This window comes from Eretmochelys imbricata, chromosome 3, assembly GCF_965152235.1.
Source record: "Eretmochelys imbricata isolate rEreImb1 chromosome 3, rEreImb1.hap1, whole genome shotgun sequence".
NCBI classification, from domain to species: Eukaryota; Metazoa; Chordata; order Testudines; family Cheloniidae; genus Eretmochelys; species Eretmochelys imbricata.
In genome coordinates, this window is record NC_135574.1 from 96,437,634 (window position 1) to 96,581,812 (window position 144,179).

General features: G+C 42.4%; 2 protein-coding genes and 1 long non-coding RNA gene across 11 annotated transcripts; 2 read left to right on the forward strand and 1 right to left on the reverse strand.

Moving 5' to 3' along the window:
* The first annotated feature begins 1,734 nt into the window (after window positions 1–1,734).
* HINT3 (histidine triad nucleotide binding protein 3) lies at window positions 1,735–14,992 on the forward strand. The gene is made up of 5 exons (XM_077813017.1): window positions 1,735–1,908; window positions 4,190–4,307; window positions 7,959–8,028; window positions 9,195–9,321; window positions 12,549–14,992. Exons 1-5 carry the CDS (start codon window positions 1,759–1,761, stop codon window positions 12,594–12,596), a joined length of 513 nt encoding a protein of 170 aa, XP_077669143.1. The 5' UTR covers window positions 1,735–1,758; the 3' UTR covers window positions 12,597–14,992.
* A 2,746-nt stretch (window positions 14,993–17,738) lies between these two features.
* LOC144262790 (uncharacterized) lies at window positions 17,739–26,471 on the reverse strand. Of its 3 annotated transcripts, none has more exons than XR_013345631.1 (4): window positions 26,224–26,471; window positions 23,424–23,552; window positions 22,117–22,222; window positions 17,739–21,574 (listed from the first exon to the last, which is right to left on the reverse strand). It is a non-coding gene; the product is annotated as an uncharacterized LOC144262790 (long non-coding RNA). The 3 variants fall into 3 exon arrangements; XR_013345632.1 differs by having other exon boundaries at window positions 22,117–22,219; window positions 26,156–26,471; XR_013345630.1 differs by having other exon boundaries at window positions 26,156–26,471.
* A 347-nt stretch (window positions 26,472–26,818) lies between these two features.
* Window positions 26,819–93,049, forward strand: TRMT11 (tRNA methyltransferase 11). 7 transcript variants are annotated; one of them, XR_013345627.1, is made up of 16 exons: window positions 26,853–26,928; window positions 29,996–30,041; window positions 31,865–31,930; window positions 36,638–36,711; window positions 39,110–39,217; window positions 39,310–39,402; window positions 40,608–40,742; window positions 49,393–49,549; window positions 54,201–54,281; window positions 59,418–59,582; window positions 62,872–62,944; window positions 64,506–64,637; window positions 65,847–66,013; window positions 66,822–67,111; window positions 73,964–74,084; window positions 85,022–85,033. XR_013345627.1 is itself a non-coding variant. In XM_077813019.1 (14 exons), exons 1-14 carry the CDS (start codon window positions 26,860–26,862, stop codon window positions 85,151–85,153), a joined length of 1,452 nt encoding a protein of 483 aa, XP_077669145.1. In that variant the 5' UTR covers window positions 26,853–26,859; the 3' UTR covers window positions 85,154–93,049. The 7 variants fall into 7 exon arrangements, 4 of the variants coding, with proteins under 4 accessions (XP_077669146.1, XP_077669145.1, XP_077669148.1 ...); XR_013345628.1 differs by having other exon boundaries at window positions 66,869–67,111; XR_013345629.1 differs by lacking the exons at window positions 66,822–67,111; window positions 85,022–85,033 and having other exon boundaries at window positions 73,964–74,085.
* The last annotated feature ends 51,130 nt before the right edge of the window (window positions 93,050–144,179 follow it).

The following is a 144,179-nucleotide window of genomic DNA, read 5'->3' on the forward strand; positions in this document are numbered from 1 at the left end:
GGAAAAGAGGCAGGGGCAGAGCCTTCGGGAAGGGGCTGGAATCTGGGCATACCCCCTCCAGTGAGCACCCCCATGACCCCAGCTGTCTGCCCACCCCGACTCCTGCACCCCCTCACACACCTCCCCCAGCCTCCTGCCCTGACTCCTACATCCCCCACCCCCAAGTCCCCACCCCAAGCACCCTAAATGGGAGTTCTTGCACGCACACCCCATTCCCACCTGCACCCCTCACACCAAACAGGAGCTGCCCCAGGTAAGGGCTCCACACCTCAACATCCTGCCCTAACCCTGAGCCCCCTCCCTCACCCTAGCTCCTGGCCAGACCCTGCACTCCAACGGTTGTTTACATTTTTTAATAAAGTGCTCTTATCTAAAGTGCTTTACAATAGTTAGCTAATGGTACAAACAATATTTGGAAAGATCATTAAGTGGTTCACTGAGACCCTCTGCGATTTTCAAGTGGTCTGTGGAAAAATAAGTTAGACTACAAGAACAATCAAGGTACCTCACTTATTTTCATTTACTTCCTATTACTTAGAGGAGGATGAAGAGAAAAAAAATGAAAAATGGGGGCTGGGGGGAGAGGAGAGAGTGTTCTTCTTCTTGGCTGGGTCCCAAAGAGGGGCCCCAAAAATGAAGCTGAGCACAGGGCTGGGGGGGCCCCACTAACTCTAAATCCACCACTGGCGGTCACGTCACCTTAGGGTGACCAGATGTCCCGATTTTATAGGGAGAGTCCCAATTTCTGGGTCTTTCTATTACCTCCCACCCCTTGCCCCAATTTTTCACACTTGCTGTCTGGTCACCCTACATCACCTGGGCTGGAGATACTGTGTGGACTGTACTCCTTTTCTTTTTGTGAATACAGACTAACACGGCTGCTACTCTGAAACCAGTGTGGACTGAGCCCCACAATCTCCAACCTACCTGGGCAGTACAGCAGACATGGCCCTGCCCACTAACTCCTCTCCACTCCCCCACAAGGCTTAGCCCGCTCACTCTTAAAAACGATTGCTTCCCCCCCCCCGGCTTTTCTGGCAGCCCTGTATCCAGTTTTAGACTGGAAACTCCAGTAGAAAGGGGACCCGAGCGTCTGGTTAGCAGTGCTGGCTGCAAACGAAAAGTCCGGTTACCAGAGTAACCCCATTAGCTCCGCTTCTCCCACTCCCAACACCCACCCCCCAGGGCTGGAAGGGAACCCGTCCTGCTGCTGCGGGAGGAGGCGCAGCTCGCTGCAGAGAGGGGAAGAGGCCGGGCTAGAACCAGGTCGCTAGGCGCTGGATGTGGGCAGGGGCCGGGGGCGGGGCTGTTTACCCCCTCCCCAGCCCTGCGGCGCTTGCAATTTACCCCGGCCCCCCCTTGCTCCAGGGACCAACCCTCGCTCCCGCCCCACTGTGCTTTTGCCCCCGGCCCCTTTTACAATCATTCCCGGGCGGGGGGGAGGGGCACAGATCTCTGGGCGGCCGAGCCCAGAGATCCCACAGCCCCGCCCCCGCAGAGAGAGAGCGAGCGAGCGACGACCCCAGCCGCTTGACGCGCCTGCGCCTGGAGTCCTCAGTGCCGTTAGCGTCACGCGCCCGATGCCCCGCCTGCTCACGAGCACTCCTAGAGTCACGTGTCCCTGCCCCCTGCTGTATAGTTTCGGGGCGGTTGAGTCTCTCTCAGGCCGGCAGGGGGCGCGGTACTAGTCGACACGGCGGCTGCGCCGGGCTCCGGGAAGCGGGCGGAGGGAGGCGGTGGTAGCAGCATCGCTGAGCGATGGCCGGGGAGGATGGAGCCGCCCCGGAGGCTGCGCAGCCCCCCGCGGACTCGGGCCCTGCCGGCGGCGGCGGCGGCTACGACGCCAAGTGCGTCTTCTGCAGGATCGGCCGCCGGGAGGAGCCGGGCACCGCGCTGCTGCCCTGCGAGGTGAGGGGAGGCGGGCACCGGCGGCCACCAACCCTTCTCTGCCGGCCCCTCTGAGCCCTGCCGCCGCGCCCCCCGCGCGCTCTCGCCCCTGCCGGCCCCGGCAGCGTTGTGAGGAGCCGGGTCTCAGCCGGGGCGCGCGGGTATCGCCCTGCAGAGCCGCCCGTGGCAGCTCGGGGCGAGCGGCGCAGGGAGCGGCGGGCAGGCTGAGCGCGGGGGGCGGGGTGGGAGAGGCCTGGCTAGTGCCGGGGGGCGGGGTGTCCGGTGTCTGCCTCTTTCGCTGGCCCGCGGGAGGAGCGGCCGCAGTTGCTGATCCTGCAGTTGGGAGGAGAATTGTCTCATGGGTCTGGGAAACCGAGCAGGGGTGGCCCCCGACTCGACTTCGCAAAAACACCGCGAAAGGTGCGGTGATTCACGACTTCCATAGGTTATGTTCCGTTCCCATTATTGAACAGTGACGAGCAAATAGGGACGGTACAGCCTGTGCTGCAGAGCCAGTGTTGGGATTGTCCAAAATCTCGGTAGTACTAGTTAAATGGAATGTAATTCACCTAATCTACTGTCTTTTCTAGATAACTAGTCTGTTCAGGGGATCTCTTCATCTGCTGCTTGTGAGTGGCTTGCTGCTTGGAACAAGATTTAAACTGCTTTAATTTAAATAATTCTTCCATGCCTTGCCCAGAAAGTGTGATGGGTGGGGTCCAACAGTAGAGCATGAGGGTAGAACTAAACTTTTTTCCATCTTAACTCTAAGGTTTGGGGCGGTATAAGTAGCTAAAAATGTGTATTTGAATTAAAATATGCCTGGCTTATTCTTTATCATTTCACTTAATCTGTAGGGAAATTTTAATTTCCAAATGTAAGTAAATGACAGGTTCTTAGTTTTATCCATAATCATTAAAGTAGATTAAATGTGGTGTTCCTGGATAATACAATAATTCACAAGTTGAAGCCCTGAATCTGCATGGTGGGGGCTCTGTGTAAACACAGGGGTCTGTCTGTACAGAGTTCCCTGTGTGTTCGGGGCCGGCATGGCTAAAAAGCTGGAAGACCTCCTCCACTAATGTGATGGAAGTATTAGTGAAATGTTCATCAGAAAGGCAGGCACTCAAAATTTCTCACTATTCTGGGCAGCATCCTTCCAGTAGGAGAGCATCAGAACATTGGGGAGGCCTGGATGGGGAGTGGCTGATGTAACTATTTACAAGAATTATTGCTTTTTGTGGACTAATTCCAATGTACATCACTGAGGCCTTGTCTACGCTGGGGGCAGATCAACCTAAGATACGCAACTTCAGCTACGAGAATAGCGTAGCTGAAGTTGACGTATCTTAGGTTGACTTACCTCATGTCCTCATGACGTGGGGTCGACCTGCCGCTGCTCCCCTGTCGACTCCACTTCCGCGTCTCGCCATGGTGAAGTACAGGAGTTGATGGCAGAGAGATAGGGGGTCTACACTAGACACGATAAATCGATCCTTGATAGATCGATCACTACCCGCTGATCCAGTGGATAGTGTAGACCAATGGTTCTCAAAACTTGTCCGCCGCTTGTTCAGGGGAAGCCCCTGGCTGGCCAGGCCGCAGGTAGGGCCGATCGTGGGCCGGCACATCCCTCTACCCACGCTGCTTCCTGCAGCCCCCATTGGCTTGGAGCAGCGAACCGTGGCCAGTGGGAGCCGCGATCAGCCAAACCTGCGGAAGCGGCAGGTAAACAAACCAGCCCCGCCCGCCTGGGGCTTTCCCTGAACAAGTGGTGGACCAGCTTTGAGAACCATTGGTGTAGACGTATCTTCTGAGAAATACTTGTGAAGCTAATGCTACAATTTATAGTAGAACTATAATGCAGGGGTTAGCAACATTTCAGAGGTGGTGTGCCGAGTCTTCATTTATTCACTCTAATTTAAGGTTTCACGTGCCAGTAATACATTTTAAATGCTTTTAGAAGGTCTTTCTATAAGTCTTTACATAAAACAATAGTTTAGTTATATATTAAAGTAAATAAGGTTTTTAAAATGTTTAAGAAGCCTCATTTAAAATTAAATTAAAATGCAGAGCCCCCAAGGACCTGGGCAGTGTGAGTGCCACTGAAAATCAGCTTGCACGCCTCCTTTGGCACACGTGCCATAGGTTGCCTTCCCCTGCTATAATGTGTTTTGAATAACCATAGAGTGTTCCACTGTTTGAATGCCACTTCAGTTCCAGTAAAAGTGATTTTGTTATCTGCTGTTTTCTAATGTGTTAATTTTAATAATAGATTAATATGTTGCTATTGTTCCATTAGTCTGAAGGTCTAGTCTGTTTTAGAGATATCAGACCTGGGGCCCCACACCATTATCTAGTAGTGCCGATAGAGCATATGGGAAACTGCAAGACTCTAAAGAAAGAGCACATTCCACTAGGTAAGACTGTAACTATGGCTATTGCATGAATCAAAAGAAAACAGTTGTGGATCATCCTTTATTCCTGTAGAGATGCATGCTGCAGTATATTGTCAATTGCATTTTAGTTTTGAGCATTGTTTATTTTGTGGCTAACTGTGTCAGGGTAGATTGCTGATTTAAGTCATGATTAAAATCTGATTTAAATCAAACAGGAAGCCTTGATTTTAAGTAATTGATTTTAAATCTAGTTTTGCAGGTGTACTTTTGGGAGTTCTTTTCCTAAAGAAAAGTTGGTATGATTTGGTACTTCATGCTAACCAGAAGGATACACTATATCTATACATTTATTCAGATTCTCAATAATTACATTTTTTTTAATGTTAGAAGTAGTGAATGATTCACTTCTTGTTTACTAGATGATACATTTTACTTCTGATTTTTCAAACTGTATTTGGAAGGAAATTGAAATTTAATACAAAATGCACAAACAATATTTTAAAGTTGTTTTAGTTAAATAAAACTACCTTAACTATGCTGCATTTAAAAAAAAAAGCCTATTACAACAAATTTTTGTATTTAAAATTAATTTCTTAAACAAAAGACAGATTATCTATAGTTAGTGCATTGAACTGATTGGTCACCATGTCCTTCAGGATTTTAGAACTAGTATCTTTTCACACCTTGTTTTTATTCATAGATTGGAAGAAAACATGCTTTCCTGCTTCTTTCAGCTTCTGATTGGTTTCTGAACTTTGAATGAACTAGTCCTTGAATTGAACAAATTGAATAAACTGAAATGTAGAAAATACTCTCTCTGCACCTGCAGAGTAGGCAAATGCTGTCAAAAGCTGGTTTAGAACATCTTCAAACCCTGCTTCAAGTGGTTAGCGAGTGTATTCCACCAATTCAGTGGTTTGATTTTTCTTTAAAACTTTGCTAGTAAACATGTACTGCTTGAATATTTATTTACATTATTTTAACAGATTATGTTAAATTTAGGTCAAGGCCTTGACATAGGTTGTCAAAGTTCAAATGTAATTTTAAAAGGTTTATTAAAATAATACAAAGGCTGATTTAAATTAAAAAAGTCATTTTTTTTTCTTTTTTATTAAGAGATCACTGGTTTTCCTCCATTCTAGTATCAGAGGATTACTGGTTAGTAGTTTATTAGGGTGTGTTTACACAGGGAATTTGACATAGCTATAGCAGAATAGTTCTAATTATTCTGCTGTGGCTATGCTGGTATAACTCCTTTGTGTGGACACTCTGTTTTGGGTTAATAATTCTACTGTAGCTATGTCAGTCAATTTGCCTGTGTATACAAGCCCTAAGATCCAAGAATACAGCTATTTCTTCTTGTCTGAAGTTGCAGATGTAGTTTAAATTGGTTGAGAATCTGTTAGTGATTTTCGTAAAACTTTTTTTTTTTCCTTTGGAGACTGGAGAGAAGAAAAATGTATGTGAAAGGTATTTTATTACTATCTTTACTACCTGTGCTAAATTGGGATATTGTTTATTAATGATGATGGAAAGATAATGCAGATTCTAAAGGTAGGTTAGCTTGTTTTTTGGTTTTTTTTTAAATCAACTTGTAGCATTCATAAAATGTCAAAGGTTTTGTGGTTTAAAAAAACCTGGCCACGCTCTATGATTGCCTTAGTCTGCAAGAAATGTTCTGATTAGCTGTGTGTGTTAAGCATCAGAGAGAGAGAGAGACTATGAAATGTTTATCCTTGTTAACGTGAACATTAATTTTTGTCCCGAGTCTCTCATTCAACCTAGTTAAACTTCAAAAAAGTTAAAAAAACTCAAGAATTTTAAAAATGAATCTGAAAGATTCTGGATTAACAGTCCTAGTCCTTGTCTATTCTGGCATTTTTTCTTAACATCTCTTACTGTTTCACTAACACCAGTGCAGCTCGGAGTACTAGTGTAGGCTTGCCACCAGTGGCAGCTGCCATTTTTACTACCACCATAAGTAACCCTGTTTAGTACAGGATTAGTTTACACAGTGATTAAAAATGCCTTTGTACTGCCTGCTGCAGAAAAATGCTAAATCCTAGAGATTAAAGTCCTGCAGATACATCACTGAGGGCAACAGAACAAACTTCCCACTAATTCTGACCCACTAATATTCCTCAGCATTGGCTGTTATTTTCTTTGTTGGGCCTGTCCTGTAGTAGGTAGCTTCTGGGTACTCTTCTGGCTCTGTCAGTTTGTTTTTTCACTTCAGCAGGGGGGTACTGTAGTTTTAAGAATGCTTGATAGAGATCTTGTAGGTGTTTGTCTCTGTCTGAGGGATTGGAGCAAATGTGGTTGTATCTTAGAGCTTGGTTGTAGACAATGGGTTCTCTGGTGTGGTCTGGATGGAAGTTGAAGGCATGTAGGCAAGAATAATGGTCAGTAGGTTTCTGGTATAGGGTGGTGTTTGTGACCATCGCTTATTAGCACAGTAGTGTCCAGGAAATGGACCGCTTGTGTGGATTGGTCCAGGCTGAGGTTGATGGTGGGATGAAAATTGTTGAAATCATGGTGGAATTCCTCAAGGGCTTCTTTTCCGTGGGTCCAGATAATGAAGATGTCCTCAATGTAGTGCAAGTAGAGTAGGGGCGTTGGGGGACGAGAGCTAAGGAACAGAGCCAGAAGAGTACCCGGAAGCTACCTACTACAGGACAGGCCCAACAAAGAAAATAACAGAACGCCACGGGCCGTCACCTTCAGCCTCCAACTAAAACATCTCCAGTGCATCATCAGAGATCTACAGCCTATCCTGAAAGATGATCCCTCACTCTCACAGGTCTTGGGAGACAGACCAGTCCTCACTTACAGGCAGGCCCCCAACCTGAAGCAAATACTCACCAGCAACCACACGCCACACAACAGAAACACCAACCCAGGAACTTATCCTTGCAACAAAGCCTGATGCCAACTCTGTCCACATATCTATTTAAGTGACACCATCATAGGACCTAATCACATCAGCCACACCATTAGGGGCTCATTCACCTGCACATCTACCAATGTGATATATGCCAGCATGTGCCCGCAGTGCCCCTCTGCCATGTACATTGGCCAAACTGGACAGTCTCTACATAAAAGAATAAATGGACACACATCTGACATCAGGAATCATAACACTTCAACCTCTCTGGTCACTCAGGAACAGACTTAAAGGTGGCAATTTTGCTACAGAAAAGCTTCAAACAGACTCCAATGAGAAACTGCTGAACTGGAAGTAATTTGCAAATTAGATACCATTAACTTGGGCTTGAATAGAAACTTGGAGTGGCTGGATCATTACACAAATTGAATCTCTTTCCCCATGTTAAGTATCCTCACACCTTCTTGTCAACTGTGTGAAATGGGCCATCTTGATTATCACTACAAAAGTTTTTTTTTTTCTCCTGCTGATAATAGCCCATCTTAAGTAATTAGCCTCTTACAGTTGGTGTGGCAACTTCCACCTTTTCATGTTCTCTGTATATATATATCTTCTTACTATATGTTCCATTCTATGCTTCTGATGAAATGAGCTGTAGCCCACGAAAGCTTATGCTCAAATAAATTTTAGTCTCTAAGGTGCCACAAGTACTCCTATTCATTATTTAGAGGCATTTTAGTGCACTACATTTAGAGTTCACATTCAATTTAACTTCTTTTTCTACCTAGTGGAGAAAATGATGGAAGCTGGAAAGAACATCCTTCAGCGAAATAATTTTACTGACTTGAATGATATAAGGTATATAACTTGCTTTCTGGATATATCTAATACACTATTGACCTTTTCTGATAATAGTACTTGTCTGATAATGGTAGCAAGGGCAGCATCTTTAATTGTCTGAGAGAAATGGCCTCGAAGTTGATTAGGTTTTGAAATACAGCAGGAATTCTCTGGTAGAATGCACACACCTGGGACCTATAAACTGTTCTTCCACTGATACATTTCTAGTGCAGAGTTAATTTGATTTGACTATTTGGTAAAATGTAGCATGATTCTATATGAAACTAGTTTCCTGTTTGTTTTCTAGAAAATGTTGAATGTAACAAAATAGTGTTGCAGTTTGAAGTTTGTCTATGACTAGGTCTTGGGAAAACTTTAAACAAACTATTCAAAAGGCTGCCCTGACCAGGTGCCAGTAGCATGCTTTGGAGTCCAAAGTAGAGATGAACTTACTGGCCCTGTCCATCTGGAACCCTGGGCCTCTGTTCGAGATGAGTCTGAATGTAGTTGAGCTGAGTCTCAAATGCTGTTTTGAAGAATTTTGTTTGAAATGAGTTCGACCTCTGCCATGCTAGCAAGCAAAAGCATGTTTCAAATCATCTTATACTTAAATGCTTTAAAACCATATTTAAATAATGTGGGGTTGAACCATGTTTCCCAGAATGGATAGGGACATATTTTTGTGGCTGAAGAAATTGGAGGGCACCTTTGGGAGACAGCTTATTGCTGATTTCACTGCTAGCGGTGGTACATTTTTGGTAGTATGTTAAAATCTTTTTTTTTCTTCCCCCCCGCCCAAAATAGGAAAATATATTTAAATGCCAACATTAAGTGAGAAATAAGCCCCTACACTGAGATGTTATCTTGACAGCCTGAGTGAAGGAAGGGGTATTAATGTTACTGTATGAGCCCTTGACTTAAACAAATAAAAATACCCCTTAACTTTTATTGTAGCTTCTGTCATTTCAATTTTATGATTTTGGGGGGAGGAGGAAAGTGGTGAAAATTAAAAGTGTTTGGTAACATAAATATTTGTTTGCTGCTAGATCTGTGAAGTAATTCTGGTACTCCAGACAAAAAGCTACAGTTCAATACAATCAGCCCTTGACATAGTTTTAAGATGTTCTCGCCTATGTCTGAAATAATGCAGCTGATGTTTTTTCCCCTCCCCCACTCTTCTCAAGGATGGGATTCCACTGGCCTCCATTCTGCTCAATATCCCACTTACATCTTCATGTCCTGGCCCCAGCCAGTCATCTGGGATTCTTGTCCAGGATGATATACAGAACCAATTCCTATTGGTTTATCACAGTAAGTGCAGCGCAGTTGATTTGGTAGGTTTCCAGTTGCAAGCATAAAATGTGAAAGCTTTCAAATGATTTGAAATAGTGATCTGCTCAGGCCTAATTTTAAAGCCTGATCCAAATCTGATGGGCCCCATAGCCAACCTAAACCCTACCTCAGCCTCAGAGGGTTGAGTTGTTTTCAGACCAAGCCCAACTTGAATCCAGCACTTCCCCCTGAACCTGAATTATTGTCATCCCACATCCTGGGGGCTCAGTCTGGTGAGTGCTGCTTTTTCTCCCCACACTTGCAATCCATATGTGGTGTAGTGAAGACAATTGCTGTGCTCTGGAGTGAGTGTACCAACAAGTCGTAGAACTTCCCGCTCCTCCTCATACACAGCAAGGTGTCAGTGGGCAGTATGCAGCTGTTGGTGCACTGACCGCAGGGTAGGAGGAGGAGATTAGAGCCTACTCAACCCAAGCCTGAGATGTTTGGACGGTTTTCAGATCTAACCTGACACTTGTAGTCGGGTCAAACCAGGTTCGTGTTGGGTTAAACTCATAGAGCTTAAGGCCACAAGGGATCATTGTAATCCTCTGATCTGACCTGCATGTTGTAGGTCTCAGAACCTCATCCACTCACTCCTGTAATAGACCAGGGGTGGGCAAACTTTTTGGCCCTAGGGCCACATTAGATACAGAAATTGTATGGAGGGCCGGATAGGGAAGACTGAGGGATACTATGCCTCCCCAAACAGCTAGGTGTGGCCTGGCCCCTGCCCCCTATCCAGCCCCCTGGAATCCCCACCCCCATCCACTCCCCACCCCTGACTGCCCCCCAGGACTCCCGAATCCTATCCAAACACTCCTGCTCTCTGCCCCCTGACCATCCCCCCTCAGGACACCCGTCCCCTATCCAATCCCCCCCTGCTCCTCCCCTCTGACTGCGCCGCCCTGGAGCACCAGGTCTGGTGGTGCTATAGGCATGCCGCCTGCTGAGGGAACTGGGACTGGGAGGGAGGAGAGAAGAAGGGGAGGGGCCAGGGACTAGCCTCCACCCTGCTCACTGCGCTGCCAGAGAGTTGGGCTGGCTCCTCTGCAAGCCTGTCCTGACCCCACTCTCTGGCAGGAGCTTGGGGGCCAGTGGGAAGGGTCCTGTGGGCTGGATGTGGCCCACAGGCCATAGTTTGCCCCCCTCTGTAATAGGCCCATAGCCTTTGGGTGAGTTACTGAAGTCCTCAAGTCATAATTCAAAGACTTCAAGTTCCAGAGAATCCACCATTTACTCTAGTTTTAACCTGCAAGTGCCCCTTGCTGTGCTGTGCCCCCATGCCCTGTGCTGCAGAGGAAGGGTTGCAGGGTTCTAGTTTAAAATGTATAATACAATGCAAAAATCTTTAGTTAACTATTCAAACAGTTTTAACATAGATATTTTGAGAGACACTTGTATAACTTTTAATTCAGAATTACTTATACTTTCCTTTAGCAAAACTCAGTGTGCTTTACTTTTACCTTTTACAGCCTTTTCCTTTTTAAGGAAAATACGGTGGTAAAATATTAGTGCATACTATTGTGTAGTTTAGACGCAATATATGGCCTATATTAAAAATGCAAATACACTAAAACTTGGAAACAACAAAAATACTTGTGAGCAGAAGGTAGCCTAAGATTGTTAATAGGATACATAGCATTTCATCAGTTCAATCCAGCTTGAGTGAAAAGTTACTGCCATTTGATAGCTGCTGTTCAATAGCTTATGTGTTGTTTTGCTGGTCTCAGTCCAGTTCACAAATGTCCACTTCACAAAAAAACATTTTTTTGTTGCAGCAGAAATACCAAATAGTGCCAGCTCTCCACTGAGAGGGGCGAAGAGCAGAATTGACATGGAGACTGAGTAATTCACTAATCTTGAGAAGTTATCTTTTAGGGTTGAGGCATGCTGTCAGGGCAGGGTGGGGAAGGCTACTGGGCTGCAGCTGTGCTGAATAAACAGAACACACTTTTAGTACAGCAGCATTATTCTGTTAATTGAGACAGATCCTCCACAAGTGCTAGAAAAATCCCTGCCTTGCCATTGGCTTAAGGGAGTGTTGCTGGGACATGGGATCTGTAAAGGTGAATAAAAAGCCAAGAGAGGGCCCCTTTATATATAATTTTTTTATTTTCTGAAATGACATAAAGATAAATACAAATAACAAAAAATTGAAAATGTACTTGAATTTTTCTTTATTGTAATATGGCTTAAATATGACACTTGATTTGGAAAGAATGGAAATCAAGATTCAGAATTATATTAAATTGTAGAACTCAAAATTCAATTACATAATTTTAAGAGCAAATGAACTGTAAGGCCATTTAACCTTGTTTAATTGTCGTCAGTAGGTGAGCTTTGTAACATGCTAGAGGTCGGGTGTCCCATAACAGTTAGCAAGTAGTATATTAACAACTTGAAGGCAAGGGTTGAAGCACTTAAGCTGCTTGCGTTTTTAGGTTCCAGTACCTAGTGGGTCCCAGTAAGACCTTAGACACATGTTCAAATGGTAAGGATAACTTAATAGGACTAGCAGAGAAGGTGAGAAATACCCTCGGCTCCCAGTACAATTATCAACCGAGTTGCTCCTCGCTTGGCTCTTAGGGGCCATCTAAAAGAGGCTTAGGGTTCCTCATGCCTAATACCTAGTGTGTCCCAGTTTAGTCCATTCCTCTGCTAAAGGAATTTGGGTATCCCTACAAATTCTCTAGTAAGTTCCACGTTATGTCTCACTTGGGGGCCCCTCCACATTATCCTTCCATGTTGATGAGTCACCCGTAGGCTGCCCTACCTTTGCTTGGCTAGGTGTCTGAGTATGAGGTCCACAGCAGTACCAGCTACTTGTGCCCCAGCTTTCAGAACTCGGCTGTTTCCAAGCATACTTCTCCTCTTAGGTTCCCAAAACACCCTGCCTGGGTGACCCATGCTTGACCAGCTGTCATCCCAATTGTCTCAAAACTTTCTCCTTCTTCTGCTGACCTACTCTTCCTCCAGTGGTGGAGAGAGAAAACTAGTGAATCTGTTGCTCAAGCAGATTTAACTTCACCCTGGCTATGTGAAGTAAAGAGCACTAACTGTTCTGCTTAATGTATCTGGTACATATCCACACTAAACTAAATGTGTTGCTTTCAGTGGGATATTTTGGATTTATGAAAGACCAGTTGTTAAACTGGAGCTCCATTGGTCATAGCGTTAATATATTTCTTCCTTTTTTCCTGCAGGCTGAACAGCTGATTGAACGACTGCAGACTGAAAATACTGCCAGTTGAAAGCACCTTACCTAGTCTTGGATCACAAATCAATTTAGATTTTGTTCTTTGAACTCTGATTAAGATTATACAGTTTGGTGTAACTATTTGTGAAGTTTTAAAAAAAGGAAAAGATTGAGTTGATTGCCTGTTCCTTCAGAGCAAGAACTTTTTTGATTGTCTACCTAATGCTCAGTGTATGTGTACTCAAGTTTACTGATAATAGATGCAAAATATTTGAATGGAAAAAATATATATAGAGAGAGAGTAATATATAAAACACTAGTTCTAGTAAAATACATTATAAACAGTAATGGTTTGAATGTATTAAAACTGGGCAAATTTTCAACAGTAACCATTAATAGCATGTACACTGTACCAAGTTGAATGCTTAAAAGTGGAATCTAGCTTTTTATATTAACAAAAAAAAAAAAATGGGGAATGAAATAGTGTTTAAAACGAACAGGTTTCCTTTAGTACTTGCATGAGTCATGCTGGTGATGTCTAGTTCTTAGTAGGTACAGTGCTAAAGATAGATACTACTATTTTTTGGTGCTAAACCATTTTAATATATTGCTATCTTGCATGATGATGATCTGTAGCAAGTGCTAAACATAACATATTGTGCCTAGAATATGATAATGCTTTAGAACATAGAATTTAGTTTAAATGTGTGTAGAATGTTTATATGATGGATTTAGATTGATTGTTACTTGTCTTGAATATTCTCTAAATACAAGATTTTTAAAACATACAGTTAAATTAAAGAGTTTGGATGGATTGAATTAACACACTTGCCTCTGGGCATCAAATTTAACCTAGAACCTAGATTAAAGACTTGTCTACACAGTGCGTTAGTCAGCACTAGAAGACCGGGGTGTAAATTCTAGTGTGCATTAGTCTGTTGCATATAACTGGCCTGTGTGGATCCTGCTGGCACGCACTAAAAGATCGTGTGTGTGTGAATGTAGTCCTGTTTCAAACAGTACTACATTAACACACACTAGGGAATTTTTAGTGCATGCCAGTGAGGTCTACATGGGTATTTAGTGTGCACTAAAAGTTTACGTCCTTCTTGTGCAGACGAACACGCTGGGTAGACAAGCCCTAACATGTGGTTCTACTAAATGTCACTTTGATTTACTTATGCTATGGCTAAATTTGACTCCTAAATATTTAGAGGTCACAAGATAAATTGTTCACTGATGGTGGGTTTTGTTGTTTTTGAGCTCACCACACACAACTACTATACAACCTGATAGATCTTGGCATATCTGGGACTCAGGCAATGCCCAAAACTGGAGTATTCATGTGATGTGGTGTTAAGAGTTGCATGAGGAGGTGTTCAGAGTGTCTATCTGCACTACATATGGCTGTAGTCAGTGCTGTCGCTCCCTCATTTTTATGAGCACCAAATTAATTCAGATCATTTAAAAAGAAGATAAAATTTCAATAATTTTATCCCTTGGTTTTTTATTTACTTGTTTTTTGTTTTCCACCAAACCATTTTGCATTTACCTAATTGAAACCAGTGCCCTTAGCATCTACATGTTAACAGCCAGGGTGGTGGTTATCCACTGCACCTGCAGGCTTCTCTGAGAAGTCTTAAAGTGCTTTCCACGGATCCTGTTGCCTTAGTGATGCAGTGTTTTGTAATGTTTATTTGTGTATATAGTACTTGAAGTGTTAAGAATATGCTGACCAAAGAACAAGATTCCCTGCCATAAAGAGCTTACTTCTGTCTTTTCTCTGAGACATTGCACTTACGCTGTGTCTGCAGTTGGAGCTGAGGGTGTGGTTCCTGGACATACCTGTGCTAGCTTTGCTAAAAATAGCAATGGAATTTACGGTGGCAGGGGCAGGTGTGAGCTGTGGCATGGGCTAGCTGCCTTGAATATATCCCACCCAAACCCAGTGGGTACCTACTCAAGGCAGTTAGCCCATGCTGCCACTTGCTGCTGCCTGTGTGACTCTGGCTACACTGCTATTTTTAGCATGCTAGATTGATCAAAGCTAGCACTGGTACATCTATGCGAGCTGGGAAACACATCTCCAGCTCTAAATATAGATGGAGTGTTAGTGTCTTGATCCTCTTGTTAAGGGGGATTGGCATGTAACTTACAATACTTTGGAGTCTGGTTTAGTTCAGATTGGTGCTAGGAAGACTTTGACTCATTCCTTGCAATAATTAGGGAATCAACTCACACACATCGTAACTTGATTAAAATATTAGGATACCAATATATTAACATCTTTTTTTAAAACAGTGATAAAGTACTGCTCATGAATATTGTGGTAGTGAATTAATTTATGTAACTATACTTAACTGTGATCTGCATCATTACAAGCTACTTTTATGAGCCAGTTCTAAAATATTATGGAAAAGCTTAATAAAAACCAGAAATAGTAAATGTTAACCTAGGCTTCTTGGAATGTTTTATAATTCTGTCAGAGTGGCTGCAAAGAGGTAATGTTGAATTTAACTGTTTTATTCTTAGGTGTAATACCGTTGCATAATTTTCTAAAATGTGAAAATGAAAAGTAACGTAATTCTGGTATAGAAAATGTAGACAGGGTCACAATATGTGTTTTAGAATGAAAGTCCAGTGAAACAGATGGTACTGGAAACTGTTAATGGAAAACAGAACCTTTTCACTTCTGGGTTGCTAGTTCCAATTCAGACTAGGCTGGTAATGGCAAAAGAACAACAAAAAAACCACATTGCCATTTAATAGCTGTTCAGTGGTGCTTATAAACAAAATTTTAGTTTAATCAAGTTCATAAGGAATGGGTATTTACATCACAAAGAACACCATTAGCAATTACTCCCTATTTTTGGTAGGTAATAAGGACAAAGACTGACCTTTTTCAACAACTAAAGACTAATCCTTTATAACTGAGTCATAGTCAGGTTTGTGTGTGGCAATAGACACTACTGTTATACATGCACTTGCCAATACTGTCATTCTTCCCAAGGAAAAATGAAATTGGGAATTGTTAGTGTACAGCGTATGCCCAACTGTACTTCTAATATGAGACTACTCTGGAAAGAGACTATGTATAAACAGGACAGCCTTACCCAGCTGCTGTGTATATTTAGAATTACCTATTCAATTTTAGTTAAGTTTTTACCTCCTTAACCCTGAAAGATCAACACCTCATATCAAGAGTTAGATTTTATTACATCTTGAACATCAATGGAATTTTGTAAATTCCAACCAGTTACATGTGTGCAAACGTCACTGGACACAATGGGGTTGTAAAGGTGTAATGAGGGCTTAATTTAGCCTGCAAAAACCTTTTTGTGATGTGCAAGATTGAAAGAAGCCAACTTGATTCTGAGATTAGATTGTTTACAGGGCTGACTTCACATTTAATTGTAAATGGAGCTACAGAAATTGAGACAAACAGAACCTCACATTGCTTTTCTTAGGCCATATTTACACTAGCACTTATGTCAGCAAAATTTTTATCGCTTGGGGCTGTGAAAAAACACACCCTGAGCAACATAAGTTTACCAGCATAAGCACTTGTGTGTACAGCGCTATGTGGGTGGGACAGCATTTTCTGCCGACATAGCTACTGCCAATCATTGAGCTGGTTTTCTGTCAACAGGAGAGCTCTCTCCTCTTGGCATAATGTGGTTACATGAGTGATCTGAGTTGCACAGCTGTATCACTACAGCTGGGCTGCTGTAAGCTTGCCAGTGTAGACATGGAGAAGTATTTCTCAGTGTAGATTTTCACTTTGTTTCCTTTGGAGGCTGACAAAGTTCTTGGTGGACCTGTTGGGAGTAGTAAGTTTGCTTCTTGAAAGGGGCACTGTCAGTGTTAGTAACTTTTTTATTTAAGATTTAAAAAAAAAAGCTTTGGTAGAACTCTTTAGTCTCCTGATTTCTTAAAGCTTCCTGCTCACTGTGGCTATTTATAAGGGTTTTATTTTCAGTAAAACAGGGGCCAGGCTTGTTCCTTCTCTTCTCCCACCCTCTTTAATAGTACTGAAATAAAGGCTTCTTCCTATGCCCTAAGAAATGAACACTACTCTAGCTCCCTCTGCTCCTGGGGATGCTCTAAAGAAAACTAGAAAGTGGTCTCACCTGCCTTAGCCACTGTTCCTTTATGGACCCCTGTGGGAGCCTGGAGGCTGAAGCAGCTTTCCTCATGTTAATTGTTCCACTAATGCCTGCACGGGCCTAGGATGTGAAGGGGTTTCCTAGCCCTGGTCCTAAAAGGAATAAAACCTTCGGGCCACAAACTCAGGAAAATCAAAAGCTCTGCTAGCAATTCAGCAACAACACCTTGCAGGGCCTGTGTCTGAGCATATTTTACACTAGAGCTGGAAGGTGTAAATTCCAGCTCGAGGTGACTGCTGGCATAGCTGGGTGCTATAGCCCTGCCCCCCTTCCAACCCCTTCCCCAAATCTCTGTCCCACCTCCTCCCCTGAACACACACCATGTTCCCACTTCTCCCCTACAGCTGTTTGGCAGCAGCAAGCACTGGGAGGTAGGCGGAGGAGGAGGTGGTGTTGGGTGGGGCTGGCAGCTTAGCAGCCCTAGAGCACCCATGTAGTCAGCGCCTATGGAGGTGACATACTGATGCTACTCTGACTGAGCTAGTGTGCTAAAAAGAGTGGAGGTATAATGGGAGGGGGATGGGATAGCTGCCTGAGTACCCACTTAGGGTCTCTGTTGGGATCGTAGTTGGTGGAGTAGCCCCTCATCCCACTGTGGCTATATGCTTTAGCCTGTTAATTTGATCATAGCTAGAATGGCTGTCTCCTCTCAAGATGGAATTTACAGATTCCGGTTCCAGTCTAGGCATACCCTTAGGCTGCAATGTAAATTTTCCTTTTCCCCGCACGGAGAGCAGATCTTGAGATTAATGCTAAAGTAAGTACCAGCAACTAAACAGTAATATGGTTTAAACACTGTGCATTTGATAGTACCAAGTAAAAAGAAAATATTTTCTTACACATCTCAGTGACAGGGCTGTTTAGCATCAGAAGTACAAAAACTTCCACTAATGTAATTTGTTGACAATGATCCTTCAAGTTATTTTGAGGTATATGCCTAGCATGCTAATTATAGATCAACACTTTGTCCACATTATTTTAAACTGGTGTTAACAAAAGGTGCTGCATAAGAAAAACATCTCACATGTTCAGCTGTTGCATGATGACCTTTATTAAACTGCTGGCACTGTGCTCAAAGCTTCACAAGATAAAGCCTGTCCCAAAGAACTTACACTCTCAGCTGAATAGCCACAGAGTAGACAGGTCACAACTGGAAGACAAATGAAGGAATGTTTGTTTTTCTTTTGGTAGGTTATGTTAAGTTATTCGCTACTTGTGGGGAAACCAGAAAAAGTGAATCTTTTAGGAGGGATTTGAAGGAAGAAAAGAAAGTGATTTGGCAGAGCAAAAGTAGGAATTTTAAATGATCAAAAACAAGGTTTGCTACCGAATGTGTGGCAATTTCAAATATCAAAAAACAGAACCCAACCCAATAAAAATAAATTGTAAAAATATTCCTAGTAAACTATAATGTATTCCACATGCTCTCTTATGAATGGTAGTGGTGGTTGTAATCAATTGAGCTGATCATAATGAATTCTGTACCGTTATGTAGTGCTTTTCAAAGGTGAGTTACCCCATGCTATGCTGGGGTACTTAAGGCAAGAAATATTAAGTATTTGGTCTGCATCATACATACAGCTAGTGAATATCAGAGCTGGGATTAGACACCAGGTCTGCATCCCAGTCTCATGCTCTACCCACTATACTTAATGCTTTCCTGACAACCTAAACAAGCTCAGGATTTTATTTTTCACTCGCTGTATATTAGAGAACAAATTGGCCAACCCACTTTTTCAAGCGTCTTTTAAGATATTAACCATTGCTGAAAGCAAGCTAGCAGGAGCATGTATGGGAATAAAAATGTGTCCACTTCTGGCAGGGCACTTTCTGTGCCCCTAGGGTGGAGGAGTTGTCATCTCCAGCCCAGGAGCTTACTCTCCCTGGCCTGGCTTCTGAGTTCTGTGCCTCAGTTGACTGGGGGGGCTTGCCCGCCCTTGCGCACACCCCTGCAGGCTAGTGAACTCAGAGCTATGGTCTGATCCAGTATGGTGATTCTTACATGCTTAGCTATCCACCGCTATCACTCAGAAGGATTTCAACTAGTCTTTAAGGGACTTGTGTGCATAACTTGTGAACAGGAAACGTCTTATTGCACTTAGAATCCCTGATGACCTTCTCACTAAGTTTTGTCTAGTAACCTGTGTATGTATGATAGGACCAGCCAATTGTGCTTTATCTCCACAAGACTAGCCTTTCCTGACTCATTTCATTGGGGCTTAAGTGGCCTCTATATGCTATCCCAATGGGGCTGGAGACTGGGGTACTACTTCTAATAGAGGCAGGCTGTTCCTTGCTTTTCCCCAACAATGCTGATCTGTACCACGGGTCACCCATCAGGGCTTTTCCTACCTAAAAAAACACTTCCTAGTAGGAATGATCCACTACTTTAATGAGAAATCAATGGGATTATGGCATTTAAAACTAAGCATGCTAGCTGTAAATGTATTTTAAGAAACTTGATTCTACTATGTGTCCATCTTCATACAATACACATGCACTATTACAGCTAATGAGAAGCACAAGTTTTGATCAATGGCTGTTTAAATATGAAAATGTTCAAGCTTTCTGTATTTTGATTTTCATCAAAACAAGAAATTGTTTCAACTGAAAATTTTCAATTTTCTTTTCCTCTCTCCTCTTCCAGTAGTAAAAGGAGAGAAGAGGGTAGGGGGAATGAAAATTGAAAACCAAACTTTGCATCAACTCAAACTGAAAAGAAGTTTTGTTTCAAAACTTCCATTTTGAAAGCTTTCTGACAAATTTTCATTCCTTTAAAAATTTTCATTTTTTTTGACATTTTTTGACTCTCTAATAGCATGATAATGGTTTGGACTTATCAAGTTTCTTCAGAGTCTATCAGAGCACTCAATTAATCCTCTACATCCCTCTGAAGCAGGGGAATAGTCTTCATTTAACAGATGGAGAAGCTGAGGCACCAGACCCATTAAGACACTTGGTCAATATCACACAAGGAGTTGAATCTACAGTGTCAAAAATGGAATATGTTATTCCCAAAGGATGCAAATGCATTGATGGAAAGTGTAGCGTAAACAGGGCTCCTGAGTATATTACAGGTTCCAGTGGTATTGATGCATTGATTTGAATTACAGATTCTAATTTTTCTAGTGTAAAAAAGTCCAGGAACTCCATAGCAGAACCAAAAGTAGAATCCATATCTATTAGTTCCCATTCTTTAACCACAAGACCATTCTTTCTCCCTTTTTTGAAGAATTCTGAACGTGCATAGAGTTTAAATCACTGTCTTTCAGCATCTGCCAAATGAGGTATATGATTATGTGTTGCATAATTAGCTGTCTATTTGGCACTCTACTGTCTGTCACCTCCTCTCCCCCAGGGCTCTTCCTTCCAAAAGTTGCACAATATTGCTATATTCTGTTTCAAGGGAATCATCCTCTTTATTCAGTGCCATGAGCATTAGCCTAGTTTACGTTTTCTGCCCTCCAAGGCCCTATGTTATGTGGCAGCCTTCCCTGTGAGGTGGGCTAGATAGAATCCCCTTTACAAGGGCACTTCTAGGTTTCCTGGAAAGGGCATAGAAGAGACTGCCATGTAAACCTCTTGGGAAAGAAGTAAGTTCGAGGAGAACAGAACAGAGACACACACAAAAATTTAAAATAAATGAAGCATAGAGACACTGAAAAGCATAGTGGGAAAGATAGCAAAGACATTTTTCTACACATCAAAAAAATTTGGCTTCCAAAAAATACATAAAGTGGAACACATAACTTGTGAAATCACCAAATGCTCTTGCTGGACATGCAGAATATTTAAGTAAGGAGTATTTCATTAAGTTGGTAGGTTTTGAATTTTTCAAGTACCTTGTGAAGTTAAGGCTAATTTGCATGTATTTTATTACAATTTCAATATGTGAAAATAATTAAAGTTGTACCATAGGTACAGTTTTTTTTTTTTTTAAATGAAACTGAAGTTTATTAATTCATCTCCAAGCATTTAACTGTGGTTCATTAGCAAGATACCACATTCTGTGACGGATTTTACTCTGCTTATTTCTAAACTCACTGCAGACTGGTAGTAATTTTAACTTCAGTTATGCAGAGCTGTAAGAGAAGCCCTCTCGCTTGAGACATTTAGAAGTAAACAAGTCCAGGCTGTGGAGGAAAAGGGCACAGGGATAGATTAGTTGACCCATTACATCATTTCTATCTCCAACTTCTAGGACTCCATGAAAATATTTTTCATCCTCTTCATTGGTTTTCCATTCCACCCCTGTGCTGTATAAACCTTTATCAAGCTGACACTTAGATGGTTTATTTTCCTAAATGGAAACATTCATCAGTGTTATTCAAGTAAGGTGATGATGACATTGTCATCTTTTCCTTGCCAAAGCATTTCACCTTCAAACTGAACCAGCCCATATTTTCTTGCTCTCAGCAGGATCCCCACTACTTTATTGGAAATAGTCACATATGTTTCAAACAGCTGTCGGAATGTCACTCTTACATTTCCATCTTCTCCTTTCTCACCAATATTTCTCATGATCAAGCATAGCTCTTCCACTTCCTTTCCCACATGTGTGTGGGCATCTTTCCCTCTTTGCTCTGTTTTAGACCCTTCAGGCGGTCTTCCATAGATGGGATCTCCTCTCTGGGGATGCACAGGCTTGCTATCATTGCTGAATGGATTTTGTCTCTGATAATCAATGTGATCTTCTGCCCAGCTCTGCCAGCTTCTCCTCAGGTCACCTACAGCAGTGAGTTGGGTTCTGGTGGCTCCAGCACTCTGCCCTTTGTTTTCCTCCATCTCTCAAGAATGTTTTGTGGCATCCAAGCAGGAGTCAAAGCAATGCACTGCTGGAATAGCAGCTTCCTGTATGCACTCACAGCTGTGGAGGAAAATAGCACTTTACATTCATACAGCTCTTATCTAAAGGTCCTTAAGTGCTTATATAAAATATAATAAAAAAATGAAATAATAGTTTCTGGGTCTTTTCATCTTCTTATAAACCCATTCATATCTTGTAGCAGATGTAGCACACAAAGCCCCCCTACCTTCACTTCTTTCAATTGTATAACTGCATGAACTGAGAATAATGGTCCTTACTCGGGCAAAAGTCCTGGTATTTCTATGGGAGTTTTGCCTGAGTTAGGGCTGGAGGCTTAGGCCAAAGAATACAGCAAAAATCTGGGCATGTCATTATACCTGCACCTAACTCAACAACAATCAAGAACATAGAAGAAACCTAACTAAATAACTGAAGTCACTGAAATAATGTAGGTCAATAAATTAAACATATTAAACTTTAAGTCTGTTACAGGACATACATTTCCTTCAGTTTCCAGACAGAAATACCATATATCCCAGCAGGCTTGGGATCAATACAGTATAGCCTTTGTGAAATAAAAATGCAGTATAATATCTACTTACTTTTTCATGCAATTACACCTTTTATAAAGCGCTCACCCTTTGTAGCACAGACCATACCCAAATAATCTGTTCCGATATTTGTTGACCGGTTCAACGGAGCTGCCTGCTGACAGACAACAAAACAAACCAGTCATCAAGCAACAGCCCACCAGTAAGTGCTAAGGGGTGGGGATTTTCTCTTCTACTTATACACTTAAGGTGGACACACGAACCATGCTTTGAAGATTCCCAGAGCTGATGTTAGTTACTCTTTATAGAAAACATTATTCCCTCATCTGCGATATGCCATACACTGATGCACAGTGTATTAAGAGGGGTTTCAGTGGTCACACAGGCTGAAAAGGAAACGGAATCCCAACAAATTTTGATATCTACAGCTATGCACTTCAGCTAACACTGAAGCATGTAAGACTAGAGTAGATGGCACTCCCTTAATATGCTTTTGCTGTACAGCAAAGTCACGGATGCCTGCTAAGGAAAATGTGCATTGCAGCACTGCAGTCAAAAGTGTTGCATGTGGGAAATGATATACATGGGTTGTCCTAGATTTCATTTAAAAGAAAAAAGATACATGGAACCAGCTCTTGTGCAGCTATAATTATTTGATATACAGAAAGATAATGTGTAGTTGTACCAATTATAGAGATGGATTAGTCTTTTCTTTATACCAGCCTTATACTTCGGCTGTTAAAATTAACATACTAGGTCCATATAATACAAGAGAAAAGCTGTAGGTGTTTTCCCCCCAGATGGGGTTGGGGTGGATGGATTAATTACTGTTTTTAAATAACAGTAACACAAACCCGATCAGTTTGATAACAATGCATGGGAGGATGTATTGTATGTTCTCCTATAACTTAAAAGTTAAAATTTCATGGCAATTTGTCCACGAACGGACTGCAGTGCGGCTTCCAGCAAACTCCGATACAGAAACACTCCATTAACAATAAGTAAGAATGGCATTCCCAAATTGCTCCAGTGCATTGTAATGTGTAAACTTCAATATCAATTATATTGAATTTATGCTCATAATGAAGTATTTCTGGGTGCAAAAAGAATGACTTCACTAAAATGTTTTTACTGTAAATGTTTTTGGAATTATGCATAACACAATGGTTATGAAATATATTTCAGAAAAACAACAGCATGAGTTCAATCATTGTTCATCAGAAGTGTTTTGAGGATTTCTCCCACCCCCATTCAAACTCGTGATCATTATAAGATCCCATGACACTTGCTGCAGGAGAAGGGGTGTTAACTCCAGTGTACTGGTCAAATTCCAATTTGGGTAATTACATACTGCTTACCTAAAATTCGCCCCAAAGGCTGAAATGAGGGATTGTTCTTCATTTCCCCTCCTAAAATCAATTATGCAATGTTGTTGGTCTAATATGGCTGTCATATTCCATCCTCAAAACAGCTACTTTTCAATAGCACTGTGGGGAAATGGTTTATATCTGAAATATAATATACAATCTAAAATTGTTTGGATTCTTTCAAGATCAAACATTCTGTATAAACCATAGCTATTAGATGTGCAGTCACAAGCAGAATTGAGTAGCACATTCATTACAGAGACTCAGCTTGTGCTTTTGTTTGGCGAGTACAGTGAAAATGTGAAAACAAAATTTTATGAGATAATACTAACAACACGTGTATCTGTGTTCACATGTGCATGCAGTTGGTTCATATTTTAAAATACAATAGAAATATAAAAGCTTATCCAGTGCTATTTATGAGGTGTTTAAAATTTTAAATCCTCCCCCCCCACCCCCTCCCCAAACAAGACTGATTGTTTGTTAACTTTCTTAACCCCTGTTTAGAAAACCGTATGATTGGAATACAGTGAAGTATTCAGAGTTCCTGACAACAGAAGGCAACACACTCCACAGATGAGAAAGCATGTGAAGAGAAAATCATCTCTTCAAAGAGGTTAATTTTAAACAATGGAACAGATAACTCCTACTTACAAGATGCCAAGACAGAGACTAAATGGCTAAAAAGGCTCAAATGGGTCAGATTGGAAAAATAAAAGTGGTGACCTTCCACTAATCTCTTCCTATAATCCCAAACTTTTGTCAACAACCCCAGACTAGCTGGATGTTTCTGCTGAAATCATTAGCAGTGAAACAGTTAACAACATTGATAAAAAAATGTGTCAAAATTAGGTTTCAGCTTTAAGATATCAAGACAAAGGGCGATAGCTGACATCTCTCAAAGCTGTTCTGTTTGAAGACTCAGACAGATAGTACTGCCTCAGTTCAAATTTGGAATATTTTCTTTGAGATTACAAGGACTAGACATTTTGAAAGTGAAAGTTTAAATTCTGCAGAAACCAATGAGGTAACCACAGAAGTTCTAGTGTAATGCATCAGCCAGCAGCAACTCTTTCCAACCTCTGAACACAAATATATAAAGAATGCAGTCCATGGAGTGCTTATAAGTCATGAGCAAGATCTTAAGATCTACAAGGAAAGCTATCATATGACAACAACAAAAAGCTGGAAAACATGAGTTAAGTGTTGAGCTGGTCTAGTGCTAATAAAAGGCTTAGTGAAATCTGGATAAGCTAAACCTTTCAGTCAGCAAAACAGAGACACCAGCCAGTAAGGAATTACAGGAGTAGCAGCCGTGTTAGTCTGTGTTCACAAAAAGAAAAGAAGTACTTGTGGCACCTTAGAGACTAACAAATTTATTGGAGCATAAGCTTTCGTGAGCTACAGCTCACTTCATCTGATGCAAGGAAATGCAGTAATCACACCTAGATGTTGGAAGGGGGAACCCAAAACAAAGGAGAACAAATCTTCAAGAAAAACACAGAAAGAAAGTCTGCCTTTTTTGTCCACTGGGTCTTCATGTCTGTCACAATCCTGAGTATCTCTCCATTTTTTCCATCTCCATTCACTTCCCACCCTCACAACTCTATGCAACAGCTACTGTCATCTTTGGTGTGGAAAAACGGATGCAACTCCCTTCAGAAACTAGTTGATGCTTTCTAGATAGAATCTAGATTGTGTCACTCCTTACTCAGCTCGAGTGGTCAATGGTGAGCAACATGAGGTTCTCCTGCCCTTCAGAGGGGAAAGCCTCTTGCCCTCAAGAGCATTTCCAACCTCTAAGGTAGTATTATTTTGTAACATTTGTATGTCACACCACTGAAGTGAGTAGTGCTGCCCAAAGCATTTAAAGACAGTCCCTTCCACCTAGTGCTGAAAACAGCGGCCAGAATGAGAAAGCTAGGTAAATGGAATTTTGTAACAATTCCCTAGAGTACACAGGGCTTAAGAGAGATAGACATTACTGGATGTGAAATTGGGACCAGAAATGGAAGTCAGGTCTCCTACACTGCAAGAGTACTACCTATAGACCACAGAAGCTGCCAAAACAATCTTGCTTCTAATTGATTCCCAGACCTTTTTTTTCCTTGGCAGGTCAGAACTGGAGTGGAGAACAATATATAGGTATAAAGCATCTTCCATATTCAATATATTACAGAGTATTTTACAAAACAATATATAGTGGTAGTGAAACAACTACAGAGGCGAGCTTAACAGCAAGAGCTCAAACATAATTTTGGACATTACAACCTGCTTCCCTGAGATGGGGAGAGAAGGCTGTTGGCCAGGGCACTAGGCATAACCCATATCTTTTTGAAAAGTGCAATTGGATCTTTAGGGTCTACTTGGACATTCAACCAGGAATAAAAGAGGCAGCTTAGCTTCGTAATTTGTCTTAGACTGTAGGCTCCCTAGGGCATGGCCCATCTTCTTGTTCTGTTTGTCCAGTGCCTAGCACACTGGAGTCCTGGTCTATGACTAAGGCTCCTAGATGCTACCACAATACAATAACAATCTCACATCCGATGAAGTGAGTTGTAGCTCACGAAAGCTTCTGCTCAAATTTGTTAGTCTCTAAGGTACCACGAGTCCTCCTTTTCTTTTTGTGGATACAGACTAACATGGCTGCTACTCTGAAATCTCTATTCTGAAGCTCCTTTTCCAACGCTGTCCTGCAGCAACCGCGTGGCAAGGTCCCATACCATGGCTTGGCACAGTGCGGCCCTGCACGAGTAACATGTCTCTTCCTTGGGTTCAACTGAGTCCTTACCACCTCCTTTGGCCCTTCAGGCCCAAACCCTTCCTTCCCGAGGTTTCCAGTTTCACCCGAGCCAGCCAGCCAGTGAGCTGTGTCAGACCCCACATCAGCCCCAGGCCTCTCTGGAGAGTCTTTTCCACAGGCTTCCTCCTGCCCGGGGCACTGGACTCACAGCCCCACCCCTGGGAGCTCCCCCGGTCAGGGATTTCCCCGCAACGGGGCTGCGCTGAGGTGCAAACAGGCCCCCTCGTTACAGACCCGCTCCACGGCGCCTCCCCTCGCCCCAGCAGCCTCAGCTGGGGGGTGGCTCCCGGGTTAATACCTGCCCCCGCCCCCGCCCCAGCGGCCCCCTTGGCCCCCCCGTTGGCTTAAAGGAGTCGCGTCACGGGCCGGGGTTCGGGCTCCCCCGCTTCCCGTCAGATTTCCGTTGTGGCGCTGCCGGCTCTTCCCCTGCGGCCGCAGACGAAAGCCCGTAACAGGCCACAGCGGGGATCCCCGCTCGCCCTGCCCTGCCCTGCCCGGCCCCGCCCCGAGGCGCGGCGGCCTGCCCGAGCCTGTCCCACCCGAGCACCCCCCGGGCTCCGCCCCCTCCCCCAGCGGCGGCGCATGCGCTGTTGGGCGAAGCAGTTGATGGGCTCCGGCGGGGCCATGGCGCGCGGGTTGCTGCCGCGCTACCTGCTGCTGCTGGCGCAGGAGAACCTGGAGTTCCGGCTGCCGGTGAGAGCCGGGGCTCAGGGGGCGGGGCAGCCCCTGCTGGGCACGTGCCCCCTGCGGGGCAGGAGCGGGGGGGTAGCTCGGCCCTGCAGCGCCAGCGGTGTGTGCGAGCGGAGGGGGGCGTGCAGACCTCAGCCCACCCCCAGCCCGCTCCCTCTCTTGCCAGCGGCCCCTGCCCCGCTCGTGGGGCAGGCTCCTTCCTCCCTGTCGCGGGAGGGAGGTTTTGCTGTGACTCTCTTTGGGGACTGTGTCGTCCCTCCTAGCCGGGCATCGAGCTGGCTTGCGTGTGCCCCATGTAGGGTGACCAGACGTCCCGATTTTGTAGGGACAGTCCCGATTTGGGGGGGTCTTTTTCTTATACAGGCTCCTATTACCCCCTCACCCCCGTCCCAATTTTTCACACTTGCTCTCTGGTCACCCGAGCCCCATTGGCTGAGATGGCCCCACAAGCTTGCTTGTTTTTTCTGTATGTGGGTTAGCGGAGGGAATCGCCCCAGCTCTGCCCTGCACTCATTAAATGTGAACCCTGCAGCAGGGAGAGGGGTAGATCCAGCAATGGCTATTAGTCAAGATGGTCCGGGACATAACATCCCCATGCTCTGAGCGTCCCTAAGCCTCTGACTGCCAGATGCTGGGACAGGATGACAGGGGATGGATACTGGGCTAGATGGACCATTGGTCTGACCCAGTATGACTGTTCTTACGTTCTAACAAACATGGAGTATTTACAGAATTACAGATGTACCATTTCTGTTGGGGTCTTGTCTCCAGAGACATAACTGGTTGCAAAAGCTGAGTAAATATAGTAAATTGGATTGAATTATCCTGCTGAATAGTTTTATCAGGTGTTTGCTTGGTGGGTTTTAGTTATCTGGTGCCTTCTTTCAGGCATAGAAGGTCAGCAAAGTTTCTTGTAAATTTTTTGTGGCTAATCTGCAACTCTCTAAAGTGGAATTTGAGGCCCAAGTTTGTATAATTTAGTATATACTCAATTTCCGTGTCTCTATAGTAAAACTTTAGTTTGTTTTGAGTCTTCTTCAGAAATTATGCTTTTTTTGTTTTCACATGCTGGTCAGCAAATATCCTATGCATTGCAATATGTTTCTGTCTGGTGTATGTTTCTTTAGGGACCATTTTGCATAGCAGATAGTATGACATCCAGATAGCTTTTTTAAAAATTACTACTTAGTTGTTTAATGGAAGTCCTGTGTTTCAGGATTATTTCATTAGAGTTGGTAGGTCATTGATATAGCTATTGAAAACGTCTGAGTTAAGATTACATCCCTTATTTATTCCCCTTGCTGGAATGAAGAGTTCAGTTTGTATATTCATTTTTCCCAGGCATTTGGTGGGCCTGAAATATGGATAGCTTTTTATATGCATTTACACTTCAGTCTAGGCTGCCCAGTTGAGTCAAAAGTTCTTTCAAATGTATGAAACAAACAAACTTACGTGCTTTTTTACATGTTTGTTAACAAGTGTCCATAGGGTAGAGTTCTGGTTAGATCGGGGTGGGCAAACTTTTTGGCTCGAGGGCCATATCGGAGTGGGGAAATTGCATGCAGGGCCATGAATGTCAGGCTGGGGCAGAGGGTTGGGGTGTGGGAGGGAGTGCGGGGTGTGTGAGGGGGTGCAGTGTGCAGGAAAGGGATCAGGGAAGGGGGTTGGGGTACAGGAGGGGCGCACAGTGCGGGAGGGAGCTCAGGGCAGTGGCGCACGGAGAGGTGCGGGGGGCTCAGGGCAGGGGGTTGGGGTGCAGGAGGGTTGTGAGTTGTAGCAGGTGGCTCGGCAGGGGTTTGGGGTGCAGGAGGGAGTGCGGAATGTGGCATGGGGTTGGGGTGCAGGGTAGGGGATTGGGGTGCAGGAGGTGTTTGGGGTGCAGGCTCCAGCCCAGCGTCGCTTACCTGGAGCGGCTCCGGGGTGCGCAGCAGAGCCTGGCCAGTGAGATCTTTGGGGGAGGTACCCTCAGGCAAAGGCAGCGCAGGGAACTCTCTACCCTCCCTCCCTCCCCCAGGGGCCGCAGAGACGTGGTGCTGGCCGCTACCCGGAGAGCCACAAGGGTGGTAATCCCACGGGCTGGGTCCAAAGCCCTGAGGGGCCAGATCCGGCCCACAGGCCATAGTTTTCCCACCCCTGGGTTAGATCATTTCTTAGAATCCATGAGGAGTCTCGTTTAATTATGGGTTGTGTTGTTTTTTGTCAATGTCTGTATTTTTATTAAGGATGCTAAAGGACAGTTTGGTAATGTTGTTATTGCCATTGCAAATATCTCTGTAGTTGATAAAGTTTGAAGGCATCTCCACTTGTGCATGTTGGGTTAACTAGTGTACCTGGCTATGTCTCAAAGAGGTGTTCAAATTGGAAGCTTAAAACAAATAATTTAAGAAGGTTTTTCCTGGCTATTTTTGCTATAGTGTTGCAATTTTTTGTCTGTGTTAGCAGGTTTGAGTTTCTGAGGTTTTGCTTTAGTTCCTGTGTTGTTTTAATGGAGGACTGTAGCTCAATCTCCTTTTTTCCTCATGTAGAGCCATGTGTCCTTGCTACAGTCTTGGGCTGAGAGACTGTGTGAGAAAGGGTGGGGGAGCTCAGTGAATGGTAGATTTGAATTCTGTGTTGGTGGTGGTATTATTGACAGGCAAAGGGATAAGATTTATGTAGTCAAATTTTAGGCACACTAACTAGGCAAAGCAACAAAAACAGAGCAAACCCACTGTCTCATAGGGTGTATCTCCACAGGAATAAAAAATTTGTTGCTGGCCTGAGTCAGCTGACTCAGGCTTGTGGGGCTCAGATTCTGGGGCTAAAAAATCACTGTGTAGAAATTCAGACTCTGGCTGGAGGGTGGAAGGTCCCAGAGCTTGGGCTCCAGCCTGAGCATGGACATCTACAGAGCGATTTCTAGCCCCACAAGCCCAAGTCAGCTGACCCAGGCCAGTTGCGGCCATGCCGCGGGTCTTTTAGCCCTGTGTAGACACACCCATAGATGCATATAAAAAGAGTGAAGAGCAAAAAAACCATACATGAATGTATTTTTTAGCTCTACTAAATATATCTTCATTGGCTGTTTCAGGGCACAGAGTGTCTTGTCTTGTCTTCTCTTCAAACTTCTGTACCAGGTAGGATTTTCAGAGGTGATTAAGGCCGCTTTGAAGTTTGGAATTATGTTTGGAAAGCAGCTACCATGCTGTAGATGCTATTGGAAACAAATACAGTAAAAGCTGTTATCCAGCACTTTTCCAACTGGAAAGCTCTAGAAACTGGCATTTCGGGAGGGGTTGTGGGGCGCAGGCTCTGGGAGGGAGTTTGGGTGTAGGAGGGGTCTCGGGGCAGGGGTTTGGGGCATGGGAAGGGTTTCGGAGTTCTAGATCCAGGCAGCGTTCACCTCGGGCAGCTCCCCGCAAGCGGCAACATGTCCCTGCTGCTCCTAGGTGGAGGAATGGCCACGGAGGCTCCGTGCGCTGCCCCCGCCCCACCCTGATCACTGGCTCTGCCTGTAGGCAGAGACAGCGCACAGAGCTGCTGGCCGTGCTTCTGCCTAGGAGCAGCAGGGACATGTCTGCTTGCGGGGAGCCACCCGAGGTGAGCACCACCCAGATCCGGCACCCCAAATGCCTGCCCCACGCCCCCTCCCATGCCCCAGCCCTGAGCCTCCTCCCGCACCCAAACTCCCTCCCTCTTAGTTAACTGGAATTTTTTGACTTACTGGCACCCCCCCATTCCCCCAACATGCCAGATAACAAAGCTTTTACTGTAACTCTAAACTCTCCTTTTTAACATTGTCAGGAAATGTCACCAACCCATATGTAGTATCTACTCATGCACCCATGGGGTCCCAGGACTACTGTGATCATACTGAAACAACTAATGCATTTTATTCACCTTGTGCAAGCTGGCGAGTAACTCGCTTTTGGAAAACTCTTAATATCTATAGAAAATAGAAGGGGAAAATGGTCATAATAGCAGTCCTGCTAAAACAGTGGATGACTAGCATTATCCAGTGATTTTTGGTAATACTGAATGACTTCTTCCTTTTTTCTCCCATCCCCATGTAATTCTCTCTCCATAATAAAATGTAGGCATATGTATTTATAAGGATAATTTTGTGAGGCTATAGGTAGTCATTTGTTAGAAAATGAATGGGAAGTTCATCCTTTTAGGATATTTATTGATATGGATAGATCTCCAAGAGAAGTATCTTGAGAAACAACAGAGACATCAGAGAGTGAAAGCCTATTCTAGTTCATTATACTCTTGTTCCTTAGTACTTAATGGTTGTTCTGGGATCCATAATCTTCATGCTTCAGTTTACAGTCTCTTAAGTTCAGTTACTTTGGAAAGTGCATCCAATAGAGCACGTTATCAAGATCTCTGTAAGCAGAATGGATTCCTGACATTGTTTTCCTCAGGAGGGACTTTCCTCACTAATAATGCACTTGAATCTTTCTCTGACTAGACCTATTACCCAGAATTTAATTATAGTTATAGTGATTGTACAACCTTGTTAAATATTAGCAATTTCAGAGAGGTAGGTATAAAAATGAAAAACACGGGAGCTTGATAAAACTATTAGGCTAATTTTAACCTAATCCCATTGTACATTGGATAACTAATCAATGGATTACTACTATGAGAGGGTACTTGTAGGATGTAGTGTCTTAAAAAAATTGGCTCATTTTGCAAATGGAATATTTAAGTAAAATTTAATTAGTCATTCGCTACCACAGTGTCAGATTTTTCTCCTCTCCTAAGATTTTTAATAGTTGGCACCTCCTAGAAATTGATATTGGACATAAGAACTATCATAACATTGTTGTTGAAGTCTCTTTGAAATTTTGTTTCTAGTATAAAGTTATTGTAGATGTAGTATGTGAAATTACGGTATGGGAACAATACTTCTGTTTTCTAAAAAATGTTTTGTCCTACAATGTTTTCACTGTAGGAGATAAAGTCCTTGCTCTCGCTTTGTGGTGGACAATTCAGCAGTCAACAAGAAATTCATATAAATGTAAGTTGAGTCCAAATGTTTTACTTGCAAATTTATATGTATGGGCTACTTGCGATAGATTGACTTGACTTATGTATTTTCTCTGTATTATCTTTATTCATTTTGAGTTGCTGATCAAATTTCAAAGATGCTTGGGAAAAGAGAGCATTTTCCAAAAACTGTCATTGGTGGAGTTTGTAGCGGCCTTACATTCAATTTCATGGCATTTCTGTGTGTGTTTTTGTGCATGTAACTCAAAAACTTTTGAAATCTGCATCTAGTCAATACCAAAATTTTAGGGAGCACTCTAAACATCAGTGGTCAGAACCCTATCGATTTTGGGGAGAATTTGGAAGACCAAAAGAGGGAAAATGGAAAGCATGTGGGGCTGCTACTATATTTAGCACAGGTTTCAGAGTAGCAGCCGTGTTAGTCTGTATTTGCAAAAAGAAAAGGAGGACTTGTGGCACCTTCGAGATTAACCAATTTATTTGAGCATCAGCTTTCGTGAGCTATTATTAGCTCACGAAAGCTGATGCTCAAATAAATTGATTAGTCTCTAAGGTGCCACAAGTCCTCCATATTTAGCACAGTCACAGCTTCAAGTGTTCTGCAATTGTCTGTAGATCAGACAACTGGTTGATGGCAACCATCAACACTGTCCAGCATAACAGTACTCCTACTCATCCTCCCGATAGAGTTCTAAATGTTGACACCCTGAATGACTTATCTCCCAGACAAATAATGGTATCGGGGGAAGAATGGGGGACCCTGCTATAGGACGAGTGGGGGGCACACAGAGCTCCTGGCAGGGAAGAGGAGAATGGGAGACCCAGGAATAAGCGGAGGAGGACACAGAATCCCCAAGTAATGGAGATTGGGGGAACCTTGTATTGGGAAGAGGGCACACAGAGCCCCTGCCATGGGGGTATAGAGGTTCACATACAATTTCTGGCATTAAATGGAGGATAATAGGAGATCCTGGTGGGGGAGGAGGGAAATGGGGGGTGACACACAGTCTGAAGTGACTCCCGACCATGAGTGCCAACCTCAGGGCAGACTTTCAAAAAGCAAGGCAGAAACCCCAAACTGATTGTACGTTCTGTAATTAGATTTCACCAAATCAGTAATAAATGTGAACTCCTGAAGCACTGTAACAGTCTTATGATGGAGTCACAGACATTCTCCTTGGGCATTCCAGTCTATCTTGCCACCCAGGCAAGCTGGACTATGTGATAGATCAGGGGTTGGTAACCTTTCAGAAGTGGTGTGCCGAGTCTTCATTTATTCACTTTAATTTATGATGTTAAAACATTACCATAGGTTGCTGACCCCTGTGATAGATGGTAACTTTACACCAAATATAACTAATATTCAGGTTACTTGCAGCCCCAAAGGACCAGTCACTTGCCCCAGGTCAATTGTACTAAATCACAAATCAAAGTCTTCATGTGCCGGTAATACATTTTAATGTTTTTTAAAAGATCTCTCTCCCTATAAAAGTCTATATATTATGTAACTAAAGTATTATTATATATTGTAAAATAAACAAAGTTTTCAAAATGTTTAAGAAGCATCATTTAAAATTAAATTAAAATGTTGATTTTATGCCGCCGGCCCACTCAGCTCGCTGCTGGTCTGGGGTTCCGTTCACCTAGACCAGCAGCGGGCTGAGTGGGCCCTGGGGCCGGGACCCCGGCTGGCAGGGGGCCAGGAGCCAGAACCCCAGACTGGCAGCAGGCTGTGTGGGGCCGGTGGCCGGGACCCCAGACCGGCAGTGGGCTGAGCAGCTCAGCCCATTGCTGCTCAGGGGCTCCATCCACTGGCTCCTGCCAGCCGGGATCCCAGCTGCTGGACCCGCTCAGCCCGCTGCCGGTCTGGGGTCCTGGCCCTGTCCACATACGGTGGGTACCTACCTTCTCCCTGGTTCTGGCCCATTCTCTTCCTCTCTGCACTGAGCTGAGGGTGGGAGTGCACTGAGTACAGGGCTGGGGGTGAAGGAGCAGGCTGGGGGTTGGGGTGTAGGGTCTGGCCTGGAGCTAGAATGAGGGAGGGGGCTCTGGGTTGGCGCAGGAGGTTTGGGTGTGGAGTGCTTACCTGGGCAGCTCCCATTTGGCGGGAGGGGTACAGGTGGGAATGTGGGGGTGGGGGTGCAGGAGCTCCCATTTGGGTGGGGCTGGGGATGTGGGGGGTGCAAGAGTCAGGGCAGAGGGATGGGGGCCTGTGAGGGGGTGCAGGTGTCAGGGCATGGGGTGTGGGGGGCCTGGGCATGTGGGGGTGCCAGAGTCAGGGCTGGGGTCGTGGGGGGGTGAAGGAGTCAAGTAGAGGGCTGGGTATGTGTGAGGGGGGTAAAGGGCTCAGGGCAAGGGCCTGGGGTGTGTGCAGGGCTCAGGGCAGAGGGCTGGGTGTGTGTGAGGGGGGGTCAGGGCAGAGGGCTGGGAGTGTGGGCTGGGGTCGTGGGGTGCTCACGGTAGGGGGCTGGAGGGGTATGCCCCACTTCCATCCCCCTCTTCTTCAAGGTCCTGCCCCCACTTCTTCTCTGCCTCCGCCAGGAGCAGCAAGCACACTGACCCCGCTTCTCCCCCACCCCCTCGCAAGGGACATCAGCTGATCGGCCTGCAGGGAGGAACAGAAAGGAGGAGGAGGGGCAGGAACCCAGCACACTGCGGGAAGAGGCAGGGGAGCTGGCAGGACCAAGCTTCTGCCCCTTGCCCCCTGCCCCCGTGGGAGGGGGCGGAGAAGGCAGGGCAGGGCAGGATTTTTAATAGCACGCTGCTGCTGCCCTGGCAGCCAGCAGTGTGCCATTAAAAATGGGCTCGCATGCAGTCTTTGGCATGTGTGCCACAGGTTGCCGACCACTGTGATAGATGGTCGCTTTACACCAAATATAACTAATATTCAGGTTACTTCCAGCCCCAAAGAACTAGTCACTTGCCCCAGGTCAATTGTACTAAATCACAAATCAGAGTCTACACCTGTAGCCAATCCTGTGATAAACTAACTAAAGATTTATTAACCTTAAAAAAATAAATTATTTACAAGGTTAAAACAGGAAATATACACACACAAATGAGATTCAGTCTTGGATTTAAAAAGGTAATATAAGCTTCTGTAATAAGCAGCTCTGTGTCCCCTTTAGGGCCGACCAAGCAGCATGGGGGTCTCTTGCTTATGTTTAGGAATCTTTGCCCCTCAAAATGCAGACAGAATAAAGAAACCCAGTTTCTCCTTGTCAGGGATTTTTATCTCCCAGAATCCAAGCTGATGATGGGATGAGTTCATGCACAGGCTTCCCCTTCCTGGAGGGAGTGAGGAATACAATCAACAAGGTTTCTGTCCTTTGTTACACAATACCTCATTCACTTTCAGTGGGCCATCTTGTGTGCAGGGCAAGCACTTCACTTTAATTTAATGCTTTTCCCCCCTGTTTGATGAGTTACACAATTACAGAGGTTTACAATGCAAAGACTCAATATAACTTTATATCATGGGCTACATATATTGTAAGTAGGATTAATACATGCAGCATCCTACAAGCATTTCATAAATCTAAACACATTCTTGTAACACTAATGTTGATTTTAACTATGCTAACACATTAGTAAGCCAAACTGGATTCCAGCTGTGCATATGTCTGTATTCAGTGAAGTCCTTGGCCTTGGCATGAGTTGGCGCCTGGTCTGCCAGCATCTCAGGGAGGGGGGTGCGCAAACCCCTGGCAGAGTGGAGTTGCAGGGCGTCCCTGGAATAGAGGGGGATGAGAGGGTAGCTCATAAGGAGCTTGTGGGGTGGAATGCAGGGATGGAAGGAGCCCCTAGTGGGTCCAGTGAGCTTGGTATACACAAGCTATGAAGTGTTCAACTCCTTAGTTAGTTCTTTCTCACTTTCCAATATAAACCCTAATGCAGCATTATGTTGCTATAATGTCTGCTTTCTACCCCTTCATGTGATGTCTCAAGATAGAATTGTGGAAGGGTAGTTGCTATACATGCTACTGACTATAACCTTAAAAGAAATAGTGCCATCTACTGGAAGTCTGTTGCTTCTTTCTAAAGCAGTTGAGCCATGAGAATTGCTAGCCTTTGCAAAAAGAAAAGGAGTACTTGTGGCGCCTTAGAAACTAACAGATTTATTTGAGCATAAGCTTTTGTGAACTGTAGCTGTAGCTCACGAAAGCTTATGCTCAAATAAATTGGTTAGTCTCTAAAGTGCCACAAGTCCTCCTTTTCTTTTAGCAAATACAGACTAACACGACCGCTACTCTGAAACCTGGCCTTTGCAGTAGCTGGAGTCCTGATTGGATTTGGGGTTTTGTCTCTAAAACTAATGTGTGAGTATCTAGAAAAGTGAAGGTATTAAATTTTAGTCTTAGCAGTTAATCAAAACGAAGCAAGCAAGGATAGGTAAATGTAAATACAACTGTCAGGTTATGCTTCTATGGGATTCTTTGAGGAAAGATGAAGAAACAAGTGGACAATCTACTATTTTGGACTATCTACATGTGCTAAACAGAGCGTGTGTGTGCATGCATTCCAGCTGCTCCTGTTTGACCTCAAACTGAATATTACATCCTCCTATTTATACAACAGTTAAATCAGAACCAGAAAAAAGGTGTTCTTGTACCTTTGATTGCGTATTGTAATTTTATATAAGTAATCTTAATTGTATAGTGTCTTGTGATATCCTCTTCTTAGCACTGGGATTTCTCTTACTGTCTTTTTATTTCAGTCTCCATTTTGGATTCTCAATATTCCTTCAGAAGAGATGGCAAGGGGACTAATGAGAAGGACAGTATGTGCAAAGTAAGAGTTACAAATCATGTACAGCAGGGCAACGATTTTGTGGCAAATATTTTTACATGGAGTCTTTATTTTTTTTAATTTCACTGTTGAAACTTTGAAAATGTCTACACATTGTTGAAATGAAATACGATTGATTGAAAAGAATCCGTCGTTATTCTGTAGTTTCAAATCTCTTTAGCAGTCTTATCCTGTGTTCTTCATTGCAGAGTACAGTACTTATTTCTTCATGTGAACAACCTTGTGGCAAAGTTGTTTGGACACCTTGTGTCATTTTAAGTTAGTGACTTTTTTAAAGGAGAAAGGGGAGAGATTTTTTTAATCCATTGGGATATATTTTTATTTTTACATCAGTTGTAAGTGATAGATAAGTGTTAAACACTGAATTTTAAAAAAAAGGGGTACAGAATAGCTGCTTCCTGGCATCGCTTTTCCACTCCTGAATGCTGAGTCCTCAGCGTCTGGAGTTGCAGTAGAGAGCCTTCCAGCGGGTCCTAGGAAAGGGGAAATGTTCCAGAGAGCTAGTGCCTTCCTCCCTTAAGATGATGTCTCCTTGTTTTGGCTCTGGTGGTGGAAGCAGAGGGGAGGATACAGCCCTATATGCTTTTCAAACTGCAGAAGGCTGTGTCCATTATATGGCACTTTGCAGACCAGACTCAACGGTCTGAGGGCTGAAAAGGAAGCCTTATGTCTTTTTGACTGTCGATTGCATCATATATTCAGTTTAATCTATGCTAGGCTTTGAGTGTGCTCATGCAAATGTGCCTTTATATGATAAAATGTAGTTGTATTTTCTCTGGGGATAAATTGTGCTCTACTTCAAACAACAATGGGAAAGGAAACTAAAAGGTATGGCATTTTCAGCAAAATGTTTTTTGAAATTCACCTAAGTGGTAGTGATCTTTCATAAAGGTTGCCTTCAAAAAATATATTTCTAATATTCAAGAAAAAAAGAATAATTAAGGATATCCCTTAGAAAGAATGAACCTAATATAGCTGCTCATTGTATTTTTTTCACCCATTGTGCCCACACATTAGTTTTATAATATATATAATAAAAGTATAAGGTTGTTGATGATTTTTCAGGTTGCTAGCAATGAAGGTGTTTAAGTACTGCGCTCTGAAGCACTATTAAAAAAACCCAACACCAGCAACATCAAAAGAATGATGTGGTCTTTGCCAACAGATAGATAAATAGGTGAGATGCAGGTCTAACAACTTTTTTTAAATATCCCTCTAACATTAAATCAAAAGACAAAGATTAATATTCAGTTCTGCTTAATGCAGTTTAGACTGCCAGCATTTATGTAGCTCTTACTCTGAGTAATTTAAAATCTCCCAGTAGATAGAAACACAGATGCTGTGAGAAGAAATAACAGATTTCAAAAATGTCCTATTTTCCAGGGGAAATGCAGATTACAAATTTAGCTTTAAATAACACTTTCAGGAACTGAATACATTAATAAAATGATTTATTCTGAGTGGCTTTTGTTGTTACTTAATAAAATATAGCTCATTGGCACGTCCATTTGAGCTAACTGGAACCTTTCAGCATTTTGAAGATGTTAGACCCTCATCTTTGAAAATTAAAGTGCTGCATAGTGACTAATCCTTAGATATTTCATAAGAGTTTTTAACATATGGTGTACTGCAAGTACACCATAAGAACGTATAGCAATATATGATGCCATTAATGTTCCTGGTACTGAAAAAGGCCTTTTCTGACATGAAAAGGCCACTGGCTTAGGATATTTGAATGGGAGAAAAGGCAAACTATGGTGTATTACTATAACTGTTCCAAAGGAAGAGTTTAGCGTAGGGTGTCAACTCTCATAGCTTCCAAGAGAGGTTTTGTTTTGTTTTTTCTTTCTCTTAAAACTGGCAGTATAGAAAGCAAAGGAAATCCATAAAAAGTTGGTGGTGGTAATGCTGGTGATGTGTCTCAAAATGGCATAAGAAAGAACATCTTAAAAATGAGACAGAACCTCTGATGGTAGCTAGTCCCATTATAGCTTGGGCATTACAGCACAGTATAATTCTCAGGTATAATGATATCTAAACACTTTGAAATAGGTAAAGAACAGAATTTCAGCCTGAATGCTCTTTCCTGAACATTTTAAACATGAGTGAGTTTTTGTTGGTGAATCATGCCTGGTAGCATGGTAGTAATTAATGCTAACATTATTAAATGAAGGATGTTTTTTTAGTCCCATAACATAGGGACTAAAATTTGCATCTCCAGCTGAGACCCAATTAACAAAACAAAACCCTATTCAAGGCTATTCAAAACCCTATTCAAACATGAGCATGTGCTTAAGTGCTTTCCTGAATATGCTGTGAAAGAAGACTGAATATGAAATAGGATGCTTATTTTATAAGGCATCGTTTTCTTCACTGACAGCAATCTAATAATCATGGAATTTCCAGGTCTATATTTGAACTGTGGGGTCAGGGAAAATCTGCAGAGGAGCTGTTCACATCTCTGAAGAACTACCCAATGGAGAGAATGGTACGTTTCTAAAAATCTAGGCAATTAATTTCAGTCACACAGGATAGCGTTGCAATTTGTACTAACCAAAAGGTGTTTTTTCTTTATTTTAGGTTCCATATCTACAGTCAAACTCAACATACAAAATACATATTCATGCATTTAACAAAACACTGATACAAGAGGAAAAAATTAAAAGGATAGATGTAAGTGATTTAAAAAAAATCTTATTTTCAACTTCATTTATTCATAAGAATACTATAGTGTTAATACATTTACACTTGAGTTGGGATTTTCAAAAGGGTTTAAGGGAATTAGTCATCCTAATTTCGTTTGAAATTGAATGGGAGCTGGGTGCCTAACTCAAAATCCATTGAAAATCCCACAGTTGGTACTTTTCCTAATAGATCTCACTCAAAACCTTTTTATGAGGAAAAACAAAGTATCAATGTACCTATTTTACAAATGGGGAAACTGAGGCACTGAGTTGTTAAGGCCAAAATGTTGAAAGTCGGATGGCTAAAGTTAGGCAATGGACTTCTGGACACAGCACCTCTGAAAATCTGGCCACTTTCAGGTGCCTTTACTTTAGGCATTTGTGTTTGGAAAACTTTGACTTAAGTGGCTTGCCCAATGTGATGCAATGAGTTAGCTGCGGAGCTGGAAATAGTCTTCTGATTCCTGCGCCCAGTCTGCTGGACCGTGCTGTCTCCTCATAACTAGAATAGTGTTTTAATCAAGAAGCATTGGTAAGTGAATGCTAATTTCTGTATATTCCCATGATCTTTTAGAGAAATAGTGACTACTGTACTTATGCAAAATATTTTGTAGTCTTTATAGCCACCTATTTTATATATCTTGCTGAAATTTTCACTGTGAATGTTGATTCTCATTTTTGTGGTGTTGGGTTCCAGTGAGGAAGTTTGAGCAAAATTCCTTCAGCTGTTTCTCACTTACAAGGGAGCTGGGGTGAATCTCCTCCTCCCTCCGCCCCAGTTATGGCTAGAATATTTTTTTAAGTGGCTACATGAAAAATGTCTGAATTTTGAAACTAGACACTTGGTGTAGCCATAGTCCTTACTGAGAGCAGGTACTTTTTGGCTTGACTTGAAAAAAGCTTTAATTTGAAAATTCCATATTTAGTATTCACAGTAGATCTCTTTTAGAAGTGAGCAATGTACATGTAATAATACACACAATGGCTCCTGACCTATCTTCAATCCAAAACCATTCAGCCTTTCTTTATACATCAGAAAGAAGCTAAAGAGTGAAATCTCAATCTTCTTTGTCCCCTTCCCACTTTTCTGGTAACTTTTAATGTCTAATTAACAGATAAGTTTTGTTTTTCTTGTCCTGACTATTTAAAAATTTGCCCCAGGAAGTCTAGAATTTGTTTTTCCTATTTATACAGGCTCTGGAATTTCTGCCATTTGAAGGAAAAGTGAATTTAAAAAACCCAGAACATATCTTCTGGATTCTGGAAGATTATGGAATGGACCCTAACAACATTCCAGAAGAACCTCTTGATTTGTATTTTGGTAGATGGGTGAGTGGTAAAACTATATCACATCTTAGTAATTTGCATAATCCAAAAAGACAGATTCTAGCATCATTACTTAAACTTTGTTTTTTTAGAAATTAAATGTAAGAAAATTTAAAGCTTTAAAAAAAAAGTGATAAATTCTCTGCTTTTTAAAAATTTACTAGTTGTTTATGCCCCCATATACAGTATAATGCAATGATAGTGCAGAATTCTGGGAATCCTTATTGTGAGTAAGAAAAGACAGGTTAATTCATCAGTCCAAACAAAAATGAAAAGATTAAGGTGTCTGTAAAAAGAGATTAGACATGAGGGACCCAATGAATTATTGTGTCACTGTACATCCCCTTTAAGGCAGCTCTGCCAGCACAGAGGAGCTGTAAACTTGTCCACTGGGGAGTTCTCCAACATAGGGAAAAGTTTCTGCAAGGCACAATACTGGCTTAATAGTACTACACAGCCTCTTCACTACACCCAGAGTAAAGGTGTGTGAAGGGAGGTATGTGGCTGAAGCACCACTCTCTAGCTGTTCCAGGCTCTCTGAACAACATCCTGAAGCTATAGGCAGCTGGATCCAAATTAGGGCATCCCTGTGGCTGTTCTAACCTGCCGTAGGGACTTGAAGTGGCCCCAGATGACACCTAAGTAGGTAAAGAAAGGTAGTTTTCCCATGGGTCCTATCCCTGCAACTTCACAAGCTAAATATGAGACAGCAGTGTAACGCTGTTGCAAAAAAGCGAACATCATTCTGGGATGTATTAGCAGGAGTGTTGTAAGCAAGACATGAAGTAATTCTTCCACTCTACTGTGCGCTGATTAGGCCTCAGCTGGAGTATTGTGTTCAGTTCTGGGTGCCACATTTCAGGAAAGATGTGGACAAATTGGAGAAAGTCCAGAGAAGAGCAACAAAAGTGATTAAAGGTCTAGAAAACGTGACCTAGGAGGGAAGATTGAAAAAAATGGGTTTGTTTAGTCTGGAAAAGAGAAAACTGAGAAGGGACCATAATAGTTTTCAAGTACATAAAAGGTTGGTACAAGGAGGCGGGAGAAAAATTGTTGTTCTTAACCTCTGAGGACAGGGCAAGAAGCAGTGGTCTTAAAGTGCAACAAGGGAGGTTTAGGTTGGACATTAGGAAATCTTCCTAACTGTCAGGGTGGCTAAGCACTGGAATAAATTGCCTAGGGAGGTTGTAAAATCTCAATCATTGGAGATTTTTAAGAGCAGGTTAGACAAACACCTGTCAGGATGGTCTAGATCAGGGATCTCAAACTCAAATTACCAGGAGGGCTTCATGAAGACTAATACATTGGCCCAAGGGCTGCATCACTGACACTGCCGGCCCCCACTCCACCTCTTCCATGAGGCCTGCCCCGCCCCTGCCCTGCCCCCATTCCAACCCCTTCCCCAAAGTCCCCACCCCAGCTCCGCCCCGTCCCTGCCCCATTCTAACCCCCTCGCCAAATCCCCGCCCCTGCCGTGCCTCTTCTCCGCCTCCTCCCCTGAGCACGCGGCTCCCTGCTCTTCCCCCCTCCCCCCTGGAAACCGCTAAGTGCTGCCAAACAGCTGTTTGGTGGTGGGAAGCGCCTGGAGGTAAGTAGAGGAGCAGGGACGAGGCGCGCTGGGGGAGGGGAACTTGGCAGCTGCAGGAAATAACTGGGGCGGGGGTGCGGGGGCACAGGGAGCTTGGCGGGCCATAGCAAATAGCTTTGCGGGCCGCATGTTTGAAACCCTTGGTCTAGATAATATTTAGTCCTGCCATGAGTGCAGGCGACTGGACTAGATGACCTCTTGAGGTCCCTTCCAGTCCTATGATTCTATGAACTTGGGACCTCAGAAGTTATTGACTCAGTGTAAATCGGAAGTTGACGTTTATGGAGCAGAACGTTGGAAGTGCCGGACTTTGGCCCCATCTACACTATATAGGAAGTACCGCCATGTTTTTTAAACTGGCTGGGACATGTTCATCTGATCCATGTACAATAAACATGATTGATTTGTGTTCATACAGCAATGTCTTTCACAATATGGCTATGGTTCAGTCACATTGGCATGTCCATATTCTGCCTACCTAATTGTATTTGTATCAGTGCATCCTGGGAAAATCTGAACTAGTGTCTTGTACTGCTTCAGCAAGGATAGAGCATCCAGAGGTCATGTTCACAGGTAGGACCAGCAGTACCTGGGGAAATGCACTCTTGGATGTCCTAGTGCAAAGAAAACTAGAAGGAAGGAAGACCAGCCAACTTGTTTACACAAACTTTGATATCTGGACAAGGTCCCTAACCAAGTAATAAGAGCTGGTTACAAGAAGACAATTGTGACCACCTGGGCTGCTAGCAAGAATGATACTTGGTTAGCTCTTAGTTACTAAGAGTATTGTCCACCTCTGTCACTAATGAAGAGAGGGCCTTGAGTTGCTGCAACACTGTGAAAGGCCTAAAGTCGTTGTCGCATCTGCACTGGCTTTTTAACAATATTTAAACATAGAAACCTGTTCATAGATTCATAGATATTTAGGTCAGAAGGGACCATTATGATCATCTAGTCTGACCTCCTGCACAACACAGGCCACAGAATTTCACCCACCACTCCTACAAAAAAAACCTCACACCTATATCTGTGCTATTGAAGTCCTCAAATCGTAGTTTAAAGACTTCAAGGAGCAGAGAATCCTCCAGCAAGTGACCCGTGCCCCATGCTACAGAGGAAGGTGAAAAACCTCCAGGGCCTCTTCCAATCTACCCTGGAGGAAAATTCCTTCCCAACCCCAAATATGGCGATCAGCTAAACCCTGAGCATATGGGCAAGATTCATCAGCCAGATACTACAGAAAATTCTTTCCTGGGTAACTCGGATCCCACCCCATCTAATATCCCATCACAGGCCATTGGGCCTATTTACCATGCATATTTAATTACCAAAACCATGTTATCCCATCATACCATCTCCTCCATAAACTTATCGAGTTTAATCTTAAAGTCAGATAGATCTTTTGCCCCCACTGCTTCCCTTGGAAGGCTATTCCAAAACTTCACTCCTCTGATGGTTAGAAACCTTTGTCTAATTTCTAGTCTAAATTTCCTGGTGGCCAGTTTATATCCATTTGTTCTTGTGTCCACATTGGTACTGAGCTTAAATAATTCCTCTCCCTCTCTGGTATTTATCCCTCTGATATATTTATAGAGAGCAATCATATCTCCCCTCAACCTTCTTTTAGTTAGGCTAAACAAGCCAAGCTCCTTGAGTCTCCTTTCATAAGACAGGTTTTCCATTGCTCGGATCATCCTAGTAGCCCTTCTCTGTACCTGTTCCAGTTTGAATTCATTCTTCTTAAACATGGGAGACCAGAACTGCACACAGTATCCAGGTGAGGTCTCACCAGTGCCTTGTATAACGGTACTAAAACCTCCTTATCCCTACTGGAAATACCTCTCCTGATGCATCCCAAGACCGCATTAGCTTTTTTCACGGCCATATGACATTGTCGGCTCATAGTCATCCTATGATCAAGCAATACTCCAAGGTCCTTTTCCTCTTCCGTTACTTCTAATTGATGCGTCCCTAGCTTATAATTAAAATTCTTGTTATTAATCCCTAAATGCATGATCTTACACTTCTCACTATTAAATTTCATCCTATTACTATTACTCCAGTTTACAAGGTCATCCAGATCCTCCTGTAGGATATCCCTGTCCTTCTCTAAATTGGCAATACCTCCCAGCTTTGTGTCATCCGCAGACTTTATTAGCACACTCCCACTTTTTGTGCCGAGGTCAGTAATAAAAAGATTAAATAAGATTGGTCCCAAAACCGATCCTTGAGGAACTCCACTAGTAACCTCCCTCCAGCCTGACAGTTCACCTTTCAATAGGACCCGTTGTAGTCTCCCCTTTAACCAATTCCTTATCCACCGTTCAGTTTTCCTATTGATCCCCATCTTTTCCAATTTAATAATTCCCCATGTGGCACGGCATCAAATGCCTTACTAAAATCTAGGTAAATTAGATCCTCTGCGTTTCCTTTGTCTAAAAAATCTGTTACTTTCTCAAAGAAGGAGATCAGGTTGGTTTGGCACGATCTACCTTTTGTAAAACCATGTTGTATTTTGTTCCGTTTACCATTAACTTCAATGTCCTTAACTACCTTCTCCTTCAAAATTTTTTCCAAGACCTTGCATACTACAGATGTCAAACTAACAGGCCTATAATTACCCGGATCACTTTTTTTCCCTTTCTTAAAAATAGGAACTATGTTAGCAATTCTCCAATCATACGGTACAACCCCTGAGTTTACAGATTCATTAAAAATTCTTGCTAATGGGTTTGCAATTTCATATGCCAATTCCTTTAATATTCTTGGATGAAGATTATCTGGGCCCCCCGATTTAGTCCCATTAAGCTGTTTAAGTTTTGCTTCTACCTCAAATATGGTAATGTCTACCTCCATATCCTCATTCCCATTTGTCATGCTACCATTATCCCTAAGATCCTCTTTAGTCTTATTAAAGACTGAGGCAAAGTATTTGTTTAGATATTGGGCCATGCCTAGATTATCCTTGACCTCCACTCCATCCTCAGTGTTTAGCGGTCCCACTTCTTCTTTCTCTGTTTTCTTCTTATTTATATGACTATAGAACCGTTTTAATTCCTTTGCAAGGTCCAACTCTACTTGACTTTTAGCCTGTCTCACTTTATCCCTACATGTTCTGACCTCGATAAGGCAGCTTTCCTTGCTGATCCCTCCTTTCTTCCACTCCCTGTATGCTTTCTGCTTTTTCTTAATCACCTCTCTGAGATGCTTGCTCATCCAGCAGTCTACAACTCCTGCCTATGAATTTTTTCCCCTTTCTTGGGATGCAGGCTTCTGATAGCTTCTGCAGCTTTGATTTAAAATAATCCCAGGTCTCCTCTACCTTTAGATCCATAAATTCTTCAGTCCAATCCACTTCCCTAACTAATTTCCTTAATTTTTGAAAGTCAGCCCTTTTGAAATCAAAAACCCTAGTTGCAGATTTATTTTTGTTAATCCTTCCGTTCAGTTTGAACTGAATTAGCTCATGATCACTTGAGCCAAGACTATCCCCTACAACCATTTCTTCTATGAGGTCCTCACTACTCACCAAAACCAAATCTAAAATGGCATCCCCTCTGGTCGGTTCAGCAACTACTTGCTGAAGGAATCCATCAGCTATCGCACCTAGGAAAATCTGAGCCTTATTATTATTACTAGCACTCGTCCTCCAGTCTATATCTGGGAAGTTAGTCTCCCATGATCACACAGTTTCCATTAGTATTTACTTTATTAAAAACATTAAAAAGGGCTTTATCCGTATCCAAATTAGATCCCGGCGGTCTATAGCACACCTCAAGCACTATCCCAGGGGAGGCCCTAATAGTTTTCTTCCCCAATGTAATTTTTGCCAGACAGACTCAGTCATATCCATTTCATCACTTCTTATTTCTTTACATTCTACCTCATCATTGATATACAATGCTACTCCACCACCTTTTCCTTTATTTCGGTATTTCCTAAACAGCACATACCCATCAATACCTGTAGCCCAGTCATGACTACTACTCCATAATGTTTCTGTTATCCCTATAATATCTGGTTTCACTTCCTGCACCAGTAGCTCTAGTTCCTCCATTTTGTTACCTAAGCTCCTTGCATTAGTGTACGAACATCTTAATTTTTGCTGTTTGGCCTCACTCACATTCTGTACCCTATTAGGCACGGTCATTCTACAGCCATTATAACCTATTAGACTAGTATCTACACTGCCCTTCCTCCTCCCCACGGCTGTATCCTATCTTACTTCGTTTTCTTTCCTCTCAATGCTAAAATCCGTCGTGGAGATTACCTGGACATCTCCCAACCATCTCCCCCAAATTCCTAGTTTAAAGCTCTCTTAATCAGTTGTGCCAGCCTCCATCCTAGAAGTCTATTTCCTTCCCTACTCAGATGAAGTCCATCCTGAGACAACTGTCCTCTGTCCATGAATGCCTCCCAGTGGCCATACACCCCAAAGCCCTCCTTATAGCACCACTGCCTAAGCCATTTGTTGATAGTCATAATCTTGTCACACCTTTGTTGCCCTTCTCTAGGAACAGGCAGAATCCCACTAAAGATCACCTGAGCCTCGATTTCCTTAAGCATCTTCCCCAGCCTAGCATAGTCTCCCTTAATACTTTCCAGCGAGAATCTAGCCGTATCATTTGTTCCCACATGAAGGATAATTAGGGGATTCTTTCCTGCTCCCTTTAGAATCCTTTTCAACCTCAGGTCTACATCCTGTATCTTAGCACCTGGAAGACAGCACACCCTCCTATTCTCTGGATCAGCTGTGGTTACAGGCCTATCTATTCTTCTCAGTAAATAGTCCCCAGTCACATAGACCTGCCTTTTCCAAGTGACGGTGCTATTCTCCAGTCTATCCCTTGTTCCCTCTGGCTGCAAATTCTTTCCATTCCTATTCTCCCTTGTAATCCTCTTCAACCCATCCTGTATCCTCCTGGGGCTCATATTTGGTGTAATCTCCATTAACTCTTCTCCTTTTCCTATAGGACTAGCCGCTCTTCTCTTCTTCCTTGCCCTTCCACCTTCAGTGACTACCTGCTGAGCCCCTTCTTCATTTTCCAACTCTGTAGACCTATTCTTGAGCTCTGTTTCTCCTTCACTAGCCCGTCTTTTCCTCTGCCTGGTTCTTTTAGTCACATGCTTCCACTGACCACTTTCCTCACCCAGTCTCCTCTCAGAATTCCCCAGTCCTGCTTCCATCTGCAAGTCTGAGCTTTTCCCTTCAGATACCTCATGTCTTTGCTCCATAATCTGCTCAAACCCCTTCCTAAACTCAACCAGCCTTTCCACCTGCATCTCCAAACCTCGGATCTTTTCCTCCATCAGCTCTATCAGACGGCATTTCATACAGACAAAACTCTTACCAGGTGCCCCCTCCAGGATCATGTACATACCACAGCTTCCACATCCAGTCATCTTCATTGTGTCTTCCACAACATGGGTCACTCCCACTGCTGCCTCTGTGTCTGTCATAGCCTTCCCACCTAAATCCTGTTAATCTGGGAAAAACAAACCACACCCAAAACACCACCCCCCACAGAAAAAAAACAAACAAACAAAAAGAAAACCAAGCACCGCAAGACAAACTCCCCTTTCAAACTCCCCTGTTTACAGCTCTGTTTGCTAGCTCCTGTGCCGCCGCAGCTGTCTGTTTTTGATTCTACGATGGTTTGGCCAGCTAGTTGGTATTGGATCAAACTATGCTGGCACATGATGGCAGACGAGTGTTCTAACGTGGTTTGACCCTGCCTACGTTGGTTCTGTTCAAACTGTGTTAGAAACATGATGGTTGAAATTCTCATTAAAAATGTTCGCTATTTTTTCAACAGGTTCTGGTTTGAAGAGTGTTGCTTTTAACAGTACTTAAACATAGCTTATAAACCTAGCTGGAAAACCAGTGTAGCTAGGACCTTAATGTAGAACTTAAGTGGTTTGTGTAGCCATGCGTTTACATAAATACATTAATATATTTGAATTTTTAAGTTTAACTTTAATTCTGAATTTTCTGGGCTTAACAGGGAGGCCCAACCCCAGCCCGGAGCCCCCTCCCGCACACCCAGCGCAGAGCCCATACCTCCTCCCAACCCCCTGCCTCAGCCCAGAGCCCCCTCCCATACTCCAAACCCCTCGGCTCTGTCCCCAAGCCTGGAGCCCTCTCCTGCAACTCAAACCCCTCATCTCTGTCCACAACCCCAGCCGGAGCCCTCACCCCCTCTCGCATCCCAACCCCCTGAGCCAGCCCAGTGAAAATGAGTGAGCGACTGGCAGGGAGGAGGTGTGATGGAGTCAGGAGGGGCGGGGCATTGGTGTTTGGTTTTGTGCAAGTACAAAGTTGAAAACCCTACTTACTAAGGAGGCACATCTGAACAGAGATTCCCCTGTAAAAAGTAACAGGAAATGGAAGGGGGTTGGTGAGAGAATTTCAGGGACTGCCAAGCCTGCCAGTGGCTTTCGGAGATACCTGAGGCCAGAGATTAAGGCCACTAAGGTAATTGCTTAATGTTTTTGTATTTTTATTTTTGGTTTGTTGTTTTGGGGGGTGGTGCGGGAAACCAGAAGTGCCTGCAGGACTGATCTGGTTTGACTTTCTTTTTCCCTGAAAAGAAAGGAGGAAGATTGAAGGTGGAGGCCTGCAGAGTGAACTCAGGCCACAAGGGGGTGCCCCAAAGGCAGCTGACGCTGTAACAGTTGCTTCCGATGAAGTGGGCTGTAGCTCACGAAAGCTCATGCTCAAATAAATTGGTTAGTCTCTAAGGTGCCACAAGTACTCCTGTTCTTTTTGCGAATACAGACTAACACGGCTGTTACTGAGAAAACTATAACAGTTGGTAATTGCAACATCCCTGTAATTGATTGATAGCCTCAAGCCTAAAGTCTGGGAATTTTACTAATAGGCCAATTCTTTTATAGAGAAATCTCATTTCTGTATTTTCCGTGGATTCAATCCAAGTGGCATACTACTCAATGAAGAGTGGCTGATATTCTGTTTGTGAAGTAGTATAATTAAGGCTGTTTATTAGTCTACTTACCTATTATATCCAGGGCCATCGCATTGACTTTTTCTAAATGTTTCTACAGATAGCGGATGGGCAAAGGGAGCTTATTGAGTCATACAGTGTAAAAAGGAGGCATTTTATTGGGAACACAAGCATGGATGCCTGCTTGTCTTTCATCATGGCAAACCATGGGAGAGTAAAAGCAAATGATGTCGTGTTTGATCCATTTGTTGGAACAGGTATTTCTTTTTCTACTGCTGAAAAAAATTAGAAAATTGGGTATTGCTTTCTTTATATATATTATGTGTGTGAAAAGTAAGTTCTTTAGGGGAGGGACTGTCTTTCTGTTTGTTTGTACAGTGCCTAGCACAGTGAAGTCCTGGTTCATGACTGAGGCTCCCGGTCCTGGTTCATGCCTGGGTGCTGCCACAGTACAAATAAGAATAATTACAAAATCAACTGCTTGGTTATTTCCCAAAGTGCTATAGGGGAAGTGGTTACAACTTCAGATGGACTGGGTAGATTTGCTGAAAATGTAGAACAAAGTACCTTCTCAAGTCTTTATTTACCTTGAGTAACATTTTTGAAAGTGCCTAAGTCCCATTTTCAGAAGTTATTTAACTGCTTAGGAGCCAAAGTCACTCTGACTTTCAGTAGAACTTAGGTTCCCAAATGATGTGAAATTTTGAAGTTAGATTCCTATGTCACTGTAGGAACTTTTAAGAATGTTGCCCCTTGTAACATTTTTGTAGGGGAGTTGTTAGGGAGGTATTGAAGGGCAGAGAGCATCCCCGACTGAACACATTAGCATGGCAATTGTTGGACCATATTCTTCAGGGGTGGAAATAATGAGCTCTTCCTTGTGTCCTAGGGAAATGTGGTGACAAATTTGTGCATTTCTTTCTCTGGATGAGTGTTTTTTTTTTTTTCCCCGTCTGTCTGTTTGTTTTTTTCCTGATAAGTCAGTAGGGGGAGCTTTTATTCCATTTATTGGATCACTTATGAGGCATTCAAGTACCTTTTCCTGCGCCTTGTTTGAATTTGAAATGGAAAAGCCTATGTTTCAGGATGTGCCATTTAAGTAGATTATGTCAAGATAATTTCATCAATTTCTTCAAAGGCTATAGATGGAGTGTAGTGGATGTGACTTAGTGAAATCCAGGTAAACTTTGATCAGGTATCCAGAAGGAAGTAGGGGAACAAGAAATGATCTAAAGGTATTTGTGCTAATGTAGAGGGGAAGGGAGGGGAGAGGAGGGGAAGGGAGTGTTTAGTTGGCAGGAAGGGTCCAGAGAATGAATGGCAGCAAGTCCTCATTGAGAAGTTAGGAATGGGGAGGAGCAGGTCCCACAGTTCTGGGACTGATTCTCTTTTTATTATTTGTAAATGTGACTTGGAAAATATCCTGCTTTGATGGCATCAGTGTTTTTCAGATGATACAAAGCATTTATCAATTCCACATTTTATATATAATATCGTTCATGTGCAAACTGAAATTTTCAGTCCACACTATAATCTTTTCAGAAACTTCTTCTCTTTTTCTTGTGTTTTTTGTTTGTTTTTTCCCCCTTCACAGATTGGCAGTGCTTTTTGGAAGGTCAAGAAAATTAATTTCGGCTTGTGTTCTGCTTCTCTTGTCAGATTCATTTAATTACAATATTTGTGTTTTAAATAAAAACTAAAGTTACAAAGCAACTTTGTCATGGAATTCATTCTCTTAGGAAATCAAACTTGGAGAGAGATGTAGGCAAGGGGGGTAAGGTTAGAATGGGAATAATTCATTGTAATGGTGGAAATACAGAAATTGAAGTCAGTGTTGTATGTTCTTTATTATCATCAATATTTTAAAGTGTGACTATTTGATATAGGTGGGAGGTAAAACCAGAGACTTACTGAATGGTCAGTTCATGTTTCCTAACTCTTCCTGTTCTGCAATCAAGAAATAATTTATTAGATGAGCAAAGTACTTTTTCTTGCTCTCTTTATAGGACTGGGTGGTATATCATACTTGGGGACAGGGCTAGCTAAATTTGTCTTGACTCTCTGGAGGCACTGCCCATCTGTTCTGAGGGATTACAGTCAAGAAGGGAAACGGGTGACTCCTTTCGGGTGAGTAACCTTGTTTTTCCCGGATCCAATTAACAAAGAAAAGTGGAGGACAATTATTTTTTTCCTCTTCATTTTTACTTAATTTGAATTCATTAATTTATAAGTGTAAGAGTTTTTTTTTTTTTAAATGCTCTGAAATGGCATATTTAGCATGCATATTTAATAAGTGTTAAGAATACACAGATGGTGATGGGTAGCATTTGATGAATGTAGCTGTTGATAGATAGCCTCAAGCCTAAAGTCTCGCTTTACTAATCTAAACTCCTCTTCTGAGTACGGCTAAAGTAAAAATCTGTATTATAAGCACAAAGGGTCAGATTGTGAACCCCTTACTCACGCTGGTGAGCTGTTGACTCTTATGGAACTGTTCCATTCACTAAAATGGGATGATCTGTATGCATAACCACTCATCACTGAGGTCGCAGGTTTAGAGTCTGGTCTATAGTTGCAGTGTAAGGCCTTATGCTATTATGTTAGGCTTACTGTCGTGGACATCTCCTTAGTAATAATTTAACCCAGTAATGCAGTTTCTCTTTGGAAGTACATTACTGCCATCCTTTTCTTTATTTTGAAAGCTGTTCAGGGCAGAGAGGAAACACTTGAATCCCTTTTATGTACCATTCAGATGTAGCATGATTTCAAGGGTGAATCATACATAAAGCTTTTTACTAAGCTAACAGATCACAACATTAAGGGGAAACAAATACTTAATTTACTTCTTAGTTTTTGTTGTGTGTGTATAGGACACCATTGACATAGTAAAACAAGAAATATTATATACCCAAGAAAAATGCTAACTATACACAGTCCTATCCATCGCAATAACTGAGGAAGTAGACTGTCTTTGTTCTGGCCATACTTACATAACTTGAAAGGGACATTGTCAATTTAAAATCTAACTATAAAAATGAGTTAGAAATTATTTCAAGTACTGCATCTGACACTGTCAATTGTTTGCTTTTTACAATTACATTTTCCTAATATTTTAGTTTCTCTCCCCTGTTGCTGTGTGAAGCATTCCCACAAACAGACACTGAATTTACACAAACTGCTGTGAAATGGACAAAGTAAACTAGGAGAAAACTGAGAACCATATTTTCCCCACTCTAATATTTTACTTTAATTAACCTTTTAGGGATAAGTTGTAACGATAGAAAGTTTAAAAGAAACTATCAGACAGAAGTGATTTTTAAACTGATGTTCATTTAATCATCGTATGGTAACCGGAGGGGAGTGTAAGTGCTGAACAAACCAGCTCTTCCTGATGTGGCTCCTATCCTCTGGGTGTTTATAGAGGTGATGAACAGTAGAACTCTTCTTCCTTTTAGAAACTGTTCTTCCACATCTTCAGATGTATCATCAGTACCTCTTGAGCTGTAGAGGAACGCTGCTACCCTTGACTGTCTCTTATCTCCCTCTCAGTTTAAACCCTCCATTGAATCTCAGATGTTTATCCTGCTGGGTTAGAGAATCATAGAAACGTAGCACTGGAAGGGACTTTGAGAAGTCATCAAGTCCAGCCTCCAGCACTGTGGCAGGACCAAGCAAATGTAGACCATCCCTGATAGATGTTTATCCAACCTGTTTCTTAAAACCTCCAGTGGAGTGGGGAGATTCCACAACTTCCCTTAGAAGCCTTAAATTCCAGGTGATTCCACAACCCTTAGAAGCCTTAATATTTTTCCCCAATATCTAATTTAAATCTCCCTTGCTGCAGATTATGTCCATTATTTCTTGTCCTACCTTCAGTAGACATGAGGCACAATTGATCACAGTCCTCTTTAGAACAGCCCTTTGCATATTGGAAGACTGTTCTCAGGTCCCACCCCCCATAGTTTTCTTTTTGCAAGACTAAACATGCCCAGCATTTTTAACGTTTCCTTATAAGTCAGGTTTTCTACACCCGTTATCATTTTTGTTGCTCTCCTCTGGACTCCCTCAAATTTGTCCACATCTTTCTTAAAGTGTGGTGCCCAGACTCAGTACTCCAGTTGAGGCCTCACCAGTGTCAAGCAGAGTGGGACAAGTACCTCCCATGTCTTCAATGACACTCCTGTTAATAAACTCCAGAATGATATTGGCCTTTTTCACAGTTGCATCGCATTGTTGACTCCTATTCAGTTTGTGATCCATTATAACCCCCAGATCCTTTTCAGCAGCACCACCACCAAGCCAGTTAGTCCCCATTTTGTAATTGTGCATTTGATTCTTTCCTTCTTATGTGAAGTACTTTGCACTTGTCTATTGCATTTAATCTTGTTGATTTCAGACCACTTCTCCAATTTGTCAAGGTCATTTGGATTTCTAATCCTGTCCTCGAAAATGCTTGCAACCCCTCTCATCTTGGTGTCATCTGCAAGTTTTATAAGCATATCCTCCATTCCATTATCCAAGTCATTATCTTGGCTACTGCACAGTATCATCTTGTGAGAGTGGCCCCCATCTGATGGTTTTCATTCCATCACATTTTAAGGCAATGCACTTTAGTACATGGGAGTGGATGCCTGCCTTGCAGAAATGGACGCCCTTGTGTGCAGACCGTACGACCAAACTCCAAAGTTAAACTAAGGTACAGTGAAGAGAATAAAAGGGAAAATAGTGTTGGCATACAAGGGACCTCACAGTAATATTATTTCTAACTATAACTAGAAAGGGGCAACTGCCATTTGATTGTAACCCAGAGTGGTACATGTGTTTTCACATTCTCATGTTCCTCAGTAGAGACTCTCAGGTAGCAATATCCATGACAGCAGACGATCCACTTTTATTTTTCCTTTGCAGGCGGCCTTCTTATATCCTCTGCACGTTTTGGAGCATACGTGTGTGGTACTGATATAGATTATAACACTGTCCATGGATTAGGTACGTTGTATATTTTCTTTCTGAACAAGTTAATTCTAACTCTTCAGTATTTAAGTATCTTTTATAGCAGGTACTAGTAGATCCGGGTATGAAAGGAGCATTCCTCTTCACAGGGTTTGTTTTGTGAAACGTCTGTGATATACTAACACATTTACGGATATAGCCTAACTAGGCAGTACTCTGAATATTAAGGGTCAGTAAGATATGAAGATTTTTATTTTTTTATTTTAAAGTTTTCTAGTATATGTAATTAGTTTAATTGCCAATCCAACAACAACTGAATTATGTCACCTGGAGTGGCAGTGCCTGGCATGGTTCAGTTTAGTGGTAAGATTAGCAAGTAGATTGGTTTGGCTAACAGCGATGCCCCAGAGCCAGTGGGTCATGGGGACAAGCATAGTGAGTTTCTATCCAAACTTCTGAAACGTGACTGAATGAGGAGGAATTGGGCTTTGAGATGGGCATTTTCTTTGCAGTGGGTTGGAACTCACTAATGCTCAATTTTAAGTATTTTGGCTTTAATACCAGTTTGTATTGGCAGTTTTTGTTACTAAAAACTGTTACACTTTTTTGAACTTCTTTTTAGAGTTGTCTCGTTATATTGATAGTGCAGTTTAAAGTAGTGGAAAAAGAAAAGGAGTACTTGTGGCACCTTAGAGACTAACCAATTTATTTGAGCATGAGCTTTCGTGAGCTACAGCTCACTTCATCGGATGCATACCGTGGAAACTGCAGTAGACATTATATACACACAGAGGCCATGAAACAATACCTCCTCCCACCCCACTGTCCTGCTGGTAATAGCTTATCTAAAGTGATCATCAAGTTGGGCCATTTCCAGCACAAATCCAGGTTTTCTCACCCTCCGGCCCCCCCCCCCCACAAACTCACTCTCCTGCTGGTAATAGCTTATCAAAAGTGACCACTCTCCCTACAATGTGCATGATAATCAAGGTGGGCCATTTCCAACACAAATCCAGGTTTTCTCACACCCCCCCCCCCCGCCCATACACACACAAACTCACTCTCCTGCTGGTAATAGCTTATCTAAAGTGATCATTAAGTTGGGCCATTTCCAGCACAAATCCAGGTTTTCTCACCCTCCGCCCCCCCCCCACAAACTCACTCTCCTGCTGGTAATAGCCCATCCAAAGTGACCACTCTCCCTACAGTGTGTATGGTAATCAAGGTGGGTCATTTCCAGCACAGGTCCAGGCTTTCTCACCTCCCCCCCCCCCCCCCCCCAGAACACACACACACACACACACACACACACACACACTCTCACTCTCTCACTCCTGCTGGCAGTAGCTCATCCAAACTGACCACTCTCCAAGTTTAAATCCAAGTTTAACCAGAACGTCTGGGTGCGGGGGGGGGGAGGGAGGAAAAATCAAGGGGAAATCGGCTACCTTGCATAATGACTTAGCCACTCCCAGTCTTTATTTAAGCCTAAATTAATAGTATCCAATTTGCAAATGAATTCCAATTCAGCAGTTTCTCGCTGGAGTCTGGATTTGAAGTTTTTTTGTTGTAAGATAGTGACCTTCATGTCGGTGATTGCGTGACCAGAGAGATTGAAGTGTTCTCCGACTGGTTTATGAATGTTATAATTCTTGACATCTGATTTGTGTCCATTTATTCTTTTACGTAGAGACTGTCCAGTTTGACCAATGTACATGGCAGAGGGGCATTGCTGGCACATGATGGCATATATCACATTGGTGGATGTGCAGGTGAACGAGCTTCTGATAGTGTGGCTGATGTTATTAGGCCCTGTGATGGTGTCCCCTGAATAGATATGTGGGCACAGTTGGCAACGGGCTTTGTTGCAAGGATAGGTTCCTGGGCTAGTGGTTCTGTTGTGTGGTATGTGCTTGTTGGTGAGTATTTGCTTCAGGTTGGGGGGCTGTCTGTAGGCAAGGACTGGCCTGTCTCCCAAGATTTGTGAGAGTGTTGGGTCATCCTTCAGGATAGGTTGTAGATCCTTAATAATGCGTTGGAGGGGTTTTAGTTGGGGGCTGAAGGTGACGGCTAGTGGCGTTCTGTTATTTTCTTTGTTAGGCCTGTCCTGTCGTAGGTGACTTCTGGGAACTCTTCTGGCTCTATCAATCTGTTTCTTCACTTCCGCAGGTGGGTACTGTAGTTGTAAGAAAGCTTGATAGAGATCTTGTAGGTGTTTGTCTCTGTCTGAGGGGTTGAGCAAATGCGGTTGTATCGCAGAGCTTGGCTATAGACGATGGATCGTGTGGTGTGGTCAGGGTGAAAGCTGGAGGCATGTAGGTAGGAATAGCGGTCAGTAGGTTTCCTGTATAGGGTGGTGTTTATGTGACCATTGTTTATTAGCACTGTAGTGTCCAGGAAGTGAATCTCTTGTGTGGACTGGTCCAGGCTGAGGTTGATGGTGGGATGGAAATTGTTGAAATCATGGGGGAATTCCTCAAGGGCTTCTTTTCCATGGGTCCAGATGATGAAGATGTCATCAATGTAGCGCAAGTAGAGTAGGGGCTTTAGGGGACGAGAGCTGAGGAAGCGTTGTTCTAAATCAGCCATAAAAATGTTGGCATACTGTGGGGCCATGCGGGTACCCATAGCAGTCCCGCTGATCTGAAGGTATACATTGTCCCCAAATGTAAAATAGTTATGGGTAAGGACAAAGTCACAAAGTTCAGCCACCAGGTTAGCCGTGACATTATCAGGGATAGTGTTCTTGACGGCTTATAGTCCATCTTTGTGTGGAATGTTGGTGTAGAGGGCTTCTACATCCATAGTGGCCAGGATGGTGTTATCAGGAAGATCGCCGATGGATTGAAGTTTCCTCAGGAAGTCAGTGGTGTCTCCCAGGTAGCTGGGAGTGCTGGTAGCGTAGGGCCTGAGGAGGGAGTCTACATAGCCGGACAATCCTGCTGTCAGGGTGCCAATGCCTGAGATGATGAGGCGCCCAGGATTTCCAGGTTTATGGATCGTGGGTAGTAGATAGAATATCCCAGGTCGGGGTTCCAGGGTTGTCTGGGCGGATTTGATCCTGTGCTTTTTCAGGAAGTTTCTTGAGCAAATGCTGTAGTTGCTTTTGGTAACTCTCAGTGGGATCATAGGGTAATGGCTTGTAGAAAGAGGTGTTGGAGAGCTGCCGAGCAGCCTCTTGTTCATATTCCGACCTATTCACCAACAACCACATACCACACAACAGAACCACTAGCCCAGGAACCTATCCTTGCAACAAAGCCCGTTGCCAACTGTGCCCACATATCTATTCAGGGGACACCATCACAGGGCCTAATAACATCAGCCACACTATCAGAGGCTCGTTCACCTGCACATCTACCAATATGATATATGCCATCATGTGCCAGCAATGCCCCTCTGCCATGTACATTGGTCAAACTGGACAGTCTCTACGTAAAAGAATAAATGGACACAAATCAGATGTCAAGAATTATAACATTCATAAACCAGTCGGAGAACACTTCAATCTCTCTGGTCATGCAATCACCGACATGAAGGTCACTATCTTACAACAAAAAAACTTCAAATCCAGACTCCAGCGAGAAACTGCTGAATTGGAATTCATTTGCAAATTGGATACTATTAATTTAGGCTTAAATAGAGACTGGGAGTGGCTAAGTCATTATGCAAGGTAGCCGATTTCCCTTTGCTTTTTCCTACCCCCCCCTCCCCCCCAGACGTTCTGGTTAAACTTGGATTTAAACTTGGAGAGTGGTCAGTTTGGATGAGCTATTACCAGCAGGAGAGTGAATTTGTGTGTGTGGTTTTTGAAGGGGGGTGAGGGAGTGAGAGAACCTGGATTTGTGCTGGAAATGACCCACCTTGATTATCATACACGTTGTGAAGAGAGTGGTCACTTTGGATGGGTTATTACCAGCAGGAGAGTGAGTTTGTGGGGAGGGGGGGGGGGCGGAGGGTGAGAAAACCTGGATTTGTGCTGGAAATGGCCCAACTTGATGATCGCTTTAGATAAGCTATCACCAGCAGGACAGTGGGGTGGGAGGGGGTATTGTTTCATGGTCTCTGTGTGTATATAATGTCTACTGCAGTTTCCACGGTATGCATCCGATGAAGTGAGCTGTAGCTCACAAAAGCTTATGCTCAAATAAATTGGTTAGTCTCTAAGGTGCCACAAGTCCTCCTTTTCTTTTTGCAAAGACAGACTAACATGGCTGTTACTCTGAAATCTGTTTAAAGTAGTGGAATTCAATATTGCAACTATATGTTCCCATTGAGATATTATGCCTTATGCCACAGGTGTGTATTTCTTAATCTGCAAATATTCAAGATGAGGGAAAGTTATCTTCATATTAAAGTTAGATACAGATGTGTTCTCTCTTCCTGTTAAATCCCGGAGAAGTACCTTCATGGTGAGAAATGCCTATTGGCTTTATTGAATCCCTTTTGTTTTCTGTGTTAAATTACGATAAAAGATTAGCCATTGTTAGTCTACCAAAGGGATTAAAAAAAACACAGTAGACCTCTGCTAGTACCGGTGGCACCATCCTGTTCTGTCATACAGTAGTTATTTTCTTAGCAGCTTTTGAAACCCAAAGTTCTAACAATATTTTTGCTACTCCCGAAGATTCTTGTGTAGATTAAATTTGATGTATGAGTAGGGTTTTATGTGGTGTGTATTAGCATAACATGAGTGCCTTGTAAACTTTCCTCACAATATCTCTGTGAAGTAGGGGAGTTTTATTGAACTGTTTCTTCCTCTCATTTGCATTTATGGAACAACATAATTGTGAAATAGAAGGCTTGACTAGAATAACTTCTGATACTTCAGAGAATCCCGACAGCCACTTTCCACAATAAGTAGGACAAGTCTGGTGACAAGAGATCTTAAATTGTTTTTATTTGAGGCAACTACTCAAATATGAATCCTATGAAGTGTTGTGAGATCTACTGTTGAAAAGCATTATATAAGAGCTAGGTGACCTCCTTATTCTCTTAAAATAAATAATGAAAAATCAGAACACTTTTGCCACATCTAATTTGCCTTAGATCAACCTTCATTTGATCAATCAACCTTTTTTCATTGGCAGACCCTGTTGGAAATAGACATAGTCTGTGGACCACAGGTTGAAAACCTCTGCCTTAGACTATGCCCTTTTTATTTTCTTGCAGGCAAGGCAAGCAGGAAGAACCAGAAGTGGAGAGGACCGGATGAGAATATCCGAGCTAACCTTCGGCAGTATGGTTTAGAGAAGTACTATCTTGATGCACTCATTTCTGATGCATCAAAACCTATATGGAGGAAGGGAATGCTTTTTGATGCAATTATTACAGATCGTAAGTTGATTAATGTCCTAAATATTTATGATTCATAACAGCCTAACTGTGGTATCCAAAATATTATATATTGTATGTGCTGGGTTGGCATACAAACCTGAGACTGATATTGGCACAGGGTCATCAAATCTTTGCCTAACCAAAGGATGTGTGCTTGGAGCACACGGGACAACACACAGAGCCAGAATGTAATATTTTTATGTTGAGTGCAGCCTTTCTACACAAGCAGTCTCATTGACTTCCATAGAACTACTTCCATAGAACTATATAAGGTGCTTTTTAGTATGTGTAAGGGCATTGGAACCTGGCTCTTAATTTGTGCAAAACAGAGAAGTTTGCATCTACCATCTTGACATAAGCATGGCCTGCTGAGACCACAAGTCTGCTAATAGAGTGTGCTGGAATCTGTGATTTCCACATTAGAAATGATGAACATCACAGGCAGCATTGTAGAAATTGGGGCTACATTTTCACCACCTCTACATTTAATCTGTGTATGTTAAATACCTAATGAAATATGGACCACTGTATTAAAGCATTGTAACTATATAACATTTTGTTTTTTGTTTCATTAACTTATTTCCACTGAAAGAGTATTTGGTTCCTATTCAGAAATATATCTTCTTGTCTCCTATACCTTTACTGAGTCACACTTCTTTCTGGAGTGACTTTATCTGCATTAGGAGAGGTTTCTGTTCAATTTTTAAGTTGTACTGCATTGCTCTTGGGGCTGGATTTAAACACTATTGAAGTCCATGGAAAGGGTCCGACCGACTTTCATCATGCCCTGAAGTGCTCACTGAAATAATTTCAAACAAACTCCTAGTGCATCTTCTGCATGCTTGACTGCCAGCAATGTTAAAGATATGAAAGGTTCTCTGCTCTTTTAAATCTCTTTATTAGACACCATTTGTCATGAGCAGGAGACCTAAAAGGCAGCACAGTCTACTAGACTAAATGTGGGATGGGGAGTCAGGAACTCCTGACCTCTACTGTGGCTCTGCCCTGACTTGCTGTGTTACTGTGAGCAGATCAGTTAAGACTCTATTCTGTTGCCTTTGTTCCTGGCGAGTGTTACTTTGCTCCAGGAGCAGTCCCATTGATTTCATTGGGACTGCTGGCCAAACTAGGTAATGCACATTGTGAGTAAGGGTGTTAGAATCAAGCCCTTAATCTCTGTGCTTCAGTTTCCACTCTGTAAAATGGAGGTGACACTTCCCTGATGCCATGGTGATAAGAGCATTAGGAAAGCTTACAGAAGTGTTGAAGGTGAATTAATGTTTGTACAGCATTCTTAACGCTTTGCGGAGATATGTAAAAATAAAGACTTGTGTAGTATTTTTAGGATTTTTTTTAAATGTAGAAAATTACAGCCATTTTGAAGTATTCGTTCAGATTTTCTAGGTGCATTAAGTGGGGGTTGGTTTTTCAGACTTTTGTTGTGGGTTGGCTGCTTACTGAGCACCCTCTTGTGGCCAGGTGTCGCTTTGCAGGCACTCTGCCCCTGTTAGCCCCCCTCTTGTGGGTCCATTAAGCCCCTCCTCCCCCCGCAAGTCTCTTTTCTGGCTAACAGCATCTCCACCCGAGGCTGGTTTAATAATAGAAAAGCTTCAAAACAATCCTCAGTCCTTAATAACCAAATAGTTCAAACAATTGTCAGAGAGTCCCCAAAATAAAGTTCATAATGATGACACACAAATTCATATTCAGCCCTGGTTCTTCTGCCACACACAAAACTTTGCTCTACCCAAGTCTGTGCTAACCAAATCTGCCAGTCCTGGACCTTTCTGGTTGGAGCTCTGGCCCTGGCTTTCTTTTCTTGTCAGTGTTTCCCCTTATCTTGAGGGAGAAGCCAGTGTATATACTACCCTCCTCCAGAGAGCTGATCCCAATGGACTGAAAGAGAAGGGAGCCCTGCTCCGCTCTATACTACAGGGCTCCTGATCCCAAAGTATTCCAAGTATTTTACAAAGCAATAGATAGTGGTAGTGAAACAGCTACACAGGCGAGCTTAACAGCCATAGCAAGAGCTCAGACATAACCTTGGACATTTATGACCTGTTTCCTTCAGATGGGGAGAGAAGGCTATTGGCCAGGGCACTAGGGATAACCCATATCTTTCTGAAAAATGCAATTGGATTTTTAGGGCCTATGTGGGCATTCAACCAGGGATAAAAAGATGAACATTGGCTACATCCATTGTCCTATACTTAGATGATAGAGTCTTTGGACCAGAGACCACCTTTTTGTTCTGTTTGTCTTGTGCCGAGCACACTGGGGTCCTGGTCCCTAGACACTACCACAGTACAATAACAATCTCTTTTCTAAAGCTCCCTTTCCCAATGCTGCCCTGCAGCATCAGTGTGGCAGAGTCCCATCCCAGGACGTATCCCTTCGAGGCACAGAGGGGCCTTGCAGGTATCCTGCCCTCAGTTCCCTCTATGACATATTGCAGGCAAGAATACTTAAAGTAACACTCTGCCCAGGGTTCAATATATTGGCCCAAACCCTTTCTGAGGTTTTCAATTTCACTCACATTCTGGGGCATCTGGTTCCTAGTTTCCCCCCTCCAGTTACTTCTGAACCCCAACCAGGGAGCTCTGTCATTCCCTCATCAGCCCCTGGCCTCTCTGGAGAGCCAGGCCGTTTCCTGGGCCTTTTCCAATTCAACTTCCTGTTAGAGGGTCTTCTGGCCTCCTCTAGCCTTAAAAGAATCATTAAACCCCATTACAAGACGAAACAAGGGAAGAGGACTAACAGCGTCATGTGTTGTTGGAATTATAAAGAAGATCTTTTAGCCAACAAAATCATGTAAAAAAAAACCCAAAGCACTTCAGCACCATATTAAATAGTTTTTAAGTGGTTAATGTGCTGTTACACTTGACTATTTAGTGTCCTACTGATAAGAGACCTTTTTGAAATAGCTTTAATAAGCTATTACCAGCAGGACAGTGGGGTGGGAGGAGGTATTGTTTCATATTCTCTGTGTATATATAAAGTCTGCTGCAGTTTCCACGGTATGCATCTGATGAAGTGAGCTGTAGCTCATGAAAGCTCATGCTCAAATAAATTGGTTAGTCTCTAAGGTGCCACAAGTACTCCTTTTCTTTTAGCTTTAAAAAAGTGAGCCTTAGGAGCAAGATAAACTTTTAATGGATACACCTTAAAGAAGTTAATTTTATAAACTCTTTGCAACTGCTACCACATGTACACTATTGTAGAATTTCATGACGTTATTTGTGTAAAGGGTGAACTCCTGATCTCGACATTATGTACTTACTCTGTATAGCTCCATATGGCATACGAGAAGCTACTAGACGAACTGGTTCACAAAAAGAAATACTTAAAGCAACGGAAAGAGGGTAGGTAAGCCTTTTATTAATTGTAAATATCAGTGTGTTAATAGAAGGCAAGCCACAGTTTTAGAAACTTACTTCATTGCTGTCCTTTAACCAAACAATTTTAAAAAGTACCACCGTCACTACATAGCTTGCAAAAGTGACTGTCAGTGCCCGTCTTCCTAAAATCCTCCTCCTCGGCCATGTAAGTTTTCTAGTTTCTAAGTCCCAAACTCCCTCTCTTACATTTACAAAATAGCTTCACATCGTCATCCCTGTCCTTGAACAGCTCTACTTAATCCCCTGAAGGCTCCAGCGTCCAGTCCAAAATTGCTTACCTTTGTTTTAAACCTCTTCATATACCATGTCTAGGGCCCTACCAAATTCATGGTCTATTTTGGTCAATTTCATGGTCATGGGATTTTGTAAATTGTAAATTTCATGCTTTCAGCTATTTAAATCTGAAATTTCACGGTGTTATAATTGTAGGGGTCCTGACCCAAAAAGGTGGTGTGGGGGGGGAGGGGAGGAGTCAGAAGGTTATTGTAGGGGGGTTGTGGTTCTGTTACCCGTACTTCTGCGCTGCTGCTGGCGGCTGCCTTCAGAGGTGGGCAGCTGGAGAGCGGCGGCTGCTGGCTGGGAGACCAGCTCTGAAGGCAGAGCCGCTGCCAGCAGCAGTGCAAAAGTAAGGGTGGCAATACCATAGCATGCCACCCTTACTTCTGTGCTGCTGCCTGCAGAGCTGGGCCCCCAGTCATCAGTAGCCACTGGCCAGCCGTCCAGCGCTGAAGGCAGCAGCGCAGAAGTAAGGGTGGCATGGGATGATATTGCCCCCTACTTCTGTGCTGCTGCTGGCAGGGTGCTGCCTTCAGAGCTGGGCACCTGGCCAACAGCCGCTGCTCTCAACCACCCAGCTCTGAAGGCAGCATAGAAGTAAGGGCGGCAATACCGTGACCCCTCTAAAACAACCTTGCGATGCCCCCTGCGACTGCCTTTTGGGTCAGGACCTCCAATTTGAGAAACGCTGGTCTCCCCTGTGAAATCTGTATAATAGAGGGTAAAAGCACACACAAGACCAGATTTCATGGGGAGAGACCAGATTTCATGGTCCATGACGCTTTTTTCATGGCCATTAATTTGGTAGGGCCCTACCCATGTCTTTTAGTTTTCCTTGCCCCCTCTTTGTGCTCACCTACAATAAGCATTCTCTGTCCTGGCAGACAATCTCGCCATTGTTGGGATGACAGCCTTTTCTGCTGCTTGGCCTTGAGATCTGAAAATAGAAGAAAATCATCTCAAAATGTCTCATTCTCCTTTGATTTTTATAATAACTCTTATGAAAGACACGGTACAAAATAGTTGTATTTCAAAAGTGATTTTAGTTGAGTAGTTTTCTCTTTAAATATTAGGGATGGAATTTGCAAAGCCACTGGGAAAGAGTTTGGATGCAGATTTCTCATTAATTTTAGTGGGACTTGGTCATCTAATACCCATACCTGGCTTTGCAAATCTCAGACTGTTGTTCAGAAAATAAAATAAAATTGTGGCTATTACCTGTTCAGTATTTTTTTTTAATATTGTTTAGCACAGAAAATCACATCTCCATTTCCTCGAACTATCATCTGAGTGATATCTTTTTTGACCTGTTAAACTCTGCGGCAGAGTACCTGGTGATGGGAGGAAGATTGGTGTACTGGCTACCGGTTTACAGACCTGAGTACGTACTCTTCTAAGTGCCTTGATATCTAGTGTGTAGTAGATAAAAATTAATACTATAACTTAGCCATAATTTCTTCTAGAGTGGGATGTTTCTAAAACTTCCTACTGGGGTTTAAGAGGATTCCTATGATTTTCATATATTGAAACTGGATGGGTGCGGGAGAAAAGAGTTTGGAACAATTTTTGAAAGGAGAGAGAACCATGTGCTGCCAGTTAGAAATCACAACTTTCTTATATTTTTGCAAAAATGCATGCTGTTGATAAAGGAATGGTATGTGACTGGAAAACCAGAATACTGGAATCCAGGTAAATGTCAAAGCTAAATGAACACCCCTTTAAGAGCAGGCAGTATTAGTTTGCCTTTTTACTGGGGCTTGACCCTTTTAAAGAGAGAGATTCTGGACAATGAAATTCTCCAGGAGAGTCCAGAGGTCAGCTGACCAAGAAGAATCATGACTGCCAGGCTATACAAGAAGCTGCCTGTGGCTCAGTTAGGGGAGAGACAGACTTGCAGGGAACAGGAAATGCTGGCTGTTCAGCTGCATAGGTATGGGTTATGACTGTGGTCGACTGGGAAAGCTTGCCAGGGATCAGGTGGTTCCCTGTGAAGAGAGTGAGCTGGGATGGAGTTTGCCAGAGGGGCTTGGCTAATGAGGCCTGAGAGGGGTTCAGGAGAAGACCAGTCTCTCTTGTCCCTCCACTGCACCACCGGGAGAGGGCGAGCTGACACACCTGCCATGAGAGAGAAAGGACTGTTGAGTCTCAAAGCCTGGAAAAGGCTGAGAAGAGCAGAGAACCCTCTGCCTAATAGGGCAAGGAATCATTTGGCCCTGGGAAGAGGGTATATGACTTAACTGGGTATAGAAGAGCAGTCATGAACCAATGTGGGTGAAAGCTGTAGCCTGTGGAACAGGAAGGCACTGTAGCCCCAGGAAAGCAAGCCTGCACTAACAAGGCAGAAGGACTATTCAGTCTGGGAGGAGCTAGAGAAATTAGTTTGATTTGGTTTGGCCTTGCGTGATACTTGGAAGGGGAAGTATTGACCACAGGTTAAATGCCACCCCGTCCATCTGCCTGGGAAAGACTGGGACAGCTGCTAAAGAGGGGGAAACTGAGACGTGACTAGATGCAAGGAGAAATAAGGACTCCGTTACAGGACATAGGACAGACAATAGTTGGGGAAAAGAAGTATTTTCTTTTCTTTCAGATGGGAACTGAGGGACAGAGATGGACTTGCCCAGGGTAATACTGGAAGTATGTGGCAGAGCTGGGAATTGAATATTAGTCTCTTAAGTCTCGGTCCAGTGCCTTAGACGGAGTTACACCCTGAGCCTCTGGAGTTACGGCATGTCAGGGAAACTTCTTGTTATGTTGGTAAGAGAACAGAAATTGCATTCTGAATGCCAAGACCCTATGTCCTTCACAGCAAGCTGAAACTAAATTTTGTGGAAGACCCTTTGACTTCTGTGACATGCCGTTGCAGCAGATTGGAAATTTTGCACAACTTATTTAAATTAAAAACATTGAGTCTTTTATTGAATTGAACATGAACAAAAATGCTGCCAGTATAATAGGCCGTGTTAAGTAGAATTCATTTTATGCTGTCCCACACTCAGTTTTCAGTTTTTTGTGAGGGCAATATATAATTGTGTCCTGGAAATTTAGTTTGGGAGGGCGGTGGAAGCTGGATGTGTTTGGCAGCTGGATATTTGAGGCTTTTGGAACCCCGGAAGGGTATGGGAAGCAGTTTGGGATTGTGGGCTAAGCACATGAGTTGGATGTTTGTGATAAAATGATCAGCAATGACATGGCTAATTGGAAATATAGACATTTAAACTGTCATCCTTAGGTTGACTAAAATGGATCATATGTATCTCAGAGGTATTCTTTCAGGCTGTCCGCATACTCAAGGAACAATATTGTATTGTTATACATTAGCTCACATTTTAAAAGCCTTCTTTGCAATTAGGAGTGGAAAAGTGGTGTAAGTGTTTTAATATGGGAGCTTAGATTTTAAAGAGCCAATCTGGGGCAAAGGGTGTGTTTTGCAGCCATGGAATACATGGGATCCTGTCTGTTATTCACAGGTGTCAAATATGTAACCTAACATGTCAGCCTGTAAGAGGTGTTCCTCACAGGTATATGGAAGGGGGTACTATACAGATATGTTTACATATCTTAGGTCAGCACCGATACAGCTTGTACATTGTCAGAAGCTTCTTTCTTCAGACACCCCAGTTCCAGGCTACCACGTGTGGTGGGATTGGAAACCACTAACAATTGTCCAAGGTTACACCACAGTAGTAAAACCCTGTGGCTTGTCAAGTTGTGACACCTCAACGCTAACTCTGGGCATCAAGTGATTATTACCAATGAGATCATTTTAACACTTGGAAAGACAAAGAATCTAACATCAGACCTCTCTCTAGTTGCTTTGTGATGGTGAAATCACTACAAAAATGTACTTCAAAGGTGAGTTTAGCGGATCTGTATCATGTAGCTTGCATGTCACTCTTTTTGAATGATGGAATAAATATTTTTGTGACTACTTATTAAATAGTTCTTGCAAACTAAAAGGTGCCTTAACCAATGGAAGTTTTTAATTCGTTACTTCAAATGTCTACTGCAGCTTATCTCTGATGGCATTGTGTATGCTTGTGAATTCCTAGATTGCCAAAATGTATGGCTTGTGCTAGTATGCTATTTGCTTAGAATTGTCAAGTCTGTTCTGTTTGTCACGGCATCACGTTTCCACCCCGGCCACAGCTGGGCCCGATCCAGCCGTGGCTGGGTCTGGACCGCAGGCTGAGTTAGGGCCCAGGGAGGAGCGCCTCTCCCGCGGCAGGTTAGGGGCCGGGCTAGGTGGGGCTGAGGGAGGGGCACCCCTTCCCTGGCCGCAGCAGATCCTCGGGCGGGTTCTCTGAGCACCTGCGCGGTGCTAAATAGGTTGCTGCATGGCCACACAGCTTACAGGGAACTTGGGTTAGAGCAGGTGACTAGGAGTTATGAATTCTGTGTTCTGTTGTAGCTGTGCCACTGACTTGCCTTGGGCAAATCAACCTCTCACTTCCTCAGTTTCCCCATGTGTAAAATGGTGCTGACTACCTACTACTGTGAATGTTTTGTTCGTAGTGCAGTGTGAAAATTTCAGATGAAATGCACTATGGAAATGTGAAACCTTAATATATTAACACATTGAGTTTTCAGTTCTAATCCTCTGTGCAGGTTCTTACTTGAACAAAACTTGCTAGCAAATTTGTGGGCCAAAGCGAGAGAAGCTAATGACTAATCTGTTGAGCTGTCAGGTGTTCACTGACGGTGTCTCCCATCCTATTCTTCTGTAACTTATGGTTACCATATGTCCTCTTCTTTTAAATTAAAAACAAAATTGGGTAAAATGGATTTTTGTTAAAGCAATTGCTACTATACTTCATTTGGCAACATTCTGGGATTTACCTAACGGAGTAATCATTACCTGTAGAAAGACCTGTCTGCATTAATCCTAAAAAGACAGGAAGGTGTTTTAGCAGAGTGATAACACCTCTCATTCTGAAAGATAACATTACACTCCAAAGTAGTTTGTTTCAGTCTGACATTGAAATCATTGTTGGGCCTGAATTCTTTTAATTCCTTTGCTGTCAGGCTTTTACACAGTTATGAAGAAAAACTTCTAAAATAAGTGGTGGCAGAGTGCCTATCTTTGTAAGTTGTTAAGAATTCTTTGGCCCTCTTCTGTCAGGCATTTCCTATTGTAAGGCGTTACCAAATTTCAAACCGTAGATGCATTGGGAGAGTTGTTTGAGGTATTGATTTGGAACCTCTAAAATGATGCACACAGAACCAGGTCATTTACTTGATAGGACTTGTGTTGCATCATCTTAATTCTGGTTTTTTTCAAGTAAGAAATTTCAAGATCTTCCTCCTCCTCTACACCTTCCTGCTTTTTCGGATGGTTGTAGTCTATTGTAGGAGATGCTTCGGGTCTGTCTTTAGCTTTCTGTTGTTCAGATTTTGTGGACTGGTTTGTTCACAATCACAAAGTGCTCTACCCTGGTAACATTGTGACTGAAGCTCTGGTGGTGGTTGGTTTGATGTCTGTTTTGGGAAACAGAACTGCAGTTTGGTTGGGTAAGAAATTTAAAACGGGGAACATAAAGATTATCAAAGAGCTTTTGAATGAAGACCTGGTAATAATACTTGTTGCACCCGAGGCATGGCTAAAAGAGTACGGGGCACTTTCAGTTGTTATCGGGGTTTCCGATCACATTATGGGTAGCAAAGACCTCGGCAACTGGGTAACTAAAAGGAAGTGTGGGGGGAAAACAGTAGTAGAGTCTGCTCTTCCAGCTACAGTGTGAGTTGATCTGTAACCCTTTTCTGTGCTTGTGGTCATAAATAATGGTAGCTAGATTAATTTATTAATGATTAAAATGTTAGTTTTGTATCTCTGAGCCAGGGTTAGCCAAGAGTGTCCGTCCCTCTCCCTGCCAGTCTCTTTATGTGAAATGTAGTAATATTTGCTGAGGCTACTAAACTCTCTCTTTCTTAAAAAAGCAAAACCCTCAGAACGGTTGTCTTACTTAAATGATAAACTATTCAGAGCAGAGCCCATCTCCGTTATATATCCGTACCATGCCTGGCACAATGGGGTTCTGATCCAGGACTGGAGCCCCTACACACTACTTCAATACAAATAATGGTAGTGTGTCCTGTCAGGTATATGTGCATAAGTGAGTCTCTGATTTAACATTTGCATTCTGCAAACTAAAAGTTGCATGAGACTTATTACCTTCTGTAATCAGATCTCCTAGGGATCAAAACAATATTTTCCTCCTGTCATGCTGTCAGGAGTGACACTCAACTGTGAGTGCCTCTCTCAGGGCAGACTGTCAGAAAACAAAGCCCAAGCTGGTGATATGTTCTATAATTAGATTTCACCAAACCAGTAACAAATGTGAACCCTGGATCACTATATCAGTCTTACCATAGAGTCACAGACAGTCACCTTAGTCTCTCCAGTCCATCTTGACACCCAGACAAACTGAACTTTATGATAAAAGGTTATTAAAACAAAAATTCACACTACATCAGGTTTCTCCCAGTCCCAAGAGCGCAGTCACTTACCCCTGATTAATTGGTACTCCAGGTCTTACACCAAAGATAACGCTGACAGCCAATTCTATAGTAAACTAACTATAAGTTTATTAGCTAAGAAAAAGAAATGAGAGGTATTGAGAGATTAAAGTAGGAAACATACATTAACAGGTGAGTCAAAGTTTGTAAGTCTGAAATGATAGCAGAGGTGTTAATAAACTGCCAGTTTCCAAATGTCTCTCAGGGTCCCCTGAATAACTCTGGGGATCTGTCATCTTGTTCAGTTATTCCACCCTGTTAGAATCCAAACAGTCCAGGGACACAGGACTGTTCCTTGAATCCATATTTATAGTTTCTTCTCCAGAAAACAATCTGAATAGTGTGTTTACCCTTTGACGATGAGTAGGAAATGCAGACTGAGTCTGTGAATTCCCATTGTTGACCACAATGGCCCTCGCTTTGAAGTTAGCACCGTTCTTCATTTACATTTCCAAGACTCCAATTGTGTTTGAGTAATTTAATTATAGTGATGTATATAGCCTGCCATTACATTATGATATAAATAGATAAGTGAAAAAATACAAGTAAGAGTCCATTAATTTTCATGATATTTTAACACCTGAATACACTCTTACATTAACACACCTTTTGATCTAGGAGAGTGATCACTTTAGATAAGCTATTACCAGCAGGAGAGTGGGGTGGAGGGAAAGAAACCTTTTGAAGTGATAAACACCCATTTTTTCATGATCTGTGTGAACCTATCACATAGGGGTTATGTTTTCCAAAGTAGCAGTTTTTGTCACTCCCTGTGTTGCTATCCAGCCAGGCTAGGACCAACCAACTGGGCATTTGCCTTTGTGTCACCTGCTTCTGACGTTCAGGCCTAGTCTGCCTCACCCACTCCTGGGCTTGCTTGCTCTGCACCCTGCACTGCTTTGACCAGAGAGCTGCATGCAGCGCAGAAGGGGTGACCTTGTTGGTGACTATTGCTGTCTCTTACACTGGCCTCAGACTGTACTGCTTAAACCGCTGCCTTGCTGCAGCCGCCTCCTGTGAGCAGACTAGCAATAGGGGAAGAGAGAAAGTGGCCTGTTTTCTTTCCCTTGCTTAAGGAGTGGAAGAAACTTTCATTGTTTAAGGAACTAAGGGAGAGACTACTGCCAGCTCCCTCTCCCCTATCCTCAAGTGTTCTGAGTCTGGTTATTTTTCATGCCGTCTGTTGTCCAGAAGGCGTAGAGTGTTACTTTGGCTGTCATTTTTAATTATTTTTTTTTTTTGGATTTATACAATAATAAAACAGGGCACCTATCAAAGACTCAGCATTCCGCCACAAATCACAAGAACAAAAATAAAACTAAATAGTGGCTTACCTGCCAGCAGAACACATCTCCCTTTCCCCACATGCATCAAGCCCACCATCCTCTGGAGCAGCCTGCACAAATAAATGTGCCTTTCGGCTTGCCTTGAAGTTCAACAGATCAGAGTAAGCTTGGGCCAGGAGGAAACTTGTTTCAGAGCTGAGAGCCTCTCAAGGATAATTGTATTGCCAGCCCTCTCTAATAAATCAAGAGGTCTCCTGGTCAAGCACATTTTTTGCTGATTGCAACTGTGGTAGTAGAGCAAGAAGAGAGAGGCAGTCTCATAAAAAGGTCTTGAGTGATTTAGGGTTTTATATAGGTCAAGACCATCCCCTTTTATCCATTAATTGACTGAAGCACAGTTTATTGGGGTGCTACTTCAGGTAGCAGATAGAAATTAAACAAGTTCAGGAGTTCTTGGGCATCATAGTAGTCCCCAACGCAGAAAATGGAGAATAAATGCAGCTCAAGAGGCAAGAAGTTTATTGCTGCTTTGAGCTTTGCTGAAGAGACACACATTCGTACAAGAATTAAGGAGTCTGGAACTTCTGTCATTGACATTCCATTTTCCACTTTCCTGTGAAATCTTGTAGCTGCTTGGTATGTCTACGTGTAAAACGCCACAGCAGTTGCAGCTTCGCTGCTGTAGCGCCTCACTGTACGCTGACAGGAAGGCTTCTCCCGTGGTCGTCAAAATAAATCTTCTGTCGATCTAGAGCTGTATACATCAGGCGTTAGGATGTTATAGCTGTCTCTCAGGGGTGTGGATTTTTCACACTCCTGAGAGACATAGCTATACTAATGTAAATTCCTAGTATAGCCCTAAGAAACTCTAGTTCTATTTTGGTTTGGTTTATTTATGCAGGAGGTGGAACTCCCCTTATTTAAAAAATGCTGCAGTGTTCTGTATTAATGGCCCCCAGTTCTTTACAGCATTACTGTGAGGGTTAGTGTCTCTGGCTGTTATAGCAGGCTTTCTAATACAGTTGAAAGAAGCAAGACTTGCAACATAGGTCACATTGTTCATAATTTTTCAGCTAGCAATGCAAAACTGTACATGTATATTCTGTCTTGAGTGGCCACATTACTGTAGAATCTGAGCTGTCTCTTAATGTAGTTATCCTTACAACAACCCTGTGAAGTAGGGGATTGCTATTATCTTCATTTTACAGTTGGGGAAACTGAGGCACAGAGACTAACTGACTTGCTCACGGTCACACTTATGAGGAGAGGCTGAGGGAGCTGGGATTGTTTAGCCTGCAGAAAAGAAGAATGAGGGGGGATTTGATAGCTGCTTTCAACTACCTGAAAGGGGGTTCCAAAGAGGATGGCTCTAGACTGTTCTCAATGGTAGCAGATGACAGAACGAGGAGTAATGGTCTCAAGTTGCAGTGGGGGAGGTTTAGATTGGATATTAGGAAAAACTTTTTCACTAAGAGGGTGGTGAAACACTGGAATGCGTTACCTAGGGAGGTGGTAGAATCTTCTTCCTTCGAGGTTTTTAAGGTCAGGCTTGACAAAGCCCTGGCTGGGATGATTTAACTGGGAATTGGTCCTGCTTCGAGCAGGGGGTTGGACTAGATGACCTTCAGGGGTCCCTTCCAACCCTGATATTCTATGATTCTATGATTCACACAGAAAGTGTATAGATACATAGAAAAAGTATTTTAAAAAACCAAACAAACTTGGGAAGGTACCATCATAGGTGGTAGTTGGTGGTGGTAGGAACTGCTTTTGCATTTTTTGTTTTTGTTTTCCCTAAAATTTATTTACTTTTCGATACATGTTCAGAAATGCCTCCTTGTCATAGGTAAAATATGGAGTGTCTCCCTTGTGCCTCAAGTACTCCTTGCCCTTCAAGGAATGTGTGTGGGTTAGTTTTTTAAAGTCTGACTCAGCTGCATGGTGAAGATGCCTCATATTCACACTTTCCTTTATTATATATTATAGGCTGTTAAATGAGTCAGACATATCCTCCCCCCCCCCCCCCCCCCCCCCCCGTGAATCTCTTTAAATCCTATTTCAGCTTTTAGCATTTTGAAAAATAAGTGGGGGAATGCAATTTTGCAGATGAAAATTCTTGGAAATTAGTCATCTTCATATGGCTGGTGTAGATGTAGTTTTTCTGCCAGATAGAAGTTACTTAAAATATTGTGGAAGCTTACTCTTTACCCACCAGTACAGAAGTTTTAACTGAATTAATTTTGGTACATTTGGTCAGCCAGCCAGTATTATTGCCCCCTGTCAAAGGGCTATCAGACCAGATTTTCTTCTTTAAGATATCTTGCCCTGTCTGACAAAGGAAGTCCAATATGCTGCAGTCTGTTTATAACACCAGTCTCTGAATCCAAAAGATTTCAATGGCTATTAAAGAGGTTGTGTTGTAATATAGATTGAAGTCCAAGTATAATAGTGTCCCATTGGGGCGCATCAGTAAATACACAACCACCTAAATCAGTTGATTATCATTGGATGTTTGGGAACTACTTATAAAAAGCACAGTTCCTGATTGGCTGGTTGGGGGAATTTTCCCATGATACTTGACATGATGCAGGCACCTACACATAGAAATGTATGGCTGGAAGGGACCTCAAGAGCTCAATTACCCATTTGTAGAGAGCCCTATAGGAACTATTCTTCCTGTTTACAGCTAGTTCATCTGCACCATGTCTTTTATTTGTGTCCCAAAAAGATGGGATATATGCTTATGATTTCTGAAAACATTGTTTCTGGAAACTTAGTATGGCTATAAAATGTGTGGAAGCTTATAGCGTAAGCCAGTTTGAATAGATCTGTATAACTGTTGTGTTTCAGATACACATGTTACAGTTCATAGGTTGACAGCCTTCTGACTGCTTATTTCTTCCAGATACACAGAAGAGATTATACCCCGGCACCCCTGCCTGAAACTTATTAGTAACTGTGAGCAGATGCTTTCCAGCCACACGTCAAGGCGCTTGATAACCATGGAAAAGGTGAAAGAATTTGAGGTAAATTGTTCTTGGTGTGTTGTGCGAAATTGCGGCTGTCAAATATGTGAAAGGTTTGCTCTACTGTTTGAACTGCAAAAGGGAATTTATTGTATTACCACCACCACATTTGGTATTCAGCACTGGATTGTCAATTCTGCTGCCGCTAAGATGTTTTTATGACTGGAATTAGAGGCTTTGAAAAATGCCACATCTTAAAGACAAAAAACCAGCCTGTTGTGTTGCTCACTTAATCTGCAATGATTTAAGGTAGTTTTTTAAAATTTTTGATAAATTTTTCATCCAGGGCAAACTGGTTAATACGGGTGAGGGCAGGATCTTTGAGGGCAAGATATTTTTTCAGACGTGCTGACTGCGTGCATTTCCTGTTGACTTCAGTGGGGGTTGAGAGTGCTTATCTCTGAAAATTGGGTTCTAAGTCATTATATATACAGTACAAATGTCTGACATTAGTTCAGTTATGTGTGGGCCTCTTGACAGTGGTATTTAATCTCCAGCTGTCCATGCAGGAAAAGTAATATGTTTTTTTAAAAAATTCTTCCTCAGTCATCTTCCTTCTGAGAAGGATCAGAGTATGGTATCTGCAGGTCTCCTCATCCTCTCACCTCTTCCCCTCAGCTGCTTAAACTGTTAAAGATGACTAACAAAAAAATCAGTCTGGAAATATACCATTAGGAAAGAGATACTTAGACATGGTAGGAAAGCAGAGGCAAGTTAATAAATAGGACGTTGTTCTTAGCTAAAATATGTAGCAGGTGAGTAGGCACTTCCAGTATTTTCTTAATTTATCTGTAAAAAGCCGCTATTTTAAACAACGGAGGTGGTTTGAAACAAGTTAGTGCTTCAGCATGATGGTATACAGTAACAACCCAGCAAGCTTCCAGTCTGGATTTCATAATGCAAGTGATGACTTAAATTGTCAAATAGCACTTAGGTAGTGTAACAAATTGTATAATTTGTTCAGAGCAGGTGCTGTTGACTTTGGCGGTAACAAACCATCATTTATAACTTAAAATTTTGACATGTATCTCTTTCCCTTTCCCCCCTCGCCAGTTTTATTTTTTATATATTGACAGGTTTGACATTAATAGTATTCTTGGACTACATGTTCTAATTTAAACCACTTCTTCACCCTTCTGCATATAGAAAAGGAGTACTTGTGGCACCTTAGAGACTAACCAATTTATTTGAGCGTAAGCTTTCGTGAGCTACAGCTCACTGAAGTAAATTGGTTAGTCTCTAAGGTGCCACAAGTACTCCTTTTCTTTTTGTGAACACAGACTAACACGGCTGTTACTCTGAAACCTTCTGTATATAGGCTTCAGTCATTTAGCACTTTTGTACATCACTTATTCTTCAGTATGAATCTTGTCAGTTCAGTGGTTAAATACTTAGTTTTGATCACCTGATTTTAGCTGGCAAATTTACTACTTAGTTAAAAATAGCAGGTGCCTCTGCCCAGGGATCCAGAGACCTTTTATATAACTTAAGGGCAATGAAAGGCTATGTCCTGTTTCTACTGAAAAAGCACAGGTCTAAGTAATAAGTAAAGCTGTGTATTGTTTAACTCCTTCCCTCAGCAAATGCATACCTGCTGTTGAGTTTTTTGACATAGGGTATGTTTGGCATCACATTGTTTAGTTCCTTTTACAGGGATTTCTTAATCGACATTCTTCCTACTTTTTTTTTCATATCAAACAAATGTTTTGTAGGGACATTATGGTGTCCAATAAAAGCAAAGAAGTGACACGAAAAGAAGTTGTTTGGGAGAACTGGAGGTCTGCCCATTTGTCTTGCTGTTGTGCGAATGAGGGTTTTTTCATATTCCAGCATCTAGTGTACTTTTTCAGGCATTGTTCAGTATAATTTCATTTAATTAGGACCTAATTTTCTAGTGTTTGTGATAGTTCAACCACAGTGCACAGTGTCCATGAATGACGATACATTTTTATAAAGATAGTAAGTTTTCGATTATACCTTAAGGCTATTCTTTAGTGAAGGATATTTTTTAAACAAAAATTCACGGCCCATGACCTGTCCCTGACGTTTACTAAAAATACTCATGACTAAAACTTGGGGGTGGGCTGCCCGGGGCTCCCACGGGTGCTGGGGGAGGGGTACCTGGAGGTGGCGGGGAGGGGTTTGGCAGGGCCGGCAGGCTCCTTACCTGCCTCCATGCCTTCCCCCACCCAGCAGCAGCAGAGTTTGGGTGTGGGTTGGGCCATGGGAGGGGGTGAGTCGGGCTCTGGGCGGTGCTTACCTAGGAGGCTCTCCGGAAGCAGTGACATCCCCTTCACTCAGCTCTGTCCTCTGCCTGCGGGCACTGCCTCCACAGCTCCCACTGGCCGCGGTTCCTGGCCAATGGGAGCTGTGAAACCAGCGCTCTGGGTGGAGGCAGGGTGCAGAGCTGCCTGGCCATGCCTCCACCTAGCAGCTGAGCAAGGGGGATGTCACCACTTCCAGGGAGCCCCCAGGTAAGCGCCACCCAGAGCCTGCCTCATCCCATCCCATGCCCCAACCCCCTGCCCCCTCCCACACCCAAACTCTGCTGGTAGTTGCTGGGGAGGAGGCAGAGTGCGATGGTTGGAGACAGCCCCAGCAGCGGCTGGCACACCTGGTGCAGGGGCTGCCTGAGCTGCCACTGAGCCAAGCGCCCCGGCCACTGCAGAAGTCACGGAAAGTCATGGAATCCGTGACCTCCGTGACAAACTTGCAGCCTTAATTATACTGCATAATCATCATGCAGTATTGCCAGGAGTTACAAGTACTAGCAGTAATGAATAGATTGTATATATTTATGTATAGTATAAACACTCTCAAACCCTGACTCCACTAAAGAAATTGACCTGTTGTTGAAAACACTCGTCTGCAATGGGTCCAATTGAACTGGTGTTGAAAATTGGTTGTGTTTATAATTTCAAGAAATTAGTGATCTAAGAGACCAAAGTAGACATGAATCCTGTCCAAAAATATTAATTGACATACACCATAATTTTATCATAAGCAGAAAGACCACAAAACATCCTAGTAATAAACCACTTGAGTTATTTTTATCTTATTAAGGTCAATAGGAATTCCTTTTATAGCTGATAAAGATTTTATTTTTTGTAAATGTGCAGTAATGTACATACTTACGCAGAGCAAATTGGACAAAGTCTATACAAAAAATGTACTCCAGTATGGCACACGATGGGTGGGAAATTTTAAAAGGAAACATTTTGAGGCTTACTTTGGGCCAAGGTGTCTGTTATTAATTACTTTGCCCCTTCCCCATAATAAATGGGTTATGGCCCTTTTGGGGGCAGGTTAATAATAGCTAGTTAATGTCTTATGAATCTGTATGAAATAAAAACCAAGAAGGTGGAAGAACAAGAAGGAAAGGAAGTGGGGGAGAAGTAAAGTTTGAGGGATATGAGGTGAGTATTTGCTACCCTTGGTAAGGACCTAAAAGCATTATTATAAAGGGGGCCCTTTACAGCATGAAAGTGTTTTAGATTCATAGAATATCAGGGTTGGAAGGGACCTCAGGAGGTCATCTAGTCCAACCCCCTGCTCAAAGTAGGACCAGTCCCCAACTAAATTATCCCAGCCAGGGCTTTGTCAAGCCTGACCTTAAAAACCTTGAAGGAAGGAGATTCCGCTACCTCCCTAGGTAACGCATTCCAGTGTTTCACCACCCTCCTAGTCAAAAAGTTTTTCCTAATATCCAACCTAAACCTCCCCCACTGCCAGTTGAGACCATTACTCCTTGTTCTGTCATCTGGTACCACTGAGAACAGTCTAGATCCATCCTCTTTGGAACCCCCTTTCAGGTAGTTGAAAGCAGCTGTCAAATCCCCCCTCATTATTCTCTTCTGCAGACTAAATAATCCCAGTTCCCTCAGCCTCTCCTCATAAGTCATGTGCTCCAGCCCCCTAATCATTTTTGTTGCCCTTTGCTGGGCTCTTCCCAATTTTTCCACAACCTTCTTGCAGTGTGGGGCCCAAAACTGGACACAGTATTCCAGATGAGGCCTCAGCAATGCCGAATAGAGGGGAATGATCACGTTCCTCGATCTGCTGGCAAAGCTCCTACTTATACAGCCCAAAATGCCGTTTGCCTTCTTGGCAACAAGGGCACACTGTTGTCTCCTATCCAGCTTCTCGTCCACTGTAACCCCTAGGTCCTTTTCTGCAGAACTGCTGCCTCGCCGCTCAGTCCCTAGTTTCTTGTAGTTTCTCCGAGGGTTGGGGAGGGATTTGGTTGGATGTGGATACCTCCCATGTCTCAGTGATATTCTTTGTTCAGGGTAAGTGCTATTAGAGCAAGCTTTTTCCACATAGGGGGTATGAGCCTGTCCTCATCCAGGCTGATGAGGAGGCAGAGCTTAGAATTTGGCATGCATGTGGAAGCACCATAGTATGTCTGACGGTGAAGCATATGAACAGCTGCTTCTTCAGCAGATGCAGGATCTGTGAAGTTTGTGGTGTATAATCTGGTTGGTGTCCAGTAAAATTGGTTCAGTCTTTTGTTTTAGGTTAGCTGTAGGTTGAGCCAAGTTGAAGTGTACTTGATGTTGCACCAGGTTAGTTTCCAAGTTTCATAAGCAATCTGTTTACATGACACTGGGAAGGAGGAAACAAACAGCTAGTTTTATGTTGCATACTGTGTATTTTTCTAATTCCGAAGTACAATCAGATGGAAACTGTAACTACAAATGTATATGGGACAAAAACAATTTCCAGCATTATTATAGGAAGTATTCTTGAGGCTCCATATCTATTCTTGAAAAGATTGACTTGTTTTTAAATTCCTGTTTTTGTTAGTTTTTTTGGAGGGAGAAGGGGGAAAATCTTTTGTCTATTCTACATTTTTAATAAAACTGTCTAGCTTCTAGTTTTGTGGGGCTTGTTGAGTCACCATGAAAAATATTTTGATGACTATATACTCCCACTTTGTTTCACTTCTATTCTGTGTCTGGTGTCTTTACAGAGTAATTGATATCTATTTTGCTAGTGATTGTTCTTGTTCTGAAACTTTTAATCTGTACTCCCGAAAAATACTGATCTCTAGAGTTCTAGAGAGTGCTGTTGACCACACTTGAGAAATGTGCCTACGAATTGCATGTCAAGATGGGAACAAGAACTAGACTGAAAAGTGCATTCTGAACAAATGACTGCCCATGAAAAGACTTGGGAGCGAAGTGTTAACAGATTTGCAAAGCTGAAGGTTTCCAGCACCTCCTTGTCACATGGTCATTCTAGGCGTCTTTATTGGTGTTGAGTTTTTCTACTGTATTTCGCAGCATCAGTTGCTAGACTTGACCCTTTTGTCCTGTTTGAACAGCTAGGTGATGTTTATAGCTGTCTAAAATTTGTACAAAGGTTTCTGTAGCTACTGTCCAGTTCCAGATGTAGAACATTGGGAAGCTGTGATAAGGGTAGGAGGATTTTTTAAAACAAAAAACTGACATGAGTAATTACCCTGAGGCTGAACTCAGGCCCACTAGATTCAGTATAAGCTTGTACATTACATTTGATAGCTGCATAGCTGTTAAACTAAACAAAGCTCTTTGTAAACTTCAGTTCTTTTCTCTCTTCCCCTGCCTGTTTTATTATGATAGAAATATATTGCACCATTTTTAGATTATTCTGTATAAGCAAAACTAATATGAAGTTGCAGGATCAAATAAGTTGTAAGCACTTAGGTGGCTTTCACTTTGACATCAGCCTTTCTGGCTTTCATTTATTGTAGGATGCATCATAAGCCATATGTGGGTAAACGTTTATGTAAAACAGCAGTTTAGTTGAAAATTGGTGCCATTGAGCAGAAGATAAATATATCATGGTCCATAGCAATGATGTGGAAGAAATCCTTATCAGAGAATGAGAGTGGGCTAAAGGATGGTAGAAACCTGACTCTTACAAACAAAGGAGAAAGTTACTTGCTTTCCTGAGCTGATATCATAGTAGTGATAGATTTTTGTCAAGTTAGTGTCTATAGTTCATAGTTGGCCACTCTTAGTACCTGACCCAAAGCAATGGCTTCTAGAGGAACTTCACCCGCTTGTGCAGAGTAACCAGTTAAATGTTTTACCTCTAATACCAACTTTGGGCAGTGGTTACAAAGGAAACAAAATGACAACACTTTTCCTATTCTTTTCCCTCCTCTCCAATTTCAGATCTGAGGAACAAAACAGAAAAAGAGGGGTGGAAGATGTCATTGCAGTGGAATAGGCAATGTTAGGAAGGGGAGCTTTAAGGTGGTAGTTCAAATGATAAAGTTCAACTTTTGTCCCCAATCTGTTGCTTTGCTTAAAGAGTGGGAGCTAGGGGAAGAAAAGGTGCAATATCTGGAAACTGCAGCTGACCATTCAATTGTACAAGAGGATTTGACACCAACACTTTAATTGTGTGAAATCTGCTGTGCTGCAGATTTCATTAACTAGTGTGGCCCACACACCTACTGTCAGGCAGAGAGAGCCTTTTGGCAGAGATACTCCTGCAGGATTAGAGCTTGTATAGACCTGCTGACTTCAGCCATTATTCAAAAGGCATATTTTCGTTAACCAGTATACTCTGCTCATTGTAATTACCTAACATCCAGCAAAAATAGTAGAGAGTAAATTATTTCCAAAAGATCATGCATGTATTTGTCATTTTATATGCCTAAAGTCAAAATATCACTACTGTTCAGATTCTACCTATTCAGCTGGTCATTAGGTAACAGGTTGTCATGCTGCCTAGCATGGGACAGAGCTAAGAGTGCCGATTTCAGGTCAGACTGCCAGAAAACAGGGCACGCACCCCAAACTGGTGGTTTATTCTATCATAAGACTTCACCAAGCCAGTAACAAATGTGTGCTTCCAAATTACTATACTAGTTATTATGAAGCTGCTGACAGCCTCGTCAGGCACTCTAGCCCCTCATGCACCATCCAGACAAACCAGACTTCTGTGATAAATGATTATTAAAACCAGAAATCACATCTATTTGGTTCTTCCAGTTGCAGTGAACCAGACACTCACCCCAGGTCAATATGTACTGCAGGATCTAACCAAATACCACACTTAGGGTTGCCAGGCATCTGGTTTTTGACCGGAACGCCTGGTCGAAAAGGGACCCTGGTGGCTCTGGTCAGCACAGCTGACAGGGCTGCTAAAAGTCCAGTTGGCTGCAGTGAGGTAGGCAGGCTCCGTTTCTACCTCCGTGTGGCTCCTGGGAAGGGGCCTACATGTGTCTCAGACTCCTGGGCAGAGAAGTGGCCAGGAGGGCCCTGTGCACTGCCCCCACCCACAGGTATCACCCCGAGTGCTGGCTCTGCAGCTCCCATTGGCCAGGAACCATTGCCAATGAGAGCTGGGGGGGGGCACCTGCGAGGCGGGGGCAGCAGATGGAACCCACTGGCCACTCCTCTGCCTAGAAATCAGAGGGACATGTCGCCACTTTCCAGGAGCTGCCTGAGGTCAGCCCCACCTGGAGCCCCACCCCAGCCCCATTCTGCGCCCCAACCACCTGCCCCAGCCCTGAACCCCCCCATGCACCTCATCCCTTGCCCCATCCCAGAGCCTGCATCCCCAACCCAGAGCCTCTACCCCAGCCCAGAGCCCCCTCCCACACTTTGAAACTCTCAGCCTCAACCCCAACCCAGAGCCCCCCTGCACTCCAAACCCTTCATCCCCGCCCCCAAGCCCACACACCCTCACTCCCTCCCGCACCCCAACAACCTTCCCCATCCTGAAGCCCCCTCCCACACTTTGAATCCCTTGGCCCCAGTCCAGAGCCGCCTCCTGCACCCCAATCCCCTCATCCCCACCACTACCCCAGAGCCCACACCCCTAGCTGGGGCCCTCCCCCGCTCCCTTACCCCTGTGAAAATGAGCAAGTGAGTGAGGGTGGGGGAGAGCGAGTGATGGAGGGAGGGGGGATGGAGTGAGTGGAGGGCAGAGCCTCAGAGAAGGGGTGGAGCAGGGTGGGGCCACGGAGAAGGGGCAGAGCAGAGGGCAGGGCAAGATTCTTCAGTTTTCTGCAGTTAGAAAGTTGGCTGCCCCATAGTTAGTGTTCTAATCTTTAGTAAACTAAGTAAATATTTATTAATAAAAAAAAGAAGAGCGTTATTAAAAGGTTAAAATGAATCCTATACATTACAGTTGATTTCAGAGTTTGTAGATCAGGATAATTGCAGTGATGTTAAATCTGTTAGCTTGCAATAAGTCTCTCTGGATCATCCAAAAGATTGGGGATATTTGGTCCTTTGTTCAAAGCTTCCCTTTGTTAGAAATCATAGTCCAGAGATGTGGAGCAGGAAAGAGGCCAGGAGATGTCACAGTCTTCAGTTTATACCCCCAGTCCATGTGCATGGAAAGTTACTGTCTCAAATATGGAGTCAGGTATCATATGCCCTACAAACCCTATTGAGTCACTGGGCCTCTGTTATTCATATGCTCTTTGAGGCATCCTAAGGAGGGGCCCACTGGAAGAGCTGATTCTTCTTAATGGCCCATCAGCACGTGACTGGCTCATCTTGATGTAAATATGACTTCTGGGTGTTACCAAGGAACACAACGTGTTTGAGATACAAACACATAGCAAAGAGTCTTAACTTCATATACAATGATAATACATGCATATAAATAGGATAACATTGTTCAACAGATTACATCTTTTTTAATGATACCTTACAAGGTATACTTTATATAAGATTTTTCACAGTTGTGCAACAGTGGTGAAACATCAGTGGTTGTAGAACAGTGGTGATGCCTTAGTGTAAACATAGTCATCTTTCTTTTTACAGTGTCACACTGGTGTTCTAGGTAAAAATGAAATAGACAACCTAAATGCACTGACCTGCCTATTGAGTGTCTTAATAAAACAAAAGAAATGTTAAAATAGGTTTTAAATATTAGTATCTGTATCTGAATCTGAAATCAGGAATGAATTTGATTTTGATCATTCCAATTCTAGTTCTTCCCTACAGAATTATGTCCATTTTGATTGGTAAATTATTGGATTCAGAATAGTTCAATGTTTGACTTTTTCCTTTAAGAGGAGAGCAAACCATAATTAAAATGTATGGTCAATGGGTTGACTACTTCCTTTAATCTCTTATGGATTTACCCATGTCATCTTTCTCCTACTCTCTCTCTCTTCTCTGTATTTAAATAGACTTGTTAGCACCTGGAGTTTAATGCTGCTCTATTTGTGTGTTTTCATATTACATTTCCTTAGATACCTTTTGGTTTTGGTAGCCTGAGCTAATGGAATTTACTGGTAGAGACAAACTATAGGCACGTATACAGGAATATATTTAACTGTGTCTAGTAGACTAGGGTAGTTGTACCCGTACACACAAACTAGCATTACAGATCTTAGTTTGTCTTTTAAAATATGCATTGTAGTTTTTCTAAGTGTCATGCACTCTGAAGCCAATGGGATTCCTTGCAGTCACAAAGTTCCAATTGTGTAGATTGCGTTATAGGCTTAGAACCTAAAAGATTTGCATAATGGGGGAAGCTTCTTTGAATTTGACTATTTTAACCTTCTTACAATCTAGTGTTGAAAAATGTTCCACATTACTATCAAGGTATTTAATATTAATAAAAACAAATGTCCACTACATCATGGTCTCCACATGGTATTGACTAAGGATTGGAGACTTTATTGTGTTGAGTGTAAATGTTGCCTTAAATTATTTTCATCTTACTGTTTGCATTTATGTGACAAAATCATCTTGAGAAACCCTAATTTCAAAGCAGTGGGGGGGGGGGGGGATAAACCTCTACTGAAAATTATAAACTGAATAACTTGCTGCTTTGCTTTAAAGTAAAGTACAATAGCAAACCTCATATGTATATACAGAAGAAACACTTTCCTGGACTATTTTCTTGTTTTGTTGAGGTTTCTTTGACTAATTCAAGCCTTGCTGGAAGCATGATCAATTTAATGGCAGTCTAACATTTATGGTTAGTGTAAAGTAGCCAGCAAGTTTATTCCCAAGCAAAGTTGATGTGTTTTAATGTATAATATAGATTTGACAGGCATTTTGAAACTTAATTATGTGCATTTTGAACAAAATCTCTTGGCCTTAAAAGCCAGTAAATGGCTAAAATGACATTTCTTTTCATTTGTGTGTGCGCGCACGTTAAATTAAATGTCATTTTAGCCATTTAGTGGCTTTTAAGGCCAAGAGATTTTGTATATATGTATGTGTATGTATATGCCAACTTAAGAAACTATATTCTTGGCTAACATAACATAAGATGTATATAATTTTTAAGGATATCAGTCAAAATGTTAACATTATAGTTGAGTGAACACTGCAGAAAACAAAACAAAAAGCCCAACCACCCTTCCACCAATATCTGTAATTTTTCTGTGAATTCATTCTGGCCATTCTTGTGCCTCTTTTGTGTTTGCTTTCACAAATATTTGTGTGATTAAGTGTTACTGGTAGCAACATTTCCAGAAACCAAACTTTAAATTGCTGCCTGAGTAATCATCATGGTGAAAGTGCCTGCCAACGTCTCCAGTCAGGAGACAGCTGCATGCTGCTGTTTCGATCTGAGAAATTGCAATCAAACAGCATGGCTCACTTTTCAAATATCGGGTATCAAATACTCACAGCAAACTGTTCAAGATTGATGCACAGAATGGAAAAGGGCAAGAAGATTTGAATAATGAATACACTTGAAATGATCTATTAGCTTTTCTGTTCCAAGAATATCTGCAAACTCACATCAATTGTTCATTGCAAATTATTTCTCAATTCTATTTAATATTGAAATTTGGAGAAGACTATAAACGTTCCTGTAAATTCTGATTGAAACTTGAGTTATCTTTGGACTATTTTAAAAAAAACCAAAAAACTCAATGACTTTTTGTTGACTATATTTACCTTCATTTGCCATTTTTTGAATGAGCTTTTGGGACTAACCTCTGTACTTTTAATGCTATACAGGACAAAGACCAGTATTCTCACTTGTTGGATTATCAGTCTTTGCTATACAAGGGTCACAATTCCTTCCGTGAGAAGTATTTCAGTGGTGTGACAAAGAGGATTGCCAAGGAAGAAAAAGACAACCAGAAGTAAAGAAAAAATAAAATGAACAGATTAAAAATGAGGAAAGTATGAAGATTGTATTTCTTTGTAAAGACATCTGGATGCTTCAGAAAGCAAATACTGTTTTTAATTTTAAAAAAGTCACAATGAAAACCACAACATAGGTTAAGAACAGTTCTTTTTAATTAGCTTTGTTTATAGCAGATTTATTGTACAAGTTTTTTGAGCCTTATTTAATTTATATTAGTACTTTCAAGTACTAATGATGATTGACTAAAACCATTATTATTATTCTTTTACCACTAACTTTTACAGAAAATAGTAGTATTGTTTGGCTTCTTAAACTGTGAACATCTGGATGCTTTAGAAACACGTACTAGAGATCAAGGTTTGCTCATTAGGAATATTGCTTTCATTTGTTTTGTTTTTTTGTAACTGATACACAATAAAAACCAACAGAGCTTGTTGTGACTTTTTAAAATTGTGTTGCATGCAACAGATTCTCATGTGAATTCTTACTGCCATGTACTAGGCCAGCTATGTTTAAAAAACAAAACAAAAAAACAGCCTCTAGGAACTGAGGACTTGACAAGCTTGGAGAGGCTATTAAACCCCATAAAGCCTGTCCACATCCGAAGTTCGTCTGTACCTTGGATTTGCTGTTGCATTCCTAAACTTTGACTGCTGGTCAAGCCAACTGTCTGCAATTTTTGATTCAGAAACTGATAGTTAAAGCAGTAAGAACAACAAAAGATTTGGTAATGGTTTCTTAATGGTATTAAGTCTGATCAGCTCTTTGAAACCGAAGTTGTGTTTCTTAACGGGAAAACTTTGCTGGACCTGCATTCTATCCATCGTGAAAATATCTTGCTTGAAAACTACTAGACACATTAATGGAGGATATTAATGGCTTTACTTGCTTTTGGTGGTCAAATATACCTCAGCAGGGCATTGGTGAATGTATCTATTTGTTCCAGGTAGATAGAGCCCCATTTCTTAATTTACTGCAAGCTGTTGTGGTCATAGAATAGTCTGCATATAGTGGTGACCTCCAAAAAGCCAGTGATACTTAGGCAGGCAAGAATCTGCATCTCTTTGGTTCATTGACTTATTTCACCTTCCCTTGTGTTTGACTCTGAGGGCACGGCTACACTGGAGAGTTTACATCAGCGCAGCTGTGACAATGTAGCTACATGGCTGTGAGCTGTCTAATGTAGCTCCAACAGAGCTCTCCTGTCAGCTTAACTACTCCAGCCCTGCGCTCCATGAGCAGCGGTAGCTATGTTGGCGGGAGAAGCTCTCTCACCGACATAGTGCTGTCCATGCCGGCACTTTAATTGGTGTAACTTGCGTTGTACAGGGGGTGATTTATTCACCAGCAATGCCCCCCCCCCGACCCCCGCCCGGAGCAACATAAGTTATACTGACATAAACTGTAGTATAACATAGGCTAAGTTCCAGCAGGGAGAGGTCACATTTTCAATGACAATTTTGTCTAATCTTCTACATATAATTTTTGGTGTTTGGGTAATTTCTAAAGTAGTGATTTATTTTCAGTGTTTCCATTATAAACTACTGTGTTTCAAAGTCTCAAAGTGTGGCATAACAGCTGAACTAGTAGTGTTAAAAAAAAAAAAAAAAAAAAAAAACTTGTCTAGAAGTTTTTTTTTTAAACAAAATTTGAGGTGGCCATTTTAAAGTATTGCACCAAAAATTTACTGCTTTGAAAAGTTGTCTTTAAGTAATTAAAATGGCTTTAATTTTAGCAACAACATTTGGTATTTAGTCTTTATTTTAAAATTTAAATAACTTAGTGTTTCCTCTTCATAGGTAGATACTGTGATGTATTTGCTGGTCTAAATGATCTGATGCATTTAGAACTTACTGCTATCTTCATGATGAAAGTTACACTGGGCAGACATGATAAATAGCTGTACAAGATATGAGGCAGTGGAGAATCAGGCCCCATATATGCGAGAGAGCGCTTTTAGTGTCTCCTCCACTTGTCCCAAAATGCTTCTACCTCAAGAATGACCTGTAGCATCCATTTAGCGTATGACAGACTGGTAATATCATGAGGAAATTTTGTGGAATTAAGGTAACTCAATGAAGAGTTAAGTCAGACCTTATTGAATTAGGGTTAATACCTTCGGGGTACACTGTATTTAAAATGCAGTTGTTATAGTTACATAGTATGTGCCTTCTCTACTGGAAGGGGGTACTTTCTCTATCAGCCCTTTAAAGCCATCTGCCTGGAGAAGTTTTCATATACTAATTCAGATTGAATTCTCCAGGGACTAACAGAAAAAGATGATTTTTGGATTAATAACCTGGTTTTAAGGTGGTTCCAGCACCTGTGTCACCATCTAACATTGGGTGCCTGTTCTGAGCAGAAGCTATGATGAACTTGTTACCGCAAAGGAAACCCTGTGGGTGGGGTGTTGAAGGACTCCTTCTGCCAGAGAGCAGCCCCATATTAGAGTTAGGGTGGTGTCCGGTAAGTTTATGAGCATGTACGTAGGTTCTTCTGTTGTTTTTAACATGGTTTTTCTCTGTAGTGCTTTTACCTTCAACATAAAGTCGGCTTGCAGAGAAAACTGTGTGGTAACTTATTACTGTAGCAATTACACCTTGGGCAGGCTGTCCTGCTGGGAATAACACAGTGAAGGGAACTGTGCAGCCTGGCAATACGCTGGGAGAAGGGTGAGATGGGGGCTCTACCCGAGAAAGCAATGGCTGGGGAGCTGGAGGCCTGAGAGTGGGGGCCCTTGCTGGGCCACTGAGGGGAAGTACAGGTGCAGCTGCCCTGAAATGAGGCAAGCAGTTCACACATCACGTTAAGTAACTGAAGAGTACCACATTCCAACTGAAAGTACAAGTGGAATTTTGGCCCTGGTGTTACATCCACTGTTTCAGAATAGTACAAAATTTAAAAAGTCAGCTAAAGAAGCATCTCTCTACCAACTGTTGTCTCTTAGGAGCAGCCTCAATTGTCTAAGCTCTTTGGTCAATTTTTTTCCTTATCTGACATCCCTGTAGCAGACTCTCCAATTATGTACCCAATGTATGGATGCTGCTGTTTTGACGGAGTGAATGCTGTGATGCAGCTGCCATGCTTTCTGTAATGAAGGATCCTTTCAAGTTTTGTGGACTGGGGTCTCCTCTCCATTATAGATGGATGGATTGTCCTTCCTCGGAGGAATCAGCCATTAATAGCAGAGGTTTTTGACATCCTCCACCCAAGCTGACTCTATCCCATCTCTCTTCCTCAGATTCCAGTTAGTTAGTTTCCTGCCTTATCATTGATACACCTTTATTAGTCTCCTATAGTAAATGTAAGGGAATTGTGAAAACTTTTGTCTTTGAATAAGGGGTAACCAATCTGAATAAGTTGAGAAACATTGCTTTAAGAGAAGGGCCAACATCCTCACAGAATGGACCTGTACAGAGAACTAGTAAGTGCTGGTGTGGAGGAAAACAAGTTCTTGCTCTGTGTTTGTTAGCAACAAGTCAGAGACCGTTTACTACGAGCAATTGAAAGGGAAGCTGCAGTCGGACAGGTGGTCCCCTGACCTTAGGCAGTTCCTCCCCCTACAAGCAGTGTAAGACAAGTATTTATACTTTCCTGTTACATACATCAACGGCTAACGATTATTCTTTGTTTATGCAAATTCCCTCGAGACGCTACTTTATTTTAAGGTTTCTGCTTAAGTCAGCATTTTATCCTTATAAACTAAAAGCAAGGCGAAAACAGCATCTCTTACAACTCTCGCATCATTAGGGTTACCTTTCACTCTATCCTTAAATTGATTAAGACATCTACCCCAGATCCTTCTTTTTCTGTTTTTCTGCTTCCACACTGGCTATTATGGAAAGAGATCTTACTGCTCTTAGTCTCTCTTCTCCCCCACCCCCTCACTAGTGGTTATTTCCTCTATGCCCAGGGCTTTTTCGTAACCTGTGGATTATGAGCTAGAGGTGTAGGTGTGTGTGTGTCACAGGTGAACATACTAAACCCTACATAATGCCCCCTCCCCACCACTTATCAGGAACAACACTGGTCCTGCCAGGGCAGTTGAGGGACAGGAGGGGGAAGTGTTCAGTCTGAGGCTATTGCTTTTATGCAGTAGTGCTCATCAAACTTTCCTCCCCCTGCCAGTAAGTGAGCAGCTGCTGCGCTCAGTCATCAGGAATCTGCAGCAATGTCCTTTCAGCAGGGCCACACTGCAGCTGGTTTAGTTCCCTTCACGGCTATGCTGTTGCCTCCTTTCTGAGAAGCTCAGAAGCTGGGGAGGAGTAAGAGCCTAGTCTAGCAGGAACGGAACTGACCTGCTGCCAAGGAACACCACCTGTAGCCGCTCTTCCTTTTCCTGCCACTGTTGTGCTGGAGATAAGTCCATGGGAGTTGGCTGGTTTGTAAAAGACGTAAGATGGGCACTTTAGGGAGAGGGAGTGAGTACTGGGGAGTTTAGGAAGGTGGAGACAGTAAACATGTCATGGGAGCAAATCTGAGAATGAGACTTGGGGCACTTGGAAGCCAAAAAGAAAAAAGGGTGAAAAATCCAAAACTGGCCCCAAATGAAATGAAACTGGAAAAAAAAATTCCATTTTGGTTTGAAGCAAACAACTTTGGGGGTATTTTTTGTGGTCCTCAGCTCTAACTGTAACCAACCACAGCAGGGCTGAGCATTTCCCCTATACAGGGCATTTGTGGCCTGAGCTAACTTCAGCTTTGGGTCTATGTGATGTGAGCACCACCTCTCTCCTCTTCCTCCTCCATTGTAGGTGTTCGGCTCTGAGTTGCCTGTCTGCCATACTTCAGATGGATCTGGCTGTGATGCTGGCAGGCCAGGTGCCAGTTCTTGCCCAGGCTGCAGACATTAACTAAGAACCGACAAATTTATAGCTGGAGACCAGACCAGTTCACCTGTATATTAGTTTTACTCAAAACAAGTATGAGTCTTATAAGAATGGATTTAGTCTTTAGCCTTTGTGAAATGCCTGTAAATTGCTGCATGCATTATTCTCACTTGTAATGTCTGTATTCCCTGCTATAAGAAATAATGTATGTTTCTTGCTTTATAACTTTGAAACTGCTCTGAACTTGTGAACTGAGGCATGGAAATCGTCCCCCCTTCCCCGCATCTAGAAGGACTATCAAAATCAGATGAACCATCAAGGAACTTCACAAAACAAAGGATTGGTTAACGGCTCTATTGTACCTGGAAATGCTACATGCAGGGAAGCTCATCCTGTGCGCTTTGAAAATGAATGAAGGAAATGAAGCAAAGCAAAGCCACAAGAAATTTTTCCATTTTCTTGGCTGTTTGAACTTTGAAGGACCAGAGACGGTAAACTGAAGCCAGAGATCCTCAGAGGCTGCCTCCTAAATCCACCGTGAAAGACACTTTTTGAATTGACAGATCACTACAATTCTTTCGCTCTTAGGGTTTAGATGGTAACTCTGTGTGTGTGTGTATGTTTGCTGGCTTTAATCTGTAAATAACTCTTATTCCTTTTTCCTTGTTAATAAACCTTTAGATAGTTTATTACAGTATTGGCTACAGGCATTGTCTTTGATGTAAGATCAAGGATACCAGTTGATTTGGGGTGCATGTTTGGTCTCTTGGGACTGGAAGCAACCTGAATGTGGTATGATTTTTGGTGTACGTGACCATTTATCACTAAATCTAGTTTGGCTGGCAAGATAGATTGGAGAGTCTAAGGGAACTGTCTATGGCTTCCTAGTAAGACTCTCATAATGATCAAGGAGTTCACATTTGTTACTGGCTTGGTGAAATCTAATTAAAGAACACACCACCAGTTTGGGGTGTCTGCCCTGTTTTTGACAGTCTGCCCTGAAGTAGGCACTCATGGTCGTGAGCCACTCCTGACAGCGTGACACTGGTTGTTGTTCGTGTATGTCCAAACCTTAGAGTTACTTAAACATATCTCTGGTTTTCATTAAGAAATATGTATTTTAGTGGGACTGATACCTCACTTCTGTGGGAATGTATCAGTCGCAATGCAAGCACACGTCCATTAATGCACAGTTGAGGACAAATGAACAGGAACACCAATCATAATCTTCCCATCAGTGTAGTACTTCTGCCCCAGAATAGGTTTTTTTTTCTCTGAATAGAATAGGGCAGCTACCCAGTGCCAGGGTAACTGCTCTTAGCAAATTCCTCATCATTCTGTTTTGAGATTCACTGCAAACCTGGGGCCAGATGCTGTTCCCACTGAAGAGAATGGAGTTTTTGCTATTGACTTCATTGGGAGCAGGATTAAGCCTATAAATATTAGTATCAAAAGGAACAAAAGGCATCTGCAATTCCTATTATCATCATCTACTGGATGGATTTGTGAAATAAATATGGTGGATAAATTCAGCATGGGATGTATTCATTCAGCTATGAAAATACTTTGGTTAGTGGGTTTGAGTGACTACAGATTCTTAGCAAAGGTCAAAATAACCTTTGCGTACATCTAAAGAATTTTCCACTGAATGCATCCGATGAAGTGACCTGTAGCTCACGAAAGCTTATGCTCAAATAAATTTGTTAGACTCCGTCTTTTTGAGAATTACTTGGGTAATTCCAAGTAATTTGGAAGGGCATTTAGATGTCCATATTTATGCAGTCTCCTGTATTGAGTTCTGTTTCTATCTCTGACAGGAACTAGTGTGATCTCGAGCAAAGTCACTTCTCTGGCCCCAGTTTACTCATATGTAATTTGGGTTTAGTGCCTACTTCATTGGGGTGTGTAAGGGCTTAATGTCTGTAAAGAAGCCTTGAGATCCTGAGGTGAGAGGTGCTAGATAAGTACAATATGGTCTATATGGTAATAAGGCACAGACTGTGGATACACACAGTCAGAGCTAACATCATGATCTCTACCATGTAGGATACCCACTTATATCCCTACTACAGCTGATAAAAATAAAAAGATTGCAGGATGTTTTTGAAAGTAGTGGCTGTTCAAAACCGGCAGTAATATTAGACAAGTTCTACAGCTGGTCAACCTCTCACCCTACCCCTACTGCCAGACTTAAAAACAAACAAACAAAAAAAAAGATGAAATTGGGGGGGAAGGGGGATCAAATTAAAAAGAAATTCTCAAACTCAATTTGGAAAAACTTCAGCCTTCTCTAGTCCCTATTGCCATTGGAAGTAGCTATTGCATGTTTCGGAATAGAGGGTAGAAATCCCCCCCCCAAAAAAAAAAAAAAAAAAAACCCAACACAAACCCTTCTCCTTGGGTCACTGGGTCTTGTTACATTTATTTCTTACTATGTCCACAGGCTTGGGGAGATACTTCCCTGAATTGGTTCCTGCTCTCTTGCTCTCCTAGTTTATTCTAGAATGTAGTTTGTAAAATGAAGGAATTTGTGCGTGTGTTTTTAAAGAGGGAGAAGACGTTTGTATTAAACAATCCCTGTCCCTAGGGGGAACTGAACCAGTACCTCTGAAATTCAACACTGTAATTTCAAGAGCCTCGGAGCATTGTGTTACCTTTCAAATCTTTCCTTTTCACAGGTCTCAGAAGGACAGGTGTATGACTGGCCAATGAGGATGCAAGGTGACACATGTTAAGGAGAGCTGCTGGTGAAATTGATGGTGCATTAAAGTTACTTGCTATTAATTATTTGAAAGTAGATCATTTCTGTTTATTAACACAATGGATCTGGTCAGCCATGTCACTTAAAGCAGTTGATAATGACAATGGCTTGTAGATAGGCTTGGAAGGATTAGATTTTTTTTATCAATAAATGTTGATAAACATCAGTTTTTGCCATAGAGACACACACTGATGAAAAAATATTTCCATTGATGCTAATTGAAATGTACAGATAGGTACAATAAGAAATATGCTGCTTGAAAACTGATTTAAGGCTATTTAGTTTGTATATTTTGACATGTAATGTTGACAATTTGTGTTGTAATGGCTATAAAGCTTTAATTTTTTGATCAATGTCTACTGTCATTAAATAATTGTCTAACCCCTCTCCCATTGTCCTACCTCCTCCCCACAATTTCCCATACCTGAAAATAGTATTAATCAGAAAAAAAAGCTTAAAACCCATAATTTTGTGCAACTGTCAACATTTCAATTAATAAGTATAGAAAAATGCTTAACTGCTATGAGCTAGGATGGGCAGGGATGGTGTCCCTGGCCTCTGTTTGCCAGAAGCTGGGAATGGGTGACGAGGGATGGATCACTTGATGATTACCTGTTCTGTTCATTCCCTCTGGGGTACCTGGCATTGTCCAGTGCCGGAAGACAGGATACTGGGCTAGATGGACCTTTGGTCTGACCCAGTATGGCCATTCTTATGATCTTATGTTAAACATAACTATTATCCATTGAAATTATTTAAAAAATGGAAATCTGCCAAGCCTACTTGTAGGTCAGTTGAGTCTGCCTGAATGATAGCTCCACACAGAGTTGATTGGGTTTTTATCTACTCTAGGAGTTCTGTATGGTTGTTTTGTTTCCGAATAGTGGAGTTCTGTGAAGCAATCCTAACAAGCCACAGTTTGAACTTGATAAACTACTTCTGTTTGCTGCAGGAAATGACCTGCCAGAAATGACCTACATCACTGTTAAGGGAAGGGAACTGGGGGAAAAAAACTCAAACTATTTTTCCTTCTCTTTAAAATTTAGAAAATTTCCCCCTTTTTAAATTAAATTATATAACCATCTAATAGATTTTTTGTGCCATTTCATAATAATTATGGGGTAGGCAAAAATATGGAACATTCCTTAATTAAATCTGGATTTTCATTTGTTTTTTTTATTTAAAAAGAAAACACTTGTGCCAAGAATCTTTATTCTCCCCACCCCCCTTTTTTGTATTTTCTTATATACTTGGCAGAATTAATGACAAAAATCTTTCTAGCTGTGACGTTGCCAAAATCCTGTTCTGAAGCTCCTACTAATTTGGATTAAACTGGATAGTTGAAAGCCTCAAACAACAAATCCTGGCAGTGGATTGCTGAGGCCCCACAACCGTGACATCAACTGTTCTTATCTTCAGAGGGAAAATAAATAAGCAAAATATAACTTTGTAATCACACAGTTGTTAGCTCTGTCTTTTCCATGGGCTTGGGAATTCCAACTATGTGTGGAAAGATCATGGACTACAAAAACAGGGACAGCCTTAATCTTCTGCTTAGCCCACTTTTGCAGGCGGTGAGGTGCTGATTTGCACGGTGAGGTGCTGATTTAACTTGTGTAATGCTGGAAGGTGTTTTTATACCTTGTGCCAACTACTGTGTGCGTGAATATGGAAGCTGCATTTTAAAGCCTGGTTCTACTCTGAAAATGATCCTCTTAATGTGGCAACTCTGAGGTTTTAGGATTGTGTTTTCTTTAAGCCACAGGATCTTCACCAGTCCTGACTGTTGGGTACCTAGCTCCCTCCAGCAGTTCCAGGGGTAGCTGATGCTTTGTTGCCTGCTCCCCTTACTGTCCAGGTTTTCTGCCTCTGGAGTTAGCCGCTGTAAGTACTCCTACTGTGACCAGTAATTAAGTTAGTTTCTTTCAGTTGGGCAGACCAACTTCCGGCAAGTTGCCTACATCATTTCCCCTTCCCTCTAAGGGAGCTTTTAGGAAAGCTTTCAAGCTTGTTAGGACCCTGCTCAGTGTGTTTCTCTTCAGCTTTCCTTATCCACGCTGAGTGTCCTCTAGGAGTGAGTCAGGGAAAACTCATTACTGTAAATCTCGGCAAGTCCTGCCTGTGACGAACACCCACAGACCCTTGTTCTGTCAGAGAAAGGGCCTTTTATTCCCTGGGATGGGATGGGATGGGATGGCACAGCACCCTGGCCCAGGCAGATTCCTCCCCTACCTTAGTGCACTTGTAATAGGGTTGGAAGGGAAAGGCTGCTGCTCTGGGTGCCTGTGCAAGGATCCCCTGCTCTGCAGCTGCTCAGAGCACAAAAGCATGTTCAGGAAGGTAGGAGAGCAGCTCCTCAGACAGGGGCAGGAACTGCAAGCTGCTCAGCCAGAATTCCTGAGCTGCTTAGAGTTCTGTGTGCGAGCACAAGAAGGATTAAAGATAAAAGCAGCTCACAAATGTGGCAGTTGAGAAGCTTGGATACTTGCAAAGGAAATAGACCTTGGTGTGAGACTCCTCAGCATTCCAGGTGGAACTTTATAGGAGGCTATATCCTTTGTCTTCAGGCTTCCACTGCTAGCACCAAATGCAGCAAAGAGCTGCCTAACCTGTACCTGGAGATGGACTCCTTGCAACACTTTTCCAGCTCCCTGGCACACCCTCTTCCAGCTGGACATATGTGTGTAAGAAAGAGTCTCTCCTGGCCACTACTGGTGGGTTTTTTTCCTCTGGCTGTTGAGAAGCCTGGAGGAAGATGCCTGATTCCATTCCTTGCCTGGCCCAGTGACTCTAAAGGGACTGGGAAATAGAGAGCCTGACCCCCTTCCCATCCCCACCCATGGTGTATTGAGGTAGGGGGTAGCACTGTGGAGACAAAAAGGGGAAGGCGGGGGCTGAGGGCAATCAATGACTTCAGGAGAGAGGAAACTCAGTCGAGATTCAACATAGTGGGGCTCCATAGTTGTCACTGTCTCACCGATTTCCTTATCAAATGTGCTCGGTTTGCAAGTTAAAATATTTTTTTCCCTTAACTGCTTGCTCTGCAACCTCCCCTGGACTCTGACAGTCCAGCTAGGTTATTTCCATCTCATGGTTCATCACCAGTTGTAAGAACTTTTCAGGCTAAATTGTACGCTCAATGAGACCTGTGCAACCCCATTATTTCCAGATTATGTCTTTGGTTACACCTGCCACAGCCCCTGTGTTTACATTATTAGGCTATAATGAGGTCTAAATTTGGCATTTAGTACTTCATAACACTTTCCCATCTGTACATGCTTTTTAAAAGCTACATTGTTTAACAACCTTAGAAAAATAAAAGATTAATACATGTTGATTTGGCTGAAGTCCACTGGTTCCAATATGGAAAATGTGCCATAATATGCTGCCTTACCTTTCTATCTAATTGTAACACCTAGATTGCCATATTAGGATACAAGAACATATAGCACGAAACACTAAGGGTATTCAGTTGTGCATGCATGACTCCCATTCCACCAGAGAACAGTACTTAGCTTTAAGACAATATTGGATGTCCTTTGTCCAAGATAAGACTCTAATTGACAAGTAATAGTATTGAGGGCTTGAACCTAACTACATGACAAAGCAGTGAAATTTAAAAGAAAATATCTAGGCCTTTTCTACTTATATCATTTTAGTTTAATATGAAGAATTTTAAATTCATTTGACTCTACAAGAATAATAGAGGGAAGAATTTGTAATCTTCCCTTTGATTCTTCCTTCATCCACCTACGAGAATCACGTGTCCTTTTGAAATGTATACCTAACAAAAGATAGCTGTCCATTTAGTTCACAAATGCTGTCACCTCCCAGGACTACAGCGGTGCACTGTTTCCCATGATACTTTATACACTTTTGGTTCATGGGGATCTGGTATGTTTGTGTTTCCTTAAGTGATACTTCTAAAATTTCAGGGTTTTTCTTTTAATCACATACAACATTTTGTGGTTTTTAGAATTTTAAACCACAATTTTTTAAGGGACAGATTTTCACAGAAATTTAGATGCCTAAAATGCAGATGGGTACCTAGGAGGATATGCATAACACCCTAAGCAGGTTAGATGCCTAAATCCCAATGAAAGTAAATAGGGACCTAACTCACTGGGTCTGGCCCAACCAATCCTGAGTTTGTGTTCAGTTATGATGGCTCCCAAAGTGTCACTTTTGCAAATGAAGCTCTCTCTGCAGCCATACTTTCCCTAGTCAATGGTGGCAGAGGGCTCCTTGCCCTCTAGCACTTCAGGGGGCTTACCTATGTATATTAGATACATATGGCCCCTCTTACCATGGTATCTGAGCATCTCACATTCTTTAATGTATTTATTCTCACAATATCCCTGTGAGGTAGGTAGGTATCCCCAGTTTATAGCTGGGGAACTGAGGCATAGGGTTTGTCCAAGGCCAGGCAGGACATCTGTGGTGGAGCGAGGGTTGAAGGTCTTCCAAGGTCCATGCTAGTGCCCAGAACACTACATCATCCTTCCTCTCTGGGATTGACCATAACCAGCTAACGGTGGCATTATCCATTAGAATTTTCTCTGTGCCAAGAGACTGGAGCAACCAAACCTTTCATAGTTGTAAAGAAGCATAAAACAAGCCCTTTTATATTGGCTGTATTGTAGTATCTTTTAATGTTCATGTAGTTAATTTTCACCAAAATGTTAGCAATGTAAACATTAAAAGTAGCAGCTTTATAGAAACTTGTCCAAAAGTACCTAATAGAATTACAATGTGTACAAATCTTCTAACGGGGAGGAATGGATGACCCTTGTGACTGTTCTAAGCATAGGTGAAAGAATGAATGACTGATCTGTAATTTAGCAAAGGAGTTCATGCTGGTCTATGATGTAAACATGCACACCATATTGCACATTTTTAAGTCATGTAAACTGAATCACACAAGCAACACGCAAACTAATTTTTTGATGAAAGTAACTTAAATATTTCTGGCCACTGAATAACCACTGGCTCCAGGGAAAAGTTGAAAAGCTGTAATCTGCACCATTGGTTTCAATCATTCAAACCTGTGATCAGTATGGGAGACTCTCTTTACTCTTATGTTTTGTGTAGAACTAGAGCAAACAGGTCAAGACTCAGGAGACTAGGAAAATTAATCCTTTATTATAGTGGTTATCTTCAAAGCTTGTCTTCAAGATCTTCCTCACCAAAAAAAGACAGGCACAATGGGTTTTCCAAAGAAAACACTGCATGTCTGTGAGTGCTAATGTCAAGAAAGATGAATTCATCTGCTGAGCTGCAGTATCCTCCGAACACCACAAACATTGCAACTAAAATAGGTAAACAGTTCTTAATACTCCAGTGAATGTCTACAATCGGTTCCTCTTCTACCTTACAAGCCCATCGCACTGATCGAAGCAAAATAATTTTCTGAACAGTCTCCTAAATTGGTTTTTATTTTTAACTTAACCTTATTGGTGGCACTCCTGCTGAAAGCATGACATGAGAATTGAAATGTCATTTGAGACTTATTGCTCTTCCATATCACCTTTGGGCAAGTTTTGCCAACTCTGAAATCTAGAGCAGTGTTGACACTAGTTTCTGCAGAGAGAATAAGCCATTCAGAACCTGTTCCATCACTCGGCAGAGCTGTGACAAGGTGAAGATAAACATGTCACAACATTTCAGTGGGTCTGTCTTAGCCTTCCTCACAGGATACAGCTCATCAGCACATGAAGAGAGGACAACCAATAGGGTACCTCCAGCATATGAACAGATTATTTTCAAAGTTTTTCCTTTTTTTTTTGTTCCTCTAGAAATTAAATTCCTAGTCTATGATGATGGATATTTTCTATCTTAAAGATGAGAGGTAATGCAATATCAGATTACTGACTTCTGGATATGGACAAAATTCTTGTGTTGGCTATTACAGTAGCTTGCGTGTTGTGTGTGTGCCTCGCTCCTGCTAGTGGTTATTGGCCTGCTGTTGCTATATGAAGTTAGAATAATATACATTATAGATAGAAAAATACCTCATAGTCCATGCCCCATAAAGGCCAAATAGACCGTATAAAAAGTGCAGGCAATATACTCCATGGCAATCTTTACCATGAAATACTATATCCTCTTTCTCAGTCTGGACAGAGACAGGAAATGTAACCATTTCTTGTTTTAAGATTTTGCCAATCCCCATTTTTTTTTTATTATTATTTTTTTAGATACCAGATACTTGTTCCGTCATATATTTGGAGGGGGTAGGAAGTTTGAGTGGAGGAGTGCACTGTAAAATACTTTTGCAGTGTACAATAGTGTTCATGCCCAAGTTCTGATACTGACCACAGCGTCAAGAATATTCGTTGTTAAAGACATTAAATACCCAATTCCACATGTGGAATCATTTAGAACTTGAAACAACATAGTGTAATTTGGGGATGGATAGGCTCAGCTGGGGCTTTGGTAGAATGTGGGTCCACAGTTGTGGACTTTGTGCCAAAGTGAAGCAACAGTAGACTGGAAAGGGTTAAGGGATCCCTGCCTATCACATGGTTGGGTGGGATATAGAAGGAAGTGGAAGCTGGGCCCAAATGGCAGAGGAATATTCTCTTTTCTATTGGCTAGCAGAGGCAAGGCAAAAGCCTTTGGCAGAAGTGGATTAAGATACATTGAGGTCCTGGGCACAAAGAACACCCCCACCATTGGGGCCTGCCCCCTGCTCCTCCCCTTGTCCCCAAGGCCCTGCCCCTGGCCTGGCCCGGCCCGAGCAGTGCTCAGCTAGGGGTTGGGGGGGGGGGGACGGGGACTATGCATTGCTCACCAGACACCACCTCCACAGGCTGCCGGCTGGACTGGAGGCGGGGCCTCAAGAGGAAGAGGAGGAGCAGAGGGCACGGCTAGAGTTCTGGCCAGACCTCTGGGGCCCTCAAATTGCCCAGGGGCCCTGGGCATGGTCCCCACTGGCCCATACAATAATCCGCCACTGGCCTTTGGGGACTGTAGCTAGCATTGATCAGTTGAGTTGCATTATTTATATCTTTTGTGTTCAAACAATAAATTGTGCCCTGAGGCAATGGCCTTGTAGTGGACTTGGGTGGGATGTTTGCTTTGCTGCAACCAATGATCCCCACACAAAATATACAAAGGGACTGCATTTGCAAGAAACCCTGTTCTCTGCCATATAGTTCCCAAAGAATTTCTTCTCCAGAACAAAGAGAGCGGGATGAGGTGGGGAAAGAAAAAAAAAACACCTTTAAGCAGCCAGTGAAATTACTCACCCTCTTACAGGAGCCCTGTAAGTGGCAACAGCTGACCCCAGCCTCTGCTAGGCATACTCTGGCCTTAACAACCTCAGTTGTCCTAATGATTATCATGCCTCTTGTGAGAGGTTATTGAAATCTGTTTGTAAAGTACAAAAGAGCAACAAGGTAGAGTGGGCTTGAGAAACCATAGGAAATGGGCTGTATTTATATGAATTGGAGCAGAGTTTGAAATCCCAAAGCCCCATCTTGGTTTAGTTTCTTTGTGGGTTCATCTTCCTCTTTTTTTAAAGAAGTTTCCCCAAAGGCCTTTCATTTTCCTGACTCCTGTCCCAGAAGCAAAATCCCAAGACAAGGTAGGAGCCTCACCAGCTTCTTTACTATTCTCTGTTGGTTGTCATATGAATTTTAATACATCACTCTGTATGTAATACTGAGTCTATTCCAGAAAAGGATACACAGAATAAAAACTGGATTTTAGTAAATAATTATTTTATTTATTATGGAAAATGGTCTTGCATGTTATCATTGGTTTAAGATGTGACTAATCAACTGGACAGATCCAAAGGGATTTGGCTATATGGTTGGTTAAAAAGAATATATTTTTAAGAGTGAATTAGCTGATCTTGATGATAAAAATGTGCTTGAATATTGTTACAGTTGTGGGTGCATGAAATTTTGTTGACCAAGTTCTTGGTTTCTTTGGCTAAGAAAATTGCTGTTTCAAATTGATCTAGCAAAAAAATTGTTCAATGGACGTCTGTAATTAGTTTTACAACGGTAGCACTCAGAGACCCTGATAAGCATTGGGGCCTGTTTGTGTTGGGCACTGTACAAACATTATAGAAAGTAGGGATGTAAACACTGTTTAAAAAGTTAACTGTTTAAACGGTTTAAAAATGTCATTTAAACAGTTAACCATTTAAGTGGCTGGGGCCCATCTGGCTGCTCCAGCCAGGTGGCGTGGCCGGGCCCGCTCTGGCCGGGTGGCACTGCTCCGGCTGGGTGGCACTGCTCCGGCCAGGCGCTGCAGCTGGGCCTGCTCCAGCCGGGCGGCGCGGCTGAGACCTCTCCGGCTGGTGCAGGGCTGCTGGGCTGACCGGCGTGGGAGTTAATGGTTAAGATGGTTAACTGGTGAGACTATGCTTACCAATTAACTGGTTAACCTTTTACATCCTTAATAGGAAGATACAGATTTTGCCCTGAAGAGATCTAGGAAAAGAGATTTGTATTGCTAATGGGAGGAAGTGTATCTTAGCAGATAAAGTACTGCACTTGGGCTTGGGAGACCTCAGTTCTATTACTGGCTTGGCCACTGGCCTGGGTGACCTTGGGCAAGTCACTTCACTGCTCTGTGTCTCAGTTTCCCCATCTGTAAAATGGAGATAATGATCCTGACCTTCTCTGTAAAGTGCTTCGAGATCTACTTCAGAAAAGCTAGGTTCTAATAATGATAGCTAGTTCTTATACTTTGAAGAGAGGAATTTTGAGAATTGCAGAATTAGAGGGATGAGTGTCACAAGTAATTGGTAAAGGGATTTAAAGACTTCCATCTTCAAATCCAATGCAGCTCAGGTTATGTGACAAAGTGATCCATCTGTTTAAGTGTTATATATTTTAGTAATTTTTCCAAATTCAACAAATATACCAAAATACCAGATTCACCATAATACACAGCGTAAGTAAAGAGGATTAGAATAAAAGGAGGGAAGCAGAAGCCACATACCTAATTTCAGAGTCTACATAAATCATAGATTTCTAAAAAGTCAACCAAATGGCTTTGAATTTTTTCAGGAATTCCCCTTCTGTAGAATGCCGGTCTGTTAGCTGTGAGGTCAACCAGGCTTGAGCCACTGAGCCAGCCAGCCACATTTGGTGGTAAGTGCGGAAGTGGGATACCAGGAGGAAACACAAAAAGAGGAGGGTACAAGATGGGAAGCCTCCTGATTCATATTGAGGAAGTAGGGCAATCAGCTAGTTATCTTAGGCACCTGTACACGAATGCAGGAAACCTGGGGAACAAGCAGGAAGAATTGGAAGTCCTGGCACAGTCAAGGACCTATAATGTGACTGGAATAACAGAAACTTGGTGGGGTAACTCATATGACTGGAGCACTGTCATGGATGGGTATTAACTCTTCAGGAAGGACAGGCAGGGGAAAAAAGGAGAGTGGTATGATTGCTCAGAGCTCCAATATGAAACTGGAGAAAAGCCTGTTGAGAGTCTCTGGGTTAAGTTTAGAGGCGAGAGTGACAAGGGTGCTGTCATGGAAGGCATCTGCTATAGACCATTAGACCAGGAGAATGAGGTAGACGAGGCTTTCTTTGGATAGCTAACAGAAGAAGTTTTCAGATCACAGGCCCTGGTTCTCATGGGAGACTTCAATCACCCTGACATCCGCTGGAAGAGCAATACAGCGGTGCACAGACTACCCAGGAAGTTTTTGGAGAGTGTTGGGGACAACTTCCTGGTGCAAGTGCTGGAGGAACCAACTAGGGGCTGTGCTCCTCTTGACCTGCTGCTCACAAACAGGGAAGAATTGGTAGGGGAAATAGAAGTGGGTGGCAACCTGGGCAGTGACCATGAAATGGTCAAGATCAGGATCCAAAGAAAAGGAAGAAAGGAGAGCAGCAGCATACGGACCCTGGACTTCAGAAAAACAGACTTTGACTCCCTCAGGGAACTGATGGGCAGGATCCCCTGGGAGGCTAATATGAGGGGGAAAGGAGTCCAGGAGAGCTGGCTGTATTTTAAAGAAACCTTATTGAGGACGCAGGAACAAACCATCCTGATGTGCAGAAAGACTAGCAAATATGGCAGGCGACCAGTTTGGCTTAACAGAGAAATCTTCGGTGAGCTTAAACACAAAAAAGGAAGCTTACAAGAAGCGGAAACTTGGACAGATGACTAGGGAGGAGTATAAAAATATTGCTCAAGCATGCAGGGGTGTAATCAGGAAGGCCAAGGCACAACTGGAGTTGCAGCTAGCAAGGGATGCAAAGTGTAACAAGAAGAATTTCTATAGCTATGTTAGCAACAAGAAGGTCAGGGAAAATGTGGGACCCTTACTGAATGGGGGAGGCAACCTAGTGACAGAGGATTTGGAAAAAGCTAATGTACTCAATGCTTTTTTTGCCTCGGTCTTCACAGACAAAGTCATCTCCCAGACTGGTCCACTGGGCAGCATGGTATGTGGAGGAGGTGAGCAGCCCTCAGTGGTGAAACAACATGTTAAGGACTATTTAGAAAAGCTGGACTTGCACAAGTCCATGGTGCCAGATCTAATGCATCCAAGGTTGCTGAGGAAGTTGGCTGATGTGATTGCAGAGCCATTGGCCATTATCTCTGAAAACTTGTGGTGATCGGGGGAGGTCCCGGACGATTGGAAAAAGGCAAATACAGTGCCTATTTTTTAAAAAAAAAAAGGGAAGAAGGAGAATCCGGGGAACCAGAGACTGGTCAGCCTCACCTCAGTCCGTGGAAAAATCATGGATTTCTCAAGGAATCCATTTTGAAGCACTTGGAGGAGAGGAAGGTGATCAGGAACAGTCAACATGGATTTACTAAGGGCAAGTTATGCCTGACCAACCTGATTATCTCCTCATAGAAGGCAACTGGCTCTGTGGGTATGGAGAAAGCAGTGAACGTGATATATCTTGACTTTAGCAAAGCTTTTGATATGGTCTCCCACAGTATTCTTGCCAGCCAGTTAAAGTATGGATTGGATGAATGGACTATAAGGTGGATAGAAAGCTGGCTAGATTGTCGGGCTCAATCGGTAGTGATCAATGGCTCGATGTCTAGTTGGCAGCCAGTATCAAGCAGAGTGCCCCAGCGGTCTGTCCTGGGGCCGGTTTTGTTCAACATCTTCCTTCATGATCTGGATGATGGGATGGATTGCACCCTCAGCAAGTTCACGGATGACATTAAGATGGGAGGAGAGGTAGATACTCTGGACCCTATCCCTACCCTCCAGTGTGACCTAGACAAATTGGAGAATTGGGCTAAAAGAAATCTGATGAGGTTCAACAAGGACAAGTGCAGAGTCCTGCACTTAGGACGGAAGAATCCCATGCACTGCTACAAGCTGGGGACGAACTGGCTAAGCAGCAGTTCTGCAGAAAAGGACCTGGGGATTACAGTGGATGAGAAGCTGGATATGAGTCAACAGTGTGCCCTTGTTGCCAGGCATATTGGGCTGCATTAGTAGGAGCACTGCCAGCAGATTGAGGGAAGTGATTATTCCCTTCTATTTGGCACTGGTGAGGCCACATCTGGAGTATTGCATTCAGTTTGCCCTCCCCACCCCACCCCCATCGAAAGGTTGTGGAGAGAGTCCAGCAGAGTTCAACTAAAAGGATTATGGGGTTGGGGCATGTGATCTATGAGGAAAGGTGAGGGAATGGGGCTTATTTAGTCTGCAGAAGAAAAGAGTGAGGGGGGATTTGGTAGCAGCCTTCAACTACCTGAAGGGGGGTTCCAAAGAGGATGAAGCTAGGATGTTCTTAGTGATGGCAGATGACAGAACAAGCAGCAATGGTCTCAAGCTGCGGTGCGGGAGGTCTAGGTTGGATATTTGGAAACACTATTTCACTAGGAGGGTGCTGAAGCACTGGAATGGGTTACCTAGGGAGGTGGCGGAATTTCTAAGGCCTGGCTTGACAAAGCCCTGGCTGGGATGATTTTGTTGGGGTTGGTCTCGCTTTGAGTAGGGGGTGGACTAGATGACCTCCTGAGGTCTCTTCCAACCCTGATCTTCTATGATTTCGTGGGAATCAACTTTTCTATTTTTGCAGGATTTTTTAGCACCCAAAGCTGCACGTTGGAACCATGGTGCCCTGATACCAGGTACCTCTGGGTATTAGGAATATGTCCAAGAATGAAACTTAAGGGGCAGGGGTCAAACTCAACATCCAATATCAAAGTGGTTCTTTGAACCCCTCATACCAGAAATTCTTGGTACAGGGCACCCCCCAAAAATGAGCTAATGTAGCTCCAAGGGAGTTACATTTCCAACAGCGGTCAGCATTTATGGTGGTTGTTTCTTTCCTCCTAAAGCTAACTTGAATCTGAAAAACTAAAACCTCTGGGAATTATATGGCAGAGAACAGGGTTTCTTGCAATTCCCTTGTGTATTTTGTGTTACCAGAGCTGTTGCTGTGGGAAAGTAGAAGCTCTATTCCTTCTTTTTCTCTAGAACTCTTGCTCTCCCTCCCCCCCCCCCAAAAAAAAAATTACTTGCCCAGGGCAAGTAGAATGTTGCAAGGCATGTGAGTATCCTATATTTGAATATATGAAAGGTATGGGATATATAACTATCCCTCTAAATCACTGCTATATTCTCTCCCTGCAGTCCTTTCTCACAGCAGAAAGGAAACTGTTGTATAACATCCTCACTGCCAGTGTTTAGCTCAATGTGTAGGTTAGATCCTCTTACACTAACTCAGACTCTTTCCAGACTTGGGGGAATCTCAGATTCTCTCAGCTACTTACCATCACTCTGCCAATACTACAGGGGAGTTTTGGTGTCCCTTCCCTGCTGATGAGCTGTATGATAAAGTTCTGTCCTTGCCTCCAGGGGTCCCATGTTTCCTGGCAGATTTCACTAGCCTCAGAGGCTCACTTTGACCCTCCACGTAACCCTTCTCTCTCTAGAGACAAGGGTCACAGTCTACTGAGCCATTTTCATCATAAGCCAAAAAGGGAGGTGAGGAGAAGTTATCCTTCCTTGCACAGTCTCTGTTGTCTCCCAGTCTCAGTGATTAATCAGGGGGCAGCCCAGGCCCACCCTCTACTCAGGGCTCAAGCCCAGGGACCCTAATAGTATTAGCTATGGTAGCTGACCTTTTAGAAACATGACACATACAATTCCCTGGGCTACTTCCCCCACAGCAGCCCTCGCTTCCTCAAGCTCCACTTCACCCTTACCTCAGAGCCTCCTTCCTTACAACTGATATGGTGTGTACTACTCAGCCTCTCCCACAGCTCCTGACATACACACCCACCTGACTAACTGGGAGGCTTTTAACTAGTTTCAGCCACCCCCTGATTGGCTTCAGGTGTCCCAATCAACCTAGCATTCTCCCTGCCTTGTAGAAAGTTCTTAATTGGCCCCAGGTGTCTTAATTGACCTGGAGCAGCTGCCATTTCACTTATCCTGGTACCAGGGATTTGTTTAGCCTGGAGCTAATATATCTATCTCCCACTACTTTTCTATAGCCATCTGGCCTTGCCCCCATCACAGCTGGAAGAAGAATTAAGAAGATGTAAGTAAAATAGGGCTGGGATAGCTTTAATGTATACCTCCTTCTAGATCCTCAGCATGATGTCAGTAGACTGGTTCAAAGGGAGCCTGAGGTAGCTTGAGTGTAAGGCCATCTTAAGAATACATGTCTCTGACTTTGGCCTATAGACTTTGCATTTTTGGCAATTGTAATTCATCTGTATTTTGTTTTTCCTATTGTTAAACATGATTTTGTCCTATCTATTTTTCTTTACTTGCTCTTTGTTGTCTCTTTGCTGCCTTTTCCCAATTACTTAGGCAGTGACAGATTAGAAAGCAAAGATGGAAACGACCAGTTAGATCATCCAGTGCATTTCCCTGCCAATGCAGGATTGTTACGTATATTTGCTATTGTTTTGTCCAGTATACTTTTAAATGAACTCTACTGCTTGGACCAAATTCTACCTCCATTAACACCCTGTGCAACCCTAATTGTAACAATGGAGTTGCACAGGGCATAATGTATAGAGACGAGTGAAGGACCTAGCTAAAATTGGCTGCCTAGAAAAGATGGGCTTTAAGGCTGAACAAAATTTCACTGGTAACCACAAAGAGAGAAATCAGCTGAAGACTGAATACTAATAGAGTATTACTTGATAGGAGAACATTAGTATGAAAAGAACTTGGTATGAATGGTGTATGCATTTTGGTAACCTGAACTTTCATAAAGAAAATCCACAGTACAGGTCTGAACTATACTTAGCTAAGGTGGTTTGAGAATAATAATCTAGGGTTGTGGTAGGGTTTATTTTAGAGAGATTCTGTGAATTTCTGACAAGATTTTATTAAAATAGTAATTCTAGCTTTCCTTCTTTTACTTGCTGTAGTGCTTCAGTGTTTTCAAGCCTGATCCAAAGCCTAAAAATTACCTGGGATCATTCCATCGCTGACCAGAAAGGTCAGTTGCTGGGTGAATATTTCTACAAAGTACTAGACTAAGGGTATGTCTATACGGAGAGTTAGTGTGCAGCAAGCCAGGGTGTGACTGTATGGTGGTCTAGCTTGCCACTTACTAACTGGCCATGTGGACCCTGCTACTGTGCACTAAAGGTTCCCTAGTGGACATTGACATACTCCCTTTTCAAACAGGAGTATGTCAATTTGCACTAAAGAACTTTTCATGTGTTTGTAGCAGGGCCCTTACAGTCAGTCAGTGCATGGCAAACTAGTGCACTGGAGAGTCAAATGCTGGCTTGCCATGCAGTAACTCTGTGTCGACAAGCCCTTTCAAATAATTCTCTGGTCTTGTTGGAGATACGGTAGCTTGATACGCTGAATAATTGATAAAACCACATGGAGCTGCTTTAAAGTGATTAATATGGGTATTAACGGGCATGTAGCTGTTACAGGAGGTTTCATTGTAATATTTAAGGCTGGTACAGTGATCTCAATAAGGAAGCCGAGTTAGAATGAGGAGGTAAATCTCTCTGGTAGGATTCAACAAATGTGGCATCCACTACAAAAGGTATGTATGGCTGCATTGCTCCTTCTCAGTTACAGCATGGCTCGGAATTGCTAACTGTAGCGAGGTGATGTTGATAAAGAAAGATGATGATGACAAGTTAAGGTGGGAAATATGGCTTATCTGTCAGTATTCAGCAGTTACTTGTTACAGTGACTGACCCAATGCTGCCAGTTTGATCTGCAGCTCTTGCTTCTCCTGTTACCTGCTGACAAATAGCCAATTGTGAAACTTTTCCATGGCAGCTATTCCAAAGTTCAGTTGTGTTCCACAAGCTACTATTGGTTGCTGATTGCTATGGCAATAACTATTTCCCTGGCAGACAAGCCTATCTGTTTACTTATGGAAATATATTAATGCATCTTTATTCAAAGACACACACACCTTTTTATTTGTAATATTTAAATGAGATTTATTTTAACAACCCCCTTCCTACTATATTAATTTGATGTGATCAGCTGTGTCCAATCACGGTGTTGCTAATTTCATCCAGTTTCATTCCCTCTTTCTCCTATTCCACAGTCTTCTCAGCTCTCACTGTGGCTCAGCCAGCAACACTCTTGTTCCTGTGTAAGAAGAATGTGGTTTCAGGTCCCATATCAGCAAGAGCTGATTAGGGTTAAATGGGATTCAGATCCCCAATCCCCTAGATTTGGGGCTCCACCTCCTGGGCTGGCTCAAACCACCCACTCTGGGGATGGTTTCTCCCTCCTCCCTCACTAGATCAGAGGGACTCTTATCTTTCTGTAGCTTAGGGGTGGCCAAACTGTGGCTGGCGAGCCACATGTGGCTCTTTTACCGTTAAAGTGCAGCTCATGGAGTCCCCCATGCCCCTCCCCCATTCTGTACTTGGGGGGTAGGTGGAGCTTGGGACCTCTGCCTTGCAGTGGGGTGGTAAGGAAGGGGCTTCAGGCCTGCAGGGTGCACCTGCTGGGGGCTCGGGGCTTCAGCAGGAGTGGGGCTGAAGCCCAAGCCCCGGCAGGTGCCTCTCAGTCAGAGCTGAAGCCCTGAGCCCTGGCAGGCCCTCCTTCAGAGCTGAAACCCCTTCTGAAGATTGTCATATGCGGGTCGGAGGATCAGTAAGTTTGGCTACCCCTGCTATAGCTCCTGTGTCCTTGATATTCCTTTCAAGTGAAGCAAACAAGCCCTTCCCACTAGGTAACTTGCCTGGAGCAATCAGTTGTACACTAGCAGCCACCTACTACACCGTTTCTGATTTACTGCCCTGTCCATGGCCCTCCATTTGTGGGGCCTAGATTCCAAGACTTTTGCCCTATTCTTCCCCTGCACAAGAGGGCAACTGATCATATCCAGTCATGCTAATCCAGTACCAAGTAGGAGTTGCACTCCTGATGCTGTTCTCTATGGGAGGTGTTAAGCTAGAGTCCCTTTGGTATAAATATTTACAGACACTTGCTACCATAATATCTAAATGTCAAATATTCTGGCTATATGGGTAGGTGTTTAAAGATCCCACCACTTCTTTTTGAAAAGATGAGAGGTAACCACATGTTCTAGTCCACCTTTTTTCTCCTGTTAAAACAAGTTCTGATGTCCAAGGCTTGGGCATTATTGCCTGCTGTAACAGGCTACTGGCACTGAATAATTTATTTGTATAAATAGATTGAGAATTGGCATATAACTGGCTCTTCATTAAACTTAACTCCCTTGTTCCACTGACTAGAATTTGATAGCTTGACAGTGTTAGAAAACAGACAATAGTTCATTGAACTGCACAGGATTTGAGCATCTTTACTTCATTTCTGAAAGAACACAGGCAATGAAACCACCAGCTTTATACATAAGTCAATATGAGTTTATTCTTTCCTTGGAGTTTACCAATAGCGTTCACTAACATCTCCATTTCTGCTAACATTTTCTTTATGACTACTTAATGCTGATGCTCCTGGGTGAGTCATCACGATCAGGGATTACACCAGTGATCACCAGGTCTTAGTGTATGAGACTCTCTAGCCTGAGCTGAAAGAACCCATTTTCTTTGCCAGGGCTGTAGCAGGCTCATCAACCTCTATGGGACTTAGTCACCACTAGAGGGAGACAGAGCACCACAAGATGTGGGCATGGCTTGCAGCTGTTAAAGCTGTAACAAATATTTTCCATCAGCAAGATAGCTGTCACCACAACAATTAGCTCAGAAAGGTCATTTGTAATAGACCTTTTATTTTCAATTTTATTTCAGTACATTGGTGCTCAGAAGTGTTTTGAAGAATTGAAATGCTTCCTGTTTCAGTTGTTGGTCTGAGTCCCTTTATATGTCTCAGGTCCTTTTCTATTAGTGGGTCTTTCTGGGTAGGCTGCCTTTGATTGAAGGTCACACAGGCAAACCTGTTTTTCATATCTTCTCCAAAAGGAAGTCCTAAGTACCTAAGTCACAGCATTTACTGTTAGTTTTTTCCATTTCTGCCAGAAAGTGGTGTGCACCTTCCTGCCATTTCAGACTGATTATATATTTCTCTGCACTACATGGGCGTTGTGGATTAAATACATTTTGCCTTCAGAGTCTGTATCTAAAAACTCTGCAATACTTTGAGATTGAACCACTGATCTTCTCGTCAGGCTTCTGACTTTGGAGTCTGTCACAGCACTCCCACTTTTGTGCCTGCACCCTGTGTTCAGGCTAGTATAATAAAGAGTCCCACCACCTTCTTCTGTGGTTTCACCTTTGTGTTTTTATTTACAGTGTTCTTGTGCAGTCCCAATTCCCACAACAACAATCACACCACAGACCCTTCCAGGGTCTTCTGGCCCTTGAGGTTCCTTCCAGTAGGTAAGGAGATAGAGAAACAGCCCTCCTGTCTCCTCCCGGCCATCCCCTCACTGAGGTTTTCCCAGGGCTTTTCTAGCCCTCCCAGTCTTTAGCCCAGCTGTTCCCACTCGGCCCAGCTTGTTGCTCTGAGCTAGCCCTCATTAGGGCTTACAGCTGGGCTCCCTGCTGCATACCCATGTCTCTCTACATGGCCTTTTGACCAGAGAGCCGTCTGCAGCCAGCATTTTAGGAGGGCTTTAAAAGGGGTTTTACCCCTGCCCTGCCACAGAGCCATAAACTGAACAGTGTTCTATTTAAGCTGTAGCCTCACTGGCAACAGAAATGCGCTACTCTTTGCACATATTGAGCCAGATTCCACCCCAAACAGCAGCTCCTTTATGATCACAGAATCATAGACTTTAAGGTCAGAAAGGACCATTATGATAGTCTAGTCTGACCTCCTGCACAATGCAGGCCACAGAATCTCACCCACCCACTCCTGTAACAAACTTCTAATCTTATGTCTGAGCTACTGAAGTCCTCAAATCATGGTTTAAAAACTTCAAGGTTCAGAGAATCCTCCAGCAAGTGACCTGTGCCCCACGCTGCAGAGGAAGGCGAAATCCCCCCAGGCCTCTGCCAATCTGCCCTGGAGGAAAATTCCTTCCCGATCCCAGATATGGCGATCAGCTAAACACTGAGCATGTGGGCAAGACTCATCAGCCAGACACCCAGGAAAGAATTTTCTGAAGTAACTCAGATCCTACCCCATCTAACATCCCACCACAGGCCATCTACCGCTAATAGTTGAAGATCAATTAATTGCCAAAATTAGGCTATCCCTCATATCATCCCTTCCATAAACTTATCAAGCTTAGTCTTGAAGCCAGATATGTCTTTTGCCCCCACTAGCTTCCCTTGGAAGGCTGTTCCAGAACTTCACTCCTCTGATGGTTAGGAACCTTCATCTAATTTCAAGTCTAAACTTCCTGATGGCCAGTTTATATCCATTTGTTCTTGTGTCCACATTGGTACTGAGCTTAAATAATTCTTCTCCCTCCATGTTATTTATCCCTCTGATATATTAATAGAGAGCAATCATATCTCCTCTCAGCCTTCTTTTAGTTAGGCTAAACAAGCCAAGCTCTTTGAGTCTCCTTTCATAAAACAGGTTTTCCATTCCTCGGATCATCCTAGTAGCCCTTCTCTGTACCTGTTCCAGTTTGAATTCATCCTTAACATGGGAGACCAGAACTGCACACAATATTCCAGATGAGGTCTCACCAGTGCCTTGTATAACGGTACTAACACCTCCTTATCCCTACTGGAAATACCTCGCCTGATGCATCCCAAGACCGCATTAGCTTTTTTCACCACCATCACATTGGCGACTCATAGTCATCCTGTGATCAACCAATACTCCGAGGACCACCTCCTCCTCTGTTACTTCCAAGTGATGCACCCCCAGTTTATAAAAAAAAATTCTTATTAATCCCTAAATGCATGACCTTGCACTTTTCACTATTAAATTTCATCCTATTACTATTACTCCAGTTTACAAGGTCATCCAGATCTTCCTGTATTATATCCCAGTCCTTCTCTGTATTGGCAATACTTCCCAGCTTTGTGTCCCTCAAACTTTATTAGCACATTCCCTCTTTTTGTGCCAAGGTCAGTAATAAAAAGATTAAATAAGATTGGTCCCAAAACTGATCCCTGAGGAACTCCACTAGTAACCTCCTTCCAGCCTTTCAGTGTGACCCATTGTAGTCTCCCCTTTAACCAGTTCCTTATCCACCTTTCAGTTTTCATATTGATCCCCATCTTTTCCAATTTAGCTAATAATTCCCCATGTGAAACCGTATCAAATGCCTTCCTGAAATCGAGGTAAATTAGATCCACTGCATTTCCTTTGTCTAAAAAGTCTGTTACCATCTCAAAGAAGGAGATCAGGTTGGTTTGACATGATCTACCTTTTGTAAAACCATGTTGTATTTTGTCCCAATCACCATTGACTTCAATGTCCTTAACTACTTTCTCCTTCAGAATTTTTTCCAAGACCTTGCATACTACAGATGTCAAACTAACAGGCCTGTTGTTACCTGGATCCCTTTTTCCCCCTTTCTTAAAAATAGGAACTATGTTAGCAATTCTCCAGTCATTCGGTACTAACCCTGAGTTTAGAGATTAATTAAAAAATTTTGCTAATGGGCTTGCAATTTCATGTGCCAGTTCCTTTAATATTCTTGGATGAAGATTATCTGGGTCCCCCCCGATTTAGTCCCATTTAGCAGTTCAAGTTTGGCTTCTACCTCGGATGTGGTAATATCTACCTCCATATCCTCCTTCCCATTTGTTGTCCTACCATTATCCCTAAGCTCCTCATTAGCCTTATTAAAGAATGACGCAAATTATTTGTTTAGATATTGGGCCTTGCCTAGATTATCCTTAACCTCCACTCCATCCCCAGTGCTTAGCGGTCCTACTTCTTCTTTTTTTGTTTTCTTATTTATATGGCTATAGAACCTTTTACTATTGGTTTTATTTCCCTTTGCAAGGTCCAACTCTACATGGCTTTTGGCCTTTCTCACTTTATCCCTACATGTTCTGACCTCAATAAGGTAGCTTTCCTTGCTAATCCCTCGCATCTTCAACTCCTTGTAGGCTTTCTGCTTTTTCTTAATCACCTCTCTGAGATGCTTGCTCATCCAGCTTGGTCTACAACTCCTGCCTATGAATTTTTTTCCCCTTTCTTGGGATGCAGGCTTCTGATAGTTTCTGCAACTTTGACTTGAAGTAATTCCAGGCCTCCTCCGCCTTTATATCCACAAGTTCTTCAGTCCAATCCACTTCCCTAACTAATTTCCTTAATTTTTTAAAGTTAGCTCTTTTGAAATCAAAAACCCTAGTCACAGATCTTTTTTTGTTTATCCTTCCATTTAGTTTGAACTAAACTAGCTCATGATCGCTCGAACCAAGGTTGTCCCCTACAACCGTTTCTTCTATGAGGTCCTCACTACTCACCAAAACCAAATCTAAAATGGCATCCCCTCTTGTTCGTTCAGCAACTACTTGGTGGAGGAATCCATCAGCTATCGCATCCAGGAAAATCTGAGCCCTATGATTATTACTAGCACTTGTCCTCCAGTCTATATCTGGGAAGTTAAAGTCTCCCATGATCACACAATTCCCATTAGTATTTACTTCATTAAAAACATTAAAGAGGTTTCTATCCATATCCCGATCGGATCCCGGTGGTCTATACCACACCCCAAGCACTATCCCAGGGCAGGCTCTAGTAGCTTTCTCCCCCAGTGTGATTTTTGCCCAGACAGACTCTGTTTTATCCATTCCACCACTTATTTCTTTACAGTCTACCTCATCATTGATATATAATGCTACTCCACCACCTTTGCCTTTATTTCTATCTTTCCTAAACAGCACATACCCTTCAATACCCATACTCCAGTCATGACTACTATTCCACCATGTTTCTGTTATCCCTGTAATATCTGGTTTCACTTCCTGCACCAGTAGCTCTAGTTCCTCCATTTTGTTACCTAGGCTCCTCGCATTAGTGTACAAACATCTTAATTTTTGCTGTTTGGCCTCGCTCACATTCTCTACCTGATTAGGCACAGACATTCTACGGCCAGTATCACCTATTAGACTGGTATGTGCACTGCCCTTCCTCCTGATGTCCATTCTCCTACCCACGGCTGTATCCTTTCTTACTTCATTTTTGTCCCTCTCCATGTTAAAATCCGGCGTGGAGATTATCTGGGCATCTCCCAAACCATCTCCCCCAGATTCCTAGTTTAATGATGCTCTGGTGTAAAGAGGATGGAAACAGCCCCTGCAGAATCTCTCTCCTTGTGGGGAGATTCACTGCCTGGCATTGAGCTGATGTCATTGCTTCATGCCAAACCTCCTCCTGTAACCCTAATGTGGGATACTATAAGGATATGCCAGAAACCAGAGCCAACAGTGACTTAAACTACCTTTGCCCCATCCATCTGGTTCTGCTCTCTGTGCAGAGGAACCTGGCTTATTCGTTCCATTTAGCATCATCACCAGATTGCTCCATCTTCAAATGGAACCATTGTTTTAATTTCATGAAGATCCAGACATTCATAGAAGTACAATATTTATTGGCAAAAAGAAAAGGAGTACTTGTGGCACCTTAGAGACTAACCAATTTATTTGAGCATGAGCTTTCGTGAGCTACAGCTCACTTCATCTGATGAAGTGAGCTGTAGCTCACGAAAGCTCATGCTCAAATAAATTGGTTAGTCTCTAAGGTGCCACAAGTACTCCTTTTCTTTTTGCGAATACAGACTAACACGGCTGTTACTCTGAAACCTGTCAATATTTATTGGCTTTTCCATTTTGATTCTTGAGGTACCTATGTCAGAAAATCACTGCACCGTAGGAAACTCTGATTAGACTGTAATATCACATATTCGTGTTAACTTCCATATGCTGCTAGCTCTGTGTAGGCCAAATTATGTATGTTCCTGGTGAAAAGGTTTCCTTCAGCCACAGAGTGCTTTTGTGATATTGGTCTTTGCACAATAACCTTGCGCATCTTTGTGAATCCCAGCACGCAACCTTCTGGGGTGGTTTTCACCATACACTAGCATACTGGAAATCAAAGAAAAGCCTGTTGGAGAATCAGTGTTATCAGAACTTGTTCAGGGTTCCTTAGCAATAGACTCTGGAGATACTAATCAGTAAGGTAGGGGAAAGTGATTGCCTGACTAGAAGAAGTGTGCATTCATCTGTTAGGCAGGGAGTTCAGGACTTTTGAAGGATGGCTGGCTTAGTCATTGGCTTGGCAGGCAGTAAAAGCCTAATAATAGGGCAAGATAGGTAGGTTGGCTCCCATAATCTATATGGCTAGAAGACTGATGATGAATTCCAAGTTTAAAGAAACCAGAGCTGAACCTTGGGAATAAAAAGTTGTTTACAGTACATAAGGTACAATTTATTGAATATTGTCGTTAGTCGTAGAATAACAACTTAGTGGACTGTTTCCTGGCCAGTACCAGGCCCCATCAAAGATCAAGAATATTGTTTGCGCATTCACAGTATTGCCTCATTCTTTCTGCTTTCATATATATATATATATATATATATATATATAGATAGATAGGTTTTTATACCCCGCTTCTCTGACTCTGCTTCTTTTCCCATGTCTGCTTTCTTCCCACTCTATCCCCTCCTCCTTTTCCGCTGGTCATTGTGTTAACAAACTTAATTGTTTTGTGCTGAACTCTTAAAATACAGATTTATAAATAGCCACAAACCAACCACCATTTTTTTGCTTCCAAATTCTGGGCCAAATTAACTGCTGGCACAAGTAGGCACAACTCCACTGAGTAGAGTGGAATTGCACCTGCCTATGCCAGCAAGTGCAATTCTGGTCCTCTGTCTTGGAGGAAAAAAGGCATCTTTCTGCTGACAACATCCAGCGGAGAAAAAGGGGCAGAGATTAGGCCTGTAGAAAGCCCAGACCATCATCAGAATATTGCCAGCAGGACCAGAACATAAACATGCCCTTATTATTGCAGTGCTGACATCTAATCAGTTAGAGCATACTGAGAGATAGATGAATGTAAGATTGTCACTTGATCGGCATGTTGTGTGTCCTGTCCATAATGTCGAAGGGCAAAAGGATGGTGGCTGCTGGTGACTGATCAAGTGGAGTGGCAGGTGCAGTATTCCTGGCGGGAAATCACCCCTTCCCTTTTCAGTAAGAATAATTTACAATGATTATATTGTTAATGGCAATATTATTGTCTGCCATTTTGCACCTATAATAGATAAGCATGGCTACAGTTCTCTATGAGGGTTCTGGTCATATTATAAATCGTGAGTGGACTTGATACTGATAAATGACCCTGATACTGAGCACCTGCGGTGCCCACTGATTTTAAATACTTCTCATGATCAGATTCTTATGCCAAAATCCTGATCCAGTTGAAGTACGTGTCAGTACTCACACACAGAATTCAGTGCGAACTTTAAGAGGTGTGTCACCAAACCCCACTCTGCATAGTTTAAACATATTTTAGTACGTAAGACAACTTCCTGCATAGCATCTGTATATACATCTTGCAAGGCTCATGATGACCAATGTGATATAAGCTTTTATTTGATACTTTACATGATATGATTTATAGATAAGTACTACAAAAGCAATGTGTTAGGTGTAGTGAGTTTGTCAGGCCTGGCAGGAGACGTTGTTACAGAAGAGTGAACCACCAATGGGCCTCTGCATCATACAAGCCAATTATTGTACTTCAGAAGTAGTGAAATGAGATTGATTAAAAATTTTTTGTTTTCACACTCACAGCAAATATTTTAAAGAAATAGTTTAACAAAAAGTTTGAAAATCCTACATTAATTAAAGAGAAAATTAATGATTTTTAAAAGAACATACCCATAAAAATGGTAAATAACATTAGAGTGGTTTCCATTATAGCAATAGCTCTGTTGCCATTTTCATGACCATCAGTTTTATTCAGGGCTAACACTTCAGAAACAAAAAGAAAAAGGAGTACTAGTGGCACCTTCGAGACTAACCAATTTATTTGAGCATAAGCTTTCGTGAGCTACAGCTCACTTCATCAGATGCATTCAGTGGAAACATGTACTCAGACCAGAAACAAACATCGTTCTGTGAATTAAAAAAAAGCTGATTTTTAAGTTGCAGAAGGCTGATTACAAAGTAATAGATTTTTCCTGGGCACCTGTGTGCGCGTGTGCTCCTGTGAGAGACCTGGTTGTTTTGCATTTGGAAGTTCTACTTGAACACAAATCGCTTTTCAAAGTTATTTCCTAAGGGGTTTTGTGATACTTACATTCTGTTCTGCTCTGGTAGTATGGGATAATCTGGGTGCCAAAAATATGGTAGTCAGATTCTGATCTCAATTACAGTGGTGAAAATCAGGAGTAATCCTATGGAGTTAGAGCAAGTGAGATCAGCATCTGGCCTGGAATTTGCATGAGAGAACTCCACAGCTTTTTTGGAAGACAAATAAATATAGTGCCAGATTCCCAGCTGGTGTAAATCAGCATAGCTCCATTGAAATTAATTAAGCTTTGCCGATTACTCAGGTTGATGATGATTAATGCCATAAAATCTATTAGCTGTATAGTGCATGTTCTTAAAATTCTCTAGTTTCATATTTCCAAAAGTGATAGAGCTCCCCCAATCTCAGATGACAATACAGCTAACATTTAATACAAAGAAAAAAATCAAAGGAAGTTTTGTAGGATAGGGCTAGGGGGTTGGAATGAGGATGGAGATTTTAGAGCTAGCTGGATTTCCTGACTTTTGTCAGGATAAGTGAGACTTTGCATGTTACTGTAATTTAGACATTTTCAGTTTGTGCTTTTTCAGGATTATTTCACTAAAACCAAAGGCAATTGAACCATTTTGTAAATAATTAACATTGCCCTATAATTCAATGTAGCTCTGCTGCATAAACAAGAGATTCTTCTGTGTAATTTAGGTCAAATTTAACATGTAATACGAGGGGCCCAGGATATAGTTCAAGGGGTGTGAACTGCATCAGAAGGAATGGATTCATTTAAAATTAAATTTGATCCAAAGCATCTGATTTTAATAATTGGAAAATTGCAGACTGAGACCTAGAGTTACAATGTATTGGCAACTTTTGTATTTTTATGCACAATTTTGCTAGTATAACAAGTTCTGATGTGCAGCTTTGCCTGTCCTTGAATCCAGGGAGCAGGATATGTGCACCCAAAGGCTCAATTAGTGCCCCTTGCATTTACTATGTATAAAGTGCAGTCTTTACTTGCACTAGGCAGACCTCTCAAATACTTACATTCAAAATGTGCACTATCAAAACTACATGTTCATGAATAACGTCCATTTATCATCAAGCTGTATAAATTTATAGCAGATAACAGTCTGGTAGATAGTATATTATCTGCTTTCATCACTGTCACATATTGATCTTGTGAAATGAAAGCCTTGCCATGAATATGGATATGTCATAAAAATTTGCCAGGCATAAATTAACCATGAGCAATATTGTGAAATGGCTTTCAGTACAGCTAGTTACAGCTCGGTTGTATGACATGCACCTGGTACAAAAACTTTATTTTTAACATCTTGCCAGTTTAAGTCATACCATATCTTCACAAAAAGGAAAATCTGAACATAATATTTGGGGGTGTATTAAATTATTTTTATATTCTTCATTAATTGCGTGTGTAAAAATGGAAATCTTTATAGCTGGAGTAATTAGATTTATGTGGCACATTATAAAATGATAAGCCTTTGAATTAAGGAACACACTAAAATGATTTAAATCTGAACCTTGATAAATTCATTTTCAATAGACTCCCAAACTTGGGGCCAAGTAATTTTTATCTTGATTTTAAAATAGCTGGTCAGTTTGTTTGTTTTTTTCCTCAGAGAACTAGAAAATGTACATCATCTTAATCAGATAATTTTCTTACAGTGCAGGATGGAAAAGATCAACACAAGTTTAAATCTTATGTAAAATAAATAATAACACAACTCATGTTACTTTAAATTATTGGGTTCTGTGCTTTGGCTCCCTTGCCTGACAGTGACACCTGCTGGGGCAAGCTAAGTCTTGGGATTGTTGGCTTGGAAGGTCTTGTCAGCAGCAGTTGAGCCCTGGGTGAATTGGAAACAGAAATGTTGTAGGTTCACCAAAATTCTATTGTTTTTGCCAAATGGTGTATGGAAAAGAAATGCTACCAGATGTTCTTATGTTATTAATATTATTACAAATGATACTCCCTATGGGCTAGAATCCAGCTCCTGGGGCATCTGGATTGCACATGGCTGAGGAGAAAGTGCAGGGAATCTACTTCCTCCCCACATCTTGCATATCTGTGAAGGAGGCCCAGCAGATTTCTGGTGTTTGAGTTCTGGAGTGCCAGTTGGAGGGGGCGTGCTAGCACTACCGGTGGGCCCAGGTGTCGTAACGTGGGAAGAGCCTTTATAAAGGCCCCGCTTCCCACCTCCCTTCACACTGGCTAGTAGCTCACTGGTAGCGGGGAATGCTGCATTCTTGCGGGAGGGTAGAGTAGTTGCAGCTTTGGAGTGCATGACATCAGTACCTCAGAGGGATTCTGCCTGCCTCTATCTTCTGAAGATGGTCACTCATCTGGGCCTCTGTTCCAGTTTCCTTTCTTGAACAGTGGTTGATCCTTCCCTTTGTGGCCCTGTTAACAGAGCGCATCCCTGGGTGTAGTTCTGGACATTGGCAAACTGCTGAAGACCGTCCACCTGAAGGAGAATCCCTCCCCCCGCCCCCACAAGGCCTGTCCCTTGTCAATACCCTGCCTGTCTCCACAGGCCTTCCACATGAGCTTCCCTCCTCTTGCAAAAGATAATGAGCCATCCACTTTCCACACACAGTCAAATCCATGCAGTGGTGAGGAAAGAGAAGAGTGTGTGGTGGGGAGAGCTGGGGAAGTTGTCTGAGGTGAAAGGAAATGTTCAAACCCCCTTCTCACCCTCCCATTCACACATCCCTGATGCCCATTAAGACCATCTTCTGGGCACCTTCTTTTCCCTCCCCTCCATGTAACAGCTCTCCTGATTTTTCACTTTGAAATTCTGGGCAGCCTAATCACTGAGGGAGCCAAGAGGACACGTTAGTGAGCCTGCAGGTTCTCTACAGTATAGCTGTAATATCATTACCGTACTTCACGTTATCATGGATATGATTATCACAGTTGGTTGTGCAGAGAGATATTATTAATCTCTGCTACTTCTGCTCTCACTTCAGGTCTTTTTAAATTAGAGACAGCAGGGCTGCATGCCAATATCTTGAAGTACCAGAGACAGAGAAAAGTAGGGTGACAATTAGAGATGGAAAATCCTCGACTATTTGCTAAACTATGTTATCCACCATTTGACAAGACCTAAGGCTCTGTGGAAAATATTCCTATTTCATGGAAAGTGAAACGTTGTACGGTTTCACCTTGAGTGGGTTTTTTTATTCTCTCCAACTGGACAGTTTTTGCTGGTGAAAATAGGATAGTATGGCACAGCTCGCATGTGGGTTTCCCCATAAACTTCACCATACTTGAGACATCAGGGATGCACCAAATGCTACACAGTATTCAGTGTGAACGCCAAACCATTGCTGCAGTGGCAATTATCCCATTATCTCCAAGCTAAGCCGGCTGTCAAGGAGCAAAGAAAGAATTAAAAAAACATGACAAGAAGAGCTGATGACATTCACGCATTAAAAAGCAATACAAGCACTAGGATGCTAATAACCACAGGATACCAGTATCTGTATATCTATAAAATGAGCTGTCATTATCTCCAATGTAAACAAGTGGAGCTAGGAAATTCAGACCATTGCAGCTGCGACTATTAAATGTATAAGACTGTATATTAAGACAGTGTATTATTAATGGTTATTAGATTGCAGTGCCATCCAAAATGTGCTAAGCCCTTCTCATGCACAGAGGAAGGCATAGTCCGTGCCCCAAATAGCTTACAGTCTAAAAAGAACAAAACATTTTGCTCCAAGGTCAGTTCTGATATAAGTGTATCCAACGCCACTGACTTCAGCTAACTGGCACCAGTGTTCCAGGTCTGAATTTAGCCGGTTACATTGTTTGGTTCCATTACCAAATGGAAGTGTTTAACTAAAGGGCATTAACTTGCGTGGAATATCTTTTCTCCTGAAACATTCCACTCCACTTGACCTTCCAAATGATGACTGCCCTTGCACATGTGCAGTGCAGAGGAATGGAGGGAACAACTTCCCTCACCCCAAAACATCCATAACATAGCTGGTTGAGCTCTCGCAGCACAGGGTGGGGACCAGCTAATGCTGCCAGCAAACACTACGTACCCCAGAGGAAATGAGTTTTAGATTTGGGAGCATGGAGCCACCTCGTCTAGTGGCCTCTGACCAGGAGGCCAGTGTTGGAGAAAGCACATGATGTATTTAAGTGGTGTAGTAATGGCTTCTATTGAGCATGCCCTCCCTAGTATCCCAGGAGGCATTGTGATACCACTGTTCTAGCCCTGTGTTTCCTCTCCTCCAAATCCTGCACACTAAGAGTCACAGCTGAGCCCTTAATGTTAAAACTTAAAGGGTGAAATCCTGGCCTCTTGAAATCAATGGCAAAGCTCCTATTGACTTCCACAGGGCCAGGATTGCACCCCAAATATATATGACAACCACTTATTGAAGAAACATAGCTTTCGCAGAGCATGCCTTTCTGTGCTATAGATATCTATTGGGGTGTGTGTCTATCATACTACATATAATAATAATTAATGTTCTGGGAGAACATATGCCTTTCTACTTCTTCCTCTCTCCTTTGCTACATCGGTGTGCAAGGCTTGTCCTGTGAAAAGTTCTGAAAGGTGATTCAAATTGAAGAGTCAAGGGAGTAGAGGTCTTGTCTTGTCTCACTTTCTTCTTGTGAAAGAGGGAGGGTATCTTTGGGAACTGAGCTACACTAGTATAGCTGTCTTTTTATCCTTTAATAAAAGTGATTTCAAATCTGCCCTTTCCTGCTCAGATCATGGTTAGAAGTGGAGCCAGTTTTGGTCCAAAACCATGATGAATAAAGAAATTGGGGTGAAATCAAGGCCCAGAAGGCAATAGGAGTTGTACCATTGATTTTGATAAGGCCTGGATTTCACCCACGCTGGATTGAAAGATGGTTTTTTCTTTCAAGGGTTGGGTGAAAAGATTAGGCTACATAACAAACAAATGGAGAGATGCAAGTTTTTGCTCCTTTCTGCCTCATACCATTGCCTAAAAATGCAGTAGTTTTCTGCTCCAAGTGGAAAATGAGCATCATTAATCACTGCCTGCAGCCTTGTCTTCTCTGAGGGTTTTCTTTTGGATTCATATAAATCTTGCTAATTAGCTGTAAAAATCATGAAAAGTTGACATCATGTTCTAATCATAAACTGCTCGGGCTATTGATGTTCATGTCACCTCTCGAATCCTTATTTCTATGTACAAATTACCAAGTCTCTGAAACCTTAGTAACTCCTCTCTTATGCTAGCAATGCTCAGGGTTTCAAACACAATGAATTGTTTTCAATAACTAAGTCATAACCATACACACATGAAAAAACATCGACACAGCAACAGCAGACACAGCGGCAGTTCCCCTGTCTGTTACAGAATATTAAAGATCCTTAGAGATAATTAAATGCAGGTTTCAAGTGTAAAAGCTGGCAGTCAGATCAGTAAACTCATTTTCTGTTTTCTAAGAAGCTAAGGAAGTTCTCCAATCAGTTGAGCAGGGAGGATATGGAACTGTAAGCACTACATTTAGACACCAGTTCTGACATGCTGGGAAGTATTTCTGAGGCAGCTTAACAGGTCCAAGACATTCAGGACACAGCTGTGAAATCAAACCTCAGTTGAATTCTTATCCAAATCATCATAAATGTGGTCAGCATCTGCTAAGATACTGGATAATAATAACTTGCTTAATTATCCTTTCTGTCTGTAATTTAGTCCGGACCAGCTTTGCTAGTGTTGGTAGCTGGTTTTTCCCAGCTCTTTTATGTTACTATAATCAATGAGTTAGGACCTTGGTGTATGTCTATGCATCTAATTTTCACGCTAAGCTTTAATGCTATTTTACATTGTCAAAATAAACTTTCTTTGCTTTTCCAAGTTTTGTTTCAATACTTTCAAAGTAAACATTTTGCTTATGAAAGTGAAAAAGACTGTGTCCTTTTACTGATCCTTTCTCCTCATAACAGTTCAGTTTTGCAGAGCTGCTTTCAAATGTGAGAGAAAACATTTTTTTTAAATATGACTTTTTTTAGTGCTCTTTAAAAGTCCTCTGTTTTAGACACAGAGAAGGCGCAACCCAGTAATCTGTCAGTGTAAGATTTCTGTGGAAGTACTTCAATCTGAGCTGGTGGCGCTTCAGATCTTGGTAAAAGAAGATATTTTAGTCCCCATGTCCATTCAGTCCTTGGCATCTATGCTTAGACTCCCAATGAGGGTGCCAGTTAGTGCTATCTGCGATAGCATTGTGTGATATGAGCACTTGTCCATTGGGAACTGGACTGTAATTGACAGCATCACTGAGCAAATTTCAAAAAGGCCTTTGAACAACTGTTAGGCAGCTGCCAGTGTGGACTGGACTTGGAACAGGGGAAAATTTCCACAGGTCTCTAGATCCACTAGTTCAAATCCATCTAATTTCAGCAATGATAGAATAAATCTAAATAAGCTAATGGGCTATATGAAATGAATTGCCCAGTTCCTAACGAACAGGTATGCACATAGCAGAAATCACCATAGGGAGTAATATCTTGGTTAGCAGTCTCTACAGAAAGGCCCTAAATTTTGAATGAGCATAGATGCTAATCTGCCATCAGTCCTAAGGGTGCATGCTCCAGGCCAGGGGAGGGAGAGGCATATTAGTAAGGCAGAATTGGGGACGCTTGCTGTAATCATTCTGTGGATAAAATAAGAACATCCTTCTCTAGGGAGGTCATTTGTGCACCTTTCATGAGAGCCATATTTGCTAAAAATTTGATTTTTTTTTTTTTTAAAAATCACCCATCATAGATTATTGGTTCAGTTTTATTTTCTGAGTTGTTTTCAAGCAACAGTGAAAATTAAAAGCTGTCATAGTCAGATGATCAAGAGGCTTTACTTTAAATGACTCACCAATTAGTGTCTGTGGCTTTCAGCAACATTGCATTCTTGCCAATCACACTAGGTTTCAGCTTTCCCTCATATATAAATTACATACCCACAGTGATGTGTTTTGACTTATCCAACTGCTCCAGCTGAATGTCTTTGGATGAAATTTGGGGATAGATGAGAGCTACCTGACTCAGGATCAAGTCAGAAAAGACTGAGGTAATGATAGGTTGAAGAACCAACTAAAAGAGCTAGGAGAGAGTCAGTCAGTCAGTCTCTTTAAGAGAGAGTGTGTACCCGTGATTGAGTTCATGACTTTTTCGGGGTGGGGGGGGGGTCTTATTAAATGTACAGCTGCCTTTAGATGATCGAGAAGACACTGTGGTCAGGACTGCTTTTTTCCCATCTGTCTCTGGCTAGCTGGTTGTGGGTATTTTTTTTTTTGGATGCGACTAACTAGTATCATCAGTGGCTTTGTCATCTTGTGATTAAACTACTGCAAAGTGTTTAATACACTGTAAGGGACTTTGCTGTAAATTTATTTGGAAATTGGAGCTACTGCAAAATGCAGCTGACAAATTGTGTTGAGTATAGTACTGGAAACACAATATACCAGTGCTCTGCAATCTGCAGTTTTTGCCTGTTTGGGTTCCAGGTAGAGTTTAAGATGTTGATTTCAACTTATAAAGCTGTAGATGGTCTGATGCAAGAGATCGGTCTCTCCTTGTGAGACAGTGCTGAAGCTGGGGCCTGTGTGCATGTGTACCTATTCAGGAGCAACTTTGATGTATGAGAGAGGGAGCTGCTGGTAGGCTGTTCTCCATGAAGGCCCTCTCAGCTCTGGAATTCACTTTCCTCAGTCTGAAATAGCTCTGGTTTATAGACCTTTAAGTCACACTACAAATCCCATCTGTTTTTCCGGGCATTTACAGAGGGTTAAGGGCTTAGGGAATATAGGGTTAAGAGGCAACAAAGGCATTTATTTATTTGGCTAGCTGGTTCAATTGTATTTTTTTGAAGTATAATGTAATACTTGTAATTGCTGTGGAAGTGCATCTGGCAATTGGATCGGCACTGTTCTGTGTGCAATAAATTTAAATAAACTAAATAAAGAATGTTTGAGGGACTTATCACCTCATTTATTAATCAAATGAAACTTAAGAGCAACATAGTGTGACAAAGCTCTGTCCTTGTCTCCATGGGTCCCCCATTCCCTGGGAGATTTTGTAGCCTCAGGGGCTCACTGTGACCCTCCACATAGGCCTTCTCTCTAGAGGCAAGAGTCACAGCTTACTGAGCCATTTTCATCATAAGCCAGCAAAGGAGGTGAGGAGAAGCAACCCTCCTTCACAGTCTCTGTCTCAGTGATTAATTGGGGAAGGGAGGGGGGAGCCCAGGCCTGCCCTCTACTCCAGGCTCCAGCCCAGAGACCCTAATAGTAGCAGCTAGGGTAGCTGACTTTTTGGAAATAGGATGTGTACACTTCCCCACAGCAGCCCCCCTCTCAATAGCTCCTTCACCATTACCTCAGGGCCTCCTTCCTTGTGCCTGATATGGATTTGTACTGCTTAGTTCCTCCAACAGCATGGCTTCCTCCTACGGCTCCTGACATGAACACCTCACTGACTAACTGGGAGGATTTTAACTAGTTCCAGCCAGCCCTTGATTGGCTTCAAGTGTCCCAATCAACCTAGCTATCTCCACTCCTTTCTAGAAGGATCTTAATCAGCCCCAGGTATCCTGATTAACCTGGAGCAACTACCATTTGGTTACTAGGGTACCAGGGATTTGTTTAGCCTGGGGCTAACATACCTGTTCCTCACTCCTTTACTATAGCCATTTCTACCTATGTCCGGTCTTGTGAGGTATGCCAAAAAGTGGGAAAACACCAAGACCAGGTCAAAGCCCCTCTCCAACCACTCCCCATCATTGAAGTTCCATTTCAGCGGGTAGCTGTGGATATTCTGGGTCCTTTTCTGAAAAAGACACCCAGAGGAAAGCAGTACATACTGACTTTCATGGATTTTGCCACCCGATGGCCAGAAGCAGTAGTTCTAAGCAACACCAGGGCTAAAAGTGTGTGCCAGGCACTAGCAGACATTTTTGCCAGGGTAGGTTGGCCCTCCAACATCCTCACAGATGTAGGAACTAATTTCCTGGCAGGAACTATGGAAAGCCTTTGGGGTAAATCACTTGGTTGCCACTCCTTACCACCATCAAACAAATGGCATAGCGGAGAAGTTTAATGGAACTTTGGGGGCCACGATACGTAAATTCATAAATGAGCACTCCAATGATCGGGACCTAGTGTTGCAGCAGTTGCTCTTTGCCTACAGAGCTGTACCACACCCCAGTTTAGGGTTTTCACCATTTGAACTTGTATATGGCCATGAGGTTAAGGGGCCATTACAGTTGGTGAAGCAGCAATGGGAGGGATTTACACCTTCTCCAGGAACTAACATTCTGGACTTTATAACCAACCTACAAAACACCCTCTGAACCTCTCTAGCCCTTGTTAAAGAAGACCTACAGGATGCTCAAAAAGAGCAAAAAGCCTGGTATGATAAACATGCCAGAGAGCATTCCCTCAAAGTAGGGGACCAGGTCATGGTCTTAAAGGCGCTCCAGGCTCCTAAAATGGAAGTGTCATGGGAAGGGCCATTCACAGTCCAGGAGCACCTGGGAGCTGTTAATATCTCATAGCGTTTCCAACCGAAAGCCTAAGGTATACCATATTAATTCTCTAAAGCCCTTTTATTCCAGAGAATTAAAGGTTTGTCAGTTTACAGCCCAGGGAGGAGATGACACTGAGTGGCCTGAAGGTGTCTACTATGAAGGGAAAAGTGCTGGTGGCATGGAAGAGGTGAACCTCTCCATGACCCTTGGGCGTATGCAGTGACAGCAGATCCAGGAGCTGTGCAGTAGCTACGTGCCAACATTCTCAGCCACCCCAGGACTAACTGACTGGGCATACCACTCCATTGACACAGGTAATGCTCACCGAATTAAAGTCCAACCTTACCGGGTGTCTCCTCAAGCTAAAACGGCTATAGAACGGGAGATCCAGGATATGTTACAGATGGGTGTAATCCGCCCCTCTGGCAGTGCATGGGCATCTCCCAAACCAGATGGGGAAATAAGTTTTTGCGTGGACTACCGTAAGCTAAATGCTGTAACTCGCCCTGACAACTATCCAATGCCAAGCACAGATGAACTATTTGAGAAACTGGGACGGGCCCAGTTCATCTCTACCTTGGACTTAACCAAGGGATATTGGCAGGTACCACTAGATGAATCTGCCAAGGAAAGGTCAGCCTTCACTACCCTTGTTGGGCTGTATGAATTTAATGTACTCCCTTTCGGGCTGCGGAATGCACCTGCCACCTTCCAAAAACTTGTAGATGGTCTCCTAGCGAGATTAGGACAATATGCAGTTGCCTACCTTGACGATGTGGCCATATTTTCAGATTCCTGGCCAGAACACCTGGAACATCTAAAAAAAGTCTTCGAGCGCATAAGGGAGGCAGAACTAACTGTTAAGGCTAAGAAGTGTCAAATAGGCCTAAACAGAGTGACTTACCTTGGACAGCAGGTGGGTCAAGGAACTATCAACCCCCTACAGGCCAAAGTGTATGCTCTCCAAAAGCAGCCTGTCCCACAGTCAAAACAGGTTCAATCCTTCTTAGTCTTGGATGGTTATTACAGATGATTTGTACCGCAATACAGCCAAATCGCCACCCTACTGACAGACCTAACCAAAAAGAAACAGCCAAATGCTGTTCAGTGGACCGAAGAGTGTCAGAAGGCCTTTAACCAGTTTAAAGCGACACTCATGTCTGACCAAGGGCCCCAGACTTTGACAAACCAATCCTAGTAACCACAGATGTGTCCGAGCATGGTGTGGGAGCAGTTTTAATGCAGGAAGGACCAGATCAAGAATTCCACCCTGTAGTGTTTCTCAGCAAGAAGCTGTCTGAGAGGGAAAGCAACTGGTCAGTCAGTGAAAAAGAACGTTATGCCATTGTCTACGCTCTGGAAAAGCTACGCCCATATGTTTGGGGACGGCGTTTCCACCTGCAAACCAACCACGCTGTACTACAGTGGCTTCATACCGCCACGGGAAATAACAAAAAACATATTCGGTGGAGTTTAGCTCTAAGATTTTGATTTCGACATCCAGCACATCTCAGGAGCTTCTAACAAAGTGGCTGATGCACTCTCCCGTGAAAGTTTCCCAGAATCAACTGGTTAAAATAGTCCTTGAGATTTAGTCTTTATATACTTGGTAGTATATTTAGAGGTGCATGTGTCTTATTAACTCTGTTTTTTCCTAACACTCCAGGAAGAAATCCCAGCCAGCGTTTCACCCTATCTGTGATTTGGGGGGCGTGTCAAATATAAAGGGAAGGGTAAACACCTTTAAAATCCCTCCTGGCCAGAGGAAAAACCCTTTCACCTGTAAAGGGTTAAGAAGCTAGGACAACCTCTCTGGCATCTGATTCAAATCAGATTCAAAACAGAGAATCCCTCTAGTCAAAACCTTAGTTACAAAAAGACAAACAGGAATATCCATTCCATTCAGCACAGCTTATTTTCTCAGCCATTTAAACAAACAATCTACCACATATCTAGCTAGATTACTTACTAAGTTCTAAGACTCCATTCCTGTTCCGTCCCTGGCAAAAGCATCACCCAGACAGAGAGAGAGGTTTTGTTTCTCCCTCCCCCCAGCTTTTGAAAGTATCTTGTCTCCTCATTGGACAAGATACTTTCAAAAGCTGGGGGGAGGGAGAAACAAAACCTCTCTCTCTATCTGGGTGATGCTTTTGCCAGGGACAGAACAGGAATGGAGTCTTAGAACTTAGTAAGTAATCTAGCTAGATATGTGGTAGATTGTTTGTTTAAATGGCTGAGAAAATAAGCTGTGCTGAATGGAATGGATATTCCTGTTTGTCTTTTTGTAACTAAGGTTTTGACTAGAGGGATTCTCTGTTTTGAATCTGATTACCCTGTAAGGTATTTACCATCCTGATTTTACAGAGGTGATTCTTTTTCCTTTCTTCTATTAAAATTCTTCTAAGAAACTGAATGCTTTTTCATTGTTCTTAAGATCCAAGGGTTTGGGTCTGTGGTCACCTATGCAAATTGGTGAGGATTTTTATCAAACCTTCCCCAGAAAAGGGGGGGGTAACATTTGGGAGGATTTTGGGGGGGGGAAGATGTTTCCAAACGGACTCTTTCCTAATAAAATACCGATTAGATGTTTGGTGGTGGCAGCGAAAGTCCAAGGGCAAAAGGTAAAATAGTTTGTATCTTGGGGAAGTTTTAACCTAAGCTGGTAAAAGTAAGCTTAGGAGGTTTTCATGCAGGTCCCCACATCTGTACCCTAGCGTTCAGAGTGAGGAAGGAACTTTGACAAGGAGCTTAGAGCTTCAGTGTGGTCATAGAAAGTCCATATGCCCTGCAACACACCCAGAGGAGTTGGGGATTTTTTCCCCCTTCAGTGAGTTTGCACAGGTATCTGCAAGGGCATAGTTTGACTTACATTGCCAATTATGAAGACAATGAGGCACAAGATGGAAGCAACCCAACTTGACTGTCAGAGCCCAAGATGAGTTTGCTGGTGTTTTGACAATTAGGAAAAATACCTATTTATGTGTAAACTGTGCACCTTTTGATAGGGACATTGAGGACACACAATAACTGTAGAGTCCCATGATGCCATTTTTTCAGGGTCACCTTTCAAGACAGAACTGCCCTTTAAATGACAGGCCTAAACCCATATCAAATCCGTATTAGAGCTGAGATCCTGGCTCTCAGTCCTCGGCTTGCTCTGCTAATCCATGCTGAGATAAACCTATCTGAGGTGAAGAGGGAGCTTAGACATGAGGGGATTAGCAGGGAACCTGTCCTGACTTATTAATGGAAACTTTTGAAAACAGACAGCCATAGTAATTTGTTAATTTTTTCCCATGCAGAAACAATTTGTGTGCAGCAGAGTCATTCTCTGGAAACCATTTCTTGAATTTATCTTCTTTAATTATCACTTTTCTTTAACAGCATCTGGTTTTAATTTTTTATTAGAAAGTTTGCATGTTTGAACCAGGCCTGGGTCATGGTTCATTTTTCCTTGTTTCCATTTTCTACTGAGTTGGTTCTTCCCATGGAGGGAAGAGATTTAGCCTTGCTTTTTTTCCACCCAGTAGGCACAATAAATCATACAAATATTCTATTGTAACATTATTACCATGTAAGCATGCTCATGTACATATCCTGCAGCTTACTTAATATATTTACTTGGGGTTAGGAAGCCAAGCATTTTAAATAGCAGACTGGGTTCCTGTTGTGAAGATATACACATGGCTTATGGGAGGATGTACAGCTTGGCCAAGACTTTCAAAAGTGACAAGTGATTGATTACTTCAATGTTTGGGCACCCATCTTGGGACATCTTTAAAGGGGCCTGATTTTGAGAAGGTGAATGCTCAGCATTTTCTGAAACCTGGGCCCATGTAATGTGTCTGAGCTTGGGTACTCAAAAATGGAGGCACTTGGAATCACTTTTGAAAATCTTGGCCATTGCTTTCATGAGCAACTGTAGATAGAATAGTGAAGGTCTCTGTTGGCTGGGTAGCACATTCCTTCTCTGGTGTTTAAGGTCTGTTAAGTAACAAGGTGTTTCTTAGGCAATTCAGAAATCACACCCTTGTTGTAGTTGCTGCTGGTTCTGTGTACAAGGAACCCCCTCTTCTCTGGCATAAATGCTCTGATCATCAAAACAAATAATCATAACATCTCTTATAAACTAATCCACTGGAGAAAGCAGAAATATTATACTGGAAAATATTAAACAGCCTGTAACAAGAAGCAACTTGTTCCCAATCAGAGAGTGCAAAAAAAAGGGTATCCTTTATAAATTACAAATATGTGCTGCAAACATTTTAGAGCGAACTGGCAGAATCTAAGGACTAAACACAGAACCACAAAAGCAAGCTGCGTACCAGGGCTTCTGCCAGAAAGAAAAAATGTCAATGGCTGCTGAGGGTTCTCAGAGCTTTACAGGACTGTAGTCTCCTGCCAATGGTGCCTGCTTATTCCACATGCTGTATTTGGATCTACGGAGTATCCTTAGTTCAATAGGGTCTGCCTGTTTTCCCTATCGTGCAATGTTTTCTTCTGGTTGAGCAGAATTAAAGGATGAATTAAAGATGACGTAGCAGTCACTGGTCCTTAAAGATGTAAACCAGTGAATGGTTACTGCTGCCCTGTAAGGAATCTATGCTGCCTCACTGATGTATATACCTCACATCTACTTATGCTAATAGGTGTTTCGGGGTTCATCAAAAGGAGATGAAAGCGCTGACTGTGTGATTTCCCTTGTAATCTAGGGCTATGAAAAAACTGAAGACCAAGCACAAAGGTCTTTACTCAGTTTTTATTCAGGCACGTTCCCTCTGAAGTCAGTGGGCTTTGTCTGAGTAAGCAGTTCAGAATTTGGTCATAGATGAGGAGACTGCTAATCAATGTTCCCTCTATTTTTTTCCATCTATGAGTGGAATAAATTGTTATGTGCACTGAGGTATGTGTGGATGTGTGCCACCAGTAGAAACAAAAAACCTAGATATAATATATATATTTTTTAAAAAGTTAGCATTGGGATAATTATTCCAGCCAGGACAGGTTAGGCATTTTAGAACTTACTACTCAAAATTAAATTTAAGTATAACAAATAAAATTAAAAATAAAATGAAATGCATCGACCAGTCAAAACTTTAAAACACACTTTGAATGAATAAAATTACAGAGAATATACGTGCATTGCAGGAAGTACCAAGAAGTAACAATAATAATACAAGTATGCATTGGAAGTGAGTGTGACAAAGACGTGTGTGTGTGTGTGTGAGAGAGACAGACTGTGAGCTGGCTGCTGGGGAAGTCTCAGAAACCATGTACAGTCTCTTTAAGAAAGGCACTCACTCACTGTTCAGACCACAGCAGCTCCAAGTCCTGAACCAGGCTGTCCCCTCTCCCCTGCTCTGCGGAGATAGGGTACAGGGGCAGGAGTAGGGGGACACCCTAAATCAGCACCCCCTCCTCCTGCCTGCTCTGCACAGCCAGCAGGAGGGTCCTGGGAGCAGCTGCAGGATGGAGCAACATAGCTGCAAAGCAGTGGGGCGCGCACCTGAACACATGCTGCTGGATGTGCGCACTCCTAATCAACTGGGCGACACTTGAATCTCTCCAGGGCAGCCGCCCAACCATGCAGTTTAGATGGAACACAGCTGCTAATCCCAAAAAGAAATTAAGCAAAAGTTACAACCTAAGAGTCAATTTTAACTTGAGCCAGTTGTCATCACTGAGAGCTAGTTGCACTTCTGTCCCCTTCCTGGCCTGTCTGAATCCACCCATGCGGGTGTCAGACCTTGGGCCTCTCTCTCTCCTGAGGTGGAATTCCACAGCTCTCCCACTCAGACTGGGCCCTGGGCAACTGCGTCCTGTGTAGCAACCATGCCTACCCACCCGCTCTGACTGGGTTTGGCACATGTGGTTCTTCTCTTCTGTGACTAGTGGTGAGTAGTGATGAACAACCATCTTAAAAACCAGAGTATTGAAGTAGGAACAAAGCATTTAGAGAAAAGGATTTTAAAACAAACCGTCTAAGTACATGTCTATCTTACTTAAAGCCCTGCCTCCTTGGGTAGTGACCTTGGTAGGCCTAACTTCTTCAGACATCTCAACAGCTGCTTGTCTCAGTCTGCTTCCCCAAACAGCTCCTCAGTTTCTTTCTCTCCTCTGGAAAGAGAGGCCCTTTAAATTCATCCATAGTTTGTTCTTGTCAGTTCCTGAGCTTTGGCCTTGCTTGTCAAAACCAGTCCTACAGGCTCTGCAAGAAGTCAAGCCACAGTCCTCAGAGCCAATGTCTCTGCTGTTATGCCATAACAGCCCTCAAGTGTTTGTTTGCTGAGGGATGGCTTATCTTGAACCACTTCTCTCTTCCTGCTTGTTTTCTTTACAGCCCCCCATTAAACTAGACCAATGTTTGTACAGTAAACATCCCAGTAACTAGGGTAACATAGTATTCCTAAATTATTACAGAACTCCACATCTGTCACACCAGATAGACAATGAACAGCCAATTGACTTTTGATAGGGGTACTGTTAGTGATGTCTTTCTCATGTTGCAATTTCCAGATGACATGGTCACATTTTGGGGTGCAATTCAGAGCAGTGAGAGGTTGTGTCACAGCTTGTCCTGTAACCCTGAGCTCCTTACAATGCTCTGCCATGGTAGTTTCCTGTCTGGATGCTCCCAGCCAGCACACAAGTATGCACTGAGTGTCTATGCATTACGCAACCCTGGTTCAGCAACTTTGACTCCAGAAGCCTGCTTATTACACCACAGCCACTCTCTGAGCCTTGGTTACTACTAGCCAAGTGATGCTAACACACCCCAATCCCAAATTTCTCCACAGTCATCTGTCCTGAAATGTCCAGTCCTCTCCTGGAACATTCAGAGAAGTAATAAGATCCATTGTGCCTTTAAAGAGACACAGCAGTTTGTTGCTTTAACTGGAGTTAACAGTCACTTCAATTCAAACACAGCATTGGGTTTGTTTAGATTAAAAGTAAAACAAGTTTATTAACAAAAAGAGGATTTTAAGTGGGTTCCAGTGTAAGGGATAAAGTTAGAAATGGTTACAAGCAAATAAAAAAATGAAAACACACTTTAGTGACTAAGACTTAACAGAGCTACAGTCTTGGTTCAAGATAAGGTTCTTGCTACACTTCCATCCCCCAAGACTGACACACCCCCTGGGTCAGGACCTTCCACAAAGTTCGAAGTGCTCAGTTCCTTTGTCTTCTTAGGTGAAAGATAATTTGGGTTTCTTTGCCCCTCTCTTTTATAGTCCAGTGAACTTTTGAAATGTATCCTTCTCAAAGTTCAGTGCCCCTGCTGTGGGGAAATGTTCCATGGAGAAGGTTCCACCCTGGTTTCTTCCCTGCTCATGCTTTTTACAATGCAAATTGATCTGTCCCAGCAGCCTCTGATATGCCAATGAATGACCACTTGTCTATGATTGCCAATTGTCTGTTATGTCCCCTGGATGGAGGCATCATTGTTTACTTTGACTGGAAATAACTTGTTTACCCACTCCCCAGACTTGTCTGGTTCAACATATTTTAGTCCCATATTTTCTTCACATTCGTACAGTCCTTTGGGTGTTTACTGTACATACACCATATAAGATTATTAATGATCAGTGTATTATACTGGCTTTTCAATGATACCTTACATGACACATTAGATACAGACTATTAAGTGAATTGGGGTACATGAACAGATCAGGCCAGCTGGAACTCACTACCTGATACCAGAGCCCCTTCCCTTGCCTTTTGGCACTGGGATTTTTTTATTTTATTTTTTTTTTACGGTCACAATTATATTTAGTCACACATAAATAATGGATACGAAACAACATATACACACATACCCTCTGAATATTCTACTCAAACTGTGAACAAACAATCCATAGTCTGCAATTTCTTCAAAGGTTTTATTGAAAAATTTTAAATAGGGAACACATTTGGACAAACTATGGACAATTTATACACCAAAAGAGCAGATATATTTGCCAAATAAATAATTGTGTATAGTTCACCCAGCTCTCTAAGCCCTGTTGTCATAAATATAAAGGGAAGGGTAAACCCCTTTGAAATCCCTCCTGGCCAGGGGAAAGCTCCTCTCACCTGGAAAGGGTTAAGAAGCTAAAGGTAACCTCGCTGGCACCTGACCAAAATGACCAATGAGGAGACAAGATACTTTCAAAAGCTGGGAGGAGGGAGAGAAACAAAGGGTCTGTGTGTCTGTCTATATGCTGGTTTTTCTGCCGGGGATAGACCAGGAACGGAGTCTTGGGACTTTTAGTAAATAATCTAGCTAGGTATGTGTTAGATTATGATTTCTTTAAATGGCTGAGAAAATAATTGTGCTGAATAGAATAACTATTTCTGTCTGTGTATCTTTTTTGTAACTTAAGGTTTTGTCTAGAGGGGTTCTCTATGTTTTTGAATCTAATTACCCTGTAAGATATCTACCATCCTGATTTTACAGGGGGGATTTCTTTATTTCTATTTACTTCTATTTTTATTAAAAGTCTTCTTGTAAGAAACTGAATGCTTTTTCATTGTTCTCAGATCCAAGGGTTTGGGTCTGTGGTCACCTATGCAAATTGGTGAGGCTTTTTATCCAACATTTCCCAGGAAAGGGGGGGTGCAAGTGTTGGGAGGATTGTTCATTGTTCTTAAGATCCAAGGGTCTGGGTCTGTAGTCACCTAGGCAAATTGGTGAGGCTTTTTACCAAACCTTCTCCAGGAAGTGGGGTGCAAGGTTTTGGGAAGTATTTTGGGGGGAAAGACGCGTCCAAACAGCTCTTCCCCAGTAACCAGTATTAGTTTGGTGGTGGTAGCGGCCAATCCAAGGACGACAGGTGGAATATTTTGTACCTTGGGGAAGTTTTGACCTAAGCTGGTAAAGATAAGCTTAGGAGGTTTTTCATGCAGGTCCCCACATCTGTACCCTAGAGTTCAGAATAATTGTGTATAGTTCACCCAGCTCTCTAAGCCCTGTAGAAGGTGAAACTGGTCAGCTCAGAGGATTAATCGTGAACATGAAACCTACAGAAGATATGAAAGCAGTCCAGGTCCTTAGCCAATGAATGTTGCCAACACTGTTCAATGAACTATGTGAAATAAGTTGGGAGAGAGCCTCAGTGCAATTCCCAGTGGACATAAGTTCTATGTCCTCTTTGCAATCCCCCTCCCCCCATCATCCTTCTCAAAAAACTTTTTCAAGTGGGCCAAGTTATTTATATTGTGGTGATCAGGACTAAACAGGGGATTTAAAGTTTTTTGTCATACATCAGTCTCATTAATTCCTCAAAAGGTAACCTATTTCAGTTATGTAGCCCAGCATTCTAGGTACCAACAGTCAGAGATTTGTTTCAAAATCCTTCTGCACTTATTGTCTCAGGTCATTGGGAAACCTGGAATTTATATAGTGAGGCAAAGTTACAAGGTAAATAATTAGTTTTATTGAGCATACCTACTGGGCTTCTACACAGAATCACCTAAAATTTCTAAAGTCTGGACCCAGCATATACTGGAACTTCAGTAATATCTGGGATGGACTCTCTAGATGTGACATCTGCTTTTGGTTGTTACAAAGTCCTAATCTGGAGCATAGATGGAATCTTTCAAAAGTCTCTATTTTTCCCCACACTGGATAAGAATAACGGCTACTGAGGTCAGTCAGAATTACTTGACTACTGCAGAGCAGAGAATAGGGCCCTGGGATGTCATAGGTCAATTCCATTTATTTAAAGCTAAACATTAGCTATATATAAAGATTTTCATCTCTCAAATTCAATGCCGCCAAACGACTCAAAGGACTGCAGAGTTCCAGTTTTTAATGACTTTATTTTGTGGGGAGCTTTTGTTCTGTAGGGATGTTTTTACTTATTATGTCAGATAAATTATTATTCAGTACTGAAGCCAGTTACCACGGTCTGCATGAGAAAACACTACCTCTCTGCAGACTGAGATGCCAAATAGATGTGTTAATATATGGCCATATGTGAATACTCCATCTGGAGTCTATATTGTGGGGTATGTACTGCATGATACGCAGAATAAGTGTCAATAGTTTACTGAAATACTCACATATGGACACACACATTTTGGCTTCCTGATGTGGAAGAGAGACAGTGTGTTCTCAAAGAGACAGTGGCAACTGATAAACAACAAACTCAGGAGGAGTGGAGATGGACTGTCAGCTCTGATTGATCTCATAATATGCCACAAGAGGCTGTGAGCATATTGTCACCTTTTATGAACACTCAGGAAATTTTGGGCTAGAGAATTATTTTCTATTTAGGAGAAAAATGCGTGGTCCAAGAGATAGGACCAATACGTTATCCTAGTCTACAATACATTCAGTACCTGTAGAATATTTTGGAGCAGAGATAGATACTAAAGAGCAAAACCAGCACAGTTAATACTTGCAAATTATCTTTAAGACAAATTTCCTTCTTTTCAGCCAGCTGGCACACACAGTTCTGTCTCAGTACGGTACAACTTGCCTATGTTTAAGGGCTGCACTTCATGTTTAAACTCATTTCCTGAAAAAACCATTTGCCACAGACTGAATTATCTTACATCTCCACCCCCTTGCCTTGGAGCTTCTCTGCCTGAGACTGCTGTGCAATATAAAGGATGGCTACTTGAACTCTAGTTTCTCAGTGGTTCTCATTCATTTTCAGAACACTTGATGGCAAAGACAACGGCCAGTGAAATGTTTTCTGTACTACATGCTTTCACCAACTTTTTTGCTGGCCGGTCATTACTGACAATACCAGCTCTTCATTGAGAGATTCTTGACTGAATAGTACTTTCAGTTTTAGAGTCTAAATCATCATAGCATGTATTGATATCCTGCTTGTCAAGGATGTTACTTTGAGTTTCTTGAGCAAAAGTCACAAAAGTATAAGTATTTTATTACTTACAAAAAAAGCATTTATATGGCATCCATCAAATTCCAATATATCTTGGTATTTTGTAAAAACTATTTTTGTGGGAAAATACTGTATGGAGAGGAAGAACTCTCTCATGGATTAGGCAGTGGCTTGGAGCACAAGATATTGTGTTCCTTTGCCATCTTCCTGTGTGATCTTGCACAAGTCACTCAAACTTTTTATGCCTCACTTTTCCTTCTGTAAAATGGGAATAATACTTCCTTATCTCACTGGAGTGGTGTTGTTGTTAATTTTGTTTCTCATGGTAGTACCTATGGTGAGGATGAATTAATTAAAAGTCTGAGGCACTTGTTCTATGGTAATAGGAGTCCTATGGGTATTTTGATGGATAGATTGGATGTGTGTATCTATATGTGTGTGAGACACATATGTGGATAGATTCACACACAGTCTGTCCATCTAGATATTTATGTAATATATGCATATACATTTTCTTCTTTAAATACATCTAATTATGTTATTCTAATTTAAAGGTAAAGACTCCTGAAGTATCACAGATGAATTTATGACTAAAAATGCTCTTTCCATCTGGGCAATATATTTATTTCAAGGGAAATGGTCTTTTTTCTTTTCTCACTGTGCAATCTTTATTAGAGTCTTCCATGATTAACGCTGGAACAGTCCCACAAAGGGGTAGCTCTCCAGATACAGCATTGTCTGCACTCACTCTCACAGGGATTTCTTATTTATTTCTTTTTCAAAAGATATTTCATTTGGAGAATCCCTGCTGAGCTTTTTATTGCAGAAAATTAGGGATCATAAATTGCCCCTCAGAAAACTATAAATTCAGTACAATTGAAACATTCCATGGGCAGCGCTTGGCTCTTGGATGAAATCACTCCTTTTTCTTGTATAATTTATGAGCTTTTTTCCAGCATGGGGGGATTTATGCCTTTAAATTGCACACCAGGGTTTTATTGAATATAATTTGCTAGCAAATTTATATGAGCCAAATATAGTGCATTTTATCCACAATTATGAGCAATAAAATTGATGGGGCTTTACTTTTCATTTTCCTCTGGCAAGCAGAGTAAGCATGAGTTTATCCTGAATTTGTAGTGGAGTTTCTTAGGAGTACACGTGTACAGCTTAAAAAAAATCAAGGAGGCAAAGAGTGAAGGCTGAAAGGCAGAGGTGCCATTTTGGAAAAGTTTTTATGATGAGTAAGATGCACCTCCAGTGCTCCAAGAGGGTAAAAAGCACTTGGGACATGGATGAAGTCAATGACTCCTACTGACTTCAATGGGCTTTGGATGAGGACTTTGTAAGGTAAGCTGGGGATAACCTGTCTCAAGGCAGCTTTCTGAAAATACATACCAGTTGGTGCAACCTGGTGTATTCCAAAAGCGTGGGGGGAGGTGGAGGGGAGAATTGCCTTTCTGTGCAATTTTTATTGTATCTAAATTGTGCTTATTTTTGTGGGCCTTATTTCCCAAGCATTTTTCCTACGGACACAAAATGAGAGAAAAGTCAGAATAGTATCAAGTTCTTTGAGACAGGACTGTCTAATAGAGGTCTGTAAAGTACCCAGCACACTAAGGCCCTCATTCTCTACTGAGGTCGCTAGGCACTAGCATAATTAATACATATAAATAATGGCCAAGATTTTCAAAAGTTATTTCCTTAAAGTTAGTTTTCTAAATCCTTATTTAGGTACCTAAAAGGAAGTGGCCCAATCTTCAACAGTGCTGAGTGGCCATTGACTCCAATGGGAGCTGCTTCATGCTTTTGAGAGTTTAGGTGCCCAACTTAAGGCACCCACTTCTGAAAATTGGAGTGAGATTGTCACACCCACTCCAGACCCTCTATACCAGGTGAAGGGCTGCAGTGGCATAAATCACATGGAGCATTATCATTAGTAGTAGAATTGTTGTGGTAGCCCTAGGGGCCCTGGTCATGGACCAGGGCCCCAATGTGTTAGTGCTGTACAATCACACAGTCTTCTACTGGAGAAGCTTGGAGGAGATGTCAGAATGAACCAGTAGTCAGGACAGATTAAACTATGTTAGATGTAATTATGGTTTACAATGCACATTCCAGTGAATATAGAGCAGCTTGTTTGCATCTTATAATTCACACTATCAGCCTTATGTGTCCATATCATGCCTTTGGCAGTGGCCCATGTCAATTTAAAAAGACTGACAAGAAAAGAAACCGAAGCATGGAGTGGCAACACTGAAGGGACTTCCACAGTTTTCATTCCGCCTTATTCAGAGAAGCTCCCCTTACTTTTGCTGAAAGTTTGCACCAGCAAGCAATGAGAGGAAAATTGGAGCTATGGGGATAATTTCCTTTGATTTATTCCATGCTCTGATTACCCACTGTCCTGTGTGGCTGTCAAACTCCCCCTTTTAAAGCACCTCCTGCTGGTTCTGGGTGCTGCACTTTGAGCGTGGGAGGGCTGGGGTATACACAGATTATGGCCCACACTCAAACAATTCTGCCAAAATGCTACAGTAGAACCTCAGAATTATGAAGAGAAGAGTTATGAACTGACCAGTCAACCACACACCTGATTTGGAACTGAAGTATACAATCAGCAGCAGACACACATGCACAACAGCAAATACAGTACAGTATGGTGTCAAATGTAAACTACTAACAAAAAGGGAAAGCAGCATTTTCTTCTGCATATTAAAGTTTCAAACCTGTATTAAATCAATGTTCAGTTGTAAACTTTTGAAAGAACAGGCCTTATGTTTTGTTCAGATTTATGAACATTTCAGCATTATGAACAACCTCCATTCCTGAGGTGTCCATAATTCTGAGGTTCTATAGTAATCTCTATCTCAAATATTTTTAAGGCTTCCAGTTCAGTGATATTGGAGTGCCTCACAGAACCGGCATGAGGTACGGTAGGATAATTGTTCCCATTTTGCAGATAGGAAAGTGAGGCAAAGAGATACTAGATGACTTGCTTCAGGTCAGGATGTCTATTCTAGACCAGGGAATTGAAGCTAGGTCTCCCAGATCCTAGGCCAGCACTGTAACCATTGGACCATCCTTCATTTGGTCTGTTGTCCTTTTCCTGGGCTCCTGCTGCACAGTTGAATCCTTTTTCAAACTTCATGGCTTTTTCCTCCCTCATTAGCTCCTCACTCAGGTTTTGCTGCAGGATAGGACAATCAGGCCAAGAGAAGGGACCTTGGAGTTTTACTGCATTCAAAGATCATTAAGGTTGTGATTTAAAATGGCCAGATCAAAAGGAAATTTGGAGTTAAGGCCAACATGCTTTTTGTGCTATTTTTCCCACAACAGCATGAGCAAAGGGTGGGGTCTCCACATATACACTGAATTTCCTGACTGGCTCGCACCCATTTTGTGTCTCAGACTTAATGTTATTGAAACATTCTATAGCCTTTGTGTTTAATGTATACAAAGTGGTGAGTGCCAGGGCCATAACAGTGAAATATGACTTTCTTAATGAAATTTCAGTCCCAGCTCATTTCACTTCTGACACTGAGGTGACTGCAAATAAACACTTTCCATAAGAGTCATTTAAATGGCTACATAAGCAATCTATCAACTACTATAACGCTTAAATAAATAAAAAAAGGAGTAATTCAAGTACAGTATATTACTGCCTGTGGCTTTGTTCCCCATAACCTTCCCCCCCACCCCTTGTCTTTTTAATAGTCAGATTCCCACTGGCAGAAAACAAATCTTTCTCCAAGTTGGAGAATTTTATCAGATTTATCTCCGAATGTCAGCTCAGTGTGTAGGAAACAAATGGAGTCAGCAGCATGATTTAAATGAGAAGTCTAACAATTTACAGTCTCCACTGGCTTCTCATAAACCTTAATGTTTGGCATCAGGTACCAAGGAACTATAAATAACATTCCAAAAAGAACATTTATATCTGCTTAGCCTCTCGTTATATGTCCTCAACACAGCTTAAATAATGTCAGTAATACCTTCATCATGAGCAGGAAATGAAAAAAGTTACCCCATACATGTTTTGTCTTTTAATCAAATATTATTTCTCTTTAGAATGGTGGGTCTGTTTTTTAGGTTTAATTCATTCAAAATGTATGTCTGCAATTTCCACTTGTTTTTCTAGATCTGAGTAGGTTATGAAACCCTTAAAGCTGAATCTAGCACCATGATTTCTTCACTTGTCCCCCTCTGCTCACGCTTCCTCCCCCTACACAAACTTTGATGCTGCTGTAGGGCTAATTCTTCTCTTGGATACGTGTGCAAGTGAAACTCATTGACTTGAATGGGAACTGTGTGCATACAGCTATGGGGGAAATTTGCCCCCAAGTGTCCTAAACTCAGGCATAATCTCACTGGAGAAGAAGAGGAGAAAGATTTACACACACCCATGCACTGCCCCACTCCTTCCAATACACTCTGTTTAATCTTCTCCCTTTCTCTCCTTTTCCAACTCTTGTCTTTGTGCCCCATGTACTTGGAACAGCCTTGCTTTCTTGCTGGGTACTAAAAATCCACCCCCTTTCCTCCTTCAAACATCTGTCAGCTCACTTGGCCTTGCAATGCTGATCTCCATTTTGAAGCTGTCTGCTCCCAATCTCATGCCTGATCCTTATCATTTTGATTCTCTCTCTCTCCCCAAGTTAGAATACCAGCTTTTCAGGGCATGGACCTGGTATTTGTAAGGGTTTATAAAACACTTTTGGCAACTATGGTGCTATGTAAGGAATAAATAGACATTTAGATTCTACAGGCCAAATTCTTCCCTTGGATGCATATTCATGGATCCTATTTAAAATCAATGGGAGTTGCATAATCATATACAAGGACAGGATTTGGCTCCTTGTGTGTGCGCACATATATATCTATAGATAGTGGCAAAATATCTTGTTCGCCTCAGTAGGCTCCATTCTTTTTAGCCTTGGAGACTCAGGTTTGGGGCAAGGTGAATCCTTATAGGTAGCACAGGGTCCTGCTAGTCCTCTCCTCAGTCAGTCCCTTGTGCTTGTTTTCCTTCCCTTTTGGGGAGTGAGTGCAGCCTCCCTACTGGGAGGGTTTGGTGTCTTGCTGCAAACAACCTACTGGCAGCTTCCCTGCTCCTCTCACTCTCCCCCTCCTACCACCCAGGGGAGGGTTTAAAAAGGTCCCAAGTAGTTGGAGTCAGCTGAACCTAATTGGTTCCCTAGCAACCCCTTTTCCAGCTGAAACTTATTCTCTCTCCTCAGTGGGTAGGGGAGGGGCCTTTTGATCCCCTGGGACTAATTACTACCCCCCTTTTGTAGCTGTTTGTCCTGGGTTTACCACAAGATATAGATATACATATCTATAGATATATGAATGGTACATTGCGACAGACACAGACAAACAGAAATGCCATACTGAGTTCAGTGTAGAGCCTCTCTTTGTTCAGATGCTAAAATCAGGGCCCATGCTGTGACAGTCACAGTTGGAACTTAATCATATTGTTGATACACATCCGTGAACAAGCAAAGAAACAGCTACAAAAATAGAAAGGATTAGAAACAGTGGAAGATATGCATTACACACAAAACAAAGGCAAACAGACTAAAACAAGAACCAGAACAGTGGTCTACAAAGAAGGGCAAGCAATTAATGTATTGTGGAAAAAAACAAGAGAGGCAAATGTCCAGCATATAATGCCACATGTGCTTACTGCAAGAAAAGAAATCATTTTTCAGGTATGCAGACGGTGACAGAGATAGTCCTATAATGTATACCAAGGGGAGAGTGACGACAATACCTACTCAGATAAATTTGTCTTCTACCACTACTCACTGTGCTGAGGCTGTGAAGAACAACAGGACAAAGTTGATTTGAACAACTTCAGGTATCACCACAACACCCAGCTCAGACATTCAAATGTGAAATTGATAGTGGCTATACCTGCTACATAATGAGCTTGAATAATTACTGCAACAATGTACAAGTTAAATCCTCCAACCTGCTGAAAAGCAGTTCCAGGCTAACATGCTACAGTGTGGCACATGAGGTTGCTCCTTGGGATGAGGCACATTGCTATATCTGTAAAAGGGTACATACACTCTACAAACTAGACTTTGCAATAAAGTCTAGGGACCTTATTCATTATCAACATATATGCAGTATAGAACGCTCTCACAACAGAGGCTTAACGTCTACCATTGCACCTCACTGAGATCTAAGAGAGATGTCCAAGAGAGAAGAACAGTGGTACACTCCTAAGGGGTTGCACCTTACAGTACAGTACCATGTAACTGTCTTTCATCTGGGAGTCACCAGGTGCATTACAAATACTAATCAGTCACTTAATTGCCTGGGCTTCCCCTGCCAGTTTTGCAATCCTTTGATCTTGCCTCTTTTATCCGGCAGCTCTCCAAGCCATCCAGTCCAGCCTGCTACTCCTATCTCATATCACAACCCTTCCTCTTCATAGCTCTTCCCACAGCTCAGTGCCCCACAACCAAGTCTGATGCCACTACAACCAACTGCCT

Bases quoted from the DNA above. Each gene is read 5' to 3' on its own strand.
- HINT3 (XM_077813017.1), top strand. From the start codon at position 1,759: ATGGCCGGGGAGGATGGAGCCGCCCCGGAGGCTGCGCAGCCCCCCGCG. The intron at 1,909-4,189 runs GTGAGGGGAGGC...TTGTTCCATTAG, and splicing joins CCGCGCTGCTGCCCTGCGAG to TCTGAAGGTCTAGTCTGTTT. The intron at 9,322-12,548 runs GTAAGTGCAGCG...TTTTTCCTGCAG, and splicing joins ATTCCTATTGGTTTATCACA to GCTGAACAGCTGATTGAACG.
- TRMT11 (XM_077813019.1), top strand. From the start codon at position 26,860: ATGGCGCGCGGGTTGCTGCCGCGCTACCTGCTGCTGCTGGCGCAGGAG. The intron at 31,931-36,637 runs GTAAGTTGAGTC...TTTTTATTTCAG, and splicing joins AACAAGAAATTCATATAAAT to TCTCCATTTTGGATTCTCAA. The intron at 64,638-73,963 runs GTACGTACTCTT...TATTTCTTCCAG, and splicing joins CTACCGGTTTACAGACCTGA to ATACACAGAAGAGATTATAC.